Here is a 144,179-nt window from a genome sequence, read left to right as displayed (position 1 = left end):
TCTATAGATAAGATGGTTAAAACTGGGGGTTAGGGTGCAAGGTTGTACAGAATTTCTTGTGTTCATTTGGACAGTTTCATCCTTTGTCACAAAACATACTGTAAAATGAGTGCGTTTTTGTAGGTCCAGTTCATGAGTGGGGAATCCATTATCCATATCATATGAGGTAAACACTGAAGTCATCTTGAGATGACACTTACATTTTAAGCAGGAACACAAATGTGAGAAGAAACCACCGATCATTTCTCAAAGTGGAGACCCAAGCTGGCTAGTAGACCTCCAGTATCTTTCGACCCATGTCATGCTGAATTATTGTGTTCCTGTGTGTGCTCTGCACAGGCTCTGCTTCCTACGCTAAGGTGATGTGATGTTCTGCTTTGTCAAAATTGAAAATTATTATACACTTGATACATGTGCACAACTGATGAGACACAGCTGTGTAGGAGGCTCACACTTTCCTCCATTAATATATTTTTGAAAATGAAAATGAACCCAATTATGTTTCACTATAATTACAGTACAGTACAATTATTTTGAAATAATAACACCCACTTCTGTTCTGCTTCTGTTTAAATTTCACTTTACATGCAAACCTCATTATTGTGCACCTGTCATGATCTCACGTTCACCTGAAAATACACACCTTCTGACTGGAGTGGATGAGTGGCATTGTGAATTTTTAATATCACTGAACAAGAATCTTGAATTTCAACAGTGGTTGAAAAATACACTTATTTATCAAACTATCAGGAGCAGCACCTGGTACACAAAGTTGGTGTTGGTTGTTGATGGAGAGAGCCACGTTTATGAGCCAGTGTTGGACAGTGTTGGGAAGTAACGACAAAAACGCACTTGCGAACCTGCCTGACAAAATGTAGTTGGCTAAAAGATCTCAAATAGCAAAACAAAATGCCACTATTCCAAGAAGCTCAAGAGCAGATGAGAAATAAAATAACTGACATCAATCATTCTGGAAAGCGCCTCAATTGATTGGGTGCAGTCCTCAGCCGCCGCGATGCGGCCACAGCAATTACAGGACACTTCTCTCAGTTTTTGTGCATGTAAAATGATGTCAATTCACTTGCATGTATCCGCAGGCACACACCCATAGGACTCTTTCACTGGGTGTGGGGTCATGCACTTACTGAGACAAATAACTCATGAATATGCAAATCGCTTGTGTATCCCCTCACTTATACTCTCGTCCTGTAGACTTTTATAATTTACATAATTAATGCCACCACACTTCAGTTGTACAGCCGGGTTCACGACCCTTGTCCTGCATGCTTATTCTCCTGTCCTTGTCCTGTTCTATCTTGTCCTGTCCTTCCCTCACAGGTTGTAGCACTACAGCCCTATGCAACATTCATATTTAATGTTTCATTGTTGTAGATAGGCGCCACGGTGGACGACTGGTTAGAGCATCAGCCTCACAGTTCTGAGGACCCGGGTTCAATCCCCGGCCCCGCCTGTGTGGAGTTTGCATGTTCTCCCCGTGCCTGCGTGGGTTTTCTACAGGCACTCCAGTTTCCTCCCACATCCCAAAAACATGCATGAATTGGAGACTCTAAATCGCCCGTAGGTGTGACTGTGAGTGCGAATGGTTGTTTGTTTGTATGTGCCCTGTGATTGGCTGGCAACCAGTTCAGGGTGTACCCCGCCTCCTGCCCGATGACAGCTGGGATAGGCTCCAGCACGCCCACGACCCTAGTGAGGAGAAGTGGCACATAAAATGGATGGATGGATGTTGTAGATAATGTAATGATTTACTTCTCTCATCCTCTTTACAATTAGTGCTATGTCTTTTTTCTTTGTTTCTGTTCTTGTTCTTTGTCTCTGATCAAGTCTGATTCTCAATAAACCTCAATTATAATATCACAGCGGAAAGCTTAAAAACTTCACTGTGATACAGTAAAACTGTTCCGGCATAAAAGGGATACAGATTTTCCATTCTGCTTGACCTAACAACCGAACAGGACAAAAAAAACATTCGGAAAAGGTTGCAAAGCCGTTTCTACAGCTTAAGTTCTCCACCGAACGTCGGTGAGAGCAATTATCCACAAATGGAGAGAACATGGAACAGTGGTAAATCTTCCCAGAAGTGGCCGGCCTACAAAAATTACCCCAGCAGCACAGCAACGACTCATTCAGGAGGTCACAAAAGAACCTAGGACATCATCTCAAGAACTGCAGGCCTCCTTTGCCTCAGTTAAGGTCCAGCGTTCATGACTCAACAATAAGGAAAAGACTGGGCACACATGGGGTCCATGGCAGTGTTCCGAGGCAAAACCCACTGTTGACCAAAAACAATCTGACTTTTGGGAGAATATTATATGGGCTGATGAGATGAAAGTTGAACTTTTTGGAAGGTGCGTGTCTCATTACATCTGCCGTGAATGTAACAGCATTTCAGACACAAAAAAACATCATACCAACAGACAAACATGGTGGTGGTATTGTGATGGGATGAGGCTGCTACGCTCCTTCAGGACCTGGACGACTTGGTGTGATTGATGGAAATGAATTCTATTCTTTACCATTAAATCCTCAATATTTGGCCATCAGCTAGTGTCCCAAAGCTGAAGTGCACTTGGGCTCTGCAGCAGGTCAAAGATCCAAAACACACCAGCAAGTCAACTTCTGAATGGCTTGAAAAAAAAGAGGGTTTTGGAGTGGCCTAGTGAAAGCCTGGACTTGAATCTGATTGAAAAGCTGTGGTATGACCTTAAAAAGGCGGTTCATGTGAAAAAATCCTCTATTGTTGATGAATTAAAATAATCCTGTAAGGAAAAGTGGGCCAAAATATATCACCAGATTGCGAAAGACTCATTACCAGTTAAAGAAAAGGCTTGATTTTAATTATTGCTGCTGAGGGTGGCCCAACCAGTTATTAAGAGTAGGGGGCAATTACTTTTTCACACAGGGCCAGGTAGCTTTGAATATTTGTTTAATATATTATATTATATAAAATAATTATATATATATATATATATATATATATATATATATATATATATATATATATATATATATATATATATATATATATATATTATATTATTATTATATATTTTGTATATATTTTTCTTAATAAATAAATTCACCATTTAAAAACTGCATTTTATGTTTTATGGGTTATCTTTGTCTGATATTTATATTTGTTTGATGATCTTAAACATTACAGTGGGGAAACTATACAAAAAAATAGGGATTTGGGATGGGGTCAAATACATTTTCATGACACTGTAGATATACAAAGGCATGGGGAACACAGTGGAAAATGTGACTACAATGAGCGGAATAGTCAGGGGAAAAAGAAAGCTGGAAAATCTAAATACAATATATTTTATAACCCCATAGTTATACAGCATAATACATATTTTTCATGTAAATCAACAAGCTCACTCACGTCCATCCGCCCAAGGATTAACCGGCTTTCTAAATTCTAAATGTTCTAAATGTGTTAGTATTTCCATTCCACTTCTGCTGCAAATCAGGTTTTATTTATTTATTTATTCAGCATCACAGTTAGGTGAACAGATCCATGCAAGAAGGTAACTCTCACACCTTAGTTGTGCATCACTAAATACAATATTCCCGTGGTTGGCGAGTGAGCAGTTTGGGGTGTACCCCGTTTCTCGCCCGCAGTCAGCTGGGATAGGCTCCAGCATACCCGTGACCCTTGTGAGAATAAGTGGTGTAGAAAATGGATGGCTGGATGGATAAATACAATATTATATAAATACATAAATATATAATACAAATATATAAATATTATATAAATACAATATTACATAAAGTTGATGCTGTTCACAATAGAATATTTAAAACTGCCAAAAACACACTACAACAAGTACCTTTCATTTCTCACAGTTCTTGTTGCGACAAAGAGATAAACTAGACTGTGGTGACAGATGGAAAGATTTCTGTGTTCGTGTCCTCTTGCTTTGGTTGTAATAGCCCATCCATGCCACCCAGGGAGCTACAGTATATGTGCCACGCTCTACCCAGAGGGAGTGCAGGGAAGCACGCCAGACCACCATGGCCTTGTTTGCCGAACAATGCGGAAGGACACACTTTATTTGGGCTTTGACTAACAAATCTTGTCAGAGGAGAGGATTTATTCACTGTGACCTAGAAAAAAGAAAAAAATAATACTAATACTCCTGCGCCCTGGCGGGTAAAGTGGGAATTTCGTATGGGAAAAAAACTCAGTTGGCAAGCATTCAGGACCAATTTGTTGTGGGTGCAAGAGCTTCTATGGAGCATTTCTGGGACCATTACTACTGACTTCAACTGTCACATTCACAAGTCAAAGCTCTCCCGGAGAGTTACACTTGAGAGGAGAATCATGTCAGTTATATCCAATGTCTTAGGCTGAGGAGGAGAAAGGGGGAGACTGCAGGTGTTGATTTACGTACATACTGTAAATCTAACAGGCCTGTTTCTGCAGTAGGCCTAGGTCTGAACGTTAATTTACATAAACCCCCAAGATTAAGGGTCAGAAAGGCGACACTCAAAGTGTCCACATTACATACTAAATGAACAAAAATAGTAAAACACCGCCTAAAATCGTGGATATCACCAATAGCGTAGGTTTACTATTTTTTTTACACCACACTCATTCTGACTAAATAGTGTGTACATTTGCCATGCATGTATTAGAAATGGTTCTGGGGTACATTTTACTGCTTGCCATACACATGTACTGTATGTGACAAGTACCGTATTTTCACGACCATAAGGCCCACTTAAAAGTCTTAAATTTCCTCCCAAATGGACGGGGCGCCTTATAATGCGGCGCGCCTTATGTGTGCACCGAGTTCCAAAATCTTTAAATGTTGTTGTGTGACTTTAATGAGCGTGCCGCTTGACTGACTGGGAGCATTTCCTGCCGACACGCTGCTTATATAGAGAAAGGCGGACTAGCGGGAAGGGTGCGCGTGACAGAGGATGCTAAAGACACACCCCCAGTAGGTATATAGTTCCGGTATGTGCATCGGTTTGGCGAAGGACCCCCGAAAATGGCACCTCCGAAGAGACACGCTTACGAAGCACAGTTTAAACTGCAAGCTACTAGTTACACGGAGGAACATGGGAATCGAGCAGCCGCGTGAGAATTCAAGATCAACGAATCCATGGTTTGCAAGTGGAGGAAGCAGGAAAACGAGCTTCGCCAAGTCAAGAAGACAAAGCTGAGTTTCCGCGGAAACAAGGCGAGGTGGCCCGAGTTGGAAGACCAACTCGAGCAATGGATTAATGAGCAAAGAACAGCCTTAAGAAGCATCCCTACAGTCACCATTCGACTGAGGGCAATAACGCTTGCAGAAGAAATGAAAATCTAACATTTTCAAGGAGGAGCTTTCGTTTTATGAAACGGCGCCATCTATCCATCCGGGCAAGGTCTACCGTGGCGCAGCAATTTACGACGGAATACAAGGAAAAGATGGCCATATTCCGCTCCTACTACAGTAAAATGATTGCCAACAAACACATCCAGCCCAACCACATCACCAGCATGGACGAGGTGCCGCTCACTTTCGACATCCCGGTGAACCACACTGTAGAGAAGAAGGGGACCACCACAGTAGAAATACGCACAACGGGGCACGAGTAATGGTCACAAACTGCCATCTATGGTGATTTTTAGGAAGACGCTGCCTCAACAAAGGTTTCCAGCCGAAGTCATCGTTAAGGCCAATCAAAAAGGGCTGGATGGATGAGGAGAAAATGAGAGAGTGGCTGAGTGAGGTGTACGTAAAGAGTTTCTTTCACGCATCACCATGCCTGTTGAGCTGTGATTCCATGCGCGCCCAACTCACAGCCGCTGTGAAAAACCAAGTGCAACTAAGACTGGCAGGCAACGCCGGGCGAGTTACGCCAACCATATGTGAATGGATTGTGGATGCTTGGGCTAAGGTATCTGCTTCGACTGTTGTGTGAGCTTTTGTAAAAGCCGGCATCATTGCTGAACAGTCCCCCAGCAACGAGACTGACTCTGACAATGATGAGAGGGAACCCGACGTGTTTGTTGGAGAACTTGACCAGCTGTTCATTTCGGATACAGAAGATGAGGACTTTGATGGATTTGTGGATGAGGATTGATCAAAAGATAACGTGAGTACATTGTTAAATACTTCAATAAAGTACAACCGAACTCAATTTTGTTCCCGCTGCCTTTTTAAAAGCATTGTTTTAGCGTGCACGCATGCTACCGAATGTTTTAAGATAGCATATGTTTTACCATGCCTGCGCCCAATAATACCTTATGTACGTGTTAAATACAGAAATAGACCCCGTAACTGAGACTGCGCCTTTTAATGTGATGCGCCCAATGGACATGAAAATACGGTAAAGGGGAAGTTCTGGTCACATTCAATACTTGCCAGCTATGGCTTTTACAATGGTATTCTCCAGAGGTCTAGACTCAAGTCACATGACTTGGACTTGCGTCATGAATTTGATGACTTCAGACTCGACTTGACAATATGTCACAAGACTTGCAACTCGACTTGGACTTGAACAGCACTCATGAGAGTTGGACTTGAGCGTAACTTGAACAGCAACAACTCATGGCATGAGCAGCTCTCGCTCAATAGCTCAATATGCCAATATTTATTTTACCACAAGAACTTCAAAATGATGTGACCCATAATTTGAAGAATTTTATCACAATGTAACCCATGCTGACATTGTCAACAGATATCACTTTGTCCCACCATACGAAAGCTTAGTTCGAAATTATTTCTTATAGTTAACGCCCTGTTGGGCACGTTCAAGTAGAGGAATTGACCAGGAGGTCACTCTTTCAGACACTCATGAATGTAATGGTTTTATTAAAAAAACAGTGCAACATAAATCAAAAATAAATGTGGCAGTTACATTAGGTACACATTCCACGAAGTACTGGTAACATACACAGAAAGAACAATTAACGTAACAATAAGGATGTTAATTATTGCAACAACAACAAAAAAATCCACATTGCATTGTGGGAATCGCGCGGCTTGAAGTCACGTTGGCTTGTTCTCATTAGCAGCTAGCTTTGTGAGCGATCACGCAACTAGTTACACGACAGGACGGCCGTTCGCTGTCTGGGTTTTCTGTACATTACAGTCTGGTTGAGTCAATGTAGTGTTCTCAAGAATCAGTCTTGTATTTATTTATTTTTAAATTCTCTTTTTCTATTCAACATGAAGAGACACTCTTCTTCGTGTCCTTTTCTTCTTCTTTGCCTCTTTTTGACATCATATTTTCATTTAGTGGCCCCAAGTGTTCTCACTGTAATACCACAGCCAGATAAAATTGCGCCACTGATGTTCCTCTTTTTTTTTTTTTTTTTATTAATGTCTTATGTTTTTGATACTCACAAGAAATGTCAAGTTTAAACTGAAATCTATTTATATTTGTGTTTTATTTATTTGTATTTATGTTTGAAATTACCTCACTATAAATGTCCGTAGACAAGAAAATGCAGTTTCCTGCTACGTACTGTATGTGAACAATGTGGATGGAAGAAAAATACTGTTGTTTATCTAAAAGAGGAAACCAATTGGTTGTTCATTACTAAGTGAAATGTCTCATTTTCTCTTGTGTATTCAAAAGTGCTCTTTACCCAAACAAAATTATATTTCATCCAATTACTTGATTATTCGATAGAATTGTCAGTTGGATGCTCGATTACTAATTGCAGCACTACAGGATGCAAGATCTCATTTGAGACAGGTCTGTTTCATGTAACTTCATAAAAAAGTGAGTCAAAATAAGTCAGCGTATAGCATAGCATTTTCATAGAATAACTGAAAACGTACTATCAATCTGTTTTGAAGCAGCAAAAACTAATCCCCCACCTTCCCCACCCGTCCTTGATGATCGGCTTTGAAGGTGTTACATTTTTGGTCAGCCCCCTAGTTTTCTTATAAAGGTTCAATGCACTTTTTTGATTGTATTCTGACAGATCCAGAAGTAATTATACATTATCTAAAAGTAAAGTATTGCTTACATAACAAATGTAATAATGAACAAAGATGTCTGCACTGTAGAAGCTTAGTTTTAATATAATCAAATATGATACTAATAACGAGGTCCAGTGAGATGCTCTTCCAACTGCCCGCAAACAAGTTATCTTTGTGGAGCGAGTACTGCTTCTTTGTTTGAAAGACACTTAGAAGTGAGATTACCTAACATATTGCAAATGCCTCATTATCTGCACTAATCTCACAGTCAATGACACGTCAGAATGCCAGGAGAGTCACTCTGAATGCATTTTCTGGTCTAGAAGGTGTCAGTTATGCAAATGAAGCATTCTGATCTGTCATTACTACTCCTCTGAGATTGATATTTTGACAGCCTGACAATTTTGACCATCTTTTAATTTGTTTATTTATTTTGTGGGGGTTGGACTTCAAATGTCACAGACTATGACATTAATTTTACTGCTACCATTTTTTAGAACAGATCTTGCGTTTGGTAGCATTTGTGTAAATAAGTAAGACTGTAAGACAGTCAGTCAGTAAATCGGCAAACTTTCATAATGGGGTTTATAAGTAAGGTTTGTGTCAAAATCTAGTTATATATATAGTATAAAACTAAGATGGCGCTTATCCGTGTGGACGCCTCGGTTACGTACTCTCTAGTACTGTCTATGTTTTTGTGTTTTTCGTTCGTCTTTGGAGACATTACGCGACACACATACACAAGGGAAGACTTGCTAAACGTCAGGAAGTCTACCCCGGACTTTCTTTCACCAACTTTCGCAAATCCATGGAGACGTAGGCGACGAAGGGGGAAGCGCGCTGGCATCCAAGTGAAGCTCCGCAGGATTGGCGTTTCCTTGGATCCACCTCGCGAATCTACGCTCCCTACCCATCAAGATGGACGAGCTTCATCTTCTGACAAAGACCTGTAAAGACTTCAGACGTTCTGCCACCCTGTGCTTTACAGAGACTTGGCTTTGTGAGGGTGTCCCCAATGGCACCGTAATGCTTCCCGGCTCCCATCTTCACCGGGCAGACCGCGTCATGGCGTTATCGGGTGGTGGTGTTGGGGGTAGTGGCGGGATATGCTTCTATATAAAGGAAAAATGGTGTACTGACGTCACGGAGCTCAGCACACACTGCAGCCGCGTGAGTTTGCATCTTTCATTCTCGCCGGTGTTTACATTCTGCCTCAAGCTAATACAAATGCCGCACTGCTAACGCTCTCTGAACAAGTAAACAAAATTGAAAAAAGAACCACCCAGACTGACCCCTCATTATTCTCGGGGACTTTAACAAAGCTAAACTAAACCACGAACTCCCTAAATACAAGCAGCACATCGACTGTCCTACCAGGGAAAATAACGGAATTTTATTTATTTAAAAAAAAAATATTATTATTATTTTTTTTTTAATGGGACTACATCTGCCGGCACATTGAATAAATGGTTAGCATATCTGCCTCACAATTCTGAGAACCGGGGTTCAAATCCCGGCCTCGCCTGTGTGGAGTTTGCATGTTCTCGCCGTGCCTGTGTCGGTTTTCTCCGGGTACTCCGGTTTCCTCCCACATCCCTAAAACATGGGTGGTAGGTTGATTGAAGACTCTAAATTGTTCGTAGGTGTGTATGTGAGTGCAAATGGTTGTTTGTTTATGTGCCCTGCGATTGGCTGGCAACCAGTCCAGAGTCTACCACACCTATAGCCAAAAGTGAGGTCTGATACCTAGGCTTCAACTCACTCATGGCCCTCATGAAGACAAGCGCAATGGATGGATGGTGTCAGTGAAAGAAAATATTGAAACGTTGGTACAGTAACACGATAGCTGTCATCTGTCCGCAGGTTGAACAATTAATCTTTGACCTGTTTCAAATCAAAAACGTGAGAGGAATAATATTACAGACTAGAACTGAGTTAGGCGGCAAGGCGGACGACTGGTTAGAGCGTCTGCCTCACAGTTCTGAGGACCGGGGGTTCAATCACTGGCCCCGGCTGTGTGGAGTTTGCCTGTTCTCCCCGTGCCTGTGTGGGTTTTCTCCGGGCATTCCGGTTTCCTCCCACATCCCAAAAGCATGCATGGTAGGTTAATTGACAACGCTAAATTGCCCGTAGGTGTGACTGTGAGTGCGAATGGTTGTTTGTTTGTATGTGCTCTGCGATTGGCTGGCAACCAGTTCAGGGTGTACCCCGCCTCCTGCCCGATGATTGCTGGGATAGGCTCCAGCACGCCTGCGACCCTAGTGAGGAGAAGCAGCTCAGAAAATGGATGGATGGATGGATGGATGGATAGAACTGAGTTATGACTAATAACACTTGAAAAGCTGTCTGGAAACTGAATTTCTATTCCTGTGATGGAGTGCTGTCAATACCCGTTAACATTCTTTCAGCAGTCAAATATAAAATACAGTATGATATTAAAATGGGCGGCATGGTGGCCAACTGGTTAGAGCGTCGGCCTCACAGTTCTGAGGAGCGGGGTTCAATCCCCGACCCCGCCTGTGTGGAGTTTGCATGTTCTCCCCGTGCCTGCGTGGGTTTTCTCCGGGCACTCCGGTTTCCTCCCACATCCCAAAAACATGCATGGTTGATTAATTGACAACTCTAAATTGCCCGTAGGTGTGAATGTGAGTGCGAATGGTTGTTTGTTTGTATGTGCTCTGCGATTGGCTGGCAACCAGTTCAGGGTGTACCCCGCCTCCTGCCCGATGATAGCTGGGATAGGCTCCAGCACTCCCGCGACCCTTGTGAGGATAAGTGGCTCAGAAAATGGATGGATGGATGGATATTAAAATGATTAAAAGTTATCAGGGTCTGTCATTGTATTAATCAGTCCAACATTGCAACCAAATGAGCTACTCTGGTGTGCAATATTCCATCACTTGCTCTGACTTTGCCCTTATTGAATATATGGTTTATTATTATATGGTTTATTGGACACAAGCAGGCAGAGACTCATAAAGCTGACGGCTGCCATAACTCGCCCTTTACCTTGTGGCGGCCCTGGGAGGCGAATGGAACAAAGGAGTGATCGAGAGGGGCATGAAGCCATCATCTGCTTGATAGGCTTATACCAGCGACACCCTGTCGCTTCAGATTTAGAGGTAATGAAGCAGGAACCGACCAGCGACGGAGGATGGAATGCTGCCATTTGTCTGCAGTTTTATCTACATATTTTTTATATTTAAATTGTATTTACTTATATTATTATCTATGCATTTAACAAAGATGCCAATCTATAGGGGTTGCAATGCACATTATGTGCAATGACAATAATATATTCTACTCTATTCTATCCTGTACACCTTAGTGTGCATGATCTCTGTTCTACTTAAAGTGAGCTCAGATTGAAATGACAAATACATTTAATTTTATAACTACTGAACTCTACTACTGAAATACAGTGGTATATATTTATAATTTACTCCTATAAGTTTAAAAAAAAAATTTTAGACCATAATTTGATACACTGTCGCCGCCATGTTTTAGTGTGAGCAAAGCTTTCTGGGAATGATGACGTAGAATGTCTGTAAAATTGTTACGTTGCTGCTCTCTGCGGAGCTAAGCGAGCCACTTGCGAACAACTTTTATCGTCAGCGAAAAGAGTTAAGAATGCCATACTGCGCCGCTTTTGGATGCAATTTCCAATCAGGACGGAATGCAAAAAAGGAGATAAGCATTCGTAATTTTTCCAAGGAGAGAAAGTAGAGGAAACAGTGGAAAGATGTGGTCTGAAGGGGGAGGATGCGGTCGGAAGAGTTGAGCTGCCGAAAGATCCGCGGCTGTGTTCTCGTTACTTCAGCCCAGATTCTTTCTTTTTATTCTTTCCTCACAAGGAGCCTAAATGGCTGCATGTGACATGCGAAAGACAGGAGGCGCTGGCCACGTACCTTGATCAGCCCACTTTAGCAGTAGCTGCAAATACACCACTAAAAATGACCAACTCGAGTTTCTTAACACCCGTCATCTTCATCCTCATTTCTCACTCTCTTCATTTCCCTGATCACATTCTGGCTCGAACTGAAATGGCTGAACAGCGTTCATCGCTGTCGGGGGGCTGCTGCTGCGGCTACTGCTAAAAACTCCTGCCGTCGGGCACATCTCCATTTGACATCACTAGCCAGAATGCACTGCGACGAAAAAACAATGGTGGTTCAACTATGTTGAAATTAAGATTTGTAAAAATATATAAATCTGGAAATGATTATCGAAAGTTGTATCTTATTGTCATGTTACTCAAGTTGAAAGAGATCATATATACCAAACATCATTGGAAACGGAGTTCACTTTAATGGTACTCCATCAAATGGATAGATACAGTACATGCATGTCACTAATAAGGTGACCGAGTGCAAAGGGTTTTCACAATTGTGTTAAGTAGATTACAGGTTACTGTTGAGGTTCTATTGTACATCCGTAATAGGACAAAACTATAAACTAACTACTTCTCACAAATGTTCACTGCGCCAGCACAATCTCCATGTGCATGCACAATGTTTCTGGCACACACACAAAATTGGAAGCACTGATGCAACAAACATGGCAAACATCCTGTACTTACAATTCAATATTTTGCCACAAAAACTTGAACTCAAATATTCCAATAGCCCCTCCCTTATTGTGGTGAAGGGGTTTGTGTGATGATCCTAGGAGCTATGTTGTTTCGCACTTTATGCTTCTGGTAGGGTCACCCATGCCAAACAGGTCCTAGGTGAGGGACCAGACAAAACATGACTCAAAAGACCCCTTATGATGATAAAACTAAATAGACCCAAGTTTCCCTTCTCTGGATGCGGGTCACTGGGTCCCCCTCCGGAGCCAGGCCTGGAGGTGGGGCTCGGAGGTCAGCGCCTGTTGGCCGGGCCTGCACCCACGGGGCCCGGCCGGGCACATCCCAAAGAGGGAACGTGGGTCCCCCTTCGCATGAGCTCACCACCTGTGGGAGGGTTCAAGGGGGCCGGGTGCATTGTGAGCTTGGTGGCGGCCGAAGGTGGAGACCTTGGCGGTCCGACCCCCGGCTACAGAAACTGGCTCTAGGGACGTGGAATGTCACCTCTATGGCAAAGAAAGAGCCCGAACTGGTGTGCGAGGTTGAGAGGTTCCAATTTGATATAGTCGGACTCACCTGCGCACACAGCCTGGGCTCCAGTACCAGTCTTTTTGAGAGGGGTTGGACTCTCTTACACACTGGAGTTGCCTACAGTGAAAGGCGCCGAGCAGGTGTGGGCATACTTATTGCCCGCCGACTCTGTGTTTGTATGTTGGTGTTTGCCCCAGTGGACGAGAAGATAGCCTCGCTCCGCCTTCGGGTGGTGGGGACGGTTCCTGACTGTTATTTATGCCTACGCAGCGAACAGCAATTCAGAGTACCCACCCTTTTTGGAGTCCTTGGAGGGGGTGCTGGAGAAAGCTTCCCATGGGGAGCTCCTCGTTCTGCTGGGGGACTTTAACGCTCACGTGGGAAATGTTATTGAGACCTGGAAAAAAAAAGCACAAAACACAACCAAGAGTGGAATTTTATAGAATATTTAATGAAATCTATGAGGGTTCCATAGGGAAACACAGAGAGGCTAACTACAGGAAGAAAAATAACACTAATACTGGTGAAAGAAGAAAAACATAGGCATGTAAAAAGGGAAATAGGACATTGTGTGCTGCTGGGCTAAAAATGTGAATGTGAGTGTTTAATGCGTTGAGTCAGAGTGAGAGAGAGCAAAGTTGGGATTTTGTGTGAAACTAGTAATTTCCCCAGAATTAATAAGGCACTAATATTGCACATCCTGGCGACAATTGCAGTGTTTACTCACCAATGCAGATCAGCTGGTCGGTGGGGTGGTCTGTCTTAGTCGTGTCGGGACGCGAGGAGGTAAGTTTGGTTGACGAAAAAGATGCACAAAAATAAAACAAAAGAGGCGGAAGAAGAAACATTTTTGTTCGTCACGCCTCGTTGGGAGAACATGACCGTCTCTCTCCCCACCTGTCTCCGGGATCTGCTAGCAAGTTCAGAGAACTCACGTTTGGCTGGGAGCGTGTCTGGTAGCTCAGCAGCAACTGTTCTGGAGGCTTAGCAGCGCCTATCCACTGAGGCTAGGGAGTCTGAGCTCTATCCCGAAAGCCCGCGGTTACCAAGCTGCGTGTCCAAATAAAGAAAAGGGGAGGGGGAGACGTAGCCAAAGGTCGCCCCATAGCTGTAGAGCTGATAGCAAGCCAGGAAGAAAGACAAGAGCGAAGAACCAAGAAGTGCTGCTGGCAGCAGGTGTCAGGGGTTAAATACCCAGGGGGCATGTTCAAAGAGGACCGAGGACCAGACAAGACCACACCCATCATCTTGAATCTAGTCTACAATTTTGACCCATAGAATGGGTTTAAAATCATATATTAATATAAAATACTCCCAATTTTGTACTCTCTAGTCACAGTTCTGAGGATCAGGGTTCAATCCCCGGCACCTGCCTGTGTGGAGTTTGCATGTTCTCCCCGTGCCTGCATTGGTTTTCTCCGGGCACTCCGGTTTCCTCCCACATCCCAAAAACATGCATGAATTGGAGACTCTAAAATTGCCCGTAGGTGTGAATGTGAGTGTGAATGGTTGTTTGTTTGTATATGCCCTGCGATTGGCTGGCAACCAGTTCAGGGTGTACCCCGCCTCGTGCCCGATGATAGCTGGGATAGGCTCCGGCACGCCCGTGACCCTAGTGAGGAGAAGCGGCTCAGAAAATGGATGGATGGATGGATACTCACAGGTCAAGCATATAGAATGACTGTTTATACTTTATATAAACTTATATATACTGTCTTGGCAAATCAACTGCTTATGGTACAAATCACATTTCATGCTGCTTGGAGTCGAATCAAGACAAACACCTTCCCCCCACCAGCAGCCAGAACGGGGGACCCAGGTGGGCGCCAGCTGGCACCGCTCCAGCACCCACGGAATACGGGCAAATTACCATCGCACCACCAATACTCCCCAGGAGGTCGGTCGGCCCAGTGGTTCCCCCCACCCCCGAGATCAGGAAGAAGTGAAAAAAGTCCCGCCCCCACAGACACCGGAACAGCAAACACAGGGACAAGAGAAGAAGATCCCCACTCCATGCATGTGTTCTCTCACCATGCAAACCTATCTAAAATGTGGGAAAATAAAAATAAATAAATAAATACAATAATAATAAACCAGGTCACTGATGGTGTAGTGGTACACTCGCCTGACTTTGGTGCGGGCAGCGTGGGTTCAGTTCCCACTCAGTGACGGTGTGAATGTGAGTGCGAATGGTTGTCCATGTCTAGATGTGCCCTGTGACTGACTGGCGACTAGTTCAGGGTGTAGTCCGCCTTTCGTCCGAAGTCAACTGGGATAGGCTCCAGCGCCCCGTGACCCTAACCAGGATAAGCGGTGTTGAAAATGAATGGATGGATAATAATGCCTCTTTCCAAGATGGCGCCTACCAGTGTGATCGCCTGGGTAACGCGCTCTCTAGTATTGTCTTTGTTTTTGTGTTTTTCGTCCGTCTTTGGAGACCTTACACGACTCACTTACACAAGGGGAGACCTGCTAACCATCAAAGAGGCTACTCCGGACTTTCTGTCACCAACCTTCGAATATCCGCTCAATTTTTTCCCCGGGTTACTCACCGGAGCGGTGTCCGCGGTTTTCGGCGCATGGAGACAGAAGCGGCGCCACACAGGGAAACGAGCCGGCATTCAGGTGAAACTCCGCAAGAGAGGACACAGATTGGCGTTCCCGTTGATCCACCTCGCGAATGTACGCTCCCTACCCAACAAAATGGACAATCTTCATCTTCTGTTAAAGCCCAGTAAAGACTTCGGACGTTCCGCGGCCATGTGCTTCACGGAGACCTACGCGAGGATCCTGTTCGTGGACTTCAGCTCAGCGTTCAACACCATCATCCCTGAACTCCTTTCAACCAAGCTTCTCCAGCTCAGCGTCTCACCTGCCATCTGCCAGTGGATTTACAGCTTTCTGACGGGCAGGACACAGCAGGTCAGGCTGGGGGAGGCCACCTCATCCACACGCAGCATCAGCATTGGGGCGCCCCAAGGTTGTGTCCTCTCTCCGCTGCTCTTCTCTCTCTACACGAACGATTGCACCTCAGCGAACCCGACTGTCAAACTCCTGAAGTTTGCAGATGACACCACTGTCATCTGATGATGACACCACTCGGTGACGAGTCTGCATATCGACAGGAAGCGGAGCGGCTGGAGCTGTGGTGCGGCCGACACAACCTGGAGCTGAACACGCTCAAGACTGTAGAGATGATCGTGGACTTCAGGAGGCATCCTTCGCCACAGCTGCCCCTCACGTCGTCCAGCTGCCTTGTGTCAACCGTCGAGACGTTCACGTTCCTGGGAATTACAATCTCTCAGGACCTGAAGTGGGCGACCAACATCAACTCCGTCCTCAAAAAGGCCCAGCAGAGGATGTACTTCCTGCGGCTTCTGAGAAAGCACGGCCTGCCACCGGAGCTGCTGAGACAGTTCTACACAGCGGTCATCGAATCAGTCCTGTGTTCTTCCATCACAATCTGGTTTGGTGCTGCTACAAAAAAGGACAAACTCCGACTACAACGGACAATCAAAACTGCTGAAAGGATTGTCGGTACCCCCCTACCCACCATTGAGGACTTGCACGCTGCCATAACTAAGACAAGGGCGTGCAAAATCCTCTCGGACCCTCCGCACCCCGGTCACCAGCTCTTCCAGCTCCTTCCCTCAGGTAGGCGCTACCGATCAATGCAAATTAGAACTAGTAGACATTCCAACAGCTTCTTCCCTCTTGCGATCAACTTCTTAAACACCTAACCTATAATTCCATTACAATAAGCTGGCAATTTTTTGACTTGAGTTCGTTGTCACATTTCTGTGGGGCCAATTATGTATTACTCGTGCACTCACTGTAGTTGTCTCGCCATGCTGCACTATTTGCATATACTGGCCACTCATGCCAGAGTAGCATCTGCTCCATTTGCACACTGATTGAGGAGTATCTGTAACATTTGCACAACCAACATTGTCCCAGATGATCGCACTACTCGTCACTTTAAACCGCATACACTCCTTGAAGTCTCAGCGCCCTTTGCACAATGGTCATTGCACCGGACTATTGCAATATTAGTCATTCGAACTGCTCTAAGTGCGAGAGGACTCTGCATCTTTTTGCACAATTGTTTTTTGTCAATGTCTTTATGTCTCCAAAGTGTTCTGTAAATTGACTGTTTGTTGTACTAGAGCGGCTCCAACTACCGGAGACAGATTCCTTGTGTGTTTTGGACATACTTGGCAAATAAAGATGATTCTGATTCTGATTCTGATTCTGAAAACAACAACAACCTCGACATCAAGGAATACAGAATTCCATTGTTTACTTTCACACTTGTGAAAATAGTCTTGCTATTGTCAAATGGCACCCTACCCAGGCAAAGGAAGAGTCTAGATTTAGCATGTTGAGGAAAGGTGACCAGCTATCTACATATATATGTAATTGATTTTTTTGTTCTGCTGATATTTTTTTCTATCCATCCATCTATCCATCCATTTTCTGAGCCGCTTATCCTCACAAGGGTCGCGGGAGTGCTGGAGCCTATCCCAGCTATCATGGGGCAGGAGGCGGGGTACACCCTGAACTGGTTGCCAGGCAATCGCAGGGCACATAAAAACAAACAACCAGTCGCACTCACGTTTAGGGGCAATTTAGAGACTTCAATTAACCTACCATGCTTGTCTTTGGGATGTGTGAGGAAACCAGAGTGCCCGGAGGAAACCCACACAGGCACGGGGAGAACATGCAAACACCACACAGGTGGGGCCGGGGATTGAACTCTGTTCCTCAGAACTGTGAGGCAGACGCTCTAACCAGTCACCCACCGTACCGCCAATATTTTTTTTCTAACAATATATTCTATGATGAGATTTAGCCACTGATTGATTTTAATAGCTTGTTTGTTTTTCCAGTTTAATAGAATAATTTTCTTAGCGGTAGCTAACGCGACAAGTAATCCATCCATACATCCATTTTCTGAGCCGCTTCTCCTCACTAGGGTCGCGGGCGTGCTGGAGCCTATCCCAGCTATCATCGGGCAGGAGGCGTGGTACTCCCTGAACTGGTTGCCAGCCAATCGCAGGCGATAAGTAATGATTGTGAATATTTATTAGGGAGGTCGATTATGCTTAAGTCGCCAAGTATACACAATCTTGGGGAAAGTGGAATCCTGCAGTTCAAAATATCCGAGCGTTTTTGTATAACCGAAGACCAAAACGCTATTTGCTTGACAAACTCAGTCAGTTCAAGGGTGCTCTCGAGTGTTGGTATTCTTTTTTTTATTGCTGCTTTTAATTTATTATATTGAAGAAAGTTTCCGCCTGTTATTTGGAATTCTTGGAACAGTTCATCACGTGTCCTAAAATCATTATTGTTAAATAGTTGTTGTAGTTGGTCAATTCCATGTTGTTTCATGTACTAAAATGAAGGGGTATATTATCCATCCATCCATCTTCTACCGCTTATCAGAGGTCGGGTCGCAGGGGCAGTAGCTTTACCAGGGACGCCCAGACTTCCCTTTCCCCAGCTACTTCATCCATCTCTTTCGGGGGGATCCCGAGGCGTTGCCAGGCCAGCCGAAGAATGTAGTCTCTCCAGCGTGTCCTGGGTCGTCCCCGGGGTCTCCTCCCGGTGGGACGTGCCCGGAACACCTCACCAGGGAGGTGTCCGGGAGGCATCCGAATCAGATGCCCCAGCCACCTCATCTGGCTCCTCTCGATGTGAAGGAGCAACGGCTCTACTCTGAGATCCTCCCTGATGACCGAGCTTCTCACCCTATCTCTAAGGGAGAGCCCGGACACCCTGCGGAGGAAACTCATTTCGCCCGCTTGTAACCGCTTGTATTGTATATTAGTAATTTCGAAATCTGGATTATGACAGATTGGGGAGAGCATACTGGGAGCTAATTGAGATCCTGTGGGTTCTAATCTTTGCCATCAAGCCGTCAAGGTGGATGCGATCATTGGGTTCTTGAAGCAGTTATGGCGTTTAAGACTAGTAGAAATAAATGGGATTTTTGGGAATTTGATGTTGTTGCAATCTATTTGTTCCAATTCTAGCCAAGAATGACACTCCTCACTGTGGTGCAACCATTCGATGAGGTATTGTAATTGGTTAGCTAAATAATAGTGTTTCAAGTTGGGAGCATTTCGGCCTCCCTCCTGTTTACTTTTCTGAAGAGTGGATAGACTGATTCTATTTTTAATAAAAATTTATTACAGCAGAATCTAAGGTTTGAAACCATTTAAATGTAGTCTTACATTGAATCATTGAAAATAAATAATTTATTTGAGGTAAGGTTTTCATTTTTATTGTAGCTATTCTTCACAGTAGTGATATAGGTAAATTATTCCGGTGTCTTAAATCAGCTGAGATTTTTTCCAGAAGTGGTTTGTAATTTAGATTGGTTAGCTCTGTGAGTTTTGACAAAATATTGATACCTAAATATTTAATGTTTCCTGTAGGAATAGGGTAATCTGGGATTCGATCTGCAGGAGTCCATGAGTTTGCTGTTATTGGGAGTATTGTTGATTTTGTCCAGTTAATAGAGTAGTCTGATATTTGTGAAAATGTTTTAATGAGATTGAAGATTGTCTGAAGAGAATAATTGGGTTCCTGTAAGTGAAGAAGAATATCTTCAGCACATAGAATATGTAGTTCTGATGGCCTCATCAAACCAAGATCTCCAAATCTCACTGGAACAGTTCGCAGCTGAGTGTGATCCGGCTGGGATGAAAATCAGCACCTCCAAATCTGAGGCCATGGTCCATAGTCAGAAAAGGGTGGCGTGCCCTCTTCGGGTTAGGGAGGACATCCTGCCCCAAGTGGAGGAGTTCAAGTATCTTGGGGTCTTGTTTATGAGTGAGGGAAGAATGGAGCGAGAGATCGACAGGCATATTGGTGCAGTGTCTGCAGTGATGCGGACTCTGTATCAGTCTGTCGTGGTGAAGAAGGAGCTGAGCTGAAAGGCAAAGCTCTTGATTTACTAGTCAATCTATGTTCCTACCCTCACCTATGGTCAGGAGCTGTGGGTCGTTACCGAAAGAACAAGATTGTGGATACAAGCGGCCGTAATGAGTTTCCTCCGCAGGGTGTCCGGGCTCTCCCTTTGAGATAGGGTGAGAAGCTGAGTCATCCGGGAAGGGCTCAGAGTCAAGCCACTGCTCCTCCGCAATTGAGAGGACCCAGATGAGGTGGATCTGGCATCTAGTTAAAATGCTTCCCGGACGCCTCCCTGGTGAGGTATTCTGGGCATGTCCCACTGGGAGGAGGCCCCGGAGATGACCCAGGACACGCTGGAGAGGCTACGTCTCTCGGCTGGCACAGTAAAGTTCATTCCTCCATCCATTCATCCATCCATCCATCTTCCATCCGTTGGACTTTGCCGATTTATTTATTTCACGTTTTACATCTCTTGCACATCGATAATTTTGAAGGTACTGTAAGTATGCTAACATTGGGTGCTAGCTTACTCTCATGACTTAGTGATTGGCTACAGAAAGAGCACATACTAAGTCTCCTCTCTTGTTTAAATATGGTAGCATTTATTGTCAGTCCGCAATATATGTGGAACATACTGAGGGCCAAGATTACTTTTCCAAGAGGCCACTGTCACAAAAACAATACAACCCCCCCCCCCACCCCCCCCCCCCACCCCACCCCACCCCCTCCCCAAACATAAATGATGAAAATGTTAGTAATGCATTTCTCTGTGTGACTGTTGTTTAGTGTGAAACAGACTAACAGGCAGGTAGGGTACACCCTGAACTGGTCACAAGCCTACCTATTTTTGCTGATTATTGTTCTCTGTTAGAGTAATATCACTTTATTAAGCCTTTTCTAACATTCCATAGTATAAAATAAGTACAGTATGTATGATTATTGCTGATATCGGCTCGGACTGATATCGATATCGGGAAAAACTCAAGGCTGCAATATCGGTATCGGATCGGAAGTGAAAAAGTTGGATCGGGACATCCCCAGAAATAACAGCAAATCTAATGAAATTTGTAGTTAATGGGCAATCTTTTGGGTTAGTAGTGCGAAATAATTGCAGAATGTGGTGAGGTATTTTCTCATAAGAATCTCACAACAAAAGACAGATTATTGTTCTGTAGAAACACAGCAGTGTTCATCGCATGAGTTGAATCCCCTGTCAAGCTAAGTCATTAACACCATAAAAGCAGTTGGGTCTGTGGCCTTTGCATTCCATCTTCCGATTCCTCCAAGTAGCCGCCTCTCGCCCCGAGCACTGCACCAAGTGACACCTTCGATCCATCAACTTATCGGCTGCCACATATAAGGCAAGAAAATGCAGGGGCAGCAGATTTTTCATGCATATAATATTCGGGCTGCTGAAGATGTACATATGTTAACCCAAGAGAGTGAAAAATGAGGAGTTGGCGCAGAGGGGTGGCGGATGGGTTGGAGAGTTGGTGGAGGAGGGTGTGGGGGGAGGGCGTATATTTAGAAGCAGAAAAGATGGATTGCTCCATCTTGTCATCAGAAAGATTTGCTATGAGCCATCATCTATTCCAAGGCACAAGAGTGAGGAGTGTGAATATACTGTAGGATTTCATTAGTTAAGGAGTTTATTTTGTATAGTCGACAGCACAGCAGGATGTGTTGGTACTGTCACTCTCATAAATAGATTAAAAATACATGCCATGGGCTTTTCTTATTATTATACAGGTTTATAGACATAAGGAATAATCATATTTTATTTGTCGCTTTAACAAAGTTTAATTTGTTGGCGCTGAAATAGCAGTGACACATAAGTGAGACGGCACAGTGGCCAACTGATAAGAGCGTCTGCCTCACAGTTCTGAGGTCCGGGTTTCAATCCCCGGCCCCGCCTGTGTGGAGTTTGCATGTTCTCCCCGTGCCTGCGTGGGTTTTCTCCGGTCACTCCGGTTTCCTGTCACATCCCAAAAACATGCATGGTAGGTTCATTGACAACTCTAAATTGCCTGTAGGTGTGAACGTGAATGTGAGTGCGAATGGTTGTTTGTTTGTATGTTCCCTGCGATTGGCTGGCACTGCAATTTAATAATCCGATATTTAGAGAGGTTGGTTAATTGAAGACTAAATTATTTGTAGGTGTGAATGTGAGTGCGAATGGTTACATGTGTCCTGCGATTGGCTGACAAACAGTTCAGGGTGTACCCCGCCTCTCGCCCAAAGTCCGCGAGGATAGGCACCAGCGCACCCACAACCTTAATGAGGATAATTGGTTTGGAGAATGGATGGATGATGGACTCCGGTTTCCTCCCACATCCCAAAAACATGCATGGTAGGTTGTCTGAAGACTCAAAATTGCCTGTGGGTGTGAATGTGAGTGCGAATGTTTGTTTGTTTGTATGTGCCCTGCGATTGACTGGCGACCAGTTCAGGGTGTACCCCGCCTCTCGTCCGAAGAAAGATGGCATAGTCTACAGCACGCCCGCGACCCTAGTGAGGATAAGTGGTACAGAAAATTAGTAGCAACCTTTTATTGCTCAATGACTGTTTTTCTCAATGTCTCTATGTCTCAAAAGTATTCTCTGTCAATTGACTGTTTGTTGTCGTACTACAGCGGCTCCAACTACCGGAGACAAATTTCTTGTGTGTTTTTGACATACTTGGCAAAATAAAGATGATTCTGATTCTGATAACAGTTTCCCAGCATCATCTCTAAGTGTCGCCAAAGCACCAAGAGCTGCAGAAACGTGGGTACGCCAGGCATGAAGTTGTCGTGAGGCACCGCACATTTCCACGGTCATTTCACTCTTGATACCTCTGAACTTTGCCGTGAAAAAGAACGTATGCCACGAATTTGTGCAGCCCCAGGACTTTTGGGAGTCAAGCCCAAGACCGAGACAAGCCGAGACCGTGACAAGACCAAGACCATGAAAATCTATTTTAAAAAGCATTACAAGGTTGAACAGCTAAAGAGCATTTTCCCTTTATTTTTAATTTGATCTAAACACATTTGACAGCCAAAAATGCTGTGTCTGCAACTCTTTCAAAGAACAACATGCAAAAATCTAAAATCTTGAGATTTTTTCAACCTAAATTATTGCAAAAAATAAATCCTTTTAAGGATTTGAAAATGACAATTTAAAGAGGAGCTCAGTTGCATTTAAGAAACACAAGAGACTGCAGCATTTTGTGACCTAAACATGCGCGGTGGGGTTTCATAATAATGCCAATTTAAGGTGGAATTAAAACCTCTTTCCAGAAATATTCATCTCAGAAAGACAAAATTGGTATTATTTACAGTTAACATTCGCTTACCTGTGTTTATATTTTCTTTCGAGATGCCAGCTAAAGTTCAACGTTTTCGCCGCCGTTTCAATGAGTTGAAGACTGCAAAATTTGCAAACCACAGAAATTTGTCTTTTGCAGTTTGTTTTATACATGAAGTTTTTGTGGTTAAGGAAGATTGCAGTCATTACGGGTTTAGTGGGGGGTTATTAACACATGAATTGAAGGTATTTTGTTTCTTTACTTGCTTCTCATTATTATTAATGAAGTTGAAGAATAGCAGATCAGTGCTGGTCTTGACGGAAAATCCTGAGTCCGGCCAGTCCCAGACTGAGACAAGACCTGGACAATTGGGTGTCAAGTTTGAGAAAAGACCAAGACCTTCAAAATATGGTCTGGAGACAAATACCAGTCTTGAGTGTTACAACACTAAAAAGTTCAATGGCAATGCACCAGCTAGTGACATGCGGTGGAGTCTGTGGCTGTTGAGGCACTGACCTTGGAGTCTGAATTCTGACGTGATGTTTGAAGCAAAACTATAATCTCCAGCCTGTGACTATTCTTATTCATCCAGGCCATTTTGTTCTCAGGGCACTGAATCAATTGCAACTGGATTGTTCTGATTGTCTTAGCCCATCTGTACAACGAGCAAGACGGCTGAACACGACTCAATTGGACCATCGTGAAAACTGGTAACTCTTTGCTGCACACCAAGTGATTGAGGACTGCATAATGATAGGCTGCAATGGAAAAAGTGAAACTCTGTTGGGTTTAAGGCTCCAGATACCGTTTAGTGTACCACATTTTATTTTTTATAACCACAAATACATGGCACAATTGTCAAGGAACAAAGTGAATTGCCACAAAGAGAGGAAACAGGCGATAATAAAAGAGAAAGTGTGGGTATTTTAAGAGGCTGTTGGCAATTATCGATTGCCCAATTGAATGACTGCACCTGTGTATTTCGGTGACAGAGACAGTGACATGGCACGATTGTCAAGCAACAAAGTGAATTGCCACAAAGAGAGGAAACAGGCGATAATAAAGGAGAGTGTGGCTATTTTGAGAGGCTGTTGGCAATTATCGATTGCCCCCTTGAATGACTGCACCTGTTTATTTCGGTGACAGAGACTCTTCACGCTCTGCTTTCGAGCCACAGGCACAGTTGAAATTAGAAATATAGTTGAGTATTATTGTCAAGTACAATATATATTAACTGTATATGCTTTACTGATACTTTGTGGCTGCCGGCTGGCTGAGTCTCATTACGTTTACGGTAGAAGCTGGAAACGTTTTTTGGGTTGTTGTTTTGTGAAAGCTCAGTTTTGATTAGCTGTTAAATCTGCAACGTTGCAAATCCGATCACTGGTAATTCAAATAGTAAATTACAGCAAAACCAGTGATCGACAATCGGCCACTCATGAATACTGGCTTCCAAACCCCGCACACTACACAACAGTTCCATTGGTTTCAGTCATGTGGGGCAGGCTTGAGAGGAAATTTCACCTATCATCAAAGCAGGCTCAGGTTAATCTCTGTCCTTTGTCTTCCTTTATTAATTACATGCCGTTTTGATTGGTAGTTCTGTTTTGAGAATTTTTTTTTCAAGTTAGATATACAGTAGCTTCCATATTTGGTTTTCATTTGGAGCACAATTTTAGAATTATTTAACTAATTAAAATAAGATTCATCACTGTAGTGGACACGCCACGCAAAGATGCCACCATCCCATCCTTGCACTACTGCCGCTCCCCGCCGAGGTAGACAATTAACTGCTGGCGAGACGCAACGTCATACGCAGACGCTAAATGAATCAACCATAAACCATCAAAAACATGACACAGACATTTGCTTTGCCATGCCGACACTAATTGAATTACGGCTGCCTGACGCTTCAGAGCGGGGACCCAAGGATGGTGAGTTCGCCCCCGGACGGTAAGTTAATTAACTTCCCGCCAGTCGAAGGATTGTACCAACAAAGGCGCCTCCACCCTATTGCGCACCCCCACTTAGGAGTTGGAACCGGCAACAGCGACACCCAAGTGCGACGGAACGACACTACAGACATGGGTTCATAAGACAGTCTGTGACTCGACTGGGAGTTAATATTTTAAGAACTTTACATGAACGCCACTAGTGACTGTATTGCTGAAAACTTGAATGTCTAACGTCGAATATGTTGTTCACTGAACCAGATGAAATGTTTCACCCCACACTACAAATGTCGCATGTAAAATAGTAATGTTCTCCACACCACACAACATTTGAAACATTTATTACAGGTATGAAAGAGGATGAGCGTGGAACAATACAAGGTGAGGAAATGGCCTTGTTATCTTAAATCCAATAACAAATATTTTATTCCACTGGTTTTAAACCAAAGAGCGTCAGCCTCACAGTTCTGAGGACCGGGGTTCAATCCCCGGCCCAGCCTGTGTGGAGTTTGCATGTTCTCCCCGTGCCTGCGTGGGTTTTTCTCTGGGCACTTTCCTCCCACATCCCCAAAACATTTGAAAAAAATTGGAGACTCTAAATTGTCCGTATGTGTGAATGTGAGTGCGAATGGTTGTTTGTTTGTATGTGCCCTGCGATTGGCTGGCAAGCAGTTCAGGGTGTACCCCGCCTCCTGCTCAATGATAGCTGGGAGGAAAAGCGGCTCAGAAAATGGATGGATGGATGGTTTTAAACCACAAAATCATCCTAAAATGGAAAAATAACGCCAAAAGGTGGTCCAGCCCCTCTGTGTTCGTGAAGGTGATAGAAAGGGAGGAGGGGGAGGGAAAATCCCCCCTTTTTGTCCCAGCTCCGGCCATAAAAGGGGCTGGAGCTGGGATCAGTTTTTGGAGAAGTTTTGGAGATTTTGGTGGAGAAGTTTTTCCTTTGGTCTCACCCCAACCAACTCGCCGACGACCGGGCCAGGCAGGATGCCCGCCTAACCCGAGGTGGCAAGGAGACATCGGGTGATCCCCGACTGCAGAGCCTCCTCCAAGCGCTCCGAGCTACTCTGCTTGGGGGCCCGATCTCAGTCCGTGTTTTATCCTGTAGAAACCCCTTTTTATTATATAATTATCTATAAAATTCACCACTTGCATCATTGTTTTGTGTGTTTGGGTTTGGAACAAAACCGCTGGAAAGTCTAGAACTCAAAGTTTCTAAAGTGTACCCACCTTCCGATAAGAGACAGATTAAAAAGGTTTGTCGTCATTTCGCCTAAAGTTAAACTTGTAAAAATTGACGTGTTGCCCCTCATATATATCGTAGCTTGATTTATAACGCTGTAACTTAAAATGACAATAACCCGGAAGTGACGCAGGCGCCGCTTCCAACTCATCCTTTCCTTTCCTTCTAAGCACAATTCTTATTCCATACATAATCGCTACATCACGTAAAAAATAAATTGTTTTTAGAAAATTTTTGTTTGTTTCAAGCTAATCATTACTTGACATAAGTAGGGGAAAAAATGCCAGTGGAGTATGTTTTTTACTTAACTGGCTATTTTTTTGTACTTGTTCAAGTACAAATTAGCTTGAAACAAGTGAAAATTCTTTAAAAACAAATTAATTATTATTATTCATCATTTAGAGACCTTGTTGAACAAAACATTTCCAAATCCTCAAAATTTCAACCTCTCAACAGTAAATATTCTCCGCTTTCTGTGTTCCTCCATGAAAGCATACTGAATATCTTTGTGTTGAATTAAGATAAGACATTTGCAAAACATCTGCTTTTATTTTGTAAAACAATGATCAACATTTTTTGCCAATTTTTTGACGAACGTTACGGGCCGAACCAGTAACTGAATCATCATCAATTTATGTTTGTCCATTTTCTGCACTGTCAATTTGAAATAATGTCCTATTTTGGGATTAAGGTATGGTAATTAAAAAACAATTTTTATCCAGTTCATCTATTTTTCAAAAATATATGACAGATTAATCGATTAATAAAATAATCATTAGTTGCAGCCCAACCTTCAATGTATAATCACCTCATATTATTACAGATACAGAACAAATTGATGGATAACTACAACGTACTTTTCAAATCAAAAGCTAATGAAAACTGTTCAACTATTATTCATTTTATTTTAAAAGGAGGACTGGTAACAAAAAAGACGTGCAATTATCAACATTACTCAAAGTTAAGACAATTTTCAATTTTGGTATTTTAGCAGCGGCACGGTGGCCGACTGGTTAGCGCGTCAGCCTCACAGTTCTGAGGACCCGGGTTCAATCCCCGGCCCCGGCTGTGTGGAGTTTGCATGTTCTCCCCGTGCCTGTGTGGGTTTTCTCCGGGCACTCCGGTTTCCTCCCACATCCCAAAAACATGCATAAATTGGAGACTCTAAATTGTGACTGTGAGTGCGAATGGTTGTCTGTTTGTATGTGCCCTGTGATTGGCTGGCAACCAGTTCAGGGTGTAACCCGCCTCCTGCCCGATGATAGCTGGGATAGGCTCCAGTACGCCCGCGACCCTAGTGAGGATAAGCGGCTCAGAAAATGGATGGATGGATGGGTATTTTAGCAAGAAACATGAAATCGACACACTTGATTTGCTTTTGGGGGGCACATGAAATGTGGCGGGGCTGCATCTGGCCCCTGGCCCACGTGTTTGATACCTGTGGACAAGCGACATAAAATTGAAAATAATCTTATTTAATCATTGTTTGCTGATTTTGTTCATCTTCATGATTGCATTCTGGGACTTGCAATATCAACCGTGTGTGTGTTGCATGCTACCTGGCTAGTATAGATATATTTAAAAACAATTTTGTGCCCAAAATAGCAGTCTACTTATCAGGGTTAAACACAATTTTAGAATACACTGAAAGTGATTACAGAAGAATTACTGATATCACCAGTGATCTTTTAAGGGGTGCTAAGATTAATTATTATTATTTTTATTTTTTTGGTATCGTCATTGTTTTGTCAAAACAGTGTAGCAGCAGTAGATGTCACCGAGATTAGGGTGAATTCCTTTCAACTGGATGTCTGTCTCAGACCCCTAGATGGCATGTGTGCTCATGGGGAGCGTTAATCCTCACGCCCCCTCCTTGCGGGATGAGGTCTGTTTTCTCTCATAAATAAGACACAAAGACAACAGGAGTATTTTAGGCTTACCTGATGCACAGAAAACATACTCTGGCACAATTAACCATACAGACAGTCACACTAACCTGCCAAAGACAAGCAGCAAACAAACAAACAACAATTAATAAATACATGAATAAATAAATAAATAAATAAGTGCTTGTTATGTTGAAAAACCATATAAAATGATCAAATCTGATTAGATGAGAGTGAACAAATGGTGGCTTGTTAATTAATACTGACATTGAATGGATGGTTAATTGTGACTGCAAAGCGAATGGAACTGAGTGAGCTACTCTACAGAGAATCCCCAATACTATAGGGCGCACGGTTGGACGGAATATCACCAAATACTTAAATCACACGCAAAAACACTCGTTTGCACACCCGTGATAGTCACTCATATCAACAAACCAGGATATTGCCTGGGGTGAACTTAATGACTCGGGCACACTTCCTTTTATGAAACAGTACAGTAAATGGCATTTTTAACTGTTCCCTTTATTTTTGGCATTAAATACAAATAAGACACAATCCTCATTCACTTCACTCTTCATTGGCAACCACAGTTGGAATGAATGTCAAGACTATACCAGTGAGCGCAACAAACCCTAATTTCATTGAAGTTGGGATGTTGTGTAAAACGCAGAGGACGGTAGAGTAGTAATATTGTACTCAAGTAAGAGTACTGTTACTTTAGAATAATATGACTCAAGTAAAAGTAAAAAGTAGTCCTTCAAATACAGTATTTACTTGAGTAAGAGTAAGAAAGTACTAAAGTATTATTCTATTCTATGTCCCAACTTCGTTGGAATTGGGGTTTGTACATTACTGCACTATCAATGTCCAGGACAGGATAGAGGAGAAATTCTTCATCTCCTGGAAAAGGACGTTGAATGGATGCCTAGCTGGTTTTTGGGTCAATACACATCTCATTCTCATGGACAGGTTTGATTACTGCTGCAGACTGAAATTGTATTAGATTTAGGAATGGTCAGTTGCAGAAAAGCTCATCTGCTCCCCGTGTCCTTGAGCAAAAGCACTTAACTCCTGAAACTCAGGGGTGCAACACTGTTGCACTTCACCTTCACTCTGAAATCTGAAAGCTTGTGTGTAATCAGTGGAAGAGCGCAAAGAGAATTTCCACTAGCAGGATTAATAAAATTGTAACTCAGAAGATCTTCATCCGAATAGAATGTGGTCCCAGAATATTAGTACCTGTCTTTGTTGAAGCAGTTTTGCAGAAACAGATTTCTTCCCTTTCAACTTTGGTTGAAGATTTGGAAGAAAGTCACAAATGGAGAACATTCATTGAAAAAATGCCTTGGAGAGTGAGTTCAGTGTGAGTGAAGTGTGAGTGATTAATATGTTCTTACCTTTAATTGTACAAAAGGTTTAATAGTGCATTATGTTCTTAACTGGGCTATTTTCCCAGCAAGACACTGCACTCAAGCAAGCTCCCTGCACATATGTCAACCCTACAGCAATGCACTCCCAAAGTAGCAGTCATGCTGTGCTGAAAATATGACTTTTTTTCTTTCTTTTCAAAAGAAACCCTATATTACATTACCATCATTTCGAAGTGGTTAGGAATTCAGGCATATTATTTCATCCATTTATTCTTGGAACACAAATGCCCAAAATATGTTCATTTACAACGTACAGTTCTTTTAATTTCATACAAAAAACTAACACATTGCCATAAGAACATATTTAATATTCCAGTGCACTGTGCTATTGCAATGGCCATTGGCTACACAAGAGACATGAAAGTTATGGAGAAGGCAAATTCTCACACTGTGCACAACCCAGTGATGCTTTTCCCCCTTTCAATATGTAATATGTGCTGCCACTGGAAACTCTGACAACACATCAATTCTAGTGTAAATTAGCCATCAGAGTCAGAGCCACCACTGTTTGTCATGAAACATATTATATTTATCCATCTCAATCGCTCATTGTCCTGTGGTAGCAGCCATTTTTATTGATTAAATAAACGATTGCTTCTGGTACAGCTGCTGTCTCCTGTTTTGAAGCTGAGGATTGATGCCATTCATAAAGGCTTATTATTACCGAGGTGTGCGCGAAATGTTCTACGCTGCGTATTCGGAGAGACACAGCCACACGAGATGCAAGGTGAAGGCATTTTTGGGTGGTCAAAGGTAGATTAATATTTTTTTTTCCCTCTGTCTGCGAGAATCCCTTCTTGTCTCTGGACACAGATGGGAAATCAGCAGCTGCAAGTCTCCTCTTGACTTATTTTGCCTCATCTCCTTTGGTCTCAAGAGCCTGCCTGCCAGCAGAAGCCCTACACCTCACTGTGCGCTTATCAGACAGTTTATCCTCTTCCTTTGGGCACCATCCTCCATCTGGGGGCCCTGACAGACAATCTTCCCACCGAGGGTCCATTCCAAGCACTTAGCCTTGTCAACAAGGGTCCATTAACTCCCCCTTTCCTCTCTCTTCTGTGACAGTTGTTCACACTCTGGATTGCTCAGACTCAGGTATGTTTAATACTTTCATGCCGTGTCAGCAACATTTTGTATCGGACCTGGAGTTAGGAGTACACGAGTCAAGTGATGAAGGGGCTAATGAATAGAGCCACTGCTATACAAATAGACTTCAATGCGCAGTCATAAATAACAATAATTAAAAGTGCCATTATTTTTTATATCACTGACAGAAAGGCCAAAACAGCTCGACATGGGCTACTGTGAATTTTGATGGCACAGCATAAAACATATTAAAGGGGAGAAAAAGAGGCCAACAATGAATTAAAGAATACTAAATGCCTCTAGATTTGGGGAAAACAACATTGGCTTCCTCGTGACCCAGCCAAATTGTGTTGACACAAACGACCAGGATGGATATGTTAAAGTTCCTGCAATCACTTCCTGACTGTGTAGGGAGATTGGACATTCTTAGTCAAGGTAGTCAAGGTAGGGTTATATGAAACAATGACGGTTATGTAGGTGTGATAACTGACTCTACATATTCAGTGTAAGAAAAATGAAATCAACTGTGAAATAATGTGCATTGGTGTGATCGTCACCATACTGTATGTAATGTGACAAAACAATGTGAAAGAAACATCTAAAAGACACTCAGTTAGACAGCTATTTGTGTGTCCAACTCTCCTCTGAGATAAAGGAGGTGCCCTTTTGAGGGCGCTTGCCTCTGCATAATTGCCTATGATCATTTCCTTGTCAAGCTTCCTGCATAATTTTAGATCTTGACAGCTTTTATTATGTTTTGCCTCTCTACTCCCAGCCTACCATTGAGCTTTCACACAAGATATTCAACGCCTCCTATAGTGTGTCTCATGGTCTAAATGTGTCATTTTGACCTACAAACATGGACCTCATAAAGAGTTTGTATTTATTTTATTTTACCTTTTAAAGGGAACTTTTTTTTTTCATCTAATTTGGAAAATTAGATGAAGATTATGACAGACAGAAAAATAGTCCCTTTACTATATACAATCAAATTCAGAATACAGCACAGAGGATGAATTTGCAAGTCACAATGTGCAGACCATCTTCATAGCAAAATGATGAGCTAACTCTAGCAAACAATTTCTCAGTGCTTGAAGCTCAATCTCACTCAGAATGCCTGATGAAGGCACAGACAGCAGAGGGCCATTAACCATAGTGACGGCTGACGACAGAATCAGGGCATCCCACTTTACCATTACAGGCCCTCAATATTTTTCCAGTATTTATTTTTATTTTTTTAATGCAGCTGTCCAGGCAGCCAAGGCTCTATTGTCATCCCAAACCTCTAAACGCTTTTCTAATTGAATGAACTATTTTAAACAACTGCCCAACATATAAATGTGTGGAAGTGAAAACAGAAATTTAAGCAAGGTAAACTAGACACATACCGATTTTTTTTTACATGAAAGAACCTACACATGATGAGGAATAAAAATAGCAAGTTTTGCTTGTTGCTCTTATAGGTTTTGGTTTACTGTAGATGACCCACCCAACGCACAATAGCACCATATCTCAACCCAGAATAGAAAATATGCTTCCACAACTAGATGTCTGTCGTAGGCAGAGGCAGCATGATGCCACTGTTAGCTCTCTGGTAGCTACATCTATCCATCTATTTTCTGTACCGCGTATCCTCACTCGGGTCGCGGGCGTGCTGGAGCCTATCCCAGCTATCTTTGGGCGAGAGGCGGGGTCCACCCTGAACTGGTCGCCAGCCAATCGCAGGGCACATATAAACAAACAACCATTCACACTCACATCCACACCTACGGGCAATTTAGAGTCTGCAATCAACCTTCCACGCATGTTTTTGGGATGTGGGAGGAAACCGGAGTACCCGGAGAAAACCCACGCAGGCACGGGGAGTACATGCCAACTCCAAACAGGTGGGGCCGAGGATTGAACCCCGGTCCTCAGAACTGTGAGGCAAATGTGCTAACCGGTCGGTCACTGTGCCGCCTGGTCGCTACATCTCAGATGCAATCTCTTCTCCTCGTCATTTTATTGTGGTGAATGACCTGTGAGACACAAACACAACATAGCCAGCTGCTCCTCTATTTGTTTCTGGCAATAGAGCAGCCTTCTGATCACTTCCTAATTGGCTATCAACATGTTTCACATCACAACAGAGGTGGGTCGAGTAGCCAAAAAGTGCACTCAAGTAAGAGGACTGTTGCTTTAGAATAAAATTACTTCAGTAAAAATGACAAAAGTAGTCCTCCAAATAATTACTTGGGTAACAATAAGTACTTATTGGGGGAAAAATATTAATTGAGTACAGAGTAACTGGTGAGGAATTTCTGATAATCTTTTCACATTGCGCATGAACGTCAAACAGACAAATATATAAAACAGGAATAGGCAAATTTAACTATTGCCCAAAAGCACGAACATTTTTTTTTTTAATGAAATAAATTAAGGCATGACTTATTCATTCATCTTCTGTACCGCTTGTCCTCACTAGGGTTGCGGGCGTGCTGGAGCCTATCCGAGCTATCTTCCGGCGAGAGGCGGTACACCCTAAACTGGTCGCCGGCCAATCGCAGGGCACATATAAACAAACAACATTCACACTCACATTCACATTCACGGGCAATTTAGAGTCTACAATTAACCTACCACGCATGTTTTTGGAATGTGGGAGGAAATCGGAGCACCTGAAGAAAACCCACGCAGCTACGGGGAGACCGGATTTGAACCAAGGTCTTCAGAACTGTGAGGCAGATGTGCTAACCAGTTGTCCACCATGTCACCAAGGCCTAATTTAGCCACAATACATTTTTAACTTAACTATTTGTTTACCCACGTGAAACTGCACAATAGAATCATTAGGTAGACATTATTATACAGTATAATCATATATAATTTGATTATATTGAACTTCGACAGGTTGTTTCACCCACATTTATCTTTTAATTTTTTAAAAATTGAAATCTCTTTCAATTTTAAAAAACAATTAGGCTCTGCCAACTAACATCTTCATCTTCAGGTCTGTGCATAAATTGCGGATTGCTTTTGATCCCTGCTCATTCTGAATTTGCACAACTGCAACTTGCAGTCATGTGCTGCAGTTGACCTGTTGGCTTTATTCCACAGAGCATTACATTTTGCAAACGCAGACCGAGACAGTCTCTTGTATCTTGCTCAAGTCCCAAGTGGAGTTCTTGTAGGCTGAAATGACATTTTAGGCAGACACAGACGACAGCGCATGACATACAGTAGATAGAAAAGGTTTACACACCCCTGTTCAAATTCCAGGTTTTCGTGTTATAAAAATTGAGACGAGGATAAATCATTTTTAAAAAATGGGAGTCACTCACACTTGCCACCATTTAAAGTGCATTGAGATTAAATGCAAATACATTCCAGCTGTTCTAGTACATTTTTCCTGATGTTTTTTTTTTTATTGTTGTTTGTTTTTGCTTTTGAGCAGAAGCTTAGTTTTAGTGCTAACTCAATGCTATCTTCAGTGCTTTCCCCCCCATTTTTTTTCATGACGCAATAGGCGAATGGTGGCCGGGGTTATGGATAAGACCCCCTGTCTGACACCCAGGGGGACCGAAAAAATGCTCAGGGCCCTGGGGCAGTTGTCCAATTTTTCCCCGCTGTTCGACGCACCTGGTTGCAAAGTCGAAACCCACTGATTTAGGAATTAAGAAATATAAAGAAAATGTATTGTTTAAAAATAAGTCTCAGAAAAGGCTATATTATAATTTTACATATAACTGCACTATGCTTACTTGATCAAAGAGCAATTCAGAGCACATTAAGAAAGTGAGAGCAGACACGAAAATTCCATGCATGAAAATGAATAAAGTAACATTTTAAAATTTAACATATCTCAGCATTGATCTTTTCTCATTGGAAAATTGCAACATCAATACCACTACCAGCATACCATACTGTGTAGACCTAATGACAAATATGCACAATCTAGACAATATTGCTTCATATGACAACCCAGATGAGTGAATGCGCCATAAAAAGTCCATAATTATCAACATGAAAGTGTTCAAAAGTCAATCTTTTATGTATTCAAGTGTAACTATGAGTCTAACCATTTCAAAATCTCAGACGAACTAATAGATAGCACCACAAGGTGGCTCTTGGAGATCCTATTTGGAAAAATGTCAGGATTACATTAATGGATTTCAACAATGTAAATTTTGTAATTCAATTACATAATTTCGTTACACGTAATTATTACTCCCAACAGGGACAGTAGTCTATCGCAAACCTATGCTGAGTAACACAAACTTATGCTAACGGAGTAGTCAACTCATAATTACAGTAAAAATGAAAAAACTTACAGGCCATAAATATGAAACAAATAAAAAAAACACAGTACGACGGTAACTGAGCGTGCCTTGTTGTGCCATGTGACAAACTATTGGATGCCGTGCGGAACCCTGAAATGTCCTATGTCAGTACCAGCTCCTATATATTTTAGTCCACGCCCCAGTTCTGGGTCCCGGCCCACCGTTGAGAATCACTGGTATAGAAAATGGATGAATAGTCCTAGTTCTAATTTGCAGAACACGTACCCCATCTTGTGAGGTACAACGGTAGGAAGCAAACGAGGACAACTCAATAAGCAAACGACCACAAGACAATTCATTAAATCCCGCAAAATAAACTCATTATCCCACCAAATCCATTTCTGATTTACAACTGAGTATCTACAATCAAAGGTAGGACCTTTTCAGCACCAGTCAGTGACAATGCCAACGATTTGGAGCCCTATTGAAAATACCATCCCCTCGTTATCTGCCCAAAGTTCCATTTTTGTGGAAAACAGCATTTTAGGATTCCTAAATATACATACGTGAACAACAGAAACCATTTTTGCAGAAGAAAATAACTTTATTTAAATACTCTTATTTTTCAAGTTTCCAGGTTGAACAGCACCAGTGCAATCAGTAACACAACAAACTTAACTAGTCAAGACAAACACGAATGGACACTTATATATCACACATACAAAATGAGTACACTGTACTTCTAAAATGGCCAATGCAAAGTTATAAAAAAAAAATATTCTATTGCATTTATTCAAGCACATCGCAATGCCCTAAGTGATGATCTAAAAAGAAAACACTGTGGGAAACACTTTTGAGGAATTTCAGGGTAGTTTTGGCAAATGTCAAATTATGTAACAGTGATGTAGTATTGTGGCAATCCATATTTTCGATTTGGATATTTTTTCCAAAAAAACCCAAACAATTTTCATCAAAAATCATCATCAAAATCAGTCATTCTGTCAGTCTTCAAGTCATTGTAAGTCCATGGAGTTGTCATCGCATCCCATAATCCTCTGCAGCTCACGAATACAAGGTACAATTGACTGGCTGTGCAGCTGAGCCATCTTCATTCTGAAGACAAAAGAGTGCGCATTTAGTGTGAAGCTAGATAATGCAGCAAAAGTCAATATTTCGAGACAAAAACACCCATCACCACATTTAACAATAAAGTTAATAAATTCAACCTCAACTGTAACAACATATTTGGAGCTCACCTTTTGAATTTGCATTTTTATTTATTTTGAAAAAGGTACAGAATATTTTCATAAAACATAAAAAGGATAAATATACAAGATTGTAGCCCATGGCTAAGTTCCATTTTAACAGGTTGGGGGGTGCTAACAAAGATTCCCTGTTACAGATATGCATACTAATATGTTGAGTTAGCTTTTTCACAAATAGGAGACGAGGGGACACGCGCCACCAACTGCTAGGTTAAATGTGCCACTTCCGGTCATGTCATTTCCGGTGCGCCACGAAACACAGAATGCGGGAATGTCACCAGTCGACAAGAAATATAAACAATCAAATACTGAAAAATACGAGATGTTAGAAGAGCTGATGGGCTTTATGAGCATTGTGTCGTCTTCTTTAGTAGTGGCTTGGGTGAAAATGACCTTTTTTTAAACCCAAAAAGTTACATACTTCAGCTTTAAAGTGGTAGATGGGCACCTAATAAGGCACTTTTAAGAGATCTTGGATATTTTACCAGCATTGCTCGAGAAGTGTCAAGCAACGAAGTACAACTACTTCATCACCTTACTGAAAGTAGAACTTTTGAGTATCTATACTTTGCTGGTGTTATTATTTTGCAGCCTACTTTTTACTTCGACTCCTTACATTTTCACGTAAATATCTATAGTTTCTACTCCTTACACTTAAAAAAGCCTAATTCTATTTCATTTTGGATTGTGTTCATTCTGGCTTGTCATTGTTCAAAAACTTAAGACTTATAACATAGCCCTGAAGATGTCCGTGGCAGAGAACGCAAACCAAAACTCCCTACCAACTACCAGCAGAGAGGAGGTTGATTGCCACAAAGGCCAGCCAACCCTTGTACATTCCTCGCCATACCTGGAAGAATTTTTCAAAATTGTTGGATGCCAAACCAACTGCTCGTAACGCTGCGAACCTCAGCACCACCAGCTAATGGCTTTCAAAAACTTGAATTTAAAAAAAGCCTATTGAGGTAAACTGAAAGTTTGTTATTATCAAGGGGGTGGAGAGCGTGTGAGGAGTGACAATTGGCTTGACCCAAATGTTACTTCAGTTGGGATTATTGCTATGCGCAATACTTGTAAAATAAGTTTAACACAATTTAATAGATATGTTTAATACACGCGGCACGGTGACGACTGGTTAGAGCGCCTGCCGCGCAGTTCTGAGGACCGGGGTACAAATCCCGGCCCCGCCTGTGTGGAGTTTGCATGTTCTCCCCGTCCCTGCGTGGGTTTCTTCTCTGGGCACTCTGCTTTCCTTCCATATTCCAAAAACATGCATAGTAGGTTAATTAACGACACTAAATTGTTTGCGTGAATGTGTGTGCGAATGGTTGTTTATGTGTGCCCTGCGATTGGCTGGCAACCAGTTCGGGGTTTGCCCGGCTTCCTGCCCGATGATGGCTGGGATAGGCTCAAACACTCCCGTGACCCTTGTGAGGATAAGCGGCTCCGAAAATGGATGGATGTTTAACACACAATGAAACTTTTCAGACATTTCTTGGATATGCGGGTGGCTCAGGCACTACCTCCTTAGCAGCTCATGGCCTCTTCTTAGTCCTGGACAGTGGTGCTGGAGCGCAGTGAGGCTGTGCGTTGCCATGATGCTGTAACACCGGTCTCGCAGAGTGTTGTGGCTTGCCATGTCCCACTGTGGCAGTTCGCTGGTATAACGCCACGCCAAGAGGGTGTGTTCTAACACAGCATCCCACTCTTTGTTCTGTAGAAGAACTTGGCCCCACTCCTGACATGTAACCTGGGTGTGAGGCATGAAGTGGCAACAGATTAGTTAAAGTTGGCTTTGACTAATCGAAAGGGATAGACCAGTTATCTGATTATCGTTGCCGATATCCGACAGACGCCTTTTTTTTTTTTTTTTTTTATAAATAAATTGGACGGCCGATAAGAGATAAATTTAAACTGGGTAAACGTCGGAACTCTTTATGCATTTATTTTAATTTCCCATTAATTTTATAAAGAGATGCTGCCTACCCTAGGAAATCTGCACTTTTTTGTTTGAACTTAAAACAAAGATAAGTGAAAGATCAGCATTTCAGTTTGATTGAAATTTTGAAAAACTTTGTTTCCTGTACAAAACTTCAGGGAGCGTTTTGTTTTCGTTTTTTGTTTAAAACAGCTTGAGAGCTCCTGCACTTTTCTTTAGAATTTTAAAACAAAGATGTCTATTGTCTAAGATTAAAAAAAAATAACATGCTGCAAATCTGAAATGCTGTTTAATAACCATTTGCTTAACAGCATTTAATTTAAGTGTTGAAGTTTTTATTGATGATGCCAATATTTTCTCTTTTACTGGAAATGAATATCAGCTCCAAAATCAGTTATTGGCCTCCTTGACCACTAAACCGCCTGAAAAAAAAAAAAAAAAAAACACATCGCCTATCTTCACTAATAGATAACCCAAATAAGCTGAGAGCCTATTGTGGTTTCAGTCGACCCAAATAGCTGTTAAGTGTACAGATACAGGCTGTCCAAACAAATGCGTTTTACTCACTTTGAACGCCACAAGGTGGGGGTATGCCTTTCTGTAGCAGTGAGCATCCCTGTTGGAGCCAAAGCGGGAGTACGGAATGGACCTATAAACATTCGCCTTCTTGAGTTGTAAATCATCTTGAAGATACTTCAGACCTGAGGTCAGAAACCTGGTTTCTTGGCGCTATGACACAATGAAATACATTTCAGTTCAATTGTGCACTATTAAATGCTTTTCAGGCACCATCCTAGACCATGTAGAAAACCCCGAGATCAAGTATGAAAGCGAAATAAACCTGCTCGACCAAGATGAGGGATCTGATAAATTGGACGAGCTGCCGCTCAGACATGGGTGCTTGGCTTTCATCCATCTTCTTACACTGGGCGACGTTCCCACTCCATTCGCCATCAATGGCAAAATCCACTGCATGATAGTTGTTGGAATTAGTCATACAAACGATGCACCTCACAACGATCCATCCATTTTCTGTACTAGTTGAGTCAAAATGTTTGTTGGCGTTTACGTGACTGAGCCGGGCCGGTGTTGGACGTGGAAGTGTTTTTGTCCCTCGGGGTTGGAGACGGAGGCGAACGGGAGCGTAAGATATCCAGGTAGGACCTCCTCATTCCAGCTTCGGCAAATTGAAAAGAAATTGAGAGTAAGCGTTTCACTCACAATGACATGTTTAAATGCCAAGCACAAAGGTTACCTAACTTGCTTGCAACGCGAGGCCCTTTCAACGTCTTTCACATCAAAGTGGGACCATTTGAGACCTACCCTCAATTTTGGGCTGTGGAGCAGGTATTTCCACCAAGGCACGTCGTGGTTGACAAGCAGCCGCCGTCGCCATAGTGGACACACTTTGGAGCGGTGTAACTGCTGCTGCTGACGCTAGCAAGTGGTGCTACTCTTAGCACAACTTTAAAGCCCACGGGGGGCGTCTAACCACTACTTTCCCTTACAGTGTTCGAAGCTTTCGTCAACTCGACCTGCTCACTTCCAGCGTCGCTTTCGAGCTCGTCGACATCCACTTTAAAGCGAAAGTGTATAGAAGAGAATTCCCCAAAGTTCAGTCGAGTTATGAGTTTATCATAAACTTGTGGACTCCTTCCAAGAAAACAACAATACTGCTAAAGCGCGCCACACGAGACGGCGTGCTTTACGGCTTGCCGCCATCTGATTGGTGGACCTGGCTGCGCGCGTGACCAGGCGCCCTTCGCAAACGTGGTGTGGTTGGTAGAGGGGTGGGGTAGATTTACCCACATAGATTTGAACACGACAAACACCAGCGCGCTGTAGCAGCCTGGCTACGTGGCGGCCATGTTTGGGAGGTCGACGTTCCCATAGAAGGCAAACCATGGACACATGGACACGGTGACTTGCTAATTTTTCAACCGATTTTCCGGTGGGTTGCTGTTTTGCCAACGCCAAAGCGTATGCTATCGATACACAACATTTGAAAACAACAACAAAAACATTATTGCATGTGAAAGGGGGCTCCCAGTTCCCTTGTCAAAATGAATGAATGCGCAATGCATCTTTGGTCTTTTGGGTTTCTTGCCATCCACACACATGGAATGCGCTGACGACTATGACCTCCCTTGCGTAACTTCGCCGTCGGCACGAAGTTCAAAGTGGGCGTGTCTAATATACCTATACAGCTGTCTGTCGACCCAAAGTCTGGACGGTGACAGGAAGGACACAATTGTTACATTGTTAATGCAAAGCAACGCAAATGACTCCTTCCAAAATGTACCACGTGTAAGCGATATTTTCCACCATATGTAAGGGATATTTGAATGAAAACCAATTGAAGACTAACATACTATAAGATACTACCCTGCAATATTTACTTCCTTTGTTTTAGGGCCGCCATGTCTACATACTTGACGTGAAAAAAAAGATGCCAAATCGTTAGTTAGATTCAGTGCACTCACTGTAGTAGTCTCGTCACACTGCACTATTTGCATATCTGTTGTTGACCAATACTGGCCACATGCCAGAGCAGCATCTGCTCTATTTGCACACTGATCGAGGAGTATCTGTAACAGATTATCGCACTACTCGTCACTTTAAACTGCATACACTCCTTGACGTCTTAGCGCCCTTTGCACAATGGTCATTGCACCGGACTACTGCAATATTAGCTAGAGGACTCTGCATCTTTTGCACAATTGTCAAAAAAAACAAACAGACTGGCATTACCAGACAACTAGCAACCCTTTATTGCTCAGTGAAAGACTGAATGTCTTTATGTCACAAAAGTGTTCTCTGTCAACAGACATTGACTCTGTCAATGTCTGTTGTCGTACTAGAGCGGCTCCAACTACCGGAGACAAATTCCTTGTGTGTTTTTTTTTTGGACATACTTGGCAAATAAAGATGATTCTGATTCTGATTCTGACACTAGCCATGTGCATCAGTGCAGTCGTACTGTAGCCTCCAAGTCCTGTAGTTTATCATGAGTCACAGATGCATATTTTGCCGTCAACGATAATCTCCGCGGAACGAGGCGTTGGATGGCCATGCCCGAAGACTGCACGGATGTTCCTGACTGCGATAGCGCCAGAATTAATTGGAGTAAATTATGCAAGAACAATTCATCATGTTGTGGCTGATGATTGCAAGCAGCTAGCAGCTAACTTTCACCAAAAATTCTCAGCCAACATGGATTTACACATTTTATGGCAAAGAGACCGGGCAAAACAGACCATGGCCATGATACAGCGAGGGATCTTGGTTAAAGTAAGCCATTTTACAATTGCTTGGTGTAGGGCCACTCTCTAATTGCTGTAACTCACTCTATGACCTCCCTAACGTCTTTGGAGGACCCCCTCACTTTCACTCTGTTTCTATAGATGTCTAAAATGTACAGAGCCACTGCCGCCACACTCGAGGTACACTACCCTTGTCCTGCTCTCTTCCCCACCTGTTCCTGTTCTGTCCTTCCTGTCCTGTCCTATCGTATCCTACATATTCCTGTTTTTCATTCACAGGGTGTAGTACTAATGACCTGTATCCAGTGTGTCATTGTTTTATGCATATATTGATTTTATTTTGCTTACTTTCCTTATAGTTAGTGTCCTGTCTTTTATTGTTTTGTTTTTCTCTGTCATCTCATTTTCTTTCTGTCACATCCCTTTAAAACGGAACTTTTCAATGCATATCCATCGTAAAACAACAAAACACAGTGGCAGTATAAAAAAATTCCACTGTTGCACTGTAAAACTGTTCAGGCATCAAAGGGATACAGATTCTGCTTGACCTAATAGCTTAATCGGACAGGTTTAAAAATAATAATAATAATAATAAAAAAAGTAAGCCATTTTAAAATATAAATAACCTCTTGATAGTTGCCAAAATGGTCAGAGTACCATCTTTCTGGTGTTGTGAAAAAATCTGTGAGCTCCCAAAATAAAATGCCAAGTCGTTAGTTAGATTCAAATAATCCAATTGGATGTTTCATTTGTTGGACAATGACATGGCTTTATTTCGGACTAGTATAACAGTTTTTTCCATAGATGGTTGTGTTAGAGGTTAGGAAAAGAGAAGAACAAAGAAGAAAAGTCGCGGCCCGGGTATATCCTGCCGGCCGTACAAACCTCTATTGCCTGGTACTTTTTTTCTGGTCGAGGTAATACTTCAACAATTTGGCCGTATGGAAAGTTTAACAATTTATTCGAAAGTACCAAGTCAAACAATAAGGTTGGTGAATGTTCAGCGCTGGGCTCTCCGCACGTGGCTCAGAACAGCGTCCGTGGTGAAGAGACCGCAGAAGTTCTTGTCTGCTTTTTTTTCCAAAACTGCTTCCTTCGTGACGTCACGCAGCCTCGGACCAATCCTGGTTTCACCTCAGTGTATGAGGTCCGTTCGGAAATTCAGTCCGATGCTCCCATCACGCCCCGAGACCGCGGCACCCAAAGACAGAGCGTGCTCCATTTTCTGTAACATTACTAATGAACGTGTTGGCTATTGCTAGGGATACCTCAGTACATCCACCATATTGAATGTGTCAGTTTTACTTGTATTGAGTGCCACACACCCACACACACGCACACACACACACAGTGAATTTCCCAACGCACCCAATGTTGATATGTTGTGCGTTTGTTGTGTCGGTGCGACAAACTGTAATGCAATTTTATGTTTATATGGATATCTAGGTGTGTATCTGTAATGGGATGTATCAAACAAAAGTGTATGCAGTGATGTGTAAGCGTACAGCCAGTAATTTCTATCAGGTGGAATGGTGTACGACTGGTTAGCACATGTGCCTCACAGTTCTGAGGATATGGGTTCAAATCCTGCCTTGCGTGTGTGGAGTTTGCATGTTCTCCCTGTGCTGGCGTGGCTTTTCTCCAGTTTTCCTCCCACATCCCAAAAACATACATGGTAGGATAATTGAAAACTCTAAATTGCCTGTAGTTGTGAATGTGAGTGGGAATGGTTGTTGATTATATGTGCCCTGCGATTGGCTGGCGACCAGTTCAGGGTGTACCCAGCCTCTCACCCAGCTGGGATACGTGCGAGCATGCTGGCGACACTAGTGAGGATAAGCGTTATAGAAAATGTAATGATGGCTGTTTCCCCTACATAGGCTTTACTTGGGTGTCGCCCAAGTAAAGTTGACAGCCGCCCAAGAAGATGTTCATAATAAGACCGGCTCGTTTAAGCGTAATTCTAAGTGATATTGTTATTCATTTGTTTTTGTTTCGATGCCTTGCCTTCAAAATATGCCTTCATGTGAAAACGGTCAGTGGCGCTAAAAGGTTTGTGGACCGCTTTTATTTTATATTGTGCATTGTTGCAATGTCAGTGCAATATGAATAGTTTTAATAATTTTGTAATTGATTTATTATTTTAAGCATTAATATTAATATGTGCAATTATAATGGCTTGATTTTAATAAGGTTGCAGTAAAAGCCATGAGTCGGACTCATAATTTAGTGTGTGTGTATCTCTCTCTCTCTCTCTCTCTCTCTCCACCGCAGTTAACTGCACTCCTTTGGAGGAAATGGAGATGATGGGTAACAAGATGGTGCCCTTAAACCATGTGATGCCAATTTAACCAATGACAGAGCAGTGTGGTGAGTTCATAGTGTTCCAGAGTTTCTTTATAATAATCCCTTTTCTTTATATAGCGCTTTTCAAGGGACTCAAAGACGTTTTACAAATGCACTATTCTTTCATTCCACAGTCACACCCTAGTGGTGGTAAGCTACTTGTGCAGCCACAGCTGACCTGGAGCAGTTTGACGTCAAGTGTGGCTGCCATTCTGTGGCTACACCCCTTCCAACCACCACCAAACGTCCAACTACATTCATTCATATGTGTTTTGCCCACGGACACAACGACGACATGTGCTCTGGCAGGGATACGAACTGGCGACCCCCCGGTTTCAGAGCGTACACTTACCTCTGCGCCACGCCGCCCCATTTGTACAGTACGTGGCTTTGGGTTTACCCCTTCTTCTCCACCCGGGTAATCAACATGAAAAAACACACATGATCGCCGTTATTATTTCTGGTGTTTACAAACAACACATCCAACAGCAAGTAGGTTTAGACATTTTATACTTAATCTCATATAAACACACGCACAAACATTTAAAATATTTCGTTTTAATAGGATTGTGAATTATCCAAAAAAAAAAGTTTATTTTGTCATCAGACATCACTGCATTAGCTATATAGTGTTGAGTTGAAACGTTGAAGCACAAAGGTGATCTCAAAACAGATAATACACAAAAAGGTAAAAATAATTTGAATATAGCTAAAACAGTCTTATATCAAACATGGCCCAAAAGAAATTACATACATTTTTTTTGTTACAGTATATAATATTTATAATTCTAAACAATAAATTAAGTGGTGAAATAGCAAGCAGTGGTAAATATGGTAAAACTGTAGAGCCACTCTCACAACTTTATATATATCCTTGCTCTCAGGTTATAAGATTAGATCGCAACATACTTTATACACCATCTGCTGACTTCACAAATACAACCTTGAATTCAGCACTTAAAAAAAATATATCCCTTCACATTTGTTTACATTTGGAGAATTTCAAGATGATATACATCAGTAGCAAAACTGCACTTAATGAACTGACTGGACTTGCTTCATAAAACATAATTGAATCGTACAAAATACAGTATATACAGAATAATTATACTGTATATATTTGAAAATAAATTACATAATGCACAGGTAAAGGGTAATCTACTAGGTATTCATATATCATATTAAAGGTCGACACCTGTATGGCTTTGTTAATATACATTGAAATAAAAATCAAGTTAAGTGAGGACTGACTGCTTTTTAGCATTTTTTTCAGTTAGTGATGTTTATTGTAACGGCTAAAAACATACATGTCCTACAGTAGCCTCAAAAAGAACTAGATGATTAAAAACAGACTTCTGCTGACTGCATAGGCCACACGAGACAGTAAAAGGAGTAAAGGAAACCCTACTTGCTCAGCAGCGTTTTAAGAGAGCGCGTGAGTGCGTTAGCGATGGCTGACATGGTACTAGAATGACTCACCAGCGCCTTGACACTGTGCTCTCCCGGTGCTCCCACAGTTGCAGCCTCAGCTGCTTTGAGTAAACAGATGTAGTTCATAACAACCTCATCTACTTTTGCGACAACCTCTCTCTGTTGGTGTGAGGCTGAGGTGCTAAGCCCCTTTACGAGACACATACAAGCCTCACAGAGACAACACAGCACCTGGAAACTGCACGTCACAGCCAGCAGCATCTCCTCAGGGCTGCTGTGCGCCTGCGCCATCCGCCGACATGCCCGGCCTAACTCTTTGGACTCCACTGAGAGGAGTTGCTTGGATTGTGACACTTCCTGCATTGGCATTTGGACACCTCGATCACAGCGACCTATGCTGGACCTCACCAACGCAATGAGCTCACTGGCATCACGCCGAACATCTGTGAAGCCGGAAGGGAAGCTGTACATGCGGTCCTTAAGGACGTTGACACGGGCCAGGCGGTCGCTAAAGCTCATGTTGTTAAGGACCTCACCATACAGCTGCTCTCCTGCTGCATCCACTGCTGAGCCACAGGGGAAGATGGCTAATGATGCAGCACAGTCATCTAGGTTGCACCCACCACGACTTCGTCTTGGTGTGTCCCACTCGCTCTCATCATCTTCTCCCACACTTTTACGTTTAAAGAAACAATAGCTGAAAGGTCCATTGCACCTCCAAGGACTGGTGTCTAGTTTATGAGAACCCTTCATTTGTTTATTATCCTTCTGCAAAGGTAACGCTACTGAAGCCCTTCTGCTATCTATCCTGGTGCCTGAAGACCAACATGTGGTGTGGGATGACACTGAGCCTTGGGAGTAACTCTTAGATAGCCTTTTCCTTGTTGGCCTCCTTTGGACTTTGGTTTCTCCTTGCTGGGGCACAGATGGTGACAAGGGTTGCTGGTTCTGGCTTCGGCTGGGCTTTTCAAACAGAACCTCCACGCTACCGTAGCTATTGGTGACATTGCTCGAGCTGCGTTTTAGTTCCCGCCCCCTTTGCAAGTAATTATTGAAAGGATCCAACTGTGACGGCATTGGACTAACAGCATGAATGTGGTTCTGAGTTGGCCTTGACAGGGTTGAATGGGTGGCATCCTGTGTGTAGCGAGAGTTGCTGGAACCAGTGTTGGCTTGTGCTGGAATTAATACAGGAGGAGGGGGGGACTGTGGATGGATTGGTGGGGATGGAGAGGAAATGCCAGCCATGGTACTTGTTGATACCTGTCTGGTGAAAGCTGAAGGACCCCTTCCAAGCGAGAAGTTGTTGAGGTCTGCTCGCTGACCACTTAGACAGGAGGTAGAAGTTTGAAGGACTGCATGCCTTTCTCTTGGGTCTGATCTGGACCAGTCATCTGTGCCACAACTTGGTTGGCTTCTTGAACGAGGTGGAGGCCTGCTAGTGGTTCCCCCACCCTCATGGGTAATGTAGCCATCTGTCTTATACAGTGATAGAAATTGATCAGGGTCCATACCGCTCCTTTCAAGCTCACTTTGCAATCCAGAAAATGAGCTCCTTCTCTCTGCATTTGGCTGGTTCACATCTAACCGATCATTTGGAGCCTGAGTGTGCATGTCAGGACTTCTTTTAAATTTGGCAGGAAGTGTGGCAGAGTGGTATGACTTTTGATCTTTAGTCATCAGCTGCATGGCATTTGGGTTTACCAAATTTGGGCGGACAAAAGGGGATGATATGGAGGATGGCATACATTGGCATCGAGAGATTGTGTTCCCTCGATTCTTAACCATATCGACAAGCTGAGGGTTGCTTGTGATGTAGCGACGAGTGTCTTTTTTCACACCGCCCCCCATGCCTGCACTGTGTAACTTTCCACCTTGGTGCATTTGGCTCACAGTTAGGTAGTTGATCAATTGTCTGTACGCCTCACTGCCTTCTTTTTGGTTGGGCCCTTTAAAACAGGGCTTTTTGCTTGTAATTGTCTCTTTGTGTTTAGAGGGTGTGGCTGAGGATGGACGGCCAGGCTCAGCAGGTGTGTGGATGTTGGGCAGCATTTTTCGAAGGAGGACAGGGTCCGCATGAGGGTGAAAATCCTTTGTTTGGGGACTCTTTCCAGGTTTAAGTTCTTCATAGTTTAAAACCCTGAGTAAAGATGAAGAAGAACTTGAGATTGGGTGCCTTTGTAGACGGTGGTGTTTGGACTCAATCGCCCCTGGACCAAGTGGTGAGTCGGTTGGGGTGGCACAGACACTGCTGTTTGCGCTGCCACCAGCATCCAGTGATGAACACAGGGAGCCCTGTAGAGAACTGTGAGCTTCACCTTGTAAGTTTGAAATCCTTTTTGCAAGATGGTACTCACATAAACGTGCGACACTTTGTTGTCTTGAAATAGGATGATGGTCATTCTGTATATCTGATCCTTGGTCAGAACCCACCAATTGGTTGTTTTTATTTGGGGACAGTAACGACGCTACAACTAGATGTTCATCTTGCTCGACAGCTTTATTATCTGCAGCACAGTCCCTGAGAGTAGCCACGTCTAAAAGGCCATCAGATGTAGAGGAAGCGGGATGGGGAATTCTGGGATGGTCACTGTGGCTGTTCACATCCTGGTCCTGCGCATGGGAGCTTTCCTCTAAAAATAAGTTGAGTCTTCTTTGGCTTCCTCCTGGATCACAGAATGAAGTACGCTGATTAATCTCAAGATGGATGCTTCCACCACTCCCTCCTCGGTACCCTTCCCTTGTGCTGAAAGTGTTATATTTTCCGGTTGAATCTGCAGACTTTGTGTGATGCTTGCCTCCTGGCGTTGTGGAGTTTGGCCGCTGAAGAGTAGAGGAGAGGTTTGTCTGAGATCTTTCTCCGAGGCAGTCTGGCCGTACTGATGCTGCTGTGGTCAAATGTGGGCTCCGTCTTGGAGGGACGGCAGGTGGTCGGAGGTGCTGTGGACTACGGGACTTCTTTTGGGTTATTCCTGCAGGGCTGGGTGAAACAGGGAACTCTGTTTTCTCCTCAAGTAAAGGCTGGTACCCCTCCCTCGTGGCCACCAGGAGGCGCATGTGGCTCTCATTGAGTCGATGACAAGCGGCCAGCTCAGACAGTTCTGTCATTTCTGAGGAGTTTGTCTCATTTCCAGAGTCTGAGGAAGACTCCGGGCTATAGCCTTGAGATGTATAAACACCTACAAAAGAAATTGAGAGTCAGAGTGATTTTACACAGGCGGGACATACAGAAATGATCGATGACTCTAGTTATAAACAAACAGACCTGGATTGTTTCTGCTGGGTGGTGGACGTGGTGGTGGAGGCCTCTGTTCAGAGACGGACAATGCTTCAAGTGCCTGCAGGGTTTTCACTACTGTGTTCTCCAGCTGCCTCTTTCCCTCCTCTCCTCCCTCTTCTTGACTAGAGATTGCATCAATTAATGAGACTGGAATATCATCGTTGTCGTGCGGGCTCAGAAGCTTTCGCTCAGGCACCACATCCTCATCTGAATTGTCTCGAAAGCCCGCTGGAGGGGCTGCAATTGCGAGGTTAAGCGTCTGCAGCAGTGAGTCGTCCTCATCGTCATCAATCGCGTCATCCCCCTCAGGTGGAGGTAGCGATGTGAGGTCGATTATATCATCGGTAGGTCCAGAAAGCATGAGAAAAGAAGCTTTTCCGGCTGCAGTGGCCACTCCTTCGCTCGCTTCTCTGTCACCCACTGGTGTTCCTCCAGTGGAGTCTTCTTCACAAGAAGCCTCGTCCTCATCCTCTGCATCGTCTGTTGTGTCATGATAAAACAGGTCTCTTAATAGTGGCTCCTCACCCCCTTCCTCACTTATTATATTACTATAGACATGCGTCAGGTCATTGAAGTGAAATGACCCCCTGTCCGGTGCCCCAAAGTCAGTATTGTGCAAGTAGGTTGGTCTGTGCTCGGCTACCTCAGCACTCTCCTGAAGTCGTTCATAGACTAAGCTCCTGGGCTTGTTCAAAGGTGGGTCTCCTCCAAAAATAAATGACACTTTGGCACTACGAGGTGAGTCTTGAGGTTTGTGTCTGGTCGAGGGGGGAAGAGGAGGCGGCACCGGACTCTGGGTCTGAAGGGCTCTGTCAGGGTTTTGCGATTGATGGCAGTAGGGATAGAGACTGTTTTCTCTCTGTTCATTGTCTGAGTATTGAGAGTCTCTGTAGAGCTGCGCCTGGCTCTGTGATAGCTCCTCGCTGTCCCCAAAAGATGTGCTATATGGCCACTCCAGGATGCGATCCTGACCTGTAGATGATTTACAATGCATGTGATTATGATTCTTTAAGGAAGTAGAACAACAGAATGGAAACGTGGTTTTTGCAACAGCTTCCTGTGGACGTAAACTTTAGATTGGAGCACGCACAAACTGGATTTAATGAAAAAAAAAGTTAATTTTTTTCCCATCATATGTAGCTAAATGAAATATTAAAAATTAGAAAGAAACAGCTGTCAGTATGATCCAGTGCAATTTTATACCACTGAAAACTACAGCTTCAATCTCTAAGAGCATTTGTCATTTCTCATTAAAAATTTAGCAACTGCACTTAATGAAGATTATGGCGAGTGTACAGTAAAGCTTTGCAAACACGATTTACCATTGTCATCCTCTGTAGAGTTGCTGCAGTGCACCATGTTAAAGATAGATCTCCTTGAGTCCACTAGGAGGCGGTAGTAGCCCGCTGTAAGACAGGCCAGGTTCATTGCATCACTTGACTCCATGATGAGCGTGATGGGCTTTTAGAGGACACAGTTGGAGAAAGAAGGAACAAAAAGGAAGAAGCAAAATCAAAACAGAAACCTATGATTAAAGATACAGGAATTGCACAGAAGTTAGTTATTTTTTGCGGGACACGGCTTACCCTGACATCCAGAACATGTAGCTCAAGCCGGACATTGTTTTGATCCTCGGTGAGGATTTCAATTCGGTTCACATGGCTGAAGTCGGCCAAGAGGGCCACTAGGTTGGTCCTTGCATTGATGACATGACTGATACCATAACGAGGACCCACTAACAATGTCACCTCGGTTTGTTTCTCACCTTGCTGCAAAAAGTTGATTGAGTAGAAGTAAATTCAAATGCCCAAACTGTCTTTCTTTTAGCAAAAGTACAAATTCAAGCTTAGATTTGAATGATCTAAAACTGATACACTTACCAAAAGTATTGATTTAAACTCTCTCCCGCCATAAAGTTGGAGCTCGCTGAGGTACCTAAGGTAATGCACCTTGGCCTGCAAAGCAGTCAGCTGCAGAGAAAGGGAATGTTAGTCATCACAAACTCAGATCCTGCATTTAAAGTAGGTATTTACAAGTAAAATGAAACAACCGTGATAATGTATTTCCACAAGTGCACACGCTTTCTTATATATGGGGATGTGGCTGTATACAGACTTAAACCAATCACATTACAACTCATGTTAAATAGAAGTCACCGCACAACTGCCACCATTTAAAGTGTTTCTGATTAACCTCAAATAAATCTCAGCTGCTCTCGTAGGGGTTTCCTGATATTTTGGTAATCACATCTTGCAACACAAGCCATGGTCTGCAAAGAGCTTCCTCAGCATCAGAGGGATCTCATTGTTCAAAGGTATTACTCAGAAGAAGGGTACCAAAAAAATCCAAAGTATCATATATCATATCATATTATATGTACAATTCTCCCAAGGCCTCAAATAAACGCTTGTCAGATATTAAAACACTTTGGGTGGAATTGATGACACACAGAGTAATTATTATTATTATTTTTTAATGTAGATGACTGACAAAAAAATGGGTCACAGCAAACAAGGGCTCTTTTTTTCACGCAGAGCATAAAGACAGGCACCAGTTGGGGTCTATGTGTGCACGTGCTTGCACTCTGGACCAAGAGTGACACAAACTCTACATGTTTGTGTCACTCTTTTGTCTCACTGGCATTTTTAAAACTGGACCAAAAGTTTGATATATTTTGTCGTCTGGGTTACAACCATCATTGAATGGCCAAAATGGCATTAAACTGATATACTTTCTTGATTAGCTTTGTGGCGGGACCGTGGACGACTGGTTAGGAGATCTGCCTCACAGTTCTGAGGACCGGGGTTCAAATCCCACAGCCTCGCCTGTGTGGAGTTGGCATGTTCTCCCCGTGCCTGCGTGGGTTTCCTCCGTGTATTCCGGTTTCCTCCCACATCCCCAAAACATGCTTTGTAGGCTAATTGAAGACTAGATTGTCTGTAGGTGCGAATGGTTGTTTGTTTATATGTGCTCTGCGATTGGCTGGCGACCAGTTCAGGGTGTACCCTGCCTCTCGCTCGAAGATAGCTGGGACAGGCTCCAGCATGCCCGCGACCCTTGTGAGGATAAGCGGTACAGATAATGGATGGATGGATGGATTTCCTATGTTTCTATTGTCATTTGAACACTAGGGATGCCTTTTGGGGTATGCAGCATTGAATATTTTTTTTACTGCTGAATTTTACTGCTTTTGCCAGCAGACTGAGACATATTTATTTTAAGTCTTAGACCCCTTGCTTTTGTGTGCATCAGAGTAAAGATGTTTGCATTCACACAAACAAATGATAATATGAGATAAATCATGTGGTTTCAACACAACATTCGAAATTACATATAATTTTGGAAAAAGCATCCACAAGGCAGCTCAAAAAATGAGCATCTATTTATGAATTATGAAAGTACAGTTGTGGAGTAGCTTTTTTAGCATGCGTCGTCAAACTACTTGCATTAGCATTTAAGGCAGAGCATAACAAAATGGCTTAATTTGACATGGATGAGAACCTTTACAAGGGTGAGCTGCAGCAGGTCTATTTTCGGCAACTTCATCCGAAAACAGAAGGACGGTGACTTTGTGTGCGTGTGTCAGAAGTTTGCTAACAAGGGCAAAGAACGAAAGGGATGGTGTTACTTTTTTCCCAGGAGGCACAAGGTTCTGGTTGGTTTTGAGGATGTGCGTCAGAGCTTTTTTGATGTTTTTCTCCTTTGTGCTGGTCAGCACAGTAGGAGGCAGGAACAGCGACAGGCCCCACTCCTTTCTGTAGAGGGGAGATACACTTTCACCAAAAGGCGCCCTTGGAGCAAAATACTTCTACTGGACTTTGCAGACAAGCTGTCAGTAACAATACGTCATGTCGTAATGTGACCAGATCGGGTTACGTGCTAGTGCAGTTTAGTGTAAATGTTGACCATAAATATTAATGTTATTTAATGCCAAAATATTTATTTCGGAATTGGTAAGGAGACAAGTAACACCAATGATGGTACTCAAAAATATTATTTTGAATGTACGGCAGAGTCAAGCATTCCCACTGTTATTGTGCAACCAAACATGGTTTAGCCGAACCAGGAGGCAAACACACCGATAGCTTCTTCGTTGCTCAATGAAATATAATGAATACATAAATAAATAAATACAAGTCTTTGTGTGTGTGTGTGTGTGTGTGTATGTTTTGTGTGTGTTTTGACTTGAATTTTTTTTAAATAATTGTTTTAACATACCTGTACTTAGATACCTGGATTTTTAGTATGTATTTCTGCTTCCTCGTGCCTCCCCCTATCGTTTTCTACACGACTCTTCCTGTGTTCACCAATGTGCTGCATGGTGTCCTTCCCAGCAGTCTCTTTGTCATGTCAGTTGGCCATGTGTATTCAGACTATTGTCAAATCTCTAGCTTTTGTTCATTTCTTTTTTCTTCCTCCATGTACTGTATTTCCTATTCTCTTCAGTATGTGCTCCCTTTTGAACTTTGACCTCCTTGGCCTTTGCTTCTGTGTTTGTTTGGTTGTTTTCAGTGAGTATTTTTTAGGTATTTCCTGCCTGCACTCCTGACTCTTTTTGTCTGCATTTGCACCAACTCTTCCTCATCTCCACAACAACATATTGTGACAGTTATTTTACCCGCTATGATATCATTTCATCACCAGACAATTGCACCTATTAAGTGTCTAATCTGTTTATTATTACCTATGCCCGATAATGCTCACAGCTCCGCCAGGCCCATAACTACACATACAGTACATAAGTATGCAGGGATTGCTTATTGTATGCTGTGGTGCATTACCCAGCGTTATAGGCCTCAATTAATTGTATTCTTTGTCTCTCCCTATTTTCTGTCACTTTATCTTAAACCAACAGAAGCCGATAGCTGCCCTGTGTCCTGATTCTGTTTAACATTTCTTCTTTAGACAGGACTTTCCGAAAAAAAGCTTGTTCATGTTAGGTTCTCTTGTGTCTCCATCGGGAAAATGCCTATATATTATTTTTGTTGTGAATTCTATATTTAGTTTTGAGATTTAACTTGAGTTCAACTATTGTATTGACATTGTGACACAGTATTCACAGCACACCCGATTTCTGAGGAAATGACATGCTCTAGTTTCCCGAATTTACTCTCAGGCGCATGCTACTAGTATAAATACATGATAAGACACTTCCAAAAAAGTAGGTTTTCTCCAACTTCATAGAAATAAATAACTACATGTGTCATGTTAATGAGCACAACTCATACAATCACACACACTTACTGGATATATTTTAGGGAGACCTTCTGGCTTTGCTTGGTTGTCAAGTTGAGGATGTACATTTGCAACGCCGCCAGTCGCAGCACCGCGTCGTACTTCAGTTCTGAGCCGAACCGCTCCAGCACCACATCATTGCAACTCTGGAAGAGGAACCGAAAGCAGAGTGTATATTTAACGTCTTATAAGAAAAGGTCTACTCAACTAATTACCAGGTGTGTTCCGTGGGGAAGAAATGTATTAATTCCTTGTGTGTTTTGGACATACTTGGCAAATAAAGATGATTCTGATTCTGATTCTAATTGATGACAGCAATTTAGGGGAGAAGCAGTATTGGATCTTCACTCTATTCTAGTCAAGTTATTCACTAAATGCCCTCTACAAACCACCTGGCAAATAACACCCCAATTAAAGGAGTACTAAACCCACTTTTTCCCCCCTACAAGAATACACTGTAGTTGCTAGCACTACTCAAAACATGATACTCTGATTAATATTGCATGGAAAATAAGAATGAAACTTCACAATTACTGACTTCACAATTACTGTAGCACTTTTGTCTTGTTTACAACATATTTAAGGAAGCCTGATTTGTTAAAAATTGATCGGTAGGACCTGTGTCAAGCTGTCAGCATCAAAGGGAAGTGTGCAGATGAATTTTCGCCGACTAAACTGCCCTTGAAATGCAGTCCGCTGGCTTTCGTGACCCAAATGGGTCACACACGCAGCCGGTGCCAGGCGCGGTTACCGGCCCTGCTCGCCGGCAGGGTGGCTCTGGCCGAATGGCTGCCCGGCAAGCAGTTAGCTGCTAGCCGCTAGCTGCTAACACTGGCGACTGGTGCCATATCTTAAAATTTTAAACAATGACAAGGTAATTAATTAGTGACTTTTTAGCATATTAAATTAGCAATTGAACATGATTTTGGGATGGACGTTTGTGGCAACAGTGATGTCAATATATGTTGGGATACTAAATCCAACGATGCCTAACAATAAGAATAGCCATTGCGAGGCAGGTGAGTCGTACGTCCGCCATTTAGCTGGTTCGATAAGTGGATCTGAGCAATGTGTAGCTTGTTGTTGCTGAATATTTACCAATTCTGCCTGGTTTTGTCAGTAAATTAAGGAGGCAGGAAGGGCTGATACATGTCACATTCCCACAAATTCACACACTTGCGAGAGTGAAAAGATGTATAGAGTAAATGGCAGCCCCCGTAGGCAAGTAGATGCAATGTTTAAAAAATTTTTTTTAGAATAAATACTTTGTAGATTTTAGTAATCAGTATCAGATAAGGATGATATGTACATTTAAAATACAACAGAAAGTTTTGACATTTTGGGTTTAGAACTTTTAAATTTGACCCAAGTTGCATTATTGGCTAGCCCTGGGTTCCTATATTCATCAAGGATGATGGCAACATCAACATCCCTTTAAAATAAGAACTCGCTCAACTAAATTGTGAGGTGGGCTAGCTGCTAGTAGACGGGTTGGAGAATCACAGCTAAATCTAGAATCCCTGTTACAGACTACAAGTAGTTACAGGGGCTATCTGGGTCAATTCTAGAAGATGGCTACCACCCAGGAGAATTCCAGCTTTTTCCCTCAGGCCGTAGGTACGAGATACAATGGCAGTTTTGTACCCTCCCTCACACATCAAAACATTGAACATTAACAGGAATTAGGCTATTGGTTGGACCTGAACTTTTAACTTAGAAAGCCTTCTTAATTGATTTATTTACTTATTGATTTTGACCTAGTTTCTGTATTTGCCGTGATAGCTCTTATTCTTTACTGCATCTGTTGCCCTTTTTATTTTTTGTTTTAGCCATGTTTTTTAATGTCTGAAGCGCTGCTGTCCTTGTTATATCACTGTCCTTTTATTCATGGTTTAATTGATTTTTGTGTATGTTTGAGCAGCTAACTCGCTGCAACCAAATCAAACCCTCGGGTACAAATAAAGTTACCTAATCTACTTTAACGTATCTCGTACCTGCACATAGAGGTATTCAAACGCCACAGCATCTCTCCGCAGCAGCTCCACCGGGTCGTGGGGCATGAAGCTGATTCGAAAGAAACACTTCATCTTGTCACAACCGGGCTTGCGAGTCACCTAAACAGTGAAAAGGCGGTGTTGGTTGGGCCGAGGGTGGAGGGAGGATGGGTGAAAAGAGATCAATGTGATGGCAGAGACTAAGCAAAAGTTGAATTGGGTATTACAGTAGAGAAGGAATGGGTGAGGAAATGTTTGAAAATTTAAGGTTCTTCCACACCAAGGTAACCTAATCATGCTTTTAGGGACTTTGCTTTATACACTAGGGCGCACTCATGCTTGGAAAAAAAGGGATTTCTTCCAATAAAGTCGGTCGCATAGAATTGTCCAAGTGTATTGACAAGGTGAAAAGCGCTGGTGGTGTAGTGGTACATGACACGCTGCTCCCTTTCACGCAGACACCGCGTGTCGATTCCCAGCCAATACCCTGGTCCCAAGCACGCAAAAAATAAATAAAATGGGTGGGTTGCTACAGGCAGGTGATCTGGTGTAAAAAGGTGTGCCAAACAAACAATGCAAATGACTCGCTGTCCTGATGCGGCAAGCTGAAAGTCGCAACAAATCTTATTAAGATGAATCATTTAAATTAATGGGAAATAAAAGGTCGAAGTGTGTCTGAAAACGTTTGTATATATAATGTGTGTGTGTGTGTGTGTGTGCCAATGTTTCTGTTTGTCCTGGCCATCCATCTGTATGATGAGGTCTGAATATTAAAATTGACCTCTTGGAACCTCATTAGAATGTATCAGGCACTGAGAATTGTAAGACAGTGTGCGTGTGTGTGCGTGTGCATGCATGCATGTGTGGCGAGAGTGCGCATTTCTGGCAGGAAAGTGCAATGTAAGCCTCCGCTGCTGATAAATGACACTTTAGTTTAAACGGTTTTCAAAAAGCCTTAAAAATGTGCAAACTCGAGAGAGAGATATAGCATTAGGGGGAAACACTTGGGGAGTCAGGAAGGATATTTGACCTGAGTAAGCATCTCTTGTTCGTGGAGCAAAAGAAGTCTGTTTCCAGAGCCTTCCACCCTCTCCTCCAACATGAGGGAGAAATGCTCGATGCATTTGATGGACAGTTTCTCTTGCAGGGTCAGGATCACATCCTGGAGTAAACACGCATACAGATAGTTGTCTTATTAGTTGTCTGTAATGGCGCAACAAGCATGATAACATACATCAAGCAAATGATTGTCTTACAATCATTGTCTTACAGTAGCCTACCATGATCCAAAAGTGTTAGGCTACAGCTAGATTTGTTCTTTTAGTAAATTGTGTAACTACAAACTCATTTGTGTTTAGACTTCCATTCAGGACAAACTGTAAGCAAAAGTGAAAAATAAGTATAGTACAGCCGAGCCTCGTTTTAACAGACCCTAATTTAGCAGCTCTTGGAAGTAACTGTCCAAAAATAGTCTCCAGTTATCAATTAAAGGGACACTGTGTAGTAATTACTCCCATCTAGCGTTGAAATTGTGTTTTACATCCAAACGAATAGTGCAATCTCACGCCTTAGTTTTCCAAATACGAACTGCAACAGGAGCCGTCGAAGATTAAAAACCCTCGAGGATAGGAAAAGGTAATGAAACACCGGCTAATACGAGACAGTTGCCCCTATTGTGCTATGTTGCCTAGGATAAACATCACTGTCTAACAGAACCGAATTAAATAGGGCTTGGAAACTGCTTTGCAATGTGGATTGAGGTGGCCGCAATGGGTAACTAAGCAAGCTATACAATCGCTGTGTATTTTCCACGACTGAAAAATGCAAGAAACAGATGGGATTATACAAAGAAAAACCAGCCCGCGAAGCCAGAGACAGATACCTGGCAAAAATATACCCAGTATAAACAGTTCGGATCAGTACAAAATTACGAATACAGAGTGGAGCAGCGACCGGCCGGACCTTACTGCCTTTGTTCTGTGATTTGCGTACCTCGTGTGGTATGCCAACACTTAAGAGCAGTTTAAGAATGATAAATTCTAGCATCTCATGTGCAGTTTACCAGCGTGTCGGTGCAGGACCTTAACACGACCGGTGAACAATGCCAACGCATCATTCGGAGATACGTTGATCGTGTGTTTGCTTTTTATACATCTGTTTGAAAATTTCAGTTAAGATATATGTATGTGAATGTATATATATATATATATATATATATATATATATATATATATCTGTCATGAATGGAACTGAGGATAGGACCCAAAAATGCACGACTCCAAAACAAATGGAAAGTTTCAAAATGAGAGGTTTAATATACAGGCGGAGGTCGGTACACATGCAGGAAATCCAAAAAAGGCAACAGTATCCAAAAACGTGAGGCAAAAAGGCGAGGTCGATAATCAGGAACTAGAAATGGTTGGTAAAATTGTGAGAGAACTCGACCCAAACCAGTTTCTCAGACCAGGATTGTGGCTCCTGTGAAGCGAGACATCGGAGCCCAGTCTCCAGGTCCTGGTTCAGCCTCTCGGTTTGTCCGTTGGTTTCAGGATGAAATCCAGATAACAGACTGACGGTAGCACCTATTAGACTGCAAAACTCCTTCCAAAATCGTGAAATGAATTGGGGGCCCCTATCAGATACACATTCTTGGGAAAACCATGAAACTTGAATACCTGATTAATCATCAACTCGGCAGTGTCTTTAGCTGAGGGGAGTTTCAGAAGTGCAATGAAGTGTGCCATCTTAGAGAACCTGTCAACAACTGTGAGAATTGTGGTATTACCTTTAGAGGCCGGTAATCCTGTCACAAAGTCTACGGAAATGTCTGACCAAGGACGTTGTGGTATTGGCAGGGGTCGCAACTCCCCAGAAGGACATTGACGAGAAGGCTTGTTAGCAGCACATACCTGGCAAGCATTGACGTAATCGATAACATCCCTCCTAACATTAGGCCACCAAAAGCGCTGTTCGAGCACCGATTGCGTTTTGGCAATGCCTGGGCGACATGGTCCGGTTAGTGTGAGCCCAGTGGATGACTCTTCACCTTAAGGTCGGAACCACATAAAGCCTGTTTTTAGGGAAATCTTCAGGGCTAAGAGTGTTCTTCAGAGCCTCTCGTCCCAAACAAAAGCAGAAATTAAACATGACTTGGGCAAAAGAGTCTTTGGGTCGGACAAAGAATTCTCTTCGCAGAAAATACGTGATAAAGCATCTGGCTTACCATTTTTAGAAACAGGTCGGTAGGATAACATGAAATTAAATCTAGTGAAGAACAGAGCCCATCTAGCCTGCCTCACATTTAATCTTTTAGCAGATTTAATATACTCAAGGTTCTTGTGATCTGTCTATACTAAAAACGGAATCTGTGCCCCCTCTAGCCAGTGCCTCCACTCCACCAAAGCCATCTTGACTGCCAGCAGTTCACGGTCACCTATGTCATAATTTCTCTCGGCTGGAGTCAGTTTTTTAGAGAGATAAGCACAAGGATGTAAATTACCATCCTTGAGACATTTCTGGGAGAGCACGGCTCCTATACCGGCATCAGACACATCCACTTCTACCACAAACCTTTGTTTGAGATCTGGCAAAGGGAGGATGGGAGCAGAGGTAAAGCTCAATTTTAGTTTCTGTTAAAGCTGATTGACAAACCGGGTTCCACACAAAGGGTCTGTGTGGCGAGGTAAGATCATGCAAAGGCGGTGCTATTGAACTGAAATTTCTGATGAATTTTCTGTAGAAGTTTGCGAACCCTAAGAACCTTTGTACATCTTTGCGTGACGTGAGAGTAGGCCAATTAATCACGGCATCGACTTTGCAAGGGTCCATTTTGACTTCACCTTGAGCCAGCACGAAACCCAGAAAAGAAACGGACGCCTTGTGGAACTCACATTTCTCAGCCTTGACATATAGTTCATTCTGCAGTAACCGCTGCAATACAGAGTGGACATGAATAATGTGAGTCTCTTCATCCGGGGAGAATATCAAAATGTCGTCCAAATAGACAAAAACATTCACATTCAACATGTCACGCAGGACATCATTGACAGGGTTATGGAAAACAGCTGGAGTGTTAGTGGGTCCAAAAGGCATTACCAAATACTCATAATTTCCCGTTGGTGTGTTGAATGCTGTTTTCCATTCATCCCCCTCCCTTATCCTGACTAGATGATACGCATATCTTAAGTCTAGTTTGGTGAAAATCTTGGCTCTCTCCAGGAACTCAAAGGCGGTGGAGATGAGAGGAAGAGGGTACCTGTTTTTTACAGTTATCTTGTTGAGACCCCGGTAATCGATACAGGGTCGCAGGGTCTTGTTCTTTTTGTCCACAAAGAAAAATCCTGCTCCCGCAGGGAATGAAGATGGGTGAATGATCCTGGCTGCCAGTGATTCTTCCACATACTCCTTCATGGCCTTGTGTTCCGGCCCTGAAAGAGAGAACAACCTCCCCCGTGGAGGTGTGGTTCCAGGCAGCAAGTCAACTGCACAGTCATAAGGTCTGTGGTGTGGAAGGGATTTAGCTTTGGATTTGGAAAAAACTTCTTTAACGTCATGGTAACAGGTGGGCACTTGAGACAAGTCAGGATCAGAGTCAATAAATACAGATGAATGAATCTCTTAATCTGGAGAGCATAGTGTCACTTTAGGAAGAACCTGGGTAGGATCTTCCTTAATGATATTTAGACTCACCGCTCCCGTACCCTTGTTACCGGCACCGGAAAATTTGATGTGACAGTTGCTCACGGAATGACCCAACTGCCCGGAGTAGAAGCACCGCCCTTCCCTCAGCCGGGGTTTACGTTCCTCAGGGGAGAGACGGAACCTGCCCAGTAGCATGGGTTCATCCGTGGTGACGCTAGCCAGTGGATTGAGACTGGCAACAGGGGATCTGCCTTGGTTTGGCTGGTCACCGAAGCTTGTCCTTCAAGTGCACGGTGATGCATTCCTCCGCCGATTTCCATCCAGCTCGCGATCCAAAAGCCTTTTGGTCGATCTTTACGGCGAGAGCGATGAGAGTGTCCTAGTCGGTCGGCAGTTCTAGTGGGACCAAATGATTCTTGACGGTGTGGGATAGTGCATCGAGTAGTGCCCTGTTGTTCCACTGACTCTCAGCTGCTAGAATGCGAAACTCAATCGCGTAATCTGACACCCTGCGCTTGCCTTGTTGTAAGGCGACTAGCGAGCGAGCTGCCTCACGATCTGGTGTGAAAAACTGTAAAATTTGCTCCATAGTCTTTACAAAAAAAGCTCACGAATGACACATTGCGGAATTGCGGCTCCATTCAGCAGTAGCCCACGCCTCCGCACGACCAGTTAGGTGGGAAATGACAAAAGTGATCTTTGCCCGCTCGGTGGGGAAGGCAGCTGCCTGCAGCTCAAATTGGAGTTCGAACTGAGTGATAAATGGCTTAATGTTCCCTGAGAGAGAGCTGTGGGAAGACAGCAGCGGAGGTGGCAGGTGGCTGCATGGTGAGTGCTTCACCTGGAAACGGTGGTACAGTGGCGGCATCGGGTGCTCTGCCAGCTGGTTCCTTCTTCTGAAGCATATTCATTAGCACTTCAAACTGTGAGGCCACCTGTCTCATCATAGTGTTCTGATGCTCTGACAGTCCCTTTAGATGAAGGTGGAGGGCAGCAAGCTGCTCATCCTGCTTCAAGATGTATTGACCCTGCTCTTGAAGGGCTTTGCGCACCGGGTCTGAGTCTGCTGGGTCCATGTTATGGCCAGTTCGTTCTGTCATGAACGGAACTGAGGATAGGACCCAAAAATGCACGACTCCAAAACAAATGGACAGTTTCAAAAAGAGAGTTTTAATATACAGGCAGAGGTCGGCACACATGCAGGCAATCCAAAAAAGGCAACAGTATCCAAAAAGTGAGGCAAAAAGGCGAGGTCGATAATCGGAACAGGGTCTCATCTTCCTGTGAGTCTGTCACGTGGAAACACGGAATGCTGGAACGCGACGACAAGGGACAACGAACTGGCGACGAGAAAGAATGAGACACGAGGTTAAATGCAAGTGGTAATTAGGGTGAACGAGGCACAGGTGCTGAAGATGCTCTCAGGAGCAGGGGCGTATGAAACAGGGCGAAGACAAAGACCCGGAACACACAACCATGACATATATATGTATATATATATATGTATATATATATACATATATATATATATATATATATATATATATATATCTTGATCTGGAGAGCATAGTGTCACTTTAGGAAGATATATATATTTATCTATATATATATATATATATATATATATATATATATATATATATATCCATTTTCTGAGCCGCTTCTCCTCACGAAGTTCGCGGGCATGCTGGAGCCTATCCCAGTTATAATCGGGCAGGAGGCGGGGTACACCCTGAACTGGTTGCCAGCCAATCGCAGGGCACATACAAGCAAACAACCATTCGCACTCACATTCACACCTATGGGCAATTTAGAGACTCCAATTCATGCATGTTTTTGGGATGTGGGCGGAAACTGGAGTGCCCGGAGAAAATCCATGCAGGCACGGGGAGAACATGCAAACTCCACACAGGCGGGGCCGGGGATTGAATCCGGGTCCTCAGAACTGTGAGGCTGACGCTCTAACCAGTCGTCCACCGTGCCGCTATATATATATATATGCGTTCTCACAATTTAATCAGCAATCCAGCTAGAATGAATGATTCTGATATAACGATGTTAATACACGCAGCTGTCAGATACCGACACTTCCCACATGCTTTGTTGAATGTAAAAAAGAACAGGATGCAGATATACTTTTTTTACTTACCGTAATGAAAATCTCATCAGCAAACACTTGTCATTGCCGTGATATTGTCAAAGGTTAAATTTTTTTTTTTCATTTTACAGCTGACATCAAAGCCGTCCGACGTAATCTGAAACGACTACCAATTCCCTCCTTCTTGCTGCCGTCAAGCGGGACAGCTATAAAACGTCGTCCCTTGTTGAGTTTTTTTCCCTTTTGCACTATGTGACAAGGTGCTGCTCCATGTAACACAGCAACTTCTCACCATTCTTAAATTCAAATGACAAAATAGGAAGCTAACAATGAGGCAACACCATGACCAAGCACGTCTTTAGTTGTAAACAAGAGACCCGTAGCACCCAAAATGGCGATGCAATGCAGCGTGGCGACACGTTTCCAAGCCCTTACTTGTCGAGGAGAAACCTGGCAACTTCAGCGTCCCTTTTTTCTCATGAGCTCCTTCCACCTGGGGAAAGCTAGCCCAATGTCTAGCCTCTTTTGAATGCTCCATTGCTTAAGTTGCCTTTTTCACTTTCTTGTCGATGGCGTAACTGTCTCCATTGCACATATCTGTGGTTTTGCATTATGCTGCTGGAGTAGTGCAGATTTGCCGGGGTATGGTAATAAGCTGATCTTCTCCTCCGATCTCTCAATCTATGTGCTGAATCTGATATAAAAGGGATACAGATTCACCATTATACACCATCCATCCATCCATCCATTTCTGCACCACTTAGCCTGACCAGGGTCGCGGGCATCCCAGCTATCTTCGGGCGAGAGGCGGGGTACACCCTGAACTGGTCACCGGCCAATCGCAGGGCACATAGAAACACAACCATTCACACTCACATTCACACCTACTGGCAATTTAGAGTCTTCAATCAACCTGCCACGTATGTTTTTGGGATGTGGGAGGAAACCGGAGTACCCGGAGAAAACCCATCATTATACACCAATGATAACACATATATAAAGGCAGACATCCATTTAGGCCAGTAAACAACTGAGAATGTTACACAGCATACCTTTAAACCAGTTTCTTAGTTCCAGAATTGGCCTCTGTTCTTTACTGGCGATGTGGTGCATTATAAACTGACACTGGGGTACGTTATTAAGATTCCCACATAGTTTCCAGGCAGGACGTGCCCTGTTCCAATATTACTGGCTCCAGGACATTCACCGCTACACTATGATTGACTGCTGTATCCAGGCAGAACACGCACTACTGCTTCCACACTGTAAAAGAATTATGCGCCTTAAGTGTGCTGGTGTTAACGTTTCCCCACGAACACTGACCCACCTTAATCCTAACCTTAACCCATCCTAAACTGCCTGAAGCTCCAACCATAGGCCCTAAGCCTAACCATAACAAACTTCTTTGTTTTTATTTTGTACAACTGTGATACATGTTTGGGATGGTCATCTGGTTACATCTGCATAACCTGACCTTCCCGCGACGCAGGATCCAATAATGTTGCAGCGGGGCGTGTCCTGCCTGGAGATTTGTGGAAATCCTAATAACTTGACTGGGACACATATATTTATGGGTCATAGATATGCAATATGACTACATCCAACCAACAGACATGCGGCCATGTTGAAAGTGGCGACATTCCATCAAAGGCATGCTTTGACACGTGGTGGCCATGTTGAATGTGGCAACCTTTCCAGGCTTTGCATTGATGTGGCTGGCATGATTGCAGGAGATCTAGTGCTGCATAGTGCTCTGCACAGAGAGAGTGCATATGGCTGCGGTGTTAACATAAAGAGGAATGCAACTAACATGGAACATGATTTTTTGGTAGAGTAACACATTTTTTCCCAAGCCGTTCGTCTATGGCAACGGATTTGGAAATAGGAATCACACCAATTCCTTGCGACTCATGAAACCGACCTGGCCCATGAAACCGATCCGCCTTGACTCTCGTACGACTACAACAACGTCACCTTCAATCAAGCACACCGGCATAGTAAGTTTGGATAAAATTTTAAACTTTTCAAACATTTTTAAGTATAGTATATACAACAACTTTGTACTGTACTGGGTGTTTTAGGCCATGAAAAAAGTGCAAAATAATGATTTTCTACTGTACAGTAATATGGGTGCATATGGCCCAAACAAATTGTGTTTCATCCATCCATCCACCCATCCATTTTCTTTACCGCTTATCCTCACTAGAGTCTCGGGCTGCTGGAGCCTATCCCAGCTATCTTCGGGTGGGAGGTGGGGTACACCCTGAACTGGTCACCAGCCAATCGCAGGGCACATAGAAACAAAAAACCATTCACACTCACATTCACACCTACGGGCAATTTAGAGTCTTCAATCAACCTTCCACGCATGTTTTTGGGATGTGGGAGGAAACCGGAGTGCCTGGAGAAAACCCACCTAGGCACGGGCAGAACATGCAAACTCCACACAGGTTTGAACCCCGGTCCCCAGAACTGTGAGGCAGATGTGTGAACCAGTAGTTCACCATGCCGACAAGTTGGCAGATGTGCTAACCAGTCATCCACCGTGCCGACTGGTGTTTCAATATAACGGACAAATCGGCGATAACGGATGACCCCTGTCCCCCACCCCTAATAGTCCATTAAATTAAGGTATTTCAAAATGAATGCCGTGAAAGTGTCCCAAAGCATTCGGACAGTACTGTTACTATTTTTTTTTGTTTTTTCTTCTCTTTTTTTTCTTTTTTTTTCAGCCCCACTTAATGGTTCTGTCTTTTATACACAATGCATTTCATGGCAGCACTTTAAGGTCCATCGACCAAGAATAAAAATTGCAGCCAATCATTAAACAGCAATACCAACATCTGTTTGATATGAGGAGAAACAAAATGTATCAAAGGGAACATATTATTACTGACTTTTTAATTGCTCGTATACAAATAGTTGGGTCTCTGAAGAGCCGTAACTTCTGGATTTCTCGTTATCCACTTACAATATAACGCTAAACTCCCCCCACCCCCAAGTTTCTCAGTCTGTAGGGACTTGGACTTTGGAGACAGAAGGCTCAGGTTAGAGACCCACAAAAATAAAAAATAAAAAAAGGAAAAATGGCAACTAGTTGTTGTTGTCAATGTGCCCTTTGAGCAAGGCATTGTCCTTATCACCACCGCAGCTCAAGTGGTGCAACACTCTGCGCACCTCTTTCAATCTGAATGTCTCCTTGCATTCCTGCATGTGAGTGATCTGGTTCTATTTGTGGTGTTCAACACAAAGTACTGTATGTATATCTATATTGACTATAATAGACAAAAAATAGTGTGGGGAAAAATAACATGATATGACAATTTCAGAAAATGTATTGCAAACACACCTTGATGGAGGTACTGCTGTCAAAGCGAAAAGACTTGGTCTGCTCATTCTCCAGGTAGACCTTCAGGACATTTGGCATGAATAAAAGAGAGTTGTCTTTCACCGGGTTCTGAAAAGTGACAAAATATTACATTTCATTCTTGCATTCCCTTACTGATATGTGAGGTTGAATTAGCAATGATTCAGTTACATTTGGCATTAGTTATATAAGTTTTATATTGTGTGTTTGTTTGTTTGCATGCATGCGTGTGTGTGTGTGCTTGTGTGTGTGTGTGTGTGTGTGTGTGTGAGAGAGAGAGAGAGAGAGAGAGAGAGAGAGAGAGAGAGAACTTACTGGAACCTGGCCGTTTATGATGACCTCCTCGGCAAAGCGCACTTTGACCGGATTGGACTTGAGCATGGCTTTTTTGGCTGCACTGATGAACGCTGATTTAGGGGACTAGGAGGCAAGTGTCCAAGAAAGGAGTAAGTGGAAAAAGAGGGGAGGAAGAACAAATAGAGGGAGGGAAGGTGAGGTGCAGAAAAGCGTAAACACAAAGTAAAACTGAAAATAAAAATATTTTATGGTGCATAGTTTATGATTGATGAAATTTCATGCTTTCCAGAAATGTTGCCGTCTTAACAAAGAGGTTCTGATGCACTCACGGGATATGGTTGGACAACAGTCAATAGGATGGATTCTTTGCAGCTCCTGAAGCAGGGAAAAAGCAAATCCCAGAATAAACAGCAAAGAAGAGGAAAGAAAAAAGAGGCTGGGAATTAACTCAAATCACAGATAAAACATAAAACTAGAGGACACAAAAACAAACCAAATTTTTTTCATTCATGCTTTTTATATACTATATATAATATAATATCATACTGTATATATATATATATATATATATATATATATATATATATATATATATATATATATCAGGGCTGTCAAAGTTAGTGCTAACTCATGATTAATCACAAATTAATGAGTTAATACATGATTAATGCGATAATTAATCATGTATTAACTCGTATTAATCACACAATTTATTTTCACCACTCACGCTCCTTTACCTTAACCGTGGACGGATATCTGAAATGCAGTGCAGGTTACTTTAAGGTCAGTGATTAGGCCAATGCTTACGCCAGTAGAAAGATAAGTGAGGAGACTCCGACTGCTGTGCTCGGTGGCAAATTTTGCTTCAAGTTACCCCGATGGGACTTTTCGATAAAACACAGATAGTTACCATAAAGTGCAGAGCTGAATTCTCTTTTCTTCAAAGCACAGGTTTTAAACACCATCTCAAAGCAACATGGGGTAGTGTGTGTGTTATAGTTGGCGCCTGTGATTAATCGTGATTAATCAAAATTCAAAAGTGTGATTAATCTGATTTCAAAAATGTATTGATTGACAGTCTCGCCCAGTCAGGTGAGATAGGCCCCAGCATATCCGCGACCCTACTGAGGATAAACCGTATGGAAAATGGATGGATGGATTATGTGAGTTTCATGATGCACATGTCTGGAAACAATGAGTCCCTGCAATTTATCATCACGGAATACGGATAAAGTAATCCTCCGCTATGTGGCAGTTGCTTCGTGGTCCCGCTATCGTGCAGATTTTTCGTTCTACAATTTGTAAAATAATTTTGTGTTATCAATTGCTCTTGCTCTCTCTCAATATGTTATGTTTCAGCCTGACATGATAGCAATTTTAAAAAAAAGAGATTTATATATATATATATGTGTGTGTGTGTGTGTAAGTGTGTGCGCGTAGGTGTGTGTATGTGTGTGTGTTAGGGGTGGAAAGGTTTTATAAAACTGTTCAAACGGTTCAGTTCAGCTGTTTCAGTCCGGGCTGCATGTGTCCTGTTTGGTTCATAACTCATTTTGGCACTGACACATTTGCGTCATGCCTTCCACCGATGCAGCAGCCAATCATATTGCACTAGAGCATGTCACCAGTGATCTTGCTTTGGAGAGCAGAGATACAGTCTCTGTAGTGGACTTATGTCTTTATCTCTTCAACACAAGATCTATGTTACATATAACAGACGACTTGAAATTACAACATGCTGGAAATAGCTATGTTCGTGAGGTGTTATGGAAACTTTGCTGCACCTTAGCATACACGATGCCAGCATGCAGCAAGCTAGCCTTTAAAAGTGAAATGCATAAACACGAACTGTTCTAATTTCTGCACTGATTACTTGATTTGGAGGTAAATACCCTCAAATAAGAACAAAGTCTGCAGTTAAAGCACATTTTGTTGGTTTCATTACAAATTCATTGGTGTTTGGAGCCAAAAGGATGAGAATTGTGTCCATGTCCCAATATTTATGGACCTGACTGGAAGAATATATCAGTGCTGGTAGTAACATAAAGAGGAAGTTTATCGAGTGAACTTTATGCATGAGCTGAGCTCATTCATATGATTATCATCAGTAGAACTTTATTGACCCAAGGTACATATTTCACATTAGAAAAATGTCATGGTCAACCACCAGACAAAAATATAAAAAAAGTATGAAACCTGAAAAAAATGTTTCCTCGATTTAGTCACAAATGTACATACAGTACTTAGTGTGAAGTCTGGGCTTGTTTAGTTGAACACAAAGCTGACATACTATCGTTGCAAGAAACCATGACTTGTTCTGTTGTATAAATTGCAACAGGTGGATACACAGGTTTATTGTACCTGTTGCCATCCAATGGAAGAGTAATTGTTGTGCCTGACACTATACACCGCTGGCATAGATAGAACAGCAAAGGTATATTTCTGATGAATAAATTAAAAAAATAATAATTATACTACAATAACAACAACAATAATAATTAATAATAATGGTGTGAACATACTTTCACTTTTAACCTAACTATACAAGACAATAGATTTTCCCAAGAGTCAATGTGTACGGAAAACCATTAACCACAAAACCGAACGAACGGAACGAACCGAACCGTGGATGTTGTGATTATATATACAGAGCTGCTAAATGTTACGGAATGTCCGTATTTTGTTACGGAAATTACTGAACATTGGTTGGGTACTGTTGTAATACTGATTGTTCTGGATAATGGAAAAAAATAAATACAAATCCAGCGTCTGACATTACCGGCATGTCCACATTGAAGAGCTACTTGGTGCACGCTTTTTTTATTACGCTCCCCCCCCCCCCGGCTGTTTGCGTCCAGTGTCAACACATTGTAAGTCACTCATCATTGCCTCCATGGTAGCGAATTAGCTACAATTGTTACCATGGTTCTTACAAGTGTCACGAAGGGAGGACGAGGAGTGCATGGGTGAAGATGATGTGAAATCATGCTAATTGCTAAGCTATCGTCACAAGGAGTCACAAAACATCAAAATAAGTGATTTGGTGAAACAATACTCTTGTTACATACTGTGGGTCTGGATGGAGCCACGTTTTTGTGGAGAGTAACCAACTCTGAACAACAAAATAACATGCCAATTAATACGTGTTTAGCAATATAAATATAAAATAAAACACGTCCACACAGGACGCCGCATCTGAAATGGAAATAAACTAATACGTCACTGTACACATCACTTAAGAACGTGGGCAGGTTAAAGGTATATTATTATTATTATTAAATACATGAAATATAAGATAACCTTTATTAGTCTCGCAAAGGGGAAATTTACATCGTTTCAATAGCGATTATGGATATAGGAACTATAAATATATCATATACATAGCATGCAAGAGAAGACATAATTACATTTCTTCTTCATACATGTACGAAGTACATTGCACAAAATAGAAACCAAAACTGTTTTTCATGCATAAACTATCCAATTCAGTCAATCAGCAATGTTATTTGTTTGTTTGCGATGTTGTTGTTTTCATTTTGATGTTTGAGATCTAATTAATCTGCTTTAATTTGTTGTTGTTGTTGTTACCAAGGTTGAAAACCGAATTGGCAATGGTGAATTAATCCATAGACACAGATATTTTTGATGATCGAACGTTGAAATCTCATATACTGGTACTTTGAGTCAGGCGGCAACTGTGTCCACTATTACAAGGTTGATGTACTGTAATAAAAACATTAAAATGACAAATATTGAACCCATAATTTATTAACAGTTGTGATTATGACTGTTGCAGAAAAATCTTCTTAACAAAATTTGAAAATATGGAAATTCAGACAAAGTTGGACAAATTGTTCTGGAGGTTTGTTTAAGGATTCATTCATTATATCGACATATCATTTATATTCCTACAATCCAATTGGATCGATCTGTTCTTGGCTAGTTAGCCTTTCGGATGAAAATATATTAATTTAAATCGTTAAAAGGTAATCAATCAATTGCATAGCTACTAGGAAACAACACATTGGATTTACACAAGGCATACTTTATATTGATGTGCATGTGTGTTTTTTAGCACTTTTAATGATAAAGATGTAAAGTGTTACTCGATTCAGATTTCCTGTCCATGACGTCGCAGGGGATCATGGGAGTATCAAACAGTGTACTTTTTATTCTGGTACTATTGAGTGGGCCGGTCTGAGAAGCAAATCACAAAGGTTGCAAAGGTTGAATCAAGGCATCTGGACGGTTCTTTTTTGTTAAAGACATTGGGGAACTTCCGGCAAAGCTTAAATCAGAAGTATGGACGGATTTTGGTTTTGCAGTAACAAAACACGATCGAGGAGAAAACATGACGGGCATACAATCACTGTTTGCCGACCGCAGTCGTCGTCAAGTCGTGGAATATAAGTGGTACGAAAAGCCGCAATCACCCGGAAGCAAGCAAGGCCAAACACCAATTCGTGAGACATTTCAACCAGGTTTTCTTAATGATAGGACGATCGCGAGCGAAAAGGCTTGTGAACACACTTAATGAGCCATGGTACAAAATTCCATCATGGACATAATGTATTTCAGAAAAACACCAACACTTCACTAAGAGACAAAGATCAAGTAGTGAAAGAGAGCATCGAGCAGGCATACTAGAGAGCAGTGGTTCTCCAACTTTTTACACCAAGTGCCACCTCAAAACATACATAGCACTCCAAGTACCACCATCATGACCAACATTAAAATACAGTGGGCAAAAGTGTTCATCAAAAACAAGAGTGGTTTTATTGCTAAAAAGTATTTATTTACAGTATATCATTTAATATTGTAGGCCACTGTAAAATTATGCACAGTTTGAACATTAACACTGTACTTAAATATAGGAAAATAATAATCTACTTCATGATTTCATTAAAATTTATTATACATAAAAGTTAAATATAAACATTTTACTTTCGAAATGTCTTAAAAGCGTTTTATATATATATATATATATATATATATATATATATATATATACATATATATATATATATATGTATTGTTCTTAAAACAATGTATTGTTCTTAAAAGTTAAATACAATTACTTCAAAATTGTTCTTAAAAAGGTCAAGACACCAACATGATGCACAGTTTGAACCTTTAATTCAGTGATTCTTGCATGCCACTAGTGTGAGCCCACGTACCACTAATGGTACTTGTACCACACTTTCAGAACCACTGCTGTAGAGTGTTTCACTCATGGGAGATAGTAACTTGGACCTCACGAGCTTCTCAGAGCAACGTAACCACTACTTCACACATCATGACTAGTGAGTGGGTAGTAATAAATATAATTTGGACATTTGTGCTTTATGTGTTTTGTGTTGAATGAATCGTTACTCCCCTAATATTTCTTTACTTATTTATTCATTCCAAAGGCCGAAAGCCGAATATCCTATATATAACTTTTGTACTGTATATATCACTTTGGCTAATCCACCATCTGACAAACGGAATAATTGTTCATTCTTAGAGTGCTTCTAAGGTTCCTCCATCCACCTGACAAGGTCGATGACTCGTTCTCTTGGAGCTGAACTGACCGGTTCGTCATTGATCATGATGATCTCATCACCAGGTAAGAGCTTCCCTTCTGATGGGCCACCTACAACACGCATACGCACACGCACGCACGCACGCACGCACGCACAAACCAACCCACCCACCCACACACACACACAGACACACACACATGCACGCACATCCACACATGCACACATACACACATGGAATATTGAATCAGGTAGAATTTTGCTTGGAAAATACTGTGCTGTGTTAAACAAATTAGTTTTTTTGTAGGTGTCATGTCGTGTTGTGAAAATGCATTGCATTGTATTTTCTACATGTCACTCGGACAACAGCTCTAAGTAGCCCATTCATGAGATCAGTTCGTGTAGAATGTAGTGGGGATCGCTCCGACAAACCTGGCGTGACCGAGCGGACCACCACTGGCTTCTCACTGCCTGCCACAAACCCAAAACCCAGGACTGGGTCACGCCTCATCTCCACCAAGCGGGGCACAGGTGGGAGTCCATCCAGATGTACCTCTTCCAGGGAGCTGCTCTGGCACACTTGGCTGGGAAGATATCAGAAAGGGGAAACAGCAATAAAAATGGTGATGGACACATCAGTGTTTCAGTGAACACAGTTCAACGAGAAGTGGCAACTTTGATCTGCATCAGTCGCCACGTATTCTTTTTTTCACTTTTTTTTTTCTTCCTCACCACCCCCACCACTCTTATTTCATTATCACATGTATCTGTATTGTACATACAATGGTAAAATCGTAAACTAAATCTGCCTGTAATGAAGCATGTTCCAATCTGTGATCTTCCCATTCTCATCAGGGTCGGAGAGGGTTTAATCCAACCAGAGGGCAGAGCAAGTCGCACGGTCAAGGGAAGGCTGAATTCCAAAGGTCGAATAGTTAATGACATTTATTTACATGCTACAGTCTTCCATAGCCAGGTTATTTGAGGGAAAGCAAAGTGAATTAAAGGGACTCTCTGGCACTCATTCAATTCTTCTGCACTTAAAAATGATGTATGCAGAAATAATTTCCCCCGAAATGGACTCAGTAGTTATTTTAGGCTTGTTTTCTGATGAAATATTTGATTTTCAGCCAGATTTTGTCTCACCCACATTTTGACCATCAGTCTGTCACGGCGTGACACGTCAAGTGCAAAAAGCGTGGACATTTCTTCATTGAACTACGATGTGTACTGCGGTGTAATTATTGTCTATTTTGAAAGTCTGGATTTTTTTTTTTAAGGGGGGGGGGGGTAACAATAATGAGTGAAAATAGTGATGGCTTGTTTAAAAAAAAAAAAAAAAAACTTTGAAATGCCTCGATGAGGAAAGCAGACAGCCATATAAACAGGTTTTGTCAGCTCAATTTTGTATTGATTGCATCACAAATGCCTCTAAGATGTTTGAAAAGTGTTCAGATGGATGATGTGACACAGCCGTTTCTGTAGGGTGCATGGTAGCTTTGTGTGACACAGGCGGACTTTGATGTGCACTGCTTTTATACATGGATGGTCATAGTGCCATATTATACCATTTTAATCAATGACGCGTAGTAAACTAGTGATTTTGCAGCATGTTAAATTAGCGATTGAGCATAATATTTGGGGTGGTATAGCTGTTGTGTTCATGTGAGAGAGTGCAATGGTATATGATTGCTTGGCTTGAGCGAGTAACAATGATGTCTTGCAGCCACCGCCATGTTTACCGTTTTAGTGATGACACCCTAATTAGCGATTTTTCAGCATTTTAAATTAGTAATTGAACATAATTTAGATGTGGTATAGCTGTTGTTGTTGTTATGTGGGAGCGCAACGGTACAGTGGGTAAGGAAGGTTTTCAGACTCCTTACATTTTTCAGTCTTTGTTATGTCGCAGCCATTTGTTAAAATCATTTAAGTTCATTTTTTTCTCATTAATGTACACTCAGCACCCCATATTGACAGAAAAAAGTTAATTGTTGACATTTTTGCTGATTTATTAAAAAAGAAAAACTGAAATATCACACAGCGCTGTCCATTTCTTCTGATCTACACCCTCATTGGAGTCCAGCTGTGTTTGATTAGTATACTGATTGGACTTGATTAAGAAAGCCACACCCCTGCCTATATAAGACCTTAAAGCTCACAGTGCATGTCAGCGCAAATGAAAATCATGAGGTCATAGGAACTGCCTAAATAGCTCAGAGACAGATTTGTGGAAAGGCACAGATCTGGCTAAGGTTACAAAAAAAACTCTGCTGCACTTAAGGTTCCTAAGAGCACAGTAGTCTCCATAATCCTGAAATGGAAGACGTTTGGGACGATCAGAAACCTTCCTAGAGCTGGCCGTCCGGCCAAACTGAGCAATTGGGGAAGAAGAGCCTTGGTGAGAGAGGCAAAAAAGAACCCAAAGATCACTGTGGCTGAGCTCCAGAAATGCAGTCAGGAGATGGGAGAAAGTTCTAGAAAGTCAAGCATCACTGCAGCCCTCCACCAGTCCGGGCTTTATGGTAGAGTGGCCCGACGGAAGCCTCTCCTCAGTGCAAGACACATGAAAGCCTGCATGGAGCTTGCGAAAAAACACCTGAAGCACTCCAAGATGGTGAGAAATAAGATTCTCTGGTCTGATGAGACAAAGATAGAAACTGTTGGCCTTGATTCTAAGTGGCATGTGTGCAGAAAACCAGGCACTGCTCACACACAGGCACGGGGAGAACATGCAAACTCCACACAGTCGGGGCCGGCGATTGAACCCGGGTCCTCAGAACTGTGAGGCTGACGTTCTAACCAGTCGCCCACCGTGCCGCCAAAACTGCGTCATTGGTCATTAAATTAATATTTGATTAAAAATTTATCATCCATACATACATGCATATTTTTTTTTAAACCACTTGGCCTCATTAGACATAAGACTGAAAGTTATTGCTTTGGTCACTTGTAGTCAGTGACAGTTGAGTCTTCTCTCAGATCCCCTTCCTTTGCAGAAAGGTGTTCCTCAGGGATCCATATTAGGTCCAACACTGGACAATTTTTATGTCAATAATATTGCACAGGCTGCACATAATTAGTTTGTGCAGCTTCTACAATTATCTATACATCCAGCTCCTCTCTGACTACTGCATTGTCCTCATTGCAGGCTAGCTTCAGCAGTGTCCAGCCTGTTTTTGCTGGTCTCCACCTGCTTTTAAACACACATCAAACTAAATTTCTGTTTTTTAACTAAAACCTTCCTCAGCCTCAATGTCCCTTCCAAATGTTTTCTTTGGATAGCCCTCAGGTAGATTTTCCACCTGTTACAAATATTTGGGTATCTGGCTTGACAGCACACTTTCATTCGAAACACACAGATCTTGCTCACAAAGGTAAAATCCCAAGTTGGTTTTCTTTATTGTAACAAATCCTCTTAGACACATTCTACAAAACAACTTTTGGTCAAAATGTAAGTTATCTAAATCTTTGATTAGGGTGACATAATCAACAGATCAGCCCCAAATGCCTCCTTCACAAACTAGATGTTGTGTACCATACTACCATACGTTTTGTGACTGAGACTCACCACTGCCAGCTGTACTCCTTGGTAAATTGTCCCTCACTGCACTCTCGCAGACAAAATTACTGGTTTCTGTTCATTTTCAAAACTCTATTTGGAAAACTCTCTCTTGTTGACAGTCATTGTTAAATATCTATCACAATACCCGCAGTATACGCTCCAGGGACTTTATCAGGCTCACAATCCAAAAATCTCAAACTTCCTTTGGCTACTTCTTTTGAATTACTGGAATCATCTGCAGCAGAACTTAAAGCTCAGTTCATTCATCACTCTTTCTGCTTATAATAACTTACAAAAAGTTGTTCAAGAACACTGTACTTGCTTTTAGCCACTTATTAACATGTATCGCTGTGTATATTGTGTATTGTGTTCATGCATTTCTGTTTTTTTCTGTATGACATGTTGGATTGGTTGTTTTGTATTGATTGCTTATGCGTCTCTTAGCCAGGTCGTCACTGTGAATGAGAACTGGTTCTCAATTGATCTACCAGGTAAACAACAACAAAAAAAGGTTAAATAAAAATATAAAAATAAATGAAAAATCAGTGTAGAGCTGGAGCCTCGAGCCAGTTGAGTTTAGGCAAGAGGCAGGATACACCCTGGACTGGTCGCCAGCCAATTGCAGGGCAGGTTAGTCACATTCACACCTATGGACCATTAGAGCCTTCAGTTGACCAAAGAAGCATATTTTTTTTAATGTGGGAGAAGCACGGGGAGAACATGAAAACCCCACAGAAGAAAGGCAAAGCAGAGATTCATACTCCAAGTTTGGAATAGTTGTTAGCAGGTCTGCCCAAGTTGAGAAGTTCTGAGTTCGAATCGTGGCTGAGGCCCACCTGTGTGGAGTTTGCTTCATGGAAGACTAAATTGTTCATAGGTGTTGAATGTGAGTGTGAATGGATGTTTGTCAGTCGGTGCCAAATGATTACCCAATGCTTTTCCAGCTCAGATATGCCACAGTTTTGATAGTAACAGAGTATTCAAATTTCAGGATATTTCTGGCCATCAGTGATGCAAATACAAGTTTAAGAAAGCCAACTAGTTTTGCCTGCAAAAATGGGCAGTGACAGCTGGTATCTTTGCTCATTTTTGCACAAATTTTCGCCTGAATCCAAAGGTGGCTGTTGAAATAGCACAAAAATTACCGACCCACTTGATTTGGAGATGAGGAAAATAGCTCAGGCCTGGTACACACAAAGATTTTTCAGATCTTAAAAAATGTTTTTTTTAAATCTGCGAAAGACCTCACGCATAAAGATAAAAAAATCAGGCATAATGATATTTTCATAATCTCAACACATAACACCACACAACTAAAGATTCTGCTCCACGACCAATCTCGAAATCTCGCGTGATCTAAAAAAAAACACAGATGGGCAGACACTTCCGGGTATGCACTGATCTGTGCAGAGTGAACCCAAAAGGAATGGAGGTGGTGAATACTTCTACCCATCTTCTACTGTACATAAAACGACATTGGGTAAGACGCATTTTTTTTTTCCTTCTTCATTTACAGTCATTTCTGAGTTTGTCAGTCTTGGACGCTTTTTTGATTGGCTATATTCTGTTTCACGTCACAATTTTCAGGAGATGTCGGCGTTCCCCACACACAAGAAGAGTTTTGTTTGTAAATATTGAACGCGTTTATTGTTAAAGATTTCCTGCCCCGACTTGTTTTGGACCCCAAAATCAGGACAAATCCACTCTTAACACACCTCAGACCTAGGGACAATCTGATAGGAAAATCTTATAAGACATAAGATTGTCTGGCGTTTGACATGCTTGGTTGAGAAAGGGCAGAATCGGGACAAAAACAGCCTGATTGTCTTTATGTGTGTCTACATACTTGGTTAGGCAGTTCTGGCCCTCCCTGTTGCAGTTCATGCTGTCCCAGCTGTATGGCGGGCCCTGCAGTGCCCCCCAGGAGCCTGGGGGTGGCCAGCCAGATGTCTTGTTTTTGTGACTGCAATGCAAAGTTTGAGAGCTCATGAACATTTTAAACACATCACAGAATTTGCTATTAAAATGAAGAACTGTCTTGATAATCTAGGTAATAAGCATGTCCTTATTTAATGCCAAAGTTTTCCCTGGAAAATCTCAGATAAACAGCGGGAGCACAATATAACCTAAAATGACATTTAGGATTTTATGAGAACGGGGAAAGGGAGCTCTGGAAAGGTTTCTACAGAATGATCTCAGTACCAATGATGCTGGGTAAACTAAGCAAGAGAAGTACAATTACTCGTAACAGCCACGTACAGTACTAGCATGACTTCAAATTAGCTAGAGCAAGCTGATGCTGCTGTGAACACACGTAACTATTCTGTTCGCCAAATGAATCCAGGCGACTAAGTCCCACATTGTGTCGTCTATGATGGATGCATCATTTCGTCATATGACTGTCCATAAGGGGTTAAAAATACAATTGTCCAGAGGCTGAAAGTGTAGCAAAATTCTCTCATGTCAGTCATCTCCGTAAATAACTAAAAGAGGCTGAAAGCCATTCATTCTTAAGTTGCAACAACTGTATTGACTTTGCATCAACGGTTTCCGTCATCCAAAAGACATCAGATCCGCTGCCACTTTTTTAAACCGCTAGAGTTGTGCGCTCAGAACAAATGGAGGCTACTGTGTTATCGGGTGCAGGGGTCCGAGCGGTGATCGACATTCATCTGTCTGTCATTGTGCAGCTGTGAGCAGCTGTGCTCCAAACTGAACCAAACTACCATGGCCTCGCCTCCTTTATCCCATAATCCCCCTTTCATCAAAGGCAAAACAAATCCAAGCGTGTGTGTATGTGTGTGCGGGTGTCAGTATGAGACAGAGGGAAAATGAGAGTCTGTGTGTATATGTATTTACGTGTGCACATGTGCAGCTGTGCATGAGTGTATATGTAGAGTACTAGGATTTTGAGAATACGTTGTGGATGGGACTGTAACAGCAACTCTGAGAACCTCACAGCAGATCTGGAGGAAGATACAGTCTCTTAAAGTTTCCCTGAACATGATTGTTTAATATATTGCAATTTCTCGTGTATAATGCACATTTCTTTCCCCCAAATTGCCAAAAGTCAATAGTGTGCATTATACATAGGTATAGGAGAAAATGAAAAAGACTTTCACATTTATAAATGTATGCCGCCATTTAGGGCTTATGAAAAAGCTGTACACTTTCATTCCTCTATGCCACCGCCCCCTTGAGGTTATGAAAAAGTTGTACACTTTCGTTCTAGTATGCCACCTAGAGGTTATGAAAAAGTTGTAGCCTACACTTTCATTGCAATATGACAGGGGTACATATGACTGCATATATGTACAATTGTGCTCATAAGTTTACATACCCAAGCAGAATTTGTGAAATATTTTAAATAATTGTTTTAATATGACTGAATAACAATCATCATTAATTTCTTTATGGTTATGTTTTGTTTAATGATAATGCTTTTCTGAAATGCTTAACAGTTTAATTTGAATCCCATTAAAATAAAATTAAATGTGTTTCGCATGGTCCTACATGTTTTCTTAAAAAGATCATACACATCTTACAAATTTTGCCTGGGTAATCAAACATATGAGCACAACTGTGTGTTTTCTCATTTACTAAATACAAGTAGGGGTGTAAATTTCAAAATAAGAGCAAGTAAATAAAAAAAGTACATGTTCAAATAAAGTGCTCAACTTCAGAATCCATCCATCCATTTTCTGAGCCGCTTCTCCTCAGTAGGGTCGCGGGCGTGCTGGAGCCTATCCCAGCTATCATCGGGCAGGAGGCGGGGATGGATGGATGGATGGACTTCATGTTTTGATCATATGGGTAGAAGCAAAATCATGCATTGTAAGAACGCATTGTACAAAGGTTGAAGGGTTTTCCAGATTTTTGAGGTCAACTTTGCGCATTATAGATGGGAAATTACAGTAGTTCTCTGTCAGAAATAGAGTTCAGTTGGGAAACATTTGGAAATCAAAAGCCATGAGTGGCACAATTAAAATCAGCACCATCATATGGTTCTGAAACAAGGAGCACTAACAAAGAAATTCAACAACAGGTAGTCTAATTTCCAAAGCAAATACTTGAGAAGAATCCCCAAAATCAAACTTCCATTACTGTTACTGTTCGATAATTATTCTATCATATATGCAATGAATGACTTCAAGAATGAGCTAAATGAGACACATTATCCCTATCATAAAAGATGGATATATTTTACTGAGTGATACACAGATTTAAATTAGAAAGCAGAAGCACTCAATACAACTTTTAAAATAAATGATAAAAAGGGTCACAGAAGAATAGAAAAAGTGGAAGACGCAAAGGAATTCTGAAACTTTCAAGCTGATGACTGAAAACAGCACCCAGTGCTGTCCCTAGGGTGACAGGTGTGCTGGACCCTATCCCAACTGATTTTGGGGTGAGAGTCTAGGTACACTCTGAACTAGTCCTCAGCCAATCGCAGGGGACATATAGACAAACAACCATTCACACTCACATTCAGACAGACGGACAATTTAGTCTCGTGTATACTGTATATACTCGCTATTCCACCATATCAATCAATCAAAAATTACGTCCCTAGGAAATAAATGAATAAATGTTTGATTAGATTAATTGTCGATTTAAACAAAGTGTCCTTCACCTTCATCTTAATGCATATGTAATAAATAAAATTTTAAAGATTCATTTACAATAACTAGATCACTGGAAAAATATCTGTTGCCTATCCCCACTTCCTAAAATTAGACTTCATCTACAACCCCAATTCCAATGAAGTTGGGACGTTGTGTTAAACATAAATAAAAACAGAATACAATGATTTGCATATCATGTTCAACCTGTGTTTAACTGAATACACTACAAAGACAATATATTTAATGTTCAAACTGTTCAACTTTATTGTTTTTAGCAAATAATCATTCACTTAGAATTTTATCGCTGCAACACGTTCCAAAAAAGCTGGGACAGGTGGCAAAAAAAACTGAGAAAGTTGAGGGATGGTCATCAAACACCTGTTTGGAACATCCCACAGGTGAACAGGCTATTTGGGAACAGGTGGGTGCCATGACTGGGTATAAAAGGAATTCCCTGAATTGACATTCATTGTCATTCACAAGCAGAGATCGGGCGAGGTTCATCTCTTTGTGGGCTCATCTAAGATGGACTGATGCAAAGTGGAAAAGTGTTCTTTTGTCCGACAAGTTCACATAAGAGGAAAAGAACCATCCGGACTGTTATGGACACAAAGTTCAAAAGCCAGCATCTGTGACGGTATAGGGCTGTGTTAGTGCCACTGGCATGGGTAACTTACACATCTCTGAAGGCACCATTAATGCTGAAAGGTACATACAGGTTTTGGAGAAACTAATGCTGCAATCTAAGCAACATCTTTTTCATGGACGCCCCTGCTTGCAAGACAGTGCCAAACCACATTCTGCACGTGTTACAACAGGGTGGCTTCATCGTAAGAAGAGTGCGGGTACTAGACTGGCCTGTCTGCAGTCCAGACCTGTCTCCCTCCTGAAAATGTGTGGCGCATTATGAAGCGTAAAATACGAAAACGGAGACCCCAGACGGTTGAACAGCTGAAGCTGTACATCAAGCAAGAATGGGAAAGATTTCCACCTACAAAGCTTCAACAATTAGTGTCCTCAGTTCCCAAACATTTATTGAATGTTGTTAAAAGAAAAGGTGATGGACCACAGTGGTAAACATGACCCTGTCCCAGCTTTTTTGGAACGTGTTGCAGCCCTAAAATTCCAAGTTAATGATTATTTGCTAAAAACAATAAAGTTTATCAATTTGAACATTATCTATCTATCTATCTATCTATCTATCTATCTATCTATCTATCTATCTATCTATCTATCTATCTATCTATCTATCTATCTATCTATCTATCTATCTATCTATCTATGTATCCATCCATCCATCTATCTATCTATCTATCTATCTATCTATCTATCTATCTATCTATCTATCTATCTATCTATCTATCTATCTATCTATCTATCTATACATTATATATATATATATATATATATATATATATATGTATATACACACACACACACACACACAGACACACAGTGTGGGTACGGAAAGTATTCAGACCCCCTTAAATGTTTCACTCTTTGTTATATTGCAGCCATTTGCCAATTTAAGTTCATTTTTCCTCATTAATGTACACACAGCACCCCATATTGACAGAAAAAAAATTAATTGTTGAAATGTTTGCAGATTTATTAAAGAAGAAAAACTGAAATATCCCACAGCCATAAGTATTCAGACCCTTTGCTGTGACACTCATATATTTAACTAGGGTGCTGTCCATTTCTTCTGATCATCCTTAAAATGGTTCTACACCTTCATTGGAGTCCAGTTGTGTTTTATTATACTGATTGGACTTGATTAGGAAAGCCACACACCTGTCTATAAAAGACCTTACAGCTCACAGTGCATGTCAGAGCAAATGAGAATCATGAGGGCAAAGGAACTGCCTGATGAGCTCAGAGACAGAATTGTGGCAAGGCACAGATCTCACCAAGGTTACAAAGGGTAAAGAGGTCAAGAAGAACCCAAAGATCACTGTGGCTGAGCTCCAGAGATGCAGTTGGGAGATGGGAGAAAGTTTTAGAAAGTCAACCATCACTGCAGCCCTCCACCAGTTGGGGCTTTATGGCAGAGTGGCCTGACGGAAGCCTCTCCTCAGTGCAAAACACATGAAACCCCGGATGGAGTTTGCTAAAAAAAAAACACCTTAAGGACTCCAAGATGGTGAGAAATAAGATTTTCTGATCTGATGAGACCAAGATAGAACATTTTGGCCTTAATTCTAAGCGGTAGATGTGGAGAAAACTAGGCACTGCTCATCACCTGTGCAATACAGTCCCAATAGTGAAGCATGGATGTGAGATGCATCTTCAAACAACAAAAGATTATCATAGCGGCGGGCCCAGACCATGTGTCCTCATCCTGCCTCAAAGTCTGCGCTGACCAGGTTGTTCCAGTCTTCACACAGATCTTCAATAGATCTCCGGAACTGTGCGAAGTACCATCCTGTTTCAAACGCTCCACCATCATTCCAGTCCCCAAGAAACCTACAATCTCGGGTCTAAAGGACGACAGGCCTGTCGCCTTGACATTTGTGGTCATGAAGTCCTTTGAACGTCTCGTGCTGGACCACCTCAAGAGCGTCACAGGTCCCCTGCTGGACCCCCGGCAGTTTGCCTACCAAGTGAACAGGTCTGCGGATGATGCAGTCAACATGGGACTGGACTTCATCCTAGAACACCTCGACAGTGGAGGGACCTACGCAAGGATCCTGTTCGTGGACCTCGACAGTTCGTGGACTTCAGCTCAGCGTTCAACACCATCATCCCTGAACTCCTCCTGCCATCTGCAGTGGATTTACAGCTCTCTGATGGGCAGGACACAGCAGGTGAAGTTGGGGGAGACCACCTCATCCACACGCAGCATCAGCACTGGGGCACCCCAAGGTTACGTCCTCTCTCCGCTGCTCCTCTCTCTCTCTACATGAACGACAGCACCTCAACGCACCCGGCTGTCAAACTCCTGAAGTTTGCAGATGACTCCACTGTCATCGGCCTCATCAAAGACAGTGACGAGTCTGCATATCGACAGGAAGTGGAGCGGCTGAAGCTGTGGTGCGGCCGACACAAACTGGAGCTGAACACGCTCAAGACTGTAGAGATGATCGTGGACTTCAGGAGGCATCCTTCGCCACAGCTGCCCCTCACGCTGTCCAGCTGCCTGTCAACTGTCGAGACCTTCAAGTTCCTGGGAATTACAGTCTCTCAGGACCTGAAGTGGGCGATCAACATCAACTCCGTCCTCAAAAAGGCCCAGCAGAAGATGTACTTCCTGCGGCTTCTGAGAAAGCACGCCCTGCCAGGGGAGCTGCTGAGGCAGTTCTACACAGCGGTCATCGAATTAGTCCTGTATTCTTCCATCACAGTCTGGTTTTGTGGAGCTACAAAAAAGGACAAACTCCAACTGCAACGTTGGAGTTTGTATATATTACTCGTGCACTCACTGTAGTAGTCTCGCCACGCTGCACTATTCGCATATCTGTTGTTGACTAATACTGGCCACTCATGCCAGAGGAGCATCTGCACCACTTGCACACTGACTGAGGGGTATCTGCAACATTTGCACAATCAACATTGTCCCAGATTATCGTACTACTATCCATCCATCCATCCATCCATTTTCTGAGCCGCTTCTCCTCACTAGGGTCGCGGGCGTGCTGTAGCCTATCCCAGCTATCATCGGGCAGGAGGCGGGGTACACCCTGAACTGGTTGCCAGCCAATCGCAGGGCACATATAAACAAACTCACATGTCAATTGTCAATTAACCTACCAAGCATGTTTTTGGGATGTGGGAGGAAAACCGGAGTGCCCGGAGAAAACCCACGCAGGCACGGAGAGAACATGCAAACTCCACACAGGCGGGGCCGGGGGTTGAACCCCGGACCTCAGAACTGTGAGGCAGACGCTCTAACCAGTCGTCCACCATGCCGCTATCGCACTACTAGTCTCTTTAAACTGCATACATTCCTTGAAGTCTCGGCGCCCTTTGCACAACGGTCATTGCACCAGACTATTGCTATATTAGTCATTCAAAAGTGCAAGAGGACTCTGCATCTTTTTGCATAATTGTCCAAAAAAAATAATTGTACCAGCATTACCAGATAACCAGCAACCCTTTTTTGCTCAGTGACTGTTTTTGTCAATGTCTTTATGTCTCAAAAGTGTTCTCGGTCAATTGACTGTTTGTTGTCGTACTAGAGCGGCTCCAACTACCAGAGTTAAATTCCTTGTGTGTTTTTTGGACATACTTGGCAAATAAAGACGATTCTGATTCGGATTCTGATGGCAGCATCATGCTGTGGGTGTGTTTTTCAGCTGGATAGAGAGACTGGTTGGAATCGAAGGAAAGATGAATGTGGCCAAGTACAGGGATATCCTGGACGAAAACCTTCTCCAGAGCGCTCAGACAGAACTGGAGAGGATCTGCAAGGAGGAATGGCAGAGGATCCCCAAACCCAGGTGTGGAAAACTTCATCATTCCCAAAAAAGACTCACGGCTGTATTAGCTCAAAAGGGTGCTTCTACTAAATACTGAGGAAAGGGTCTGAATACTTATGGCTGTGTGATATTTCAGTTTTTCTTTTTTAATAAATCTGCAAAAATGTCAACAATTCAGTTTTTTATGTCAATATGGGGTGCTGTGTGTACATTAATGAGGAAAAAAATTAACTTAAATGATTTTAGCAAATGGCTGTAATGTAACAAAGAGTGAAAATTTTAAGGGGTTCTAAATACTTTCCGTACCCACTGTATATATACAAAATTGGACGTCTAATTTTATGATATGTATATAACTTCAATCCTTTCGAAATGTTATATTAATTAAAATAAGATCTAATTTTAGGATATGTATATAACTGAAATACCTTCGAAATGTTATATTCTTTACATATTTGCGTTACTCCTTCTCCCAACTATGAAGTTTCTTTAAAAAATTGAAAAAAGAAGAATTTAGCCTACAGTTACACTTTAGTCATGTACCGGATTTTTTTTTTTTTTGTCTTGTTACCCTGTCTTATCCCTCTGAAAATTTTTGAATATTCCACAAGTCATATGATCCTCAGGAAGTTGCATCATTCAGATCCTCTGCAGGCTATGGGAAGGCTCATTTATTTTTCTGTATATTTGATGGTATTTCAACTATGACTGGAGGGTTAAAATCTCGGCACAGTCCTGTTACCTTTTATTTTTTTTGCTGTCTGCTATTTATTATTGCTTATTTATCAACTATTTCGTGCACGAGACTACGACTTCGACTTCCAGATCGGGCGCTGTTTGCGCCAATCCAATTTAAGCGCTAGTTACGTTTAAGTCTAGTTCACCAATCAAATGACACAAGAAAGTCACATGACCTCACACAATGTCTTCCATTGGGCTTCCCAGGCATGGGTATTAACACGAGATAAGCCAGCCCAGCTGATCGTCGTGCCTAAGTGGCCACCATTTTGGGAAGGTGGTCGTTACCATGAAGAGAACGGCGCGCTCCTCTTGTTTACATTTAGACGAGCCAAAACAACAGCTTTCATGTTTTGTAGTATTTGTCTGACACTGTCTGCCCAAACGTGGATATTTCGCCTCACTTATAACTTTACAAAACACAGTGCAGTAAATTGCATGTGTTGTTGTAGCTTTGACTGCACACACACACACACACGCACGCACACACACACACACACACACACACACACACGTTTATTGATGTTCATGCTGTGGTTAAAAAAAATCTGAAGTTACTCACTATTTACTCAGTACTTGAGTAATTATTTCACTGTGTACTTTTTACTGTTACTCAAGTCATTTTTTTGAGGACTCCTTTTTACTTGAGTTACATTATTTTCAAGTAACGGTACTCTTACTTGAGTAAAATATTTGGCTACTCTACCTACCTCTGGAGCGGACATCCTCTATTGTCACTCTTACTTTTAAGCAACATTTTTGCTCATCAAATCAGCCCGTGTCATATTTGTTGCACTGGTCTTTTGTATTTCCACGTTGAGGTGCTGCAGGTCACGGCCCTGGTTGTGGTCCCAACGGAACTGCGAAGCACACGTAACATCGACGACAAGAGTTGATCCGCTATTAAGAAATGTGTCTACAATTATCTAATTAGTTTACGGATGTTAATGTTAAATGTATTAAGCGACAGAGCGATGTTAGGGATTATGTCACAACACGGAATGAACTAACTTCAAATTAAGAAATGGCCAATAAAAACAGAAAAATATTGTACTTAATATTTTCCTGGAGGATGCATTTGGAATTAGCCTTTGAAGTTTGTAATAGTGAAAAATGAAATTTCATGCCTTTGGTGTTTGCATGTCTCTTTTTCATAAATATAGAACTTGAAGCGACACAGCCTGACAGAACTTTTTCCTTGTTATGTCACACACTTGCTTGTTTTCTTGTTGCGAGGCAGAATTGTAGAACAAAAGTATTAGTAACCCATTAAAAAAAAAAACTTTGTCATGAGATGTAATGCGCACAGGGCTATTTGAAGGCTTTTTTGTCCAACAGAAATTTGAAGTCTGTCACATAAAAGTACTCCAAATAAATAACTAGAATTCCTGTGACACAAATTTATATATAGAGATTAAATGCATAGTTGAATCTGGCTCTATATACAATATAGAATACCTCAAGGCCTTAAAGAAGCAATGTGGCAAGATTTGCCAAAAATGACAGGCTGTCTAAATGCTAAGTCTGGCTGGAACAGCCACTTCAACCTGAGTACAATGCAGCAAAAAGTTTGAAAATCGGATGATGCGTTCTGGCAAGATATAATTTTTTTTGTGACAGAAAAAAAAATGCTTTTTTGGTAATGTTTTAGTGTAATATCGCCTACAGAAAATCCGGTCAAAAAATGCCTTCAAATTCGAGTAAAACTGTTAAACTAAATTATTTCTCAACATATTTCCTTCACCCTCTCATTTCATCTGCTACTCGATGAACCCCTTCCTCGATTGGCTGACAAACTTTCAGTTAAAAATATCCGCCAATCGCGTGTACGGGATGAAATTCCGATAAGTCGACGCATCAAAATGATCGTGACATTTCAAACGGAGTCACTTGCCCTAAAAACTGGACTGATTGTAAGTAGCTCAAATAAAACATTATTGGTGAGAAGAGTAGTGTGGGTAGCAGAATAGGTCATGTACTTCAGCAATCGATTTGTTTTCGGGAATTTATTTCTTATGGAAGATTTTAGAGGCGTTTGGAAAGTGCTCATTCCATTGTTATTATAATTGTTTTTTTTTTTTTTTTAGAAAATTCCAAAATGATAGCGGCCACTTTCCACAGTTTTATTCTTAAATATGCAGATGATTCTGACATAGTTAGTCTGCTACCAGGAAACGAAACAGGCCATGGGTTCATTGTCCAGGACTTTGTTGACTGGTGTGAGAGGTCCTTTTTTTTTTGTTTTTTTTAAACAGATGAAGGTTGCAAAACAAAAAAACATGCCTATTGACTTCAGGGCTCAGCTACTCACCATCTTAAAAGGTCAGACAGTGGAGTGTGTGGAAAATCATAAATACCTTAAGACCATTTTTAACAATAGGCTAAACTATGAGGCGAATTGTGAAGCTGTATATTGTATAAGAAGGGGAACCAGCATTTTCATTGTCTGAGGAAACTGTCCTCCTTTCACATTGACTGCAAACTGCTGAACATGTTCTACCGCTGTTTCATTGAATCTGTTTTATCTTACAGCCTGGTGTCTTGATGATGGCTCACACTCACTAAATGGAGAATTTCAGCTTCTTCCCTCAGGCCGTAGGTAGAAAATGTCGGTTTGTAAAACCAAAAGATGGCAAAGATACAAAACAGAGGCAGATTTTTACCCTCGGCCATTAAAACATTAAACAGTGCGCAGTAATTAGGACACTGTTGTACCGTGGTTTGGACTGAACTTTTAACTTGTGATTTTACTGCCTTCTGAATCGATGTATTTATTTTATTTATTCTGACCAAGTCTTTGTATTTCCTCTGATAGCTTTTATTCTGTATCGCATTTTCTGCTCTTGTGATTTAGAGTTTTGGTTTTATCCATTTTTTTTTATGTCTTAAGCATTGTAGTCATTGTTATGTCACGATCTTTTTATTTTATTAATGGTTTAAATTATGTGTGAGCAGCCATCTCGCTGCAACCAAATCTACCCTCGGGTACCAATAAGGTTATCTAACCTAACCTTGTCACGTTGCCACTTAAAGCAGAGTAGCCATTGATTAGAGGAAGCAGTCATGCCTGTTGCCATAAGAAACAAAATACAAGTAGAGTTTGGCCTGTTCAATCAAGTCGACTCTGTGTGACTATCTGCCTACAACATCTCCAAATGGATGCCAATACTGCTCCAGTTGGAGTGGTACACACATTTTCCCACGTCTTTGGGAGATTTGGTTATGGTCTGATGAAACGAAGGTTGAACATAATTCCAAAATGTATGTTTGGCGCAACCACAATACTGCCCGTCACCAAAAGAACACCATTCCTAACAGTGAACCATGGTGTTGGCAGCATCATGCCTTGGGGCTGTTTTTGGCATCTGGGGGGGATTATGAACAGTTCAGATTTGCAGTCAGCAGAAGCACAAAAACTGTCAAGCTTCTGCTACAAAACAAAAACAAATTAAGGAAAAGCCTCCTTGAACATCTGAACTTTATTTTTTGTTATTCAGAGACACTTTAAATGGAGGCAATTGTGTGCTGACTCCCATTTAATTTGAATTTGAATGTGACACATCCCAATTTATATGACGGTGTGCACACTTGTGCAACAACATTATTCCAGTTGTTCATTTTTACTTCTCGATCTTGAAAAGATTTTTACAAATTCAATTTTGTACAGGTTACATGTCACATCAATTCTAATTCTAAATGTTGGAACAACTTTTGAAATGATTTACCTTTGTCACATTTTTTCTATCAAAAAAAAACATCCACTGTATTTGGACAAAGTGATAGAATAAGAGAAAAACTATCATTTAGCTGTTCAAATACTTTTTCACCTAACTGTATCAACTGCCTGTCAAACTAACTTTGCACTATGAAATGTATTCTTTTGTTCTCTTACACGCTTTCCTTTTGTTAGCCCTTCACAATCCCATCTTGTTCTTCTACACCTCCATCATGTCTTCATGAATGAAACATTGGAGGACGTTGTTAAAAGTTCCATTTGAGTGCTCCCGCTTTATATAGCTTTGCTACCTGCCAACAAGATGTTTTGGCTTTTAGGGGATTAAACACACAAAAGCATGTGAGGATATTCCTGTTTGTACTTAGCTTACATGCACTCACACAGATGGACCAACTTTCTTGTTAGCTGCATTCATTCGTGCTCGGTAAGCATCTTGCGGGACAGAAAGATTTGAGTAACAAGCACGGACTAAGAGAAGATGTTCACATGTTTCTCAACTCAATTTGCAGGAGGCTTTGGAAACACACCACATGCAGTAATAAAAATATTTTTTTCAGCCAAAAATGAGGATGAATGTTGGGCAGTTTTATGACAAAGACAAATCTTGAACTTCATCCTTACCATAACCACATTTGCATATGAATTCTTACTGTTAAATATTACTTTTATTGAGGCTCTATAAAGTATTACATATCCCATGCAAGCGTCTAGAAATAGCAAACTAGTATTTCATCTGCTATTTACAGTCTATCACCTGAGGGAGTGTTCTGCTATTTTATGGCTGCATTGTGCTATCAAGTCTTAAATCAACTCTTGACGGACTACACATGAAATGTACATCTTTTGTATCCACTGAAGATCCTCAATAATAACTTCATTAATTAGTCAGAGGTGGGACTAGGTCTCTGAGTAAACCGCTGTCAAATATATTCAGGCCAAGTGTTCCATTACTTTTGCAAATACTACGTAAACCCACCCAATCACTTGTAATGACGATGTAATCATCAATTAAAAGCTAATGATAAAAAGCTCTTCCTAACACAGACATTATGTTAGGCAAACGAAATGCTGCACTGAGGCATCCGTTCAGGACCACGGACCAGGACCATGCTCGCCCGCTGCTTTTCCCAGTCAATGCAGGGAAACATAACGCACGCCGTGTCTGACACACAGCCAAAAATTAGACAGGTCACGGTTGTGTCAATAAGTTCAGCGTCAGCCGCATCAATCTTCAGGCTGGCCTGATTAAACATAAGGTCGCTGTGTCCCTGTTATATAATGCAACTGACAATATAGTATCCCAGGCCTGCATCTCTACTCTCCGATTGGCATTTAAAATCAACCAAAAAAAAGGTGAGGCGTTGGGAAAGGTAGTGGGATGGTAAGCGGGCAACCTTTGGATAATTAATTTCGGATTGATTTGAAACTATGCTGCATATTGGTCTTTTATAATGACTTGAATTGACAGGATCAGCATGAGTGATAAAAGGGCAACATGAACCAAAGCCCTCACAATCCAATGGGAGGTTCTGCTTAATTATATGGATAGAAAGCTTAACGCAGCATTGCCCAGCTCCTCAGTAGTTTGCTATCCATCTATTCTCTAGAGCAGGGGTGTCAAACTCATTTTTGTCGCGGGCCACATCGTCGTTATGACTTCCGTCGGAGGGCCGCTACGACTGTGAACCCATTTAAATGAAAGATTACCTCATATACTGTGATTACATTCAGTACACACAACAAATTGATGAATAACCAGTTTTGAAATCAGAAGCCTATAAAAACATGTTTTTCGACTATTACATTTCTTTTCAAAGTGGGATTGGTAACAGAAAAATGCTTGCAAATATCTCAATGGTATTACACCAGAACACCGTGAGCAATTTTGATTTGCTTTCGCGGGCCACATAAAATGATGTGGTGGGCCAGATCTGGCCCCCGGGCCACCAGTTTGACACGTATTCTCCAGAGTGTTTGTCCTCATTCAATTTCTTGCATAACAGTAACGACATCAGGGTAAATACATAAACAGCTTCATAAAGATTGTGTTGCCCTTCAAACTCTGCACTAGAAGTGCATAAATTATCCTAACTACTCATTCAACGCATTACAATCTTTATGTAATTGTAATAAGGATAAAGACATGCAATTGTTCCAACGCTTTCAAAAAAAATCATACATATTCATTAATATCTCAGAAATAACACCATTTATTTTGCTGTCTGCTATTGCGTGAATGCAAAATGGCTGCCTCATCCTGGCACTTCAGCTCACAGAGCCCCCTGGTGTATTGCAAAAACATAATGAGGCTCTCTCCAGTGGCATTGACGTCCCTTGAGTCCCTTGAAAAGCGCTATATAAGAGGTATGCATTATGATGATTATTATTATTATTATTATTATTATTATTATTACCATTATTATCATTATTATTATTATTATTGTTGTTGTTATTATTATTATGATTATTATTAAGAGGGACCCTTTGTAAAATAACCCAAAAAAAAAAAAAGGAACACACACTAGGAAGACACTAAGATGCATTTGTGTTAGTTTTCATGGAAAAGGCATATTCAGCAATAAGAGAAAAATCCTATACAGTATATCCAAAAATTTAATTAGCATCTTCAGTAAACATGTTTTGGACACCTAACGGTAAAAACAGTTTGGCATTAAAAGTTTGAAAAATATTACTTATATATTTTTTTGACCTTTTGAATGATAAAAACTGCCAATAATTCAAATATTCATATCAGTAAAATTAATAGATTTTCAAAAGAAAATTCAGTCTTTACCGTTATTGATCAAATTTTATGAAAATATATATACCATATAGACAAACAAACATTCGCACTCACATTGCTACTTTTGGACGATTTCAAATTCAATTAACCTAACATGCGGGTTTTAGGATGTGGGAGGAACCCAGAGAAACCAGAGAAAACCAATGCAAGCAGAAGATGGGAGAACATGCAAATTCCACACAGAAAACAGAGAGATTTGAACCCAGAACCTCAGAACTGTGAGGCAGGCGTGCTACCTCGTTGAGGAAAATAAACCACACCAGGCATTTGGACGGATGAGGGATAATATTTGTTTTTTAAAAAAAAAGGATCGCTGTGTCATAGCTAAACAATCGTTTAATGATCCCCTTGCTGACTTCCTGATAGGCAGCATAGTGAGTGACTGGGTGAATGTGAATATGAATGGTTGTATGTCTCTGTGTGCCCTGCGGTTAACCGGCGACCAGTCCAGGGTGTCTGTTCTTTGCTCACAACTGAGATAGGCTCCGGTGCCGTAATATGCCTGTTTAACACAAGCAGTATAGAAAACGGATGGATGGCTGTGTTTATTCACTTTACAGTTTTTGCCTTTCCCCGCCATTTTCTTTTGGATTTTGTACCACATGTCTGCAGCTAGTTTCCCCACCAGTTAATTGCCAGTTGACTGCCTGCACTCCTGGGACGTCATGGCACTCAGGCATCGACCAGTTGGTCAATTGGAACGGTTCAAGAAAGACAAGTGGGTCTGCACCCAGCCGCTCAAAACATGACAGCAAATCTGTGGCTCACGGAGTGCGCAAATTTGCACTAAAGGTTATTTGTATTAAAGTAAAACTCATGCAACCACTTTACCCGACAACAGCGTTGTTGGGAGATTAAAACAAAACCAAAACAAAAAAGGTTGATAAGGCTGTTCTGGTGTGGGGTTGAATTTGATTCACACACCACACACAATAATATTAACCTGCACAATCGGATTAAATTAATTAAAAGAAACTTTATGAAATGAATGACTCTGCAAGTGAGGCAAAGGTGAATTATTGTATGCAAACCCTGAATAAGGGGAATAAACCAACTAGGATATTAACAGTAAGACATGTTTGACTTTTGTTTGAGTTTGATTCTTGCATAGTAGAATCCATCCATTTTCTTGCGGGTGTGCTGGCTCAGCTGACTTCAGGCGAGAGGTGGGGTACACCCTGAACTGGTCGCCACCCAGTCACTGAGCACATATAGACAAACAACCATTCACACTCACATTCACACCTATGGGCAATTTAGAGTCTTTAATTAACCTACAATGCATGTTTTTGGGATGTGCGAGGAAACCGGAGTACCTGGCGAAAACCCACGCAGGCACGGGAAGAACATGCAAACGCCACACAAGGGAGGCCAGATTTAAACCTGGGTCCTCAGAACTCTACGTGGGGTCCCGTTGTCTGTGATGATTCTACAACATTCTACAATATTTGTATCATGTTTTGAAGGACAGTCAGTGGGAGTGGGAGACTGATTATTTAGAAGAGGCAATTGTTGTAAATTCACTATTATTGCTATGTTTTGTGCATGCATTGTTATTATACATATATATATATTATTTTACGTCAGGCACCTTGTTGGGCAGCTAGGGCGTCCTTGGAAAGAGGTTTTGTTTGTTCACGGCAATTATTCTTATTGTTGTTTTCAATTCTAGAGTCATTATTGTATGATTATTTTCTGCTACAGGAACAAAAAATAATGTATTTAGTGAGCTTTTTACAAAAGACAAGGGGCAACACTTTGCTTATTTCTAGGTAAAATGCATTATTTCTGTGCGCCACCAAGGGGGCCAGTGCGGGAAATGCATTCACTAAATATCCATCCATCCATCCATTTTCTGAGCCGCTTCTCCTCACTAGGGTCGCGGGCGTGCTGGTGGCCTATCCTAGCTGTCATCGGGCAGGAGGCGGGGTACACCCTGAACTGGTTGCCAGCCAATCGCAGGGCACATATAAACAAACAACCACTCGCACTCACATTCACACCTACGGGCAATTTAGAGTCTCCAATTCATGCATGTTTTTGGGATGCGGGAGGAAAACGGAGTGCCCGGAGAAAACCCACGCAGGCACGGGGAGAACATGCAAACTCCACACAGGCGGGGCCGGGGATTGAACCCGGGTCCTCAAAACTGTGAGGCTGACGCGCTAACCAGTCGGTCACCGTGCCACCTCACTAAATATAAAAATTCAAATACTGAATAATGCAGGAAAATGTTAGATGGGCTGATAGGCTTAATCAGCATTGTGTCATCTCCTCTAGTAGTGACTTGGGTGAAAAGGACTTTTTGTTAACAAAGAGAAAATAGTTACATACTGCAGGTTTAAAGGCCATTCATTGGTATTTGCATAGTTTCAGTGTCCACTGTTAATTTCACATACTGGTGCTCACCACAATGTGGTCGAACAAACACACGAAAAAATATAGCGCTGCTCATTTTCTTTACGCGTTATTGTTAATCGTTCAACCAAATGCTTGCATATGCATAATCTGTGCATACTTAATACAGGTTTATGGGTGCATGCCTACTACACTTCAGTATGCTATGGTGGTATTTGGAGCAGAACTAACTGGTCAACAAGCCTTGCGGTATGCCTGCTGAATATCAGCAAATGACATTTGACTTAGTGTTCTGTCTCTCCATTATCTTTAGATGATGAAAGAAATAACTTTGGGAAAAATGAGTTCATGATGTGGGTTAGGGTAGCTCGACAGAGAGGAGAGAGAGAGTATATACCGTATTTTGTTTTCGAGTCAGCTACATATTACCAAACCAAACACAATGAAACTGAATTTTGCTGTTCGCCCTCTGCAGTCTTTAGCAAAAAGCCACTATCTCCACTTCTGTTTGAATTCTGCTTTCATATGTTCCCGTATCAAGGTGTGATGACATTTTGGAAATGAGGAAATTTGATTGTTTGGTAATAAAACCCTCACCATAAAAACAGACTTAGAGTTAGCGCAGAATTAATTCAGTGACTAAAATAACACTGACTCATTGATGAATTAATGATGACTGGCAAGACTATGTTTGATCAATTAGCCGCAATTTCAAGTGTAGGAGACTTTATAAAAGATGCATATTTTCTCCCATTCTTGCATTCCATCCAACTTTACTGTGTCTAGTAAAACCAAGCTAAAGTAATCAATTATGGAGTATGCTCTTATTTAAGTGGTTTTAACCGTACTCTTGCATGAATTCATCTCTTCATGTTGGCCAAAGCTGTCTGAATTTTTTATGCATTTCAAGAACATTGATTCAGTGACTTAAAAATACAAAAAAAAAAAAATACAATTGAATTTTTCACTGAACAAGTAGAAGCTGCGAGGAGTAATTACTGGTTGGCCTCTATTTTCCCTCATAAGCATGAGGGAAAATATTGTTCATGTGAATAACAAACTAAAGCAAAGGGCTATGTATTAAATTGTCTATGCCTCTAAAGGTGACACATATTAACCAGAAAATCTTTTCCCAATCTCCAGTCAACTGGCATATTTTCTGATTTGCAGGAAGGAATGTCATTCGGGAATCAAAGAGTTGTTTAGGAGATGACATCATTGTATATAAAACCATAGTAGTAGGTTCATATCTTTACAAATGTATAGAACAATTTGGATAAAAGATCAAATTTATTTTCTTGTCAAAGGCAAGAAAAAGCACAAAGTACACCTCTCCAGTAATGTCTGGTGTGTGACATGATTGGATTTATGGACATACATAACAGAACATGGGCAGTAGTGACAATTAAGGACCAGTGAAAACAATTAAAACATTTTTTTAAATAAAAGAGCTTTAGAAATAATAATGAAAAAGGTTCAGAAAAACATGCACCTAAAAATGTGTTTAGGTTTAATAACTGAATCAAAAAAAAAACAAAAAAAAGATGATCAAACCGGAGGATGCATACAAAGCGAGAAATTGTGATATTTCATATTCAAAATGAAACAACCATGCAGCCCTCTTGCAATTATTGCAAATCAAATCCCTTTGGAGGATTATCCCATTTCAAATCAAGACCACTGTGCTTCTTGAAGGGTTACAAATTGTAGATAGAAATATTGAGTGACACACTGCGCATACATAGTTGTGGCTATGTGAGGAAAAAACGATATGAATTTATGGCAATTCGATATCCATGGACAGTATTTGCTTTCCACCATGTCTACACCGATTTTATATAATGCTAGCTGACCTTCTCCAAACTGGAATCCAAAAAAATAGCGATTTAGGAAGTTTATCTAATGCTTGGTATGTTTCATCTTCCCAACTATTTACATGACTTCAACATTTGACGTTTTGTCTTTACTTTGAGGTTGTGAAGGAGAACTAATGTTTTGATTGTTTGTTGTTGGGCACAGCCCATATAATCCTAGGATATTAAAGATAAACTACATACATTGGGTTCAACCAATTGTGCAAAAAGTATCTTCACACTTAAAGCCAAAATGCTTCTGACTTACTCCATACTAGTAATTACTCTAAATATTATTTGGTCAGATGGTTCTGAGTACAATGGAACTTTACCCTCAGAGATAGCAGCATGCAATGGCATAGAGCAGAGGGAAATCTGGCACACGTTACCTTAATCTGTTATTCAGTGCACAAACAAGCCCTGCTGGGCTGATTCTGCAGCAAAATGCCAACACACTACAGTCGAACTTCTTCCACTGCAAACACCAATGTGGCCTTTTGGCTTTCTGTGAGCGGGTTCAAGAGTTGACAATGGATCCGGAGGCAATGACAAAGTAAGAGAGGAGGACCACACATCGGTCCTGCTCGCTTCCTTGGCTATCGCTTGAATGATATGCGACAAGCATAAAAGAAGCTGCAACTACTCATTAAAGTTTAGAGGGATCATTTGCCCTGTGTGAGGTATGCAAAACAAGGCACACAAAAAAAAAACATAATAGCCATCTGGAAACCAAGCAACTGCCAACAATACCACTTCTCTGGTATCTGTATGCTGTTATTTGAATAATTGAGCCAGATGTTTCAGAGTTTTTATGACAAGCATTATAGCACAACGATGAAATATGCAACTCTTGGAAATTGGAAGCCAAGCACATAAAATGTGCTGATACAACTATGCAGGACTTTGCAATGAGCAGCATCACTAATGTGAGGACATGCAATTATCATATAAATTAATGTGAACTGTGCCTAAACTGTGATAAACAGGATAAAACCACAACGAGATGGGATTGTTTGCCCGAATCTCTCATTATTGCTCGGCTGAGTCTCTGAATGGGCCTTCGATTTTGTCACATTTCAGGAAGCGGTTGGCTTTTGACAGTGAAAGGGCTGTTGGCTGTTAGCTCACATCACAAGAGGGATGAATCACCGTGGCCATGGGTCATTCTGGGATGTGTTTCCATGTTCTCCCGGTGCTTGTGTGGGTTCTATCCAAGTACTCCAGCATTCTCTCTCAGTTTGTCTTTATGTGTCAGTCTTGTGATTGACTGCTGATCAGTCCAAGGTGTGCGTCGACTTATCAAAAACAGTATTTAGTGGTTTTACTATTATCCCTCAGACTTTCTCAGGGCTCCTACAGTTGTTTTTTTCTCTGTGTGTGTGATTGAAAACATTGACTGAGCCCCTTCGTCAATCAGTACATATATGTATATACATATACATACATATTGCTCACCTTTGCTAATGAGGATCAGCTATTACATGCTTGAAATCAATGAGGAAATTAAATTCCTGACACAGGTTAACAACTTGAAGATCAATCACACTTGGACTATTTTTAAGAAACATTCACATAAATAATGTACTGTGTTGGTAAAAAAAAAAAATCAAAATAATAATAAAACAATACATTACAATACAATACATCCATCCATTTTCTGAGCCGCTTCTCCTCACTAGGGTCGCGGGCGTGCTGGAGCCTATCCCAGCTATCATTGGGCAGGAGGCGGGGTACACCCTGAACTGGTTGACAGCCAATCGCAGGGCACATACAAACAAACAACCATTCGCACTCACATTCACACCTACGGGCAATTTAGAGTTGTCAATTAACCTACCATGCATGTTTTTGGGATGTGGGAGGAAACCGGAGTGCCCGGAGAAAACCCACACAGGCACGGGGGAGAACATGCAAACTCCACACAGGCGGGGCCGGGGATTGAACCCCGGTCCTCAGAACTGTGAGGCAAACCCTGGGTGTACCCCGCCTCCTGCCCGATGACAGCTGGGATAGGCTCCAGCACACCCGCGACCCTAGTGAGGAAAAGCGGCTCAGAAAATGGATGGATGGATGGATTGCTCAACCATGTCACACTTAAAATCATAAAACATACACAACATTAATGAGTCTGTGAATTGCTTTAAGAGCAAATTAGTTTATTAGAAATATTGCTTAAGGCCCCATGTGTCTAAGTGCACAACACGCATAAAAAAATGCTATCGTATAAAGTAAAAGTGTATAAAAGTGTCTTGGAGCCCAAGACGGTGATAGTTATTCAACAGTAGAATTGTATTTGTTCTGGCTTGACACAGCATTACCATCAGTGCCTTGGTCAATTTTCTCTCAACATTGGAACAATTATGGGGCTGTTCCTTGGAGGTGTGATGAGCTTTTAAACAACTACCTGCATGTGATAAATGACGGCTGCAAAACCAAAGACACACTTACCCAGAGGAACTTTGCATCTTGGAAAACCCAAACGTATCCATGTGGTCCTGCTACCATGCGATATGTCCCGAAAATCAGACGCTCCACATTCTGATGCTAAAAACCGTATCCAAATTCCTCCCACAGTTTCAACCAGTTTCAACCCGGATCCATATCAGTAGTCAACAAAAGCCTTTGAGAAGGACATGAGTTCTTGTAACAGCTTGGACAAACTCAGAAGATCGATGAGGCTGAATTTGCCAACCTGTGCACTGAAAATCCAGATTCGCAATCCTGCTGTTAATTTTTTTGTGAGGAAAGAGAGTCCCGTCTCTCTGAGCCCTTTCTGCTGCATCCCATCTTGCATAGTTTGGCTGCAGTGAGCCTGTGTGAGTGCTCTCCATCTCAGGGTGTGGGGAGGTGCAGCAAAAAGGGAGGAGGGAGAGAACTAGCGTGTACGAGGGATGGGACAGAACAGGAGGGAGGAAGGGAAGGACAGAGGGAAGGACTAGATAGGATTGAATGCATGATGAATGCTCTCTGGCTTGGTCTTCTCTTACCGGCTGTGCTGAGCCACAAGTTCCTTTGGAGGCCAGAGAGGGAAGCAGAGGAAAGAGGCTTTGAGATGAAGGAATGAACATGAAAGATGGCTGGGGGGTAAATGAAACTGCATCAAACGCTTGAATAAGATGATGACTCTGTGGGGGAGCCATGAGGAGAGCCATGGTGATTGGCAGAGCAATAGCTGACTCTTTGTGTTTTTCTCCAGTATAGTTTAAGTGAGCTTGCAAGACATCACATGACTCATGCAAGCATTCATTCTGTCTTCGATAGATGTCTTTGAAAAAAGACATTTACCATCAAGTGAAAGAGAAAGTACAGTACAGTAACTGCAGCTTTTTAATGTTGGAAAATTGCCGATCATTTTAACGTCTGCTATCTGTATGCGAGATCATGTCAGCTTCAACAGCTCCACAGAGAAAATCCAGCACTCAATATTCCTTCTTTGCGTCATGCTGCTGTTAACACATTTTGGTTCCAGGTGTCAGATGGAAGTGATGATTTTCTGTTGACCAGTCAACCAAATGCTACCTCCACCCTTTCGGTCAGGGGTTCTCAAACATTTTGCGTCCAGCAACCCATCATAAATCTAACACAAATTTGACCCCCTGTTTAGGCCTTAAATCCATAGGAATTGAATACTTCAACCTAAATATTCATTATCTACTTAATAAACCAAATTAACTTGATCAAAGTCAATATTTACATATCGTCGCTTGCTAGAAATGCTGCACGCATACAGTTTATCCAACGACACATCACAATCATATCAGTAGGGATAGTACCGGTATGGTACTGGGGAATTGATAACGGTACTCAATGGTAGCAATTTACAATACTTTTGAGTGTGTTTATGTGCTAATAAATCCATCCATCCATCCATCGAATTTCTACACCGCTTATTCTCACTAGGGTCGCGGGTATGCTGGAGCCTATTCCAGCTAACTGGAGGCGGGAGGCGGGGTGCACCCCTAACAGTCGCAGGGCACATATAAACAAACAACCATTCGCACTCACATTCATACCTACGGGCAATTTGGAGTCTTCAATTAACCTACTGTGCATGTTTTCAGGATGTGGGTGAACCCGGAGAAAACCCACACAGGCACGGAAAGAATACATGCAAACTCCACACAGGCGAGGCCGGATTTGAACCCAGGTCCTCAGAACTGTGAGGTGGATGTGCTAACCAGTCGACCACCGTGCCGCCCGTGGTAATAAATAAAAAAAATTTAAAAAATAACATAAATAAATAAATATCTGTACCTATTTTTAGCGATTTACTCACGATCTCATATGACTTTAAACCAATTTGTCAGACTCGGCTTGCTCGATCTAACACACTACAACCCCAAAGCAGTAGTTAAACAGCCTTTAGCTGTCTGCAGCTTATTGCCTCGCCACTATTTAGCCAGAAGCTAGCTTCGCCGGTAGGGCTCACCTGTATCTGAATTCCCTCCGTACTCTGTGGCTGAACAGCCTTCTGATGTGCCCCACGAAGCACTACTGCTTGGAACAGTCTGCTCCTACCCTGCCATCTCCAATGGATGCTTACCTGTGCCCACAGATTGCCGTCAATACAGAGGACGTCACCCACACAGCAAAAAAACACAAACCACCATTCTGTTAACTCATACTTATAATTTTACATTACACATCTAACAGTGTCTTAAAAATCACTTACAGATGCTCCTTTGTCGTTTTTTGCCAAAGTTTATCATTGGCCCAACATTGCGTCCGTTTGCAATAAATGTCTTCAAAAATGCTCGACATAAAATTTCTGCCTCGGCGCAAATATGGTTCTGGGCTGAACTTTTTGAATTTGTTTTGGTCCTGGTGGAGCTTCGAGCCAGAAATTTTATGTCGAGCATTTTTGAAGTAGCCGAGTTATTCGACTTTTTTCCCCCCCTCAGTCCTAATTTCAAGGTCTTACTCGCCATCTACAAGTCCCACTTCCAAGCTAAACATGCTTTCCCCTGCTCCAGCTCACCTCTGCTGACTTGATCCTCAAATATTTAAACATTTTCCATTTCATGCATTTCAAAAGACTGTTTTGCGTTTGTCGTCAGCTGGCTGTTAAGCATGTTTGAGTACCCAGAAAAGAGCTATGCAACTGTAATGTATTATTACCAAAAGAAAATGTCTGCCATACCGAAATAAATCAGCTTTAATGGATTCTCAAATAGAATATTTAATTGTTTGAGTATATGCGTGCAAATCACAAAAGGCTAAACTGGAATACATACAACCAGGCTTAGTTAATAATCTCTTAGCTAGCACATCACTAGTCTTGTCACCACTGTTCCAGCCAATTTATTTAAGACCAGTGATGCACGCAATCAAGAGAGAAACAACACAATGATGCTATTTCCAGATGCTGCAGAGCTGCAGGTTGCAGTCAAATCTGGTTGCTGTTAATTTTAACAACCATAATACAGTAATAATGAGACATAAATGCAGTAAAGCCATTCATGCAGTCAAATACAGTAGCTATAACTGCAAACTACAACCACAAGCAAAGTAATGAACAATAAATTAATACAAGTCAATCAAAACTGGAAACTTGTGTGGGGGGAAAAAACATCTTGCTACATGATCTTGCTTAAAAGAATAAAATTTTATGCAAATGTTTAATTTCTACATTCCACTGCACATCCGTTATGCCAAATACACATCACAAAATGTACTGCAGAGATAATGAGAACACACTTTCTGCATATGCTGCACATTCTTTCATCAGATGTACAGACCTTTTGTAAAATCCTGCAAAATTGAGGTAATATTATTGCATATGAAGTTATGAACATAGAGAATATAGAACATTCAGGGTTTTTTGTTATTTAATGAAATAACCTAATTAAAGTACTGTTCACAATGTCCATTTTTAACCAACCATGTTTAACTTTTGAGTACAGTACTTCCAAAAGTCATGAAAGGTTTCCGGAAAGTTTCCAGAACTGTACTTGGCACTTCACAAAAATTTGCTTTATTATCTCTGGAAAGACATAATTTGGATATGGCACTCAAATTAGATATCATTAGGTTTTGTAGGTGTCTGTAATGTTGTGGCCTTTGAGTGTATGTCCAAAATGGTTTTCTTTCGACCTGCATTCCACTTCCGGATAGACAGGAATCCTTTCACCTACCAATTGAGCTCACATGTCTTGACAAATGTAGCATTAATGTGCTGAGTTAGCAAAAATAAAAGTTAGCCTTGGCCCTGAAGACATTTACTGTATGCTGATAAAAGGCAATATATGTGTCTCCTCCTTAGTGTAAGAGGCAGGTCGTCATCATGCCTGGAGAAAACACACACCTACACACACACACACACACGATTCCTTAAGGACACTTGTCCCTTCAGTGGCGTCTCACACACACATAGACACACACACACACACACATTTATATATACACACACCTACAAAAGACTCGCCAGTGCATCAGACATGAAAATACCTTTTCCTTTCATAATTTTGTGTGTGTGACGACAGATTTCTGAAGCACAAGTAGAGAGACGAATAACCGTGGGTCCTTTTTTTTTTTAATCATTTAATTTGTTGTTGTCATTTTATTTCCAACACATAAAAGCCACTTTGGGATGGATGGTTGTACAACGACAATTCCAATGATGTTGGGACGTTGTGTTAAACATAAATAGAAACTGAATACAATGATTTGCAAATCATGTTCAACCTATATTTAATTGAATACACTACAAAGACAAGATATTTAATGTTCAAACTGATAAACTAAGTGCTAGAGGACTCTGCATCTTTTTGCACAATTGTCAAAAAAAAATAAAAATAAAAAAAATTACCGGCATTACCAGATAACTAGCAACCCTTTACTGCTCAGTGACTGTTTTTTTTTTTTTTTTTGTCAATGTCTTTCTGTCTCCAAAGTGTTCTGTAAATTGACTGTCTGTTGTCGTACGAGAGCGGCTCCAACTACCGGAGACGAATTCCTTGTGTGTTTTTTGGACATACTTGGCAAATAAAGATGATTCTGATTCTGATTTATTGTTTTCAGCAAATAATCATTAACTTACAATTTTATCGCTGCAACACGTTCCAAAAAAGCTGGGACAGGTGGCAAAAAAGACTGAGAAAGTTGAGGAATGCTCATCAAACCTGTTTTGAACGTCCCACAGGCAATTATTGTTACAATAGCCATTGCACAGCCTTTATAGCCTTAAACATCCCAGCAGAGTTGATTCAACCACTCTCACCCACACATTATGCAATGCATCCATGTTATATTGGTCATATTGTCCAGGGTCACTGGTGAACCTATCCTAACTCACAGGGCACAGATACAGACAATCATTTAGACTGGTTCACTGACACCTATGGGCAATTTAGAGTCTACAATGGGCTCTTTGCTATGACGTCATTTTTGTTGCCGATCAGCTCAACCTTTTCCAGCTCTGCTCAATATGACAGCCGTGTATTCATAGTTTTGAGTAAAGAGGCAAGTATGAGTCTTATAAAATATCGATATATAGTTGTTGTCATTCCATTATGATTTTGAACAAACTCATGATTACATGGATTGCTCTGTCCTGGCATCTTCATGAAAATATTAAATTATGAGGAGAAAAAAAGAAATACTACAACAAAGAACTAACTAAAATTTGGGATTACAAAGATTTGTCGGATACGATAACGATATTATATTCTATACAAAGGTAAAATGGGAAAAAGCTGCCCATAATGTTAAGCAATATTAAGCAATGGTAATGTTAAGCTATGTTTAGACTGTGAGGTTTTATGTGCTTCTTCATGGATCTGAAGCAGAAAGTCCAGCCACTTACCCTGTAAATACACATAGAACAAAATGTAAGATATTTTCAGTTTAAATAACTCCAATTTTCATAGGCTATTAAAATTAACACATTGGTACTCGCATATTCTACCACTAACCGGTGGTGTTTATTTGCATATTGATAACCTATATCTAACATAACCACAGCGTTATGCCGCAATCAGACTACAAGTTTTTCGCCCGAATATTGTACCGATAAATTATTGCAGGCGATTTCCCAGATTGTCGGGAACAACAAAATTTAGTGTGACATAATCCATGAACATAAACAATTTGGCCATACGAGAGCCCAATGACCCCAAAATGAAAAGTGTAGCATGTTTAATTTTTCGGATATCTTCTGTGTAGTGTGACATATCAACGACAATGCTCCGACAGCACACCTTGACATCGACCAGTAGGGTTGTGTATTGAGCCTGGCGCATCGCCTTCCATGCTTGCCATTGTCAACATACTTGGGTGCCTGTGTCAACATTTATTCACATGCACGAATCATCCATCCATCCATCCATTTTCTGAGACGCTTCTCCTCACTAGGGGCGACCCTAGCACGCCCGCGAGGCGTGCTAGGAGCCTATCCCAGCTATCATCGGGCAGGAGGCGGGGTACATCCTGAACTGGTTGCCAGCCAATCGCAGGGCACATACAAACAAACAACCATTCGCACCCACATTCACACCTACGGGCAATTTTGAGTTGTCAATTAACCTACCGTGCATGTTTTTGGGATGTGGGAGGAAACCGGAGTGTCTGGAGAAAACCCACGCAGGCACGGGGAGAACATGCAAACTCCACAGTCCTCAGAACTGTGAGGCAGACGCTCTAACCAGTCAGCCACCGATGCACGAGTCAATGTTTACCAAAGCTTTAAAGTATGATTCGACAGAACAATGGCATGTTTACGTCCAAACTTTAGTGCTAGCACGAGCTTGCTAGGCTACATAGCATTTTGTTGCCTGCTTGTGATCCCTATCATATTAAAAGTATGTGAACATACCTCAAGCAATCCTTGAATGGCTAGCCCAAAACATCATCTCTTGAGCACCCATGATCCATTGTTTGACAACAACTTGTTGTCGCTGTAGTAACGGTTGTATCCAGTTGTGGTGAAAGGTGACACGTTTTCTGGTCATGCCTCCCTGACAGTGTTTGATTTGACAAGATAAAGCCCAGTGATTGTAAAAGATTGGAATGCGTGTTGTGCAATTAGACCTCATCAGAATAAATGTCGTGTAGTATTGCCGCTGTCTGACCGAGATATGGCAAGATTTTATGGCAGTAGTCTGACATAGTGCAAGCCCAAATTTGTCTTGTAGTCTGATTCAGGCATGAGGAATAATATTGACTTCAGTCTTCATATCAGCGGATGTAAGAAGAGGAATACATTAAAGCTTTTCTCTAACTTGGTGCTCGATGTTTTGGAGGAGGACTTTACAAAGATGATGTATGTCAGTGATAGTCCTGTAAACACGGTATGTAGAATAACGCAAACTGGAAAAAGTTTTGTCGTATTTCAAGCCCATTAACCTAACATGCATGTTCTGGGAAAGTGGGAGGAAAGTTGGAGTACCCAGAGAAAACTGACAGAAACACATGGAAACATGCAAAATCCACACATTAAGGCTTGGGCTGACATTTGAACCCGGATCAGATGCTTTTGACTCTGAGGCAGACAAGCTACCCACATGCCCACTATAACGCTTCCCTGTCAAAAAGCTTGGAGGATGGACAATGTAAAATGGCAAGCTTTTCTGAAAATACTCTAAGAATCAATAATTACTACTTACTTATCTTCTTTTTACAGCCCTCTTGAAATAAGCTGTTCTATTGCAGTCAAGCTATTATTATGTCTCATTGACATGAGTCACTGCTCAACTCACCCCGTCGACTGAGAGAAGGGCTATGTATTACCATGATGATGATTAGCTGTTTTTAGCCCTGAATCAGAATTTTACTTTGGAAGAAAAAAGCTAGGTTAAAGCCTGACAGACAGTAAAAGCATTGATTGTATTTTCCCTCTTTGAGGCGGCGCTACATCACCCCGACTGTGCGGATATGTACATCCAGTGCATGCAATGGACACATTGCTATAACATACATAACGTAATTTCTCGTGTATAATGCGTACCCATGTACAATGCGCAACCCCAAAGTTGACCTCAAAATTCTGGAAAACCCTTCAACCTATGTATAATGCATTTTCACAATGTGTGATATTATCAAAACATTAAGTATTATCTGTATTTAGTTTGTTTTTTCAAATAATTATTCTGAAGTTAAGCACTTTATTTGAACACATAATACTTTATTTTTATTTACTTGCTCTTATTTTGACATTCACAGCCCCTACTTTTATTTTGTAAATGAGAATGAGTTGTGCTCATATGTTTGATTACCCAGGCAGAATTTGTAAGATGTGTACAATTCTTTAATGAAAATATGAAGGGCCAGGCGAAACACATTTAATTTAATTTTAATGGGATTCAAATTAAACGGTCAAGCATTTCAGAAAAGCATTATAATTAAACAAAACATAACCACCCCTCCTTGAGCCGTCACCTTATCGTGGTGGAGGGGTTTGTGTGTCCCAATGATCCTAGGAGCTAAGTTGTCTGGGGCTTTATGCCCCTGGCAGGGTCACCCATGGCAAACAGGTCCAAGGTGAGGGACCAGACAAAGCACGGCTCAAAGACCCCTAATGAAGAAGACAAATTATGGACTCAGGTTTCCCTTGCCCAGACGCGGGTCACCGGGGCCCCCCTGTGGAGCCAAGCCTGGAGTTGGGGCTCGAAGGAGAGTGCCTGGTGGCTGTGCCCGGCCGGGCACAGCCCGAAAGGGTAACGTGGGTCCCCCTTCCCATGGGCTCACCACCTGTGGGAGGGGCCATAGGGGTCGGGTGCAGTGCGAGCTGGGCGGTGGCTGAAGGCAGGGACCTTGGCGATCCGATCCCCGGGTACAGAAGCTGGCTCTAGGGACGTGGAATGTCACCTCTCTGGCAGGGAGCCCGAGCTAGTGTGTGAGGTCAAGAAGTTCCGACTAGATATAATATATATATATATATATATATATATAAAATATATATATATATATATAGCGCGGCACGGTGGACAACTGGTTAGAGCGTCTGCCTCACAGTTCTGAGGACCGGGGTTCAATCTCTGCCCCGCCTGTGTGGAGTTTGCATGTTCTCCCCGTGCCAAAAAACATGCATGGTAGGTTAATTGAAGACTCTAAATTGCCCGTAGGCGTGAATGTGAGTGCTGATGGTTGTTTGCTTATGTGTGCCCTGCGATTGGCTGGAAACCAGATCAGGGTGTACCCCGCCTCCTACCCGAAGATAGCTGGGATAGGCTCCAGCACGCCTGTGACCCTTGTGAGGATAAGCGGCTTGGAAAATGGACGTATGGATGGATATGTATATAAATATGTACCTGTCATATTGAAATGAAAGTGTAGGCGACACCTTTTTCATTACCACTGGGTGGCATACTAGAATGGAAGTGTACAACTTTTTCATAACCTCTAGAGGGCGGTGCCCTATTGGAATGGAAGTGTACAGCTTTTTAATAACCTCTAGATGGCAGCATACATTTAAAAAATTTGAAAGTCTGTCATTTTCTCCTATACCTATGTATAATGGTTCACACTTTCCAAGTATGTGCTGCCCTGTTTGCTGATGGTAATCGGTGAATCCCAGCAACACTGCAGCTCTGCTGAGCTTTTAGTTTTGACTATTAAAATGTATTGTCATACATTTTTTGTAATTGTTATGGTAGTTAATAAATCAAGTACAGTGAATCCGAAATCTGATCAGACTCTGGAGTCATTATTTGTCTAGATGGTCGTGTGTGAGCCCTTTTGATTCAGAGAAATCGTTTCCCCCATTTTTAGCCGACAACACATTATAGTTTCCGCGTAGCACAGTTGTCGTCTCTGAGAAAAGGTAATGGCAGAATTTTTCCCAGCCTAGCCAGCCAAGTCACCAGAGGAGAAAGTCAATGTATGAGCAGTATTATTTAAAGGGCCTATCTCACTGGCCTGGAGACAAGTTGGTGACCTGATGGCGACTCAAGTCTCCACTGGTTGGCGAGACAGCTTTGTGATGCCAAGTCTCTTGGAGACTAGCCGGGTCACCAAGGAGTCATGGTTTTTTTGGAGACCATTTGGAGACTCATGTACACGCTAACTACATTGAAAAAGCTTAACATACAGGTAGCTTATTGTCAAACCGCATTGTACAAGTAGTTACGGTTGGGCCGTTATGACTTTAACACTATAAATACATTTGAATTGCCTCATCATCGTATTACATATACACAACAACTTGATGGATAACTAAGTTTGAAATCAGAAGTAGGTATAATACTTCTTATATGTTCAACTGTTGTTCCAGTAATTGTAAAAAGGGTTTCATTCACAAAAAGAGGTTTAAATATACAAACGTTATTTATTACACATGACAATTAGAAATTTTGATTCAGATTTTAGCAAGAATGATGGAGGTTGACACACATGATTTGCTTTCGCTGGTCACATAAAATGATATGGTGGGCTGGATCTGGCCCCCGAGCCTTGAGTTTGACATCTGTGGCTTATTGTCACAAAACTGCTATCAATCGTCACAAATTTATGTGGGCATCTCTTCTTATGCCCACATCAACCTCTGAAAATATCAGAACGACCACACCAATATTGGGGATTTTAACCATTTTTCCTCTCCATACGCTCAATCGAGACAAAAAGCTTAATGTTGCTTAATGTCACAAAACTGCGATCAATCGTCACCGACATGTATGTGGACATCTCTACTGATGCCCACTTCAACCTCTGAAAATATCAAAACAACGACCCAGTATTTTGGATTTTATGGATGTTAAAATTATAGCGGACTTAATCGGTGTCCGTGCTCAGGCACCGGAGCATGGACGCCAGTGAAACTTAAGGACATGTTGCCTATTTGAGAGTTTGACAGCAAAAGAGTTGACTGCTTAAAAAAATATTAATTTATTTTCGCTGTCGAACTCTCAAGTGAGAGGCAAGCTCCAGCTGCACCTGCAGCTATGCACCTGCACGCAACAAGCACTGCACCTGCCACACATTATTCGTTTTTCTTCGATTGTAATGTTTTTATAAATGTGTGAAGCCATAATTGAAATTACGATTAAAATTTGATTAAATGCCCAGACCATACGTTAACAGTACTTTGAAATTAGTTCATCTGATTTACGAGCTGTTAAGTCAATGTGTCTGGATTAGTAAATTACACATAGAAACCGATGTCTCGCTCTCTGTATACTATCAGTCAATATTAAATTTCCATCACTGTATTTTTAAACACACACACACACGTACAAAAACATAAGTTGTTTATTTATTTAAAGAATTACAGCTGGATGGACGACTGGTTAGAGCGTCTGCCTCACAGTTCTGAGGACCGGGGTACAATCCCTGGCCCCGCCTGTGTGGAGTTTGCATGTTCTCCCCGTGCCTGCGTGGGTTTACTCACATCCCAAAAACATGCATGGTAGGTTAATTGACAACTCTAAAATTGCTTATGGGTGTGAATGTGAGTGCGAATGGTTGTTTGTTTATATGTGCCCTGCAATTGGCTGGCAACCAGTTCAGGGTGTACCCCGCCTCCTGCCCGATGATAGCTGGGATAGGCTCCAGCACGCCCGCGACCCTAGTGAGAAGAAGCGGCTCAGAAAATGGATGGATGCATGAATGGATGGATGAATTACAGCTGTACTGTAGGCCGATATCAGTGACTTATGGGTGAATTGGTTGTCACTTTGTTTGGAGATTTCTCCGAGACATCGTCCTGGTGAGAGCACAAGCAATATTTTGGTTTCCCGGGTTGCTGGAGTTGCTGCCAGGCCCTTAAATTAGCCCACTTGTCTTGTCACAACTGAGACAAAGGGTGAGTGGAACATTTGAACGACACATTTTTGGATATAGGCATGACAAAAAAATTTACTTAGTTGTATAATTTCACACTTGATAGTTGATTGGTGGGCAGGCACAATTATTTGTAAACATGCAATCAAAAAGTAAATGTGAATTATTTATCATTTATTATTAACTAATATTATTAAAACATTTTAAATAAAATTATTAAATAATGAAAATTATTTATAATTAACCAAGATGGCGCCTACATGGGTGGTATCTACCTAGGTATCTAGTGTTGGGGATCGAGAATCGAGAACCCATTGGAACTGGGATTAACATTTCGATTCTCCCACAATGGTTAAAATTTTAAAAATTCGGTTCCAAGTTTCGATCCCTCCAGTCCGCCGACCCCGAAGAAGAAAGTGGTGAAGAAGAACGCACACAAAGACGTGCTTGTGCCAAACGGTGGCGGCGAACAAAAGTGATTCTTAACTTTGTTAAAATAAATCAGAATCAGAATCATCTTTATTTGCCAAGTATGTCCAAAAAACACACAAGGAATTTGTCTCCGGTGGTTGGAGCCGCTGTAGTACGACAACAGACTTTTGAGACATAAAGACATTGACAAAAAACAGTCACTGAGCAATAAAGGGTTGCTAGTTATCCGGTAATGCCGGTACATTTATTTATTTATTTATTTATTTGACAATTGTGCAAAAAGATGCAGAGTCCTCTAGCACTTAGAGCAGTTTGAAAGACTGATATTGCAATAGTCCGGTCCAATGACCATTGTGCAAAGGGCGCCGAGACTTCAAGCGAGTAGTGCGATAATCTGGGACAATGTTGATTGTGCAAATGGTGCAGATAGTCCTCAATCAGTGTGCAAATGGAGCAGATGCTACTCTGGCATGAGTGGCCAGTATTGGTCAACAACAGATATGCAAATAGTGCAGCATGGTGAGACTACTACAGTGAGTGCACGAGTAATATATAATTGGCCCCACAGAAATGTGACAACAAACCCAAGTCAAAAAATTGCCAGCATGTTGTAATGGAATTGTAGGTTAGGTGTTTAAGAAGTTGATTGCAAGAGGGAAGAAGCTGTTGGAATGTCTGCTAGTTGTAGTTTGCATTGATCGGTAGCGCCTACCTGAGGGAAGGAGCTGGAAGAGATGGTGACCGGGATGTGGAGGGTCCGAGAGGATTTTACACGCTCTTGTCTTAGCTCTGGCAGCATGCAAGCCCTCAAGGGTGAGTAGGGGGGTACCGACAACCCTTTTGCAGTTTTGATTGTCCGTTGCAGTCAGAGTTTGTCCTTTTTTGTAGCATCACCAAACCAGACTGTAATGGAAGAACACAGGACTGATTCAATGACCGCTGTGTAGAACTGCCTCAGCAGCTCCTGTGGCAGGGGGTGCTTCCTCATAAGCCGCAGGATGTACATCCTCTGCTGGGCCTTTTTGAGGACGGAGTTGATGTTGGTCGCCCACTTCAGGTCCTGAGAGATTGTAATACCCAGGAACTTGAAGGTCTCAACAGTTAACACAGGGCAGCTGGACAGCATGAGAGGCAGCTGTGGTGAGAAGGAGGAGGAGAGTTTCCTGAAGTCCACAATCATCTCTACCGTCTTGAGCATAGACCTGTTGCTTGAGGGACAGCTGTGGCGAAGGATGCCTTCTGAAGTCCATGATCAGCTCAGTGTTCAGCTCCAGGTTGTGTCGGCCGCACCACAGCTCCAGCCACTCCACTTCCTCTCGATATGCAGACTCGTCATCGTCCTTGATGAGGCCGATTACAGTGGCCACGAACAGGATCCTCGCGTAGGTCACTGCACCGTTGAGGTGTTCTAGGATGAAGTGCAGTCCCATGTTGACTGCATCATCCGCAGACCTGTTCGCTCGGTAGGCAAACTGCAGGGGGTCCAGCAGGGGACCTGTGACGCTCTTGAGGTGGTCCAGCACGAGACGTTCAAAGGACTTCATGACCACAGATGTCAAGGCGACCGGCCTGTAGTTATTTAGACCCGAGATTGTAGGTTTCTTGGGGACTGGAATGATCGTGGAGCGTTTGAAACAGGATGATACTTCGCACAGTTCCAGAGATCTATTGAATATCTGTGTGAAGACCGGAGCGAGCCGGTCCGCGCAGACTTTGAGGCAGGATGGGGACACATGGTCTGGGCCTGCCACTTTGTTAATCTTTTGTTATTTGAAGATGCGTCTCACATCCTTAACGCAGAAGTCAGAGGTGTGGTAGTGGTCGGTGGTGCGGCTGGCTGGGTGTGGGGTGTGAAAGTGACCTTTTCAAATCTGCAGTAGAAGGCATTCAAGTCGTTGGCTAGTGTGCTATTGTTCTCAGCTTGCGGGGATCATCGCTTGTAATTTGTCAGCGATTGGAATGCATGCCAGACTGATTTAGAGTCGTTAGCGCTAAACTGTTTTTCCAACTTTGCTGCACAGTTCCTCTTTGCAATGTTAATTTCTTTAGTCAGCAGGTTTCTAGCGCGATTATACAGGGCCCTGTCCCCGCTCTGATATGCGTCCTCCTTGGCTTGGCGAAGCTGCTTAAGTTTGGCAGTGAACCACGTCTTGTTGTTGTTGAATGTTCGAAATGACTTTGTTTCTTCACAGAAACTGATATAGGATGTGACAGTGTCCGTATATTCATCCAGGCTGCCAGCTGAATTTTCAAAGACACTCCAGTCTGTGCAATATAAACAGCTTTGAAGTTCCATCTTTGCTTTATTGCTCCACTTTTTCACTGTTTTCACTGTAGGCTTCGCGCATTTAAGTTCTTGCCTGTACGTCGGTATTAAGTGAATTAAGAAGTGATCAGACAAGCCCAGGGCTGCACGAGGTATAGCACGGTATGCTTTTTTATAGCGTAGTATAGCAGTGGTTCAAAAATGTTATTTTGCCTAGTAGGACAGTCGATGTGCTGCTTGTATTTAGGGAGTTCGTGGTTGAGTTTAGCTTTGTTAAAGTCCCCGAGAATAATGAGGGGTAAGTCCGGGTGTTTTTTTTCAACTTCGTTGACTTGTTCGGCGAGCGTTAGCAGTGCGGTGTTCATGTTAGCTTGAGGCGGGATGTACACGCCAGCCAGGATGAATGATGCGAACTCACGCGGCGAGTAGAATGGCTTACAGTTCAAAAACAGCGACTCCAAATGCGGGTGGCAGTGTGTGCTGAGCTCCGTGACGTCCGTACACCATTTTTCGTTGATATAGAAGCATTGGAGATATAGAAGCAAGATTATATTGTGCAAAGGATGCTTTCGCGATGTGTTGTATGATGTGCTCCCTCTTGCTCCGAGCCTCAGCCTACACTGCGCGGAACTTCAGTGAAGTCAATTGGGTGAGTGTGAAAAAATAGAATACATCTATGCCAACATTAAGGCAACTAACAAGTTAAACGGTGGGTTTCACTCTTGCACTGATGGTTTTTAGCATTTATTTTAGTCTTCAAACCAACATAAGATCTGATGACAGACAGAAAAATAAAATAGAAATTATTTTACCATACTGGAAAGAAAGCAGAAACAGCCGCATTACAAGCTTAACATTGAGGTAAAACTTCACCAAAGGTCAAACTACCAACTTTACGTCACAATGAATTGGGACAAAATTCCTATCAACATTGTCTCACACTATCACAAACACTAACCTTGTTCCTCATTGGTGGGTAAGTAAAAGAATCAACGTTTTACAGAGCATTTGGTTCCATTCATTAGTCTTTTTCACGCCATCTCGTTTTACTTACGTTTTCATCTGTGTTGTGTGAAGTTACCTTTTGTCCCAAAATGCTGAGTTCCGGTGCATACCCTTCAAAATAAAAGGCTACATGCTTAAAACAGGAATTCAAGTTAAAACTTGCACATATAAACCATTTGATGTGACAAAACCGTTACAAACAAGTATTTTAACAATGCTATATTTAACTTTTAAATATAATATAACTAGCTCATAGGTTTGATATTGATACTGGTTATAAAGAACCCTCCGTCAAATGTTCATTTAAGTTGATGCTGCGGGCTGCTAAGAAAATGGATGTTCATAATTTGGACACCCCTTATTTAAAACATTCAAACTTTTTGGAACCAACCCCTTAAGATAATCGGAATCGAGAATCATCTGGAACCAGAGTCGAAATGAGGAACCGGAATCAGGACCAGAATTGCTGAAATTCAAACAATGCCCAACCCTATCGGTAATGTGCGCTCTAGTATTGACCATGATTTGGCGGATTATGCTGCTACATCAACGAAAAATGGTGTACTGAAGTCACGGAGCTCAGCACACACTGCAGCCCGGACTTGGAGTCACTCTTTTTCAACTGCAAGTTATTCTACTCACTGCATGAGTTTGCTTCATTTATATTTGCCGGTGTTTACACACTCCACATGCTGGACCACTTCAAGAGCGTCACAGGACCCCTGCTGGACGCCCTGCAGTTACCTCTTTAGCAAACAGGTCTGTGGATGATGCAATCAACATGGGACTGCACTTCATCCTGGAAAACCTTGACAGCACAGGGACCTATGCGAGGACCTTGTTCTTGGACTTCATCTCTGCGTTCAACACCACATGCCCAAACTCCTCTCCTCAAAGCTTCTCCAGCTCAACGTTTCACCTGTCATCTCCCAGTGGATTTACAGCTTCCTTACGGGTAGGATACAGTACGTGAGGCTAGGGGACACCACCTCATCCACACTCACCATCATTACCGGGGCCCTCCAAGGATGTGTCCTCTCTCCGGTTCTCTTCTCTCTCTACACAATTGACTGCACCTCAACACACTCGTCAATGTCAAACTCCTGAAGTTTGCAGATCATACCACAGTCATCAGCAAAGACGGAGGTGAGTCTGCGTATCAACAGGAGGTGGAGTGGCTGGAGTGGTCGTGCGGCCAACACAACCTAGAGCTGAATACGCTCAAGACGGTAGAGATGATTGTGGACTTTAGGAAACTCTCCTCCTCCTCCTCACCACAGCTGCCTCTCATGCTGTCCAGCTGCCCTGTGTTAACTGTTGAGACCTTCAGGTTCCTGGGAATTACAGTTTCTCAGGAGCTGAAGTGGACATCAACTCCATCCTCAAAAAAACCCAGCACAGGATTACTTACTGCGGTTTCTGAGGAAGTTCTACACACCAGTCATTCAATCAGTTCTGTGTTCACAGTCTGGTTTGGTGCTGCCACAAACAAGGACAAAATCAGACTGCAACAGACAGTCAAGGCTGCGGAAAAAATTATCAGTACCCACCTACCCACTCTTGAGGACTTGCACGCTGCTAGGAAGAAAACAAAGTCCTGCAAAATCCTCTTGGACCCTCCACATCCTGGTCACCACCTATTCCAGCTCCTTCCCTCAAGTTGGCGCGATCGAACAATGCAAATTAAAACTAGCAGACATTCCAACAGCTTCTTCCCTCTTGCCATAAACTTCTTAAACATCCATCCATAACAGTTAACTTACTCTGTCGGGACACTTCTACATGATTGGTATACTAATTGTTTTACCACGCTGCACCCTCTTGCCATTAACTTCTTGAAGAGTTAACTTACAATTTCATTGCAACATGGTGCCAACTTTGCATATCTCTGTCAGGACACTTCTTCGTTATTCGTACACTCACTGTTCAATCACGCTACACTATTTGCATTCTGTTGCTGATTACTACTGGCCACTCATGGGTTTGAGAATTCCCTGCAACATTTGCACAATCATCACTGTACCCAATCATTGCACTATTGGTTACTTTAAACTGCTCAAAATTGCTTGAGGACTGCATCATTTGCACAATTGCCATTTTATCAGTATCAACAGACTAGTGGTATGCATTCATTGCTCAATGACTCTTCATACTCGTCTTTTTTATGTGCTAAATGTACATTTCGTCATAGAGGGTGTTTGTTGTTTTACTCGAGTGGCTCCAACCACCGGAGACAAATTCTTTGGGTCTTGTAGCATACTTGGCCATTAAAGCTGATTCTGATTCTAATTTGATTGTCCACTAAGGCAAGTTTAATCATGCAAACAATCAAAACCCTGTGACACAGAATAAAAGAAATGCAGTCTCACATTTCAAATTTTAGACACCAGGATTACTGGGTGTTCCTGGTTTACGACAGTACCAACATACCAAGTTTTGAGGTTAAAATTGACAATGAAGTAGTTTTCACTTAATACTTACTGTTTTTACTTTGTTGGGGTGTTCGACTTATTTGGAAAAAAAATGTGTTAGGTCGCCACATGGACCCCTGGTATTATAAGATCCATAATGTAAAACAAATTGCAATTATGCTCACAACAACAGCAACGTATGTATTGGAAAGTAGCTTGGTTTGGATGTTTTCTAACCAGCAATATGGATTAAAACAGTTAAGTATATAATTGTTATTTATTTATAACTGTTATTTAAAGTGAAAGGATACCAAGAAGTCCAATGGCATTACCCGCCCCGCCCCCTACTTCTTAACTGTTTATTCATTTGAATTTGAATTTTAAAATTTTATTTCTTTATTTCAAACATGAAAAAGCAAAAAAGTAACAGAAAAACACCACAAGATTTTAACAAAAAAATAAAGTTAAATCATATCCATAAATGGGCGGCACGGTGGAAGACTGGTTAGAGCGTCTGCCTCACAGTTCTGAGGACTGGGTTTCAATCCCCGGCCCCGCCTGTGTGGAGTTTGCATGTTCTCCCCGTGCCTGCATGGGTTTTTTCCTCTGGGCACTCTGGTTTCCTTCCACATTCCTCAGAACTGTGAGGCTGACGCTCTAACCAGTCATCGCCGGTAGGTTAATTGAAGACACTAAATTGTTTGCGTGAATGTGTGTGCGAATGGTTGTTTGTTTATGTGTGCCCTGCGATTGGCTGGCAACCAGTTCAGGGTGTACCCGTCTCCTGCCTGATGATAGCTGGGATAGGCTCCAGCACGACCCTGACCCTTGTGAGGATAAGCGGCTCAGAAAATGGATGGATGGATGGCTATCCATAAATGAGTCGGAAGAAGTAAATCTTACAGTATTTTCTCCTACCCCTATCTCTCCTTCCTTGTAATCATATTCAATATCAATATCGTGAGGTAGAAATATTAATATATGCACATCCTTATTCCTATATACACTAATACAATAATACAAATTATTATATCAGTAACAGCAGTATCTTGGATTTTAATGATAAGGACAAACAAACAAAACAAAAGCTATGGTTGCTTTTGTTTTGCTTAATAATAATAATAATAATGATGACTACCGGCGGCACGGTGGACAACTGGTTAGAGCGTCAGCCTCACAGTTCTGAGGACCCGGGTTCAATCCCCGGCCCCGCCTGTGTGGAGTTTGCATGTTCTCCCCGTGCCTGCGTGGGTTTTCTCCGGGCACTCCGGTTTCCTCCCACATCCCAAAAACATGCATTAATTGAAGACTCTAAATTGCCCGTAGGTGTGACTGTGAGTGTGAATGGTTGTTTGTTTGTATGTGCCCTGCGATTGGCTGGCAACCGGTTCAGGGTGTACCCCGCTTCCTGCCCGATGATAGGCTCCAGCACGTCCGTGACCCTCGTGAGGAGAAGCGGCTCAGAAAATGGATGGATGGATGGATGATGATGACTACCCAGTGCCTTGCTATCTCTACACTATTAATCAACGTGTGCTGTGTGTGTGCTTGTGTATGTGTGTGTGTGTGTGCGGGGATGGGATGAGTGGGTTCTTGTAAATTTCTTGCAATTTTAATTATCTGGGTTGTTGTTATCTCTGGAAAGCACTTTGTGTTGCATTTTAATGTATGAAAAGTGCTATATAAATACATCTAATCGGCTTTATAGTTATAGTCATACGACTGGCTCCTCATATTTGGGAAAGGTCTTTTGTGTGTGTTTTTGAACTGGTTGATGCTTGGACATTGTTTTAGCTCCACCCTCAGCCTGCTCCATAGTCTCATTCCATTATTTGCTATGCAGAATTTCTCTATTGTGGTTCTGAATTTTGGTATCCTACAATTTGCCATATCTCTTAATCTATACTCCCTCCCTCTTAAAACATCTGTAAATTGCTTGGTAATAAATTATTCCTTGCTTTGTAAATAGGTTGTGCTATTTTAAATTCTACAACATCATTTTTAAAAATGATTTTATAATTTACCAAAAGTTGATTAGTGTGTTCAAGATAACCTACCTTATGGACTATTCTAATGGCGCGTTTTGCAGTATGAAAAGTGGATATAGCAAACTCTTGTATGTATTGCCCTAAACCTCTGTGCAGTAAATTAGATAAGGTTAGGAGTGTGGAGTGACTTATCTAAAAAAATGTTTCACTTTTGGTCATTAAAAAGATGTTTCTAGATATTTTAGTGCATTTGTGTTTTATGTATCACTCCAAGGAATGTGATTTCATGCACCCTTTCCAAAACAACCATTCTATCATTACTCATGTTTGATGATTATTTATTTATTTTTATTTTTTTTGCTACCAAACACCATAATTTTTGTCTTGGTCAAATTTAATGACAGTTAATTTCTGTCAAACCAGTATTTGATGTTGGGCAATTCTGAAGTAATGCGATCTATCTATACATTTTCACCTGCACTAAATATGTTTGTGTCGCCTGCAGATAACATGAATGAGTAATTGTGATGTCTTGCATATGTCATTGAAGTACGTGATAAATAATTTCAGACACAGCACCGACCCTTGTGACACCCACATGCAGTGTCCAATCAATTTTTCACCCACTCTAGTCCTCGAATTCCGTATTGTTCGAATTTGGTGATTAATATTTCATGGTTTATTTTATCAAATGCTTTCTTTTGGTAATTGATGTTGAGTTAAAAAAGATCAACCTGTGCCAAATGCAACATTAGAATTATATGTATCCCTTTTTAATGTTGATTTAGCTTCATACTTACAATTATAATTACACATAAGCATAACATATTTTCATTCCAAATTTGTCATTTGGCAAAAATCAATGTTGTTTTACTTTGTCATTGTGAGGTGTGTGATGTCATCTTTGAACACTTGGTTTCTTGCGCGATAAAGATGAAAGCAAAGAAAAAATTAAGATCTGCTTTTCCTGATATTAACACATAATAGTATCTGCTCTATTGATGTATTTTTTAAAGTCAATGCTCCTGATTGGCTGGCTTGTGGGACAATTATTTTATTTGTCAAGATTGCTGTGCCATCCCTCTACTTGGCTGATTTAAACCAGTGATACTTATTACAGTGAGGACAGATGGCTGTGGTGGGGAGTGGACAGCGACATCACATGAATAATAATACAACCCAAGGTCACAATGTAACTAATGTAAGTGTGAGCGAGACAGTGAGAGAGAGTGCTGTGCATTGATATTATAAAGCTATTCAACCCCTTGGTGATGGTTGACGTGTGCGTATAATCATTAACCTTCTTCTGTTCACATCTCTCTTTTCTGTTGCCTTTTTGAATAGCAAGGCGGTCGGTGCATGTCGAACAAAATAAGCATCATAATTCAGAGATTCATAACACACAGTGAAATAGTAGCTATGTTAAAATAGCCAATGCAAGAGATTAATCCAAATCTGCCTAAAAAAGTCAGAAAAGATGAGGTTTTGAGAGAGGTATTGATTTAACAACCAAGGATAAGGCCTCAGAATTGCTTTTGTCTAGTGTGACCATATGTTTAGACGGAGTAATTTCATACCTCCAGGTCCGGGTTTGGAGGCGTTAGTCTGGTTGTGGGTTACGTAGCAAAAACATATAGTACATCATCAAGCCATTATCAATTGTTATTTTTGTGAAGTGGAGAGTAAACAGTCGAGTCAACTCATCTTCGACTCCTGTCTTGTCAACTGCAACATCGCCACAATATCATGTCTACATTGCTCTTTTGATATAAAATCCAAATGTCTCCAGCAAAAATAAATGAATAGACCTCTTTGTTACAATAGGTCTGGAGGGGAAGGGATGGAAAAGTGAAAACTTGTTGAAACACAAACATAAAAATATCAAACAAATTAAATAATGTAATTGAAAATATTTTTTTTCATATTCATAATTTAATAATCTGCCAGTGATGTATCCAATTATAGATCTGTTGTACAATTCCAAATGACCCCTACCTTAGCCGTCACCTTATCGGGGTGGAGGGGTTTGTGTGTCCCAATGATCTTACATTGTCTGGGGCTTTATGCCCCTGGTAGGGTCACCCATGGAAAACAGGTCCTCGGTGGGGGAGCAGACAACGTACGGCTCAAAAGACCCCTATGATCCACTGTTGCCAATAATATGACAGTTTTCCTTCGCCCGGAAACGGGTCACCAGGGCCCGCCTCTGATGCCACGCCTGGTTGTGTAACTCGATGGCAAGCAGCTGGGCCTGCACCCATAGGGCCAGGTCGGGCAAGGCCCGAAGAGGCAATGTGGCCCTTCCCATGGGCTCAACACCAGTGGGAGGGTGCAAAGGGGGCCTGGTGGTAGCTGAAGGCAGGGACCACAGCAGTCTGATCCCTGGCAAGAGAAGCTAGCTACTTGGGACATGGAATGTCACCTCTCTGGCAGGGAAAGAGCCTGAGCTGGTATGCGAGGTCAAGAAATTCTGACAAGTCAGGCTTTCTTCAGCACGCTCGCTCGCTCTCTCTCTCTCTCTCTCTCTCTCTCTCTCTCTCTCTCTCTCTCTCTCTCTCTCTCTCTCTCTCTCTATATATATATATATATATATATATGTCCCACTCCAATTTTTTATTTCAACGGGAAAATGAAGAATTAATCTGGCAAAACTGCCCTTAAACTGGCGTCCATCCATCCATTCTCTGTACTGCTTATGCTCACTGGGGTTGCGCGTTTGCTGGAGCTTATCGGAGTGGCGAGAAGCAGGTATACACCCTGAAGTGGTCGCCAGCCAATCACAGGGCATATGTAAACAACCATTCACTCTCACATTCACACCTAAGGACAATTTAGAGTCTTCACTTACCCTACCATGCACATTTTTCGAAAGTGGGAGGAAATCTGAGTACACGGAGAAAAAAAGTGGCATACACTGTATGATTTTAGAAGTTTTTGCTTTAATTTCCAACTCACACTGAGCTAATAGCCTGTGACAGAAAGTCAAAGCTAATGAGTAATTGACACAATATGGACCAACTCAGAGACACATCCTGTAGATTTTGGTAGATTGCTTGTAAACAGTCGCCAGCTCCCAAAACAAATCAAGAAGGCTGATGTTTCTCAGTCTGTGGGGAACACTAAAGCAATGTACTCGTCTACACTATTTGCACATTTATCTGTGTTGAAAACTCAAACAAAGAGACACTGGCACTTGCAGACAGTCAAGACTCTTGGTAACATTTGTTTAGTGAGATGATCACCTAGTTTGACAAAAATAATAATAATTTTAAAAAAAGGCTTAAAGACTGGTGAATCCCGTCACAAATTTGTTTCAACAATTCGGTACCTTGTAGTAAATGTGTTCTTTGGCCGATAAGCGGTAAAGAAAATGGATGGATCGATGGATGGTTATTTTGTAATGCAGTACATGTACAACATTGAAAAATTGATTACAAGGAAAATTATTATTTATATCAGAAAACTATAGATAAAACACTGTGATCACACTGTCAAAATATGGAATTCATTTTGTTTCGTAATATAAGAATAGATGATAAAATATATTGTCAATATAGTCAGCCAGAGCTGCAAGGAATGCAAAGTTATCAATGTCCTTTCACAATCGTTCTCTCATACTGTGTTGCGTGTTTATGTGTACGCATTAAGGACAAACGTCCTGTTTTTGTTTTAATTCCTCGTTTTAAAAATGACTATTTAAGCAACAAGTTCTTTCTTGTTTCTGAGATTATAGGGTAAAAGCTGCTGTTGGCTACTAGTGTGGGCTGAATGGGTGGCAACAATGAGGATATGAAATACCAGTATTTTAACTATAACTAACTAGCTTTTGAAACGGTGAACTTAGTTCAAAATTTTGAATTATGAACTATGAACATCATGTTACATACCGAGTCCTCACATTCAAAGAACAGTTATACGTATGTTGTTTATTGTACAACCCCCAAAAGGAAGCGTGTTTCAACATCCAAGATGTCCAAAATAAATGTAAAGACATGCATTCAGGTAGTTACCATTAACACAACAATGCCCAGCTAAGTTAATTATCACAACTCAGTCAGCAAACATCAACAGCCAACATAGCACTAGCTAGCAATATGTTTTTGGCAGCAATAGAATTAAACAGTGCATGTGTGCATGTGTGTGTGAAGCGAATTTAGACTAGATTAAAGGCAGATTAAAAATGAGAGTATAACAGTGGGTTATGTTTGCCAGAAATGTTAGTGTAGGTTATTTTCTCTACAAAACCAGATTGTTGTGATCTATTTAAATAATTAATTTGTACCAATATTTGACAAATGAAAAAATAATAATAATAGATTTAATTGAGGAGAACAATGACCATATCTGAAACTATAATACAGTATATTGTTTATATAGTATACATTGTTCACTCATGATAGTAATATCACATGGTTGTCACTCCATTAGTCCAATACATTTTGCAGTGGTAGTTGGAAATATGATGTAGTTTAGCTACTATTGTCAACTTACTCAAAGTCAGATGTTTTTTTTTTTTTTTTTTTGTCTTTGCCTTAAAGGACCTTAGGACCTCTAGATGGCCTATATTTAACTAACACATTCTCTTTATGTATTTTTTGCTCAAGAAAATAAAATGGGCAATCATTTCCAATAATATCAATCTGTTTTGGAACAATCTGTAAATAACTAATTGCCCTGGGACGGCCCTTTTCATCACCAAAATTGATGTGCAACCATGTCTTGGTGTGACATCAGCGATGGAGCTGGAAACCAAATTCGATGCATAGCCAGTGTGGACAAAGGAATGTACTACATTAAAAAGTCGCAGTATTTCCTCTCAGTATATTTTATCGATCGGTGCTGTCGAGCGGAATCCCCCCACCTCCAAAATGACAACTTTTCAGGGAAAGAAAAAACATCTTGCTTGAATTTCCAAACGCCGCTTTGTTGAAGTTGGTATTATATGTTATATTGCTTAGCATTGCACACTCACATAAACACAAGAGGACCCTAAAATTATGTTCAATTGCTAAATTAATATGCTAAAAAAAAAAATCACTCATTTATTATGGCCTCATCGATTATTATGGTACAAACAGACCAGCCTGCTGTGCCCATCGAAGACCGCCGCAGTCAAACGACGCCAACGCCATATAAAAAGCCTTTAAAAGAAAACACTTATGTCATGTCATCTTCTAAACCCTTTTTCAAAGGTTTTAGAGCCATGAGTGATTCATTGAATAAAATTGAACTGACAAAAACCTGTGCATATAGGCGGAAATTAATCTCCATGCCCTTACGTCATGGACTGCCTTGCTTCTGCGGCGATGCATTAGAGCAATCAATTTTTAAAAAAACAAGCTTACTCAAATGTATCTAACCTCTCTATTTTCATTCGTTACCGTCTGAAAAAAAATTCAGACTTTCAAAATAGGTGACAATTACACCTCATAATACAAAGTAGTTAAATTAAGAAATGTCATTGTCTTCCGCTGCCTACGTCACTGGCTGATGTGTCGTTTTTTTTTTTTGGGGGGGAACTATGGAATATTTTAAGTGCCAATGTTTACAGCATGTTGAGAGGTATTTTAAGTATTTGTGGCTGGTATTGGCAGCCTGCACGAGTACCCGACATCTTCAAATAAACCTGACACTGATAGCTGGTATCGGTACACTCGCCCATCCCTGGAGGACTGCATTTCTTTTTCTATGCCCTTGAGTATCACCATTACCACAAGAGATAAGGCAAAGCGACGTTATTGCACATAAGTAGAGCTGTAACGTTATCACTGTAACAACAAATCCCCACAGCTCAGCAAGCTGAAAGAAGCATCATCACCACCTCGTGTTGCAGAGGCAGACATTTTGGCCCAAAATCAAAATACACCCAGTGCATGTAAATTCGTGGTACTTCACAGAATAGTCTAAGACATAGAAGAGAACAAACTATCAGTAACACGATAATGTGTGCATTTAAATGCACTGACAGATGCGCAACATGTGTGACAATGGAGTTGGAACTCCATCAACACAAGCTAGGAAAGTTAAATCTCCTTGTTCCATAACATCACTTTCTGTAGCCCTGTCTGTCAGCATTAACCTATAGTGATGTCCAAGGAGGCCAAGGATGATGGAATTGAAATGATACCCAAGACATTTGCTTGATATCGAACCATGCAACAGGGCACATACCTTTCCATCATGACAGTAGGTAAGGTGGTCACCACAATTTTGTGCACACACACAGTTGGCAACTGCTCTAACAATGAGAGTTCTTTCCTGCACCGCCTATAATTTGCCAGCAATCTCTCACTTTACCCCGTGGCTTAATCTGATTGGGTGAGGAGGGAAAGGGGGGTTGGAAACAAGGCAGGGTGCAAGAATGGGAACAGGCATGTATGTAATGTCTGGATCAGACAACAAGACAAATTTGGTCTTTCACGATTGCACTATGTCAGGCTACCGCCATCAAATCTTGCCGTATGTTGGGCAGACAGTGGCAACACTTCACGACGTGTATTCCGATACCACCGTATCCCGTCTTTAACGATCACTGGGCATTATCTTGTCAAATAAACACTGTCGGAGAGGCGGAACCAGAAAACATGTCACCGTTCAACGCGACCAGATACACCCGTTACCATGACGACAACAACAACAATGCGCGGCGCCAAAGGCTGTTTGCAATTTGTCTACCATTTGTCCCTGCTTTTTCATTGGAAAATAAATTTAGATATGTACACTAGTCTGGACTAGACTAGTGGTAATGCAGAAGGTTGGGAATCTTTTACTCTACTTAGCAAACTTCCTACCTTAATTGCAAGTAACTGATACATTGAATATCCATCCATCCATTTTCTGAGCCGCTTCACCCTGAAGTGGTTGCCAGCCAATCGCATGGCACATAGAAACAAACAACCATTCACACTCACAGTCATGCCTACGGGCAATTTAGAGTCTCCAATTAATGCATGTTTTTGGGATGTGTGAGGAAACCGGAGTGCCCGGAGAAAACCCACGCAGGCACGGGGAGAACATGCAAACTCCACACAGGCGGGGCCAGGAATTGAACCCCAGTCCTCAGAACTGTGAGGCAGACGCTCTAACCAGTCGGCCACCGTGGCCTACAATTATTATGATTATTATTATACTGTCAGAAGGCGTTTCAACTCCCACCTCCGACAGAACTTTGCTCATCGAATCCGAGTGGACTAAGTTCCGTGCCTCCATTGTTGAGGCAGCCGACCGGAGCTGTGGCCGTAAGGTGGTTGGTGCCTGTCGTGGTGGGAATCCCCAAACCCGTTGGTGGACACCAACGGTGAGGGATGCCTTCAAGCTGAAGAAGGAGTCCTATCGGGCCTTTTTGGCCTGTGGGACTCCTGAGGCAGCTGATGGGTACCGGCTGGCCAAACGGAATGCAGCTTTGGTGGTCGCTGAAGCAAAAAATCGGGCATGGGAGGAGTTCATTGAGGCCATGGAGAAAGACCTCTGGACGGCTTCGATCGATCGACTGATCGATCTATCGACCGATCGATCGTCTGATCGATGTATCGACCGATCGATCCACTGATCGATCTATCTATCTATCTATATATCTTAAAATAAATCTCCCAAGATTTTTTTTTTTTTTTAAGTATGTATGCGAGCATTTGTGACGGAAATGTGAAAGGATCTGAGTATATTTTATGAATGGATTTGAGGATGGTATGTGAATAGATTTTACATGTTTTTGCGAGCTTATTTGATCTGTATGTGTGTAGACATTTGACATGTTTATGTGAGCGTGTATTTAGGTGAGTTGAAAAGGAAGTGGTTTCAAAATAAAATATGGCATTGACCAGCAGCCATAAAGTACAATAGTAAGCCTAACTTAAGCAGTAGCGTTACATCGCATTATACTGTATAGTATATACATATATATTTATAATGTATATATGTCGTATACTTGTTGATTATTGTGTTACAATAACGCTTTTCCTCATTGATTTAAAATGCCTGCTTTTAATGTGTAAGTGCTGAAGGATATGACGTAATGTTCGGCCAATCGGAAGCTGTGTCGTGTATGACATAGGGCTAGGCTGGCTCCTCTATCAAGAGCGAGACGCCAATAACCGGACGCGGATGGTGTCGAATAAATGTGCCTTTCGGGAAAAAGCGCAGTGGACGTGTGTTTACTCCTGGACTCAAGACAGAGTTTCAACTTCGTTACAGGCAGGATGGCCGTATAGTCTCATTTAAGTTCCCCTGCGCCTAATGAGATGGCCAAAGGGAATGAAGGAATTTAATTGTCGTAGTGAAACTCGTGTCATAGATCTGCACTCCAGACTACACACACTCAGAGTCAAATATTTCATGACTTTTTTTAATATAGGTACATCTCAATAAATTTGAATATAGTTCAGTACTCATAGTGATTAAACACTGAAGTACTTTTCAGTGGGCAAATTCCAGCCTAATTTCGCCGTTAAAAATCACTTTATTTCTTGAATTAATTCACTATTTCGTTTGACGTTATTTTAGTTTCTCAATATGGGGAATGTTTTTATTTGCTCTGTGCTATAATCCTCAAAATCATAAATATTTTAAATATGAAATACCTCACTCCTGAGTGTGTGCAATGTGCAGTGCATCTCTATAATTTAAATTTTTGAATTGAACTACCTAATAAAAGATTTACACTATTCACGTGTGACCATAATCGACGTGTGCATGAGCATGATTGACATGAACTCGTGAATGTCAGTGACGTGTGTGAGAATTTGATTGACGTGGTCGCGTGAACGCATTTGAGTAGTGTTAATGAGAGTGTTGAGTAGTCTTTATGAGAGCAAGACTCGTCTGAATGAGAGTGTTTGAGTAGTGTTAACGAGAGTGTTTAAGTAGTCTTTATGAGAGAGACTTGTGCGTATGAGAGTGTTTGAGTTGTGTATATGAGAGCCTTTCAGTATTTTGTGAGTGTGAAAGAGGATTTGAATAGTAAGTGTGAGAGCTAATCCCGAATAATGTCCCTAATGCCCCCTCATATATTAGAGCCCTATGTCAACAAATCCAAGAGTATTTAGTTTGTATGTTTTCTATGAATATGTGAGTCTGAATATTACCCATTGACCAGCTCAGATCAGCTTACTGCTTCTCTGCTCTACCTCATACTGTACACCCTGCTGTCAGCTTGCTAAATACCCTCCTCAGGAAAGGGAAGCAGCAGGAGTGACACTGTATGTCTACTAGGAGAAAATTAGTAATCTGCTGCATTCCTGAGCTTTTTAGAAGAGTCATCGAGGCAAGCCTACTGGACGCTCTAAACAGACACCCAACAAAATCTTTGAAGAAAGCTTAACCTGCATGCAAAGACGACTTTCAGTAGTTAGTTTATTATACAGTTTTATCTTTTACAAGCCCAACATCAAGCACCCACATATGCATATAAAGTTAATGTTACTAAAGTTACTAAACTGGAAATCTATTATGCAAATTTAGATACTGTATGTTTTATAATCAAATCCATTCCACCTCAAATTTCAGTGCACCGAGGATAAAGGCTAAACATTCATCATTGATATAAATCATTGAGTTCTTTATTTGAGTCTCAACCATCTGCTTAAGCATTTAAATAAGGAAGGACTCAGGTGCCACCACCCGTGAACGTTAAATTGCATATGGCATTGCAAATTGTGAAACACAGAGTTAATAACATCATACATGAATTTCAATGATTTGTTTGGATCACTGTCAAATCTGCATTTAAGTCGCTTAGCAGTTGTCCCCAATAAGCTTGTTTTGTTCATAGATGATATGTGTGAAAGTAGGCAATGGATTACAAATGCTCACTTTGTGCTACACCAGTTTTGTTTTTTCTCTCTCAACAGTAGCTCTTTTCATGGACATTTATATTAATGTTGTTACTAGTTTTGCCCTCTGAGATAATAATCATTTGCCTCCATTAGCCTCCAGGCGTACACTACAAAAACACTATTGACCACGCAAACGCGATGGTGCCTTGTCAATAAAATGTGCCATCTCACACATATACTCTGGTGCGAGTTCATGTGCGAACAAGCTATTGATGCAACCGCCTTGCTGGTCAATGATGTGGTCAGCTTTTTCAGGAACAGCATTTTGCACATGCACAACATCAGCACAACTGAATGTGCAGTGTAAATGTGTAAAGAGGCACGACCAGACGGAACATGCTAATTACGACAAGCTAACTGGGAACGAACGCAGTGAAAAATTGAAGCAACTGGAAGCTGGTTTAACGGCACAGCAACACTTTTTCACAAGAGCCAATGAGCCGAATGAAAATGCAACAAAGGCAAGCTATGAGGTGGCAACGCTGATTGTCAAGCACTGCAAACCTTTTACTGAGGGTGAATTTATTAAAAACTGTGTGATGAAAATGGTGGAGAACATTTGTCCTGAGAAAAAGCAACAGTTCGCCAATGTTTGCCTGGCTCGTAGCACTGTGTCACGAAGGATCGAAGAAGTTTCTTCTGATATTAAGAGACAGTTGGACGCAAAAGGAGTGGAGTTTGAATTTTTTTCGTGAGCCTGTGATGAAAGCATGGATGCATCCGACAGCGCTCAGTTACTGATTTTTTTTTAGAGGAGTGGACAGTGAAATTAACGTGCGTGAAGAGCTACTTGACCTCCAGTGTCTTAAGGACCAAACAAGAGGGAAATATTTATTTGCTTCTGTTTGTTCCGCCGTACATGACATAAAATTAAAGTGGAATAAAATCACGGGGATTATTACAGATGGCGCACCTGCCATGGTTGGCGAGCACAGTGGATTATCAACCCTAGTGTGTAACAAAGTAAGCGAAGAAGGAGGTAAAGCTACAAAACTCCATTGTATTATTCACCAAAAAGTTCTATGTGCCAAACCGTTTCCGTGGATCTCAGTGACGTTCCAGCCCACCTGGAGTTGGAGCTCATTGAGCTGCAGTGTGACACAGAGTGTCGCAACCGGTACCAACAACTCCCTCTTGTCAACTTTTACCAGCAGCTGGTTAAAGACAGGTTCCAAGAGATTCGTACATTTGCTAAGAAAATGTTGAGCTTGTTTGGCTCGACATACTTGTGTGAGAAGACATTCTCAGTCATGAACATGAATAAGAACCGCGTGAGGACAAGACTAAGTGACTCCCACCTGCGTGACATCTTGCGCATTAAAACCACCGCTTTTGAGCCAGACCTGCCCCATTTACTGCAGTCGAGATATCAGTATCACCCTTCACATGAATGCAAACATGTTGTTTGTTGATTCTGATGAATAAAGTTTGAGTTTGAGTCAAATTTCCTAAAAATACTTTATTTTGCATTTCATAAATTTTTATTTTAACCTTCATTTATCCAGGTCAGGCAGTTATAAGATCTACCTAGCAGCAGACAGCATAGTAAAACAGTAAAATAAAAATACAAAAAAGCATTTCCCTCGTCAGTAGCATGTAAAATTAATGCTGGCCCGCATGGCAATTTTTTTACGGCAATGTGGCCCCTGAGCCAAAAAGTTTGGGCAGCCCTGCTCTAACCAGTCGGCCACTGTGCCGCCATATTCTAAACAAGTTTTCAAATTTAAATAGTCCAAGCAGTCCGATGTATAGATACATAAGAAATATAATATGCAGCTGTTAGTTTTTGAAAGTGGCCCTCGATTGAAAGTTTGTATATTTTGCAAATGAAAGTAATTTAATTGGATACTCTCAGTGTAACTATAATCTGTGTATAGATTTTAATAATATTCTGTGTATACCTTTATACCTTTTTTTGTCCACATGTCCTGCTGCTATAACATGTACATTTCCACTTTACGGACTGTATATATGTATGTATACGTGTGTGTGTGTGTGTGTGAGTGTGTGTGTATAAATATATATATATATACTATATATTAGGGCTATGCATGAATTGGTAGTGACTCGAATTAGGATTTGAGTGGGCGTGGGGTAGCGATCATCGAATCAGAATTTTCTGAATCGAGTCAGAAGGAAACTTAGAATATCCATCCATCCATCCATTTTCTGAGCCGCTTCTCCTCACTAGGGTCACGGGCGTGCTGGAGCCTATCCCAGCTATCATCGGGCAGGAGGCGGGGTACACCCTGAACTGGTTGCCAGCCAATCGCAGAGCACATACAAACAAACAACCATTCGCCCTCACAGTCACACCTACGGGCAATTTAGAGTCCCCAATTAATGCATGTTTTTGGGATGTGGGAGGAAACCGGAGTGCCCGGAGAAAACCGACGCAGGCACGAACATGCAAACTCCACACAGGCGGGACCGGGGATTGAACCCCGCTCCTCAGAACTGTAAGGCTGACGCTCTAACCAGTCGGCCACCGTGCCGCCACTTAGAATATCATACTACTTATTTTTTTCTCACAAGGGCTGCAACTGCTGCCATGCCACATATACTTAAAAAAAAAATACAAAATATTTCACGATGTTTAACCTTGTTTGTGGCCGACGCCATTTTGACTTAAACTCATAGATTCTGCAGATGTGCACAGTTGCAGTTCGTTCTTGCAATTGATCATGGATCGCAGATGCAAATGGTAAAACGATGAGCTCCGTGGAAGTAGGCGTCCGATAGCCAAGCCTGAAGACCTGCACAGATGTTCATGCAGCGACATAACTGAATCCGGAAAGGAGATATTGCTGGAGGGAGCGACCAAGGCAGAATGAATGGGAGAAAGTTGATCCAACACAGCGAGACAGCTAATGAGAGCTAGCCTCTTTGCCGGTCAGCGAGACAGCTAGCTGGCTAGCTAGAAGGTAGGCAGCAGGCTAATCCAGTTACAGTGATTATTTGAGTACTTGACGAAATTTCTATAGGATTACCGATTCTAAAAAGATTCATTAGTGACAGCCCTAGAATGCACTGACGATTTTTAAGGCCTTTTCACGCCGCACTTGCTCAGTGCGAAAGGACCTCACAACAACACAGCAGCAACAACCACAGTGCCCCGCTCCAGCGTGCTCAAATTTGGAAGTGCTGACATAGAGGCCTACCATAGTAAACAGGAAAGTTTTCCCACTGGAGAAGTAGACCGCAGCTCGGCAACTTTAGCAACATATATTGTATCTTTCGGTTTTGCAAAAGAAAGCTCTGACCATCGCTGTGACTTTTTATAGAAGTCAAGGTATGTATTTTCTCTTGTATCCCAAAGTTCAGGACACAAAGACACATTTTCACCAGTGCAAGTCTGCCAAAAAAGCACATAGGTATCACTCCGCCAACCCCTCTCCGATTGGAGGAGCTTTCTGACGTCGCCGCGATATGGCTCTTGAAGAGAACATTTTTCTATTCAAAGACCTGCCGCGCAGCGTCAGCCGCCCTCTGCATTGCTGTCCCGTCCTGTAACACGGCAAACCACGCTGCTGCCCTCTAAGCACATACACAATTAATGGGAAAGTCATTGCATTGCCAAGTGCAGTGTCAAAAGGCCTTTACCCTCCTATCTTAGCGTCACCATAAGCACGCAGCTCAAAAGGGGCGTGTTGTATCTACCTTTTCATATCTATGGCCACAGTGTTAAACCATTTTAATCAATGACAGTGTAATAAATTAGCAATTGACCATGATATTGGGGTCGTGTTGTGTTGATGTTGGCGCGCAACGGCAGGCCTATATGATAGCAATCACTGGCGGCTAGTCAATAAGGGCGCTAGTGGGCCCCACTACCGGTTAGCTGAGTCAATACCTTGAATAAGGTTAGCACATCTGCCTCAAAGTTCTGAGGACCCGGGTTCAAATCCGGCCTTGCCTGTGTGGAGTTTCCATGTTCTCCCCATGCCAGCATTCCTCCCACATTCCAAAAACATGCATGGTAGGTTCATTTAAGACTTTAAATTGCCCGTAGGTTTGAATGTGCGTGCGAATGGTTGTTTGTTTATATGTGCCCGGCGATTGGCTGGCGACCAGTTCAGGGTGTACACCGCCACTCGTCTGAAGATAGCTGGGGTAGCCTCCAGCACGCCTGTGACCCTATAGTAAGATAAGCAGTACAGAAATTGGATGGATGGATAGAGTTTTAGTTGAGCAGGATAAATTGCATACAATTCATGAAGAGTAGAAATGATTTGTTTATTGCTGCTGTCTCGTTCTACCACGTAACTACTGGTGTAGGGGCGCTCAGATGTTTTTCGTTAAAACATGTTATGTATGACACGTGCATTGGGTCCTAGTGTAATATAAGAGATATTGCCGAGGGAGGGCATCGCATTCCACCGCCCGTTTAATGTTTAATGGGCTTAAAAAGAAATGCAATCCGCCATAAATGGACTGTGTCAGTCGATGTCATTTCCAGTCTTTCAGGATCCCCTAGCCCTCTCTCTCTCTCTCTCTCTCTCTCTCTGTTTCTCTGTTTCTCTCTCTCTCTCTCTCTCTCTTTCTCTCTCTCTCTCTCTCTCTCTCTCTCTCTCTCTCTCGCTCACTCACTCACTCACTCACTCACTCAGCATGTGGCCATTGGAGCCTCAGAGGGGAGCTACGTGCTGCAGAGTTTGAAAAATTGCGGCAGAGGCTCTGAGTAACTCAGTTAAGTCTCTTAAAACAACACATTTTTAGAGGTGAACGTACCAACCAAAGCTCAACGTTAAAGACCAGCCGAACATTAAAATCAACCAGAAGTTGAAAGACAGAGGGGGAGGATACAAGAGGTGTTTTTTCAGGAGGTGGTTTAGCAACTAGGCCAATATAAAGGCGTGCAGCGAGATGAATTCTTGGTTTTGTTTCCCCTGCCTGCTTATTGTGTCGTCAGGATGTGAGCCCGCATGGACAAGAACAGGTATGGCAGAATTAAAAGACTGCTGAAATGGCAAAAAAGCATGAACCTTCTGTGATCCACATGGCAAATTCACTGTCTCTATCCATGTTTGGAAAAATAAACAGACACTTTAACCAGTCGGTCACCGTGCCGGCCATGACTGTTATAATGAGTGGCATGAAAGCGAGAGACAAATTAAACAGGCAACCTTTGCAGTTAGTCTCAAACCACCGCCCCACCCCACACACCGTCGTAATTTTGAGATGATCATATGTGACGATGATAGATGGATGGAAGGATGGATCGATGAGGCTTGCAAGAGAAAGATTTGGCTTCGCATCTGATTACTGCTTCACTGCTGAGGGCAGCCAGATTTCAGGAATACCACAGCCAGTTTCCTGAGGCAGCAATTAACACCACCAAGGAGGCTTAGCCATTGCTGAACAAGAACAGGCTGAAAACTGAACTGACTCCAACTCCAGAAATTATGAGAGAATTGCAGTGGTGCTGTAGCTTTGTCGCAGCTTTTCATGGAGAACAACCTTCAGAACATCTTCTCAGAAACAATGGCTCTGATATAGAGCCTCATCACAACTCCGATGACCACAGCTAAATCTGAGAGGTGTCTCTCAACACTGAAGAGAATCAAGACCTTCCTCAGGAACACAATGTCACAGAATTGTCTGAATGCACTGGCCATGGTCTCGATTGAGAAGAATCTTGTCAAAAACAACCCTGACTTTAACCATACAGTCATTGAGAAATTTGCATCTCTCAAGGACACAGGGGCAAAATTTATGTACATAAAATAGAACACTGCACGACAACATCAGACTCCTGAACAAATGACATAACAATCTCTGAACCACGTTGTTTTTTCTTATGTAATCCTGATCACTTGAATGTTTGTACTTGAATAATCAACTGCCTGTATCTTTGTATATTATATGGATATTTTTTGCCCTAGTGAAACTATTACTCCTGCCAAAGTCGAATACACTGTCCTTTTTAAAATGGTCATTGTTTTTAAATTGTTCTTACGTACATTGCCTTCAATATTTTACATTCCATTGTCTGTACCGCTTATCCTCACTAGAGTCGTGGGCATGCTGGCGCCTATCTCAGCTGACTGTGGGCAAGAGGCAGGGTACACACTGAACTGGTCTCCAGCCAATCGCAGGGCACACATAGACAAACAACCATTCGCTCTTACATTCACACCAACGGGCAATTTAGAGTCTTCAATTAACCTACCATGCATGTTTTGGGAATGTGGAAAGAAACCGTTGTACCCGGAGAAAACCCACGGACTCACGGGGAGAACGAACTCCGAAGCCGGATTTGAACCCGGGACCTGAGAACTGTGAGGCAGATATTTGTTAAAATATGTATGTATGACCTGATAGCAGTACATTAGTAAAATGAGCTTTGGGGGGGGGGGGGGTAATCAGCCTTCTCTTGCACCATCTTGTACCTCTAATTTGATTTTTAAGAAACTACGCCAGAGGAAAAACAACCAGTCAGAGACAGTAGAGGTTACTTTTTCTTGTTTTTTAGTAGGGGTGACTGACGAGGTATTAATCATTTGCCAGGCACTCGCAGGCACACTCAGAGTGGGCACACAGTGCTTCAGGAGCTTTGCTGAAGGAATAGCCACCTCCCGATTTTTTTTTTTTTTTTTTAAACATAGAAAAAGCCCATCCCCCCATCCCTCATTTGCCAACAACTGGGCATAACACTATAGCAAATAGAACCAGAGGATTCAGAACCGATGTGGAATAAGCAACATTTCTGCGCGACAGTTGCATCTATTACCTTTTTGATTTTTAACTGACTGTACATAAAAAAAAACATTAAAAATGATGACATTTAGTGTCATAGTAACACTCCATTACGACTATGCCATGCTACCAGCCTAGCAGCCGTGGCTAATGTCGGTTTGCTTACAGTTATAGTGCTAGCTTAGTATTGTCAGCACTGTTATTTTGTTGAACCTGGACAGTGTTCTCTGTGCATACCACAACTACGCACTTTCATAACTGCATGTCATTATGAATGGCCTTGTTTGAGAATCGCGCTTGAGCATGTGAGCGATTAGTGATGCGAGGTTACATTCAAATCTTGCTTGCAGTTTTTAGACTGCAATTTCCCCTTTAAGCATTGATGCCAACCAGTCGCGGCTGGCTTGAACAGCGCCCTTTGCGACGCCCCTAGATGGCGCCCCCCTGGCATATCGTCAATGGGGGAGGGAAGTGGGTTTGTGGGGGGTGCTGACCGTAAATTTTCGCTGATCGCCAACGGTAACTCATTCCAAAACAAAGGTGCTTGATGGGGCTGTGATCAGGACGTTATTTCACATCAAACGTATCCAAGCATGCCTTTCACAGTCACGCAAGAAAAAAACCTTCACCAAATTGTTAGAAGCATAGAATTGTGTTTATAGGGGTGTTTTAATTGATTAAATAGTGTGCCCAATGCTTTTGTCTATTGTATATATTGTATAGTATATTATGGAGGTTTCCCAACTGTTCAGCTACTGTATCAAAAGTCTAAAGGGGACACAGGAGCTCCTGCTGAGTCAACATTCAAATATTTGGAGTATTGATGCCACAGAATAGACATGACAGCAGGTGGGAAGATTGAAAAAGAAGTAGCCCTGCCGTCTGTCCAACACAGACTCGGCTCCACCACATCAGTTGCACCAATTTCATTTCTCTGCTTTTTGGGCCACATGTTTCCTGGCCAATGACCTCTCGCCCAACTGCTGTAATCCTTCGACAATGATGCTGCGATCTGGCGCCTCATCAATCCTACAGACCACTGCTGACCAACAGATGCAGGGCTTCGTGATTAGGTTCAAAGCAAGAAAGAATAAAGCTTTGTTTATGTATAGTGTTTTTGTTTTTTACTTTTCTTGCGAAGCACAGCTACACTTGCATGCTGCAATCCATGCAGGCAAGCTAAGGGGTAAAACAATTTGTAATGATTATACGTTAACTTAAGCTTTAATTTAATTTAGAGGAGCTGAGGCAGGTTGAATCTTACAGGGACAGCAGCATGTGTTATTTGTCGGGTTTGCCAGAAGTCTGTTTTTTGGTAAATCTGTTGAAGGTTTGTACACTTTGTTTGTGCATCTGTGTGTGTACAGGTGGATTGTAACGCCAAATGATAATCAGCCCCAGCAAGCCCACCACCCTACAGTGGTTTAGTGGTTAAAACAATTCAAGTTGAAATTCTCTGGTGAGATTTATTTACTGACAAAAGAATCTCAACACTGAATGCAATGCAGTGTTTGCACATTATCCATACAAACTGTATACATTATTACAGTAATTAACAGTTATTAGATGATGACTCAAAGTACTGTTTATGGCACAGATGCCTAAATTAACCACATCATTTCTGACATTTGATGTCTCAAATGGGTCATACACCAGTAGGTAGAAGCTCTATTATTAGTGAGAATACAAATTAATAAAATAAAATATAATTATTATATAAATTGATTACTGGTAGTTATTATTATTTTATTATTATTACTACCATTATTCTTTGAATAAGATGTCAAATTGTTTGCTTGCATCACTGAATAGAAAATTGTTTTAGTGGTTGAATGTTATGCTTGGTTAATTTGCGACTTCTCAGAAGCAGATCCAATAAACCGGCTCAAATTTGGGTCTTAGAAGGTGAAGTTCCCTAATTCCCATGTTCGAAATAGTTAAACGTCAAGCACACGCTGAAACTCTGTGTGCATTTAAGCACTTCATGATCCTGGATGGGTCTCCTTTTCATTTTATGACAGGTGGTCAACTAAACTGGTTGAGCATTGCAAGGCATATGAACATACGTTTGAATATGTGCAAAGTAACAATATACTTACAAAGACACAAGCAACCACACTTCCCATCGACACCCCCCTCGCCACCAATCTCAGAGTACGTTTAGCAATTACAAGAACTTTGTTTGCATTGCATCTTGGAACCTGTTCAGGCTTATGTAACACTCATGTGCATGACAATTCCACGAGCCACGTGAAATTATGGCATGACAAGCACAATAAGCTTAGGTAGACCACAGACAATAAGAAAAAAAGATTCATCAAATGGCCACAGCCTCAGTAGTATTGGTGGAGCATCCCAACTCAGTATTTGGAAAGAGCACACACTTTGTGCTGTATTATCATTCCTAACAATGACATGATGCACAGTGATGCTGCGTGCTTTGATGCACATATGACAAAAAACCTTCTCCAGTACTTCTCATTGAGGAATGGCGTACTTAAGGAAAACCGACAGTAAAAATCACGTAACTAATCCGCTCCGACCTCCCAAAAGTCAGCAAATTTAAAGACACACACACAATCACATGAGAAACTTTCAACAAGAGCAAGACAGAGGGAACGTGGAAAGGATATGAGTCGTCAATCAGTGCGGGAGCTTCGAGTCAAATAAATTCCAAAATGGTAAAGGTAAGTTAGGACTCACTTGAAATTGGCTAACCCCCCAATTTCCTCTTCGTCGTCACACGGCTCCATGTCACTGATAGGGAGTGAGTGATCAGACCAAGAGGGACAGACGCCCTGTCCTCGCCACCACCAAGATCCAAACAGCCAGATGAAGATCTACTGTTCTGCTCCTGGGTCCAACTTCCACTTCCTTAGAATTCCTCTACTCAATGTCCTGTATTTCTCCGTTTCCTTTTTTTTTTTCTTTTACTGCTGACTTGGTGCCAAATGTTCCAGCTTAGCTGTACTGCACAGCACCGCTGGTGATGATGATTTAGCTTGCATCTGGGCCAGTGGGGATAAACTTCATTCACATTCACACATACACCGATAGACACGCATACACTGACACACATACAACTCTGCCACAGACGCAAAGCATCTCATGCACTGAAAGATTGTGACACAACTAGACGTGTGATAAGCTGTGGCTCACAAATAGGCCGCATGGACACAAACGGGTTGCGGATCAATATGCACCAATGGCACTGTGCTTACAGTGCGTGTGCAAATGTGAAGTTGTCACTTTTTAAACTAAATACTACATGTACACTAAATTTAAAAAACTACAAAAACACCTCAGAATCGAAGAGCGGTTGGTATTAATCCCTTAAGGTTGGGGAGTGGGTACTCCCTATTTCCACTTGTTGTTCGGTTAATGGCCAAGTGTCGCAACAACAGTCCAATAGTCTCACTGTGTATACAAGATGGGTAAGGCCTGACCCTTAAGAGACAAAAAGGAACTGATTGTGTCCAGGAAAAGAAACGCTAATCTTGTCACAAAACCCCACAAACCTTATGATTTTCTGTTTATGGTGATGAAAACAACAAAACACTAAAGCCATAACGTGAGCAACGCCAAGATACTTGGTGGTAGTTCATCATAGTTACTGTACCCTGAAGATCACATTACAGGTAATCCTAGTGACACATGCATTTCACGTAAATATGGTCATTTATTGTTATAAAATATGGGTGTGGAGGAGGTCTTAACAGAGCTATAGCGCTAGCGTTAGAGTGAGAGTGCCATGTCCAGGGATTTTTACTTTTGTGGCCAACTTCAAATTCAAATTTTGGCAATTCACCAGCAAGCTGAGTATTTCTGCTGCACATCCCACTCAGTACACGCAAATGTATCTGATATCTGAAGTATTTGATCATAATATATAGCCGGAAAATGTATGCCAGGGAAGTCAGTGGCTAGATAGAGAGACATATAGATACTTTTACATATGTATTCCTCCGTGAGGGAAATAAAGTTGTCACAGCAGCAAAATTCTCACACATACTGTACACTCGAATGAATAACATAGAAACAACCAACAAAGTAAGAACAAATACAACAGCAGCATTGAGGTGAAATTAAAACAAACTTAAATCTAATTTAAGCAAGAAAAAAAAGCCTGAGGATTACGATGATGGTATTTGGTAATTAATAAATAGTCTTATGCTACAGTAATATTTGTGCAAAGTGGGAAGTACATTGGCAATGATATATCACAATACAGTGATGAATTATAATCCAACCAATATATACAATGTATGAAATTGTTGATATGCATAATATTGCACATTAAATAACATATTTGAACAATGAGTACAAATTGAGAGGTTTAAATATGGATAGCAACATAGACAGTGTATAGTACTTATGTTGTTGTTGTGACTTTCAGCTTGTCCTATCAGGGATTAATACATTTAATATTTGTTGTACACATATAATATGTATAACATTTATTGCACAAGTATTTTTCTCACACACTGTGCAGATTTGTTACATAGGTATAGTAAGTGATAAGTGAATAGTATTAAATATTATCGAAACCGTTGTTTCCGGCAGCAAAGCTAAATGAGTCAGTCAAGTCTGAAAGAGCTCCTCTGCTGCTGCTGAGTTTCATGGATAGCATGTGAAGGATTGTCCATGATAGAGTTTCATGTTGTTGCCAGCATCCTCAATTAGTTTCTGTCTGGCGCCCATGGCACTGAAGCTGCTACCCCTGCATACAACAGCAAGTACGTGGCCCTTGCTACCATGGACCGGGAGAACATCTCTAAAATCTTGTTGTACACAATGAATGAACTACCTCAAGAACTCTGCTTATTCCCTTCATGTACACAGCATCCATGTTGATATTCAATTCCAGTCAATTGCTCAAGTGTGCTTGTACTGCTGCACCATCTCAATGTCCTCCCGATGGTAATGGGCTCTGTGATGGTCCTGGTCCTTCTAAAGTCCCTAACTAGCTTCTTAGTTTTGTTAGTGTTGGGGACTAGATGATTCCTTCTGCACCAGTCTACAAAGATGTCCAACATTTCTCTGCACTCCATCTCCTGTCCATCCGTAATACATTGCACCAGCGCAAAGACACCAGAGAACTTCTGTGGGTGGCGTGACCCAGAGTTGTAGCGGAAGTCCAAGGTGTACAAGGTGAACAGAACTGGAGATGTGGTCCAAAATCACTGATCACAACATCCAATAGGGTGCTTCCCAAGCACCCAAACTAGTGTCTATCTGATAAGTAGTCTGTGATCCAGGAGATGCTGCATGATGACCCATCCAGCTTGTCACTCAACAGAAAATCCATCCATCCATCCATCCATCCATTTTCTGAGCCGCTTCTCCTCACTAGGGTCGCGGGCGTGCTGGAGCCTATCCCAGCTGTCATCGGGCAGGAGGCGGGGTACACCCTGAACTGGTTGCCAGCCAATCGCAGGGCACATAGAAACAAACAACCATTCGCACTCACAGTCATGCCTACGGGCAATTTAGAGCCTCCAATTAATGCATGTTTTTGGGATGTGGGAGGAAACCGGAGTACCTGGAGAAAATCCACGCAGGCACGGGGAGAACATGCAAACTCCACACAGGCGGGGCCAGGGATTGAACCCGGGTCCTCAGAACTGTGAGGAACTCTAACCAGTCGGCCACCATGCCGCCTCAACAGAAAATGTTGGATGGTATTGAATGCATTAGACAAGTCAAAGAACATTAGACAAGTCAAAGAACATGATGCTCACAGTAGCTCCTCTATCATCCCAGTGTGAGTGAGCATGATGCATCAGATAGATGATTTCAAATAAACTGATTAATAATAATAATAATGATAGCATCATTCACACCAAAATGATGCTAGTAGGTAAACTGCAGAGGATCCGGGGAAGGTTTCACCTGTGGTTGCAGGTGGACCAGAACCAGACTCTCCTTTGCCTTCATGATATATGACATCAGCACAACAGGTCTGTAGTCGTTGACACCAAATGAGGTGGCTTTCTTCAGTACTAGTATGAGACAGGAGTTTTTCCAAAGCACTGGCATGTTTTCCTTCATCAGACTAACATTGGTTAAATATCCAAAGCAGGAGGCCAAACAGCTGGTGGGCAAAAGACATAACTGACCCTAGACTGATGTGGTCAGTTCCTGCAGCCTTGTTTTGGTCGTGTTTCTCCAGCTGTCTTCCCACCTGGTCAGATTTCACTCTCATGTGAGGGCATGTTAATCCAGAGAAGGAGAAAGCAGTTGGGGGTTGTCATCTATGTTAATCAGGTGTGGTGTGAAGTGTGGTGGTTGAATTGGAGACTGAAGGGGGGAGGGGGGTGTCACGGTAGGGTGGGAAGGAACAGCAGGGGGTACAGAACTGAATCAGTTTAAAAAGGCAGTTCGACTGATTAGCCCTATCCAGAGTGCCCACCTGCTTTCGAAGGTCCTTTGTGTTCTGCCTCATCCATCTCCACACCTCTTTGATATCATTCTACGGGAGTTTGATCGCCATCTTACAACAATATGCGCCGTACCTATCCGAAAAAGTTTTTTTTAATCATTTTCACATTTCGTCCACACCGAGTTGGTATTTTGGGATCCTGAAAGGTTTAAAAAATGTTTTAAACCATGCCCAGAGTGGATAGATCTCAAAACGCTGCTCTCGTGTTTCCATGTTAAAAATACATAAGCATTTTTGCTGAGACGATGACATGTTCTGCCAGTTCTCGCGGGAACACCGCCAAACAACAACTGGGGGCTTCTTATTCTCTGTTTTTGGGGACTTCCTATAGCAACGTCACAGCGCTTTTCAGGCCTGGCATATATACTGTATATGCGACAACTTTTCAGCGTCTTCATGTGGACATACACATTTCTTGAAACAATTCTATGTTTACAGGAAACTTTCCGTGTGGATGGGGCCAAAGAATCCTTGGCCTCATTCGGTCTCACCTTGAGTTGGCGCTGTATCCTTATTGCCAGATGTGAGGTCCTCTTCTTTTGATTGAGAAGGTCCTTCAAGTCACTTGTGAGCCAAGGTTTGTTGTATACAAATACCACATGTAAAAAAACTCACATGCATGCTTTAACTAATCAATATCCATCCATCTATCCATTTTCTGAGCCGCTCCTCCTCACTAGGGTCACGGGCGTGCTGGAGCCTATCCCAGCTATCATTGGGCAGGAGGCATGGTACACCCTGAACTGGTTGACTAATCAATATGTGAATAATATTGCGTTTCTTTGTTTAGCCATTATTCTGTCATGGGAAGCTGGAGCCGATCTTAGTTTACGTCGGGCAAAAGGCAGACTACACACTGGACTGGTCGCCAGTCATTCACAGGGCACATATAGAGAGAAACAACCTTTCACACTCACATTTAACACACAGTGACTGCACGGAAGACAGGCGAATGAAAACGCTACACCACCAGTGACAAAATTTAGCAAAGCCTCATTTAGTGATTCGCCCCCATTCTCCTGAGATAAATTGTGTGTGCCTATGATGCATCTACAGTATATTGGGTTTGTATAACGTTCCGTACAGCAAAGCCCAGTTTAATGATTTCCTTATTATATGTATTGAAGGATTTTCACATTGTACAGCTACAAAACATTAGTATCTTCTAAGAAGAGGAACAGAAAGCTGAATCCGAAAGTGAGCCGTCTGTCCCTCTCCACATTAAGGCTTGTCAAAACCTTGAGGTTGCACCAAAGTCATTTGCATGTTTTCTTTCTAAATACATTAAATGTGTTTGAAGGTAAGTGCTAAAAACATGCAAAGACAGAGAACAATTTAGACCTGAATTGTTGAGATATCGATTAAAACTCTTATTCACCATCTCAGTTGGATGGATTTTTTGGGTGGGGCAGAAAACTAGCCCCATGACGACAGTGGGCAGGGGTGTATACTTTCTGTCATCCCCCCCCCCCCCAACACACACACACACACACACACACACACACACACACTATATAACTAAGAAGCGCTGACAACAAGAATATGGCCATTCGCCGGAATTTTCGAGTTACTTAATAGTAATTCCTTGGCCCTTTTCTATCAGCGCTGCATCATGCAGTTAGACATCAAGCTACGCTATGCGGAATGGGGCAGGGTTGAGGGTGTGTTGGCCGGTGAGAAGTGCCCCTATTTTAGGCAAAGTGCCCCATTGTGTATATTCGTTGGAGTTGGTCTTTGGTTGAGTCTTTGGTGCATCTTTAAGAGTAAGTATGTGTTTTAACGTTGCACAACTAAGAATAGTTAACTTTTTCCTCAACACTTCCATTTTGAAAAGGTTACTCAAAACATTCCTTGTACAGCAAATCTGTTTTATGATGGAATACTTTTGCCCTGGAATTGGGTTAATTGTATATCAACTTCAAGCTTCAAGCAATCAAGCTTGTCGGCGATAACAAAGACAGAATCCGCAAATCCAAACAGTAAATGGTGTAACACCTGGCCAGCTGGTTTTAAATACAGGAAGGAATTATATTTGCACATACAATCAAGAAGTTGTCATTCTTCATTTCAGAATACAGTATATCCAACAGACAATGCTTGCTTAAAACAGCGAGGTGGACTACTCACCGAGATGGAGCATAGACCACGTGTGAGTTTTGTTTTTTTGTACTCAAAAGTGTCTCCTCAATGTGGAAGTCTACCAAATTTGTAATTTATGACATTTTTATACAAAAGTTGTGAATGCGTTCACATGCACGCACACACAACCAGTGGTGCAAAAAGAATCCAACAAAAGAAAGAAGGGGGAACGGTGGATTTGAGCATGTTGGCATCTTAAAAAACTTAACTGATATACTAAACAGTTGCATACAGTATGAACATAAAAGCCAAAGCTGAGCAAGAAGGTTAGAAGATTTGGAAAAGAAATGAAGAGGTACTTCTGCTGATTCATTTGAGAAAGAAAGTAGCAGGAAAAAAAGAGGGGTTGTGATAGTGGTTAGCAAAGGGTATATATATATATATATATATATATATATATATATATATATTATTTTTTTCACAAACATTGACTGGAGCTCTATTAATCACTGAACCTCAATGCACTCCTTTTGATAAAAAAAAAAAAAACATGCATCTAGAATTAATTCCAACACCGCTTACCTCCAAATTTCTATTCAACCAAAAGATGAGGTAGTTTAGAAGTCATTGTTCATGGACGATGCTACAACGTTGACAAAATCACCCAGGTCTTTCATGTCAAAATGTCAGGGTGCAGTGCAAACCTCTGTACTGCAACCTGTCTCCTTTCATAGGTGATGTCCATGCCACAGAGCCTGGCCAAAGAAGACAACACAACCCCTCAAGCAAGAGCAAGTAGAGGGCCTGGGGTCACGGTGCACCCATTCCACCAAGAAAAAATATGTCATACACACACAGAGATACTTGCAATTGAGAGATGCAAACATACCCTCGATTTATTTTATATATCAACAAAAATACTCCGCGGTATCTTACCTCATGACTCAGTGTGCCATCCTGCTGTGTCTGCGCTCAACTATGCCCTAATCCGCAAGCTGCCACCATCTGAGGGGCAGGCTCCAACAATAACCACAACTGCAGTGAAATTACTTTATGTGTGGGTCAGTGGGGGTGGGGTGATGGATGCAAAAGAAAAAAAAACAAGGTTAGTCGATTTTTAACAGTCACAGAGGTTTGAAGGAGGTTGAGTAAAATTTTGAAAGAGGGTGGGGACAGAGAAAAACAGCAGGGTCTTCCTAAATGTACATTTACCCGAAATTGACAAATGGCAGAGGTGGGAACAAAGTCATTGCTTTGCAAGTCACTGTAAGTGGCAGCCGTGATCCAATGGTTAAGATCATCACCTGCCACCGTGGGGGACCTTGGCTCAAGACCCCGACTGGACCATCTGCCAACATCCCCCAGACGCACGGCTCTGGTGTCCTTGAGCAAGACACTGCTACCCCGAAATGCTCCCCGGGC

The 144,179-nt window shown here is 41.9% G+C and overlaps 2 protein-coding genes across 10 annotated transcripts; both read right to left on the bottom strand.

Moving 5' to 3' along the window:
* Nucleotides 1-35,709: 35,709 nt before the first annotated feature.
* LOC133395153 (uncharacterized) lies at nucleotides 35,710-40,028 on the bottom strand. Its single transcript, XM_061663895.1, has 6 exons — nucleotides 39,646-40,028; nucleotides 39,392-39,499; nucleotides 39,164-39,291; nucleotides 38,890-39,051; nucleotides 37,907-38,133; nucleotides 35,710-36,231 (listed from the first exon to the last, which is right to left on the bottom strand). The coding sequence occupies exons 1-6, from the start codon at nucleotides 39,716-39,718 to the stop codon at nucleotides 36,132-36,134; spliced, it is 798 nt and encodes a 265-aa protein (XP_061519879.1). The 5' UTR covers nucleotides 39,719-40,028; the 3' UTR covers nucleotides 35,710-36,131.
* Nucleotides 40,029-44,063: 4,035 nt separating this feature from the next.
* On the bottom strand, nucleotides 44,064-143,768 carry LOC133410330 (FERM and PDZ domain-containing protein 4-like). Of its 9 annotated transcripts, XM_061691386.1 has the most exons (17): nucleotides 136,940-137,293; nucleotides 77,208-77,324; nucleotides 72,229-72,380; nucleotides 71,807-71,909; nucleotides 66,604-66,649; nucleotides 66,293-66,397; nucleotides 65,960-66,067; nucleotides 56,902-57,033; nucleotides 55,872-55,991; nucleotides 53,887-54,023; nucleotides 52,271-52,397; nucleotides 50,523-50,612; nucleotides 50,229-50,411; nucleotides 49,965-50,103; nucleotides 48,628-49,614; nucleotides 45,411-48,541; nucleotides 44,064-44,336 (listed from the first exon to the last, which is right to left on the bottom strand). In XM_061691386.1, exons 1-17 carry the CDS (start codon nucleotides 136,987-136,989, stop codon nucleotides 44,328-44,330), a joined length of 5,736 nt encoding a protein of 1,911 aa, XP_061547370.1. In that variant the 5' UTR covers nucleotides 136,990-137,293; the 3' UTR covers nucleotides 44,064-44,327. The 9 variants fall into 9 exon arrangements, with proteins under 9 accessions (XP_061547370.1, XP_061547361.1, XP_061547342.1 ...); XM_061691377.1 differs by lacking the exons at nucleotides 44,064-44,336; nucleotides 136,940-137,293 and adding an exon at nucleotides 143,694-143,768 and having other exon boundaries at nucleotides 44,474-48,541; XM_061691358.1 differs by lacking the exon at nucleotides 44,064-44,336 and having other exon boundaries at nucleotides 44,474-48,541.
* Nucleotides 143,769-144,179: the final 411 nt, after the last annotated feature.

Source organism: Phycodurus eques, chromosome 1 (assembly GCF_024500275.1).
Source record: "Phycodurus eques isolate BA_2022a chromosome 1, UOR_Pequ_1.1, whole genome shotgun sequence".
Taxonomy (NCBI): domain Eukaryota; kingdom Metazoa; phylum Chordata; class Actinopteri; order Syngnathiformes; family Syngnathidae; genus Phycodurus; species Phycodurus eques.
Note: the sequence above shows the minus strand (reverse complement) of the source record. Positions and strands in the feature narration are given on the sequence as shown.

Bases quoted from the DNA above. Each gene is read 5' to 3' on its own strand.
- LOC133395153 (XM_061663895.1), bottom strand. From the start codon at position 39,718: ATGGCGACGGCGGCTGCTTGTCAACCACGACGTGCCTTGGTGGAAATA. The intron at 39,500-39,645 runs GTAGGTCTCAAA...AATTTGCCGAAG, and splicing joins TCCACAGCCCAAAATTGAGG to CTGGAATGAGGAGGTCCTAC. The intron at 36,232-37,906 runs GTAGTGCCTGAG...TTTTGTCTTCAG, and splicing joins GGCCATGAGCTGCTAAGGAG to AATGAAGATGGCTCAGCTGC.
- LOC133410330 (XM_061691358.1), bottom strand. From the start codon at position 136,989: ATGGAGCCGTGTGACGACGAAGAGGAAATTGGGGGGTTAGCCAATTTC. The intron at 49,615-49,964 runs GTAAATCGTGTT...AATCATCTACAG, and splicing joins CTCTACAGAGGATGACAATG to GTCAGGATCGCATCCTGGAG. The intron at 48,542-48,627 runs GTCTGTTTGTTT...TTTCTTTTGTAG, and splicing joins ACCCAGCAGAAACAATCCAG to GTGTTTATACATCTCAAGGC.